Source organism: Desmodus rotundus, chromosome 7 (genome assembly GCF_022682495.2).
Source record: "Desmodus rotundus isolate HL8 chromosome 7, HLdesRot8A.1, whole genome shotgun sequence".
NCBI lineage: Eukaryota > Metazoa > Chordata > Mammalia > Chiroptera > Phyllostomidae > Desmodus > Desmodus rotundus.
In genome coordinates this window covers 12,269,586-12,411,920 of record NC_071393.1, presented here as the reverse complement: position 1 = coordinate 12,411,920, position 142,335 = coordinate 12,269,586, and the positions used below count along the sequence as shown (strand labels likewise).

The window sequence follows — 142,335 nt, the reverse complement described above, 5'->3', positions numbered from 1 at the left end:
ATTTGTTTTTCTCATAGTTCCATGGATCAGTCGCAGATGGCTCTGCAGGTGGATTTAAGCCTGCTCCCCTTGTCTTCATTTGGGGACCACTGGGCCACTCGGGACATACCTTTCTAAAAGCAGCAGACACTTCCAGATGAGTGAGTGAAAACACAGGTATCACCTAAGACTTGAGCTCAGAACTGGCCCACAGCCAAAGCAAGTCACATGACCCAGCCCGTGCGCACTAGGGTAGGAGGGTACACTGCACCCGCAGTGAGCAACGGCGAGGACGGAGAACGGAAAAGATTGTGAGCAAACGGCACCACGACCTCAAATGTCAAAACCCCAGCACGACGGTCGTACGATCCACCCAATGTTGCCGTCTGTTTCTCAAGGCTTAGCAGTGCATCCCAGCTCCTCGCCTCACTGGTGGAGAAACCGAGGTTTCAGCCCCGTCCTGTGATTGTCTCCAGTCACAGGGAGCCTAAGGGATTGCCAGATTGCCTCAAGGACACGGTAGGCCTTCTCCCAGTGGGGTTTTGAGAGGTAGCCTCCAGCATGAATCTCCGGAAAAGAAGCCTAACTTACTGCTGCAATGTGAAGAGAGCCAACCTCCCACTCCTACTGTGCTCCCAACGTGAGGGGAAAAAACAAAACAGCCCCGTGTTGGACAGTGACCACTGACATTTAAGGCTCAGGACCCTTAAATGCAGTTTCCTCTGGCTGCAATTTCTGGCTGTTCCGCTGCCAAAACCAGGTTGCCTATTTATTCTGGACACCGATGGCTGTTGTTACCATATTGATAAACAAAGCTTGCAAAATCATCTCAATACCAGAAAGAGTTCATTTAAAACAATAACAGCAACAACAACAAAATCAACATCTGTCGCGTGGCGTCCACCCTAGCCCAAGGGAGCCTGCTGCTGCTGATGAGTATTTTTGGATATGCACAGCTTGGGCCTGGCCCGGGTCCACTTATTTCCTCAGTAGCTCTTTCCAGAGTCCGCATTATTTGTTCCAGATACACCCTCTTCTGTGGCTCCGTTTGGACACAGAGGTCATCAAGAGATGAATGAGTTGGGAAATGGAGGAAGCAGGGGAAGGAAAGAAGTCCTTCACCTCCCTCATACGTTCCCTCCCTGGTTGCTGAGGGTCAGTGGTGTCCTAGGGGCTGGGGGTTCAAAGCCGAAGGAAGCAGAAGTTCCACTGTGCTGGCCACACCAGATCCTCATTCAAATGCATATTTTCTAGGTAGGTAGTTGACTTCCCATCAGTCACTGAGCTACAGATGATTGGTTTAAGCTAATCACAGCCATACCATTCTCTTGCCAATGATTGGTTTAGGGGTTATCGGGTGACCCATTTCTGCCCAATGAGAAGTGTAAAAAATGCCCCATTCCTAAGGAGGAGCTAGAGGAAAGAATAGGCACTTTTCTCTATTGCTTGGAGCATGTGCCGATGTGACAACTGTGACCTCAAAGGCCATCTAGCTACGTGCCAGAAGGTGGAAGATGACACGAACTCTGACAATGGTAGAGCGGGACGATGAGAGGACCTCCATTCTCACTGATGTTATTGAGCTGCTAAGTCCCTAACCCCAAAGGCCCCTGGACCCTTGGACTTCCGTTTTACGGGATAATGGATTTCCTCAGTGTTTTAGCCAGTGTAGGTTAGGGTTTCTGTTACCTGCGTACCAAAGCATCCTAATCAACGCAGCACTGTTGTCGTGGGACCTGGACTTGTCTATAGAGGAGCAAGCACAGAGAAGTGGCTTAACTTGTCTATGGCCACATGGCTGGGAAATGACTGAATTTGAACTTCCTCTCAATTTGGATGCCTTTTGTATCTTCTTGTCTGATTGCTGTGGCTACAACTTCCAGTACTATGTTAAATAAGAGAGGTGAACACAGACATCCCTCCCTTGTTCCTGATCTTAAGGGAAATGCTTTTAGTTTTTGTCCATTGAGTACGATGTTGGCTGTGGGTGTGTCACATATGGCCTTCATTATGTGGAGGTATGTTCCCTCTGTTCTCACTTTGCTGAGAGATTTTATCATAAACGGGTGCTGGATTTTGTCAGAGGCTTTTTCTGTATCTATGGATATGATCGTGTGATTTTTATCCTTCATTTTGTTTGTGTGGTATATTGCATTTATTGATTTGCAGATATTTTACCAACCTTGCAACCCCAGAATAAATCCCACTTGATCATGGTATATGATCTTTTTAATGTATTTCAGTATTCAGTTTGCTAATATTTTGTTGAGGATTTTAGCATCTATGTTCATCAGGGGTACTGGGCTATAATTTTCTTTCTTTGTAGTGTCTTTATCTGGCTTTAAATTACAATAACACTGTAATAAAGATCATAAAATGATCTTGGGAGTCTTCCCTCCTCTTGAATTTTTTTTTTTTTGGAATAGTTTGAGAAGGATAGGTATTAGTTCTTCTTTAAATGTTTGATAAAATTCACCCGTGAAGCCATCCAGGCCAGAACTTTTGTTTGTTGGGAGTTGTTTTATTACTACCGCAATTTTATTAGATGTAATCTGTCTATTCAGATTTTCTGATTCTTCCTGATTCCATTTTGGAAGGTTGTATGTTTCCAGGAATTTATCCATTTTGTCCAGATTATTCTATTTGTTAGCATACAAGACCTGTCTTTTGTTCTTTTTTATCTCATCCCCAAAACAGAATTTATTTATTTAAAAAATCGTGTATTTATTCTTATATGTTTAAACTTCAGTCACCTTCAAAGTACTCTCTTTTTGATGCAGTACACCTATTGAGACATTTTTTCCACTACTCAAAACAGTTTTTGAACTCATCAATTTTGATGCCTTTTAGTGCTTCTGCCATTTTTCGTTTCACTTCTGTTCACATCTGCAAAATGTTTCCCTTCTGTTCACATCTGCAAAATGTTTCCCTTTGAGAACTTTTTTTCATCCAGGGAAACAAAAAAAAGTGGCTCAGGGCAAGATCCAGTAAATAGGGAGGGTGAGGCATGAGGGTCATGCCGTTTTTGAGCAAAAACTTGAACATTTAGCATGGTGTGGGCAGGAGCACTCATAAATCACCCATCATGAAATGGGCAAATGCATTGAAAGAGTCTTCAAAACAATTCACTGGAGCCAAACTCAGCCTCTCACAACAATGCCAGCTAGTACACTGACATAGATGGGTTCCTAGAACACTTCCCTAGTGGGGGAAGCCTGTACTACAAGGGGTTCCCACTCCAAAAGATAATTCCGATTTTGGGGGGCATCCTCCCCCTCGTAGAGTTATTTGTAATATTTTTCTTATAATCCTTTGTATTTCTGTGGTGTCAGTGTTACCTCTCCTCTTTCATTTCTGATTTTATCTATTTGGGTCCTCTCTCTCTCTTTTTTTCTTCATGGGTCTGGTTAAAGTTTCATTATTCTTGTTCATATTTTCAAAGAACCAGCTCTCAGTTTCGTTGATCTTTTGTATTGTCTTTTTTTTTAATACTCTTCCATTTATTTCTCCTCTGATCTTTATTATTTCCTTTTTTATATTAACTTTGGGCTTTGTTTTTTTCTAGCACCTTTCAGTGTAAAGTTAGATTGTTTATTTGAGATTTATCTTGTTTCTTGAGATAGACCTTTAATGCTATGAATATCCCTCTTAGGATTACTTTTTCCGTGTACCATAAATTTTGGTTTGGTGGATTCTCATTTTCATTTGTTTCGAGGTGTCTCTTGAGCTCTTCCTTGATCTCATTGTTAACTCACTCACTGTTTAGTAACATGTTACTTAGCCTCCATGTCTTCATGTGTTTTTCATTGTGTATATGTGTGATCGATTCCTACCATTGTGGTCAGAGAAGATGCTTGATATGATTTCAGTCTTCAGAAATTTACTGAGACTTGTTTTGTGTCCTAACCTGTGGTCTCTCCTAATAATATTCTGTGTGCCCTTGAAAAGAATGTATATTCTGCTGCTTTGGGGTGAAAAATGTTCTGAAGATGTCAATTCATCTGATGTAGGGTGTCTTTTAAGGCTGCTATTTTCTTGTTGATTTTTTGCCTGGAAGATCTATCTGTTGATGTCAGTGGGGTGGCAAAACCCCCTTCTGACACTGTATCACTGTTCATCTCTCCCTGTGTGTCCATCCAGATTGGCTTCATATATTTAGATGCTGCTATGTAGGGTGCATAAATGTTTCCAAGGGTTACAGCCTCTGTTGGACCGCCCCCTTCATCATTAGGTACTGTCCTTCTTTGTCTCTTTGGCCTCTGTTTTCAAGTCTATTTTGTTTGATATAAGTATTGCTACCCCAGTTCTTTTTTTCATTTCCACTTACATGAAATGTCCTTTTCCCTCCTTTTACTTTGAGTCTGTGTTTATCTTCATTCTGAGGTGTGTCTCTTGTAGACAGAGTATATATATATTTTGTTTTCTTATCCATTCATGAAAGATGTCCTTTGAAAAGAGGCTTCAGCTGGTTTAATTTTTTTTTAAGGCTTGCAAACTTCTAGATGAGATGACTAACTTCCATGCATTCATTGGTTCATAGCATAAGCTTTGGAGCTCATTGCACCTAGATTTGAATGATGACATCATTGTACTTGGTGGGGAAGCAGACAACCTCCTGGGCCTATTTCCAGCCACCTACCAGCCCACTCATGAGAGTTTCCTTTCCCCTCGGCTCTGCCAGCAGGAGGTGTTAAAGCTCCTCTTATTTTTTTGCCAGTTTAATGGGTATAAAGTAGTATTTCATTGCTACTCTAATTTGCATTTCTTAACTTCTAGAGAATTTAAGCATAGTTTCCTACAGTTATTTGGTTGGCCAATTGAATTTCTTTCACGAATTCTTATCTTTGACTCACTTTTCTATTGGGTCAATTGTCATTTTTCTTTTTAATTTTTGAGAGCTCTTTACTATAGTGTGGACACTACCCTAATGGAATGGAACTTTAACTTTTACCTGAATTACAGCCTTTTTGTAGACCTGTCTTTTGTTCTTTTTTATCTCATCCCAGTGATGCCCGTTGCATGTCTTTGGAGGACCGAAACACCAAACAGAATTCCTGGTATATAGTTCCATAAAGTATCTCTATCTTTTACAAGCTTTGGTGTGGGTGCCGGGTCCTGAAGTTATTTGCATGTGCATGCACTAAAATCCCATTGGCCAAAGCAAGTCACGTGGTTGAGCTGAGCTAGAAAGGAAAAGCTCTGTGGTCATAATGTCAAGGACAAGGGCACAGGGAGGGATGAAGAATAGGGGCCCTCATTGCCATCGGCACAATGGTCAGGCACAGAGACCAAGACGTCAGGTTACAGAAACAGAAAGAGCTGGATTTTGGTGCCTTTCCCTGCCGGGGTCTGCACACCTCCCCGGCTGCCCCCCTTGGTGCCTAAACCAAAGCCAGTTTTCCACAGGGCTTTGTTCCCAGCTAGCTCATGGCCAGAAATCTCTTTCCAATGTTGCCTTCCAGCTGCTAATGCCCTCTGTCTCTTGCAAGGATATTTGCATTAAAAGATCCTCACTACAGGTTCTGATTACGAGGGAACACCCTCTCAGAGCGCAGTGCTCAGAAAGTGCTGATCACCACACCACAGTCCGGTCCCACGGCCTGTGCTGAGTGGGGACTCTCCACCGTTAGCTGATCTCCCAGACTTCCTGCTGTGCCCATTTGAGATCTCTTCTCTCTGTCAGGTATCGGGTCATATTCGACCCAACAAATATGAAGGACTTCTGTCACTTGGCAACAACCACGCGGGGGGTATTTTCCCACACAGGGTGCAGTCAGGGGGTTGTACATCAAAATCATCCAGAAAGGAGACTATCAAAAGGCAGATTCCCCAGGCCTCCTTCCTAGACAGTCCACTTTAAGACGTCTGACGGGAGGTTCTGAAATCCGTGTTTTTAACTAATTGCAAAGCCACGGGATTTGTATTTTAACAGGGTGTCCTTGCCTGGTACTGATATTGGGTCACGGTGCTGGAAAAAGAAATACCCAGTAAAAGGAATGACTCGGGCAGCGGTCCCAGACCCTGTGGCAGGCGGTAGGAGAGACAACCGTGGTCAAATCTTATCACCCGAGCAGGCCTGCTTTGCACAGAGAAAGGGTCTCGCATTGGCTTCAAGCCACAATTTCTCTGGCCTCCGTCCAGGTATGGGTCCCTAAGTCACCATCAACTTGGGTGTCCTTGGGCACGTGGCTACCTCTCTGAGCCTCAGCCATCTCATCTGTAACATGGGAATCCTTCCATCCACACGGGAGGGCTGTTGAGAAAAGCGATGAGAAAACTCACTCCAGGCTCAGGCTCACAGTAGGTCTTCCATAAACATAGCCGCCCTTCCCCCAAGAGAGGAGGGCAGCAGGGACCCACTGGGCAGTTGGGGGGAAAGCCAGAGGCCCCAAAGAGAGCAGCAGCCACATCAGGTGTCTTGATGAGTTAATTATGGAAAATTAGGGCAAGTCAGGTTTCTGCCTGCAGGAATCTCATATTAAGGTCTAGACGATAGTGTGGGATTTTAATCATTCTCTAGGGACTGGTGACAGGCTCTACTTGCTGGGACAGATGATAAGTAGGGGAACCAATCAGAAAATGCAAATCCAGCCTGGGGACTGGCAAGGGACACCTTCAGAGAGAGCCAGGGCCTTTTCTGGATGTTTGATAGCTGGGGACTCTTACTCAGGCAGAACCTGAAGGGACATCCCCAACTCCTGACTTCTGAGTTATAGGTCAGAGAGGCAAAAACAGCCACCCTTCTCCACCCTTCCTTCTCTCCACTGCTTTCCAGCGTGCCTTGGCAGCTGTTCACACAATAAGTGGAGCCTGCGTGGGGTGGTGAACACACAGCACAGTGTACAGATCGTAGGTTGTCGAATTGCGCACTTGAAACGTGTATCATTTAGTTTGTCAGCGTCGCCCCAATACATTCAATAAAAAGGAAAAAAAGGAGAAGTGGAGTGTGCTTCCCTCATGCCCTGGAGCCTGGGCTGGGCCTGCCACTGGTTAGGGCTCATAGACTGTGGTAGAAGTAACTGTGACGGTCGCCAGCCCATGGGTCAAGGGGACTAGAACTCCTCTGCCCTGTTTTGGAACCCCGCCCAGCTGCAGGAAAGCCAGCCCAGGCTAGTCTGCTAGGGACCTTGTGGAGGAGAGCCGTCCCGTCAGCCACACCTGGATTCACCTACAGCCAGGGGACCCACAAATATGTGGGAAAGCTCGGGTCAGCCCAGACAGCGGAGCCGCTCCCCAAAGTTCAGACAGAGGGCGAGCCCCGAGGAGGCCAGGAGAACCCCTGGCCACCCCGCAGACAGGGAGCAAAGCAATTGTCTATTGTTTTAGTCTATGAGTCTTGGGGCGGTTTGCGAGGCAGCAACAGCTAACTGGTACAGGGTGTGCGTGTGATGGTAATGATATGCAAATCACAGAACTGTAGTAACGGTAAGAGCTACCATGTGCTGTGTCAGGGACTGAGCAAGTGAGTGCATGTAATTCCTTCATTCTCACAGTGGCCCTGCAAGCTAACTGTTATCATTCTTCATTTTACGGGGGAGGAAACCGAGGTTCAGGAAGGTTTACCTTAATTGCCTGCTATGAATGGTTTTCAAGTGGAGAAACCAGGACTGAAACTCGGGTCTGCCTGACTCCAGAGCTGGTGCCTCATAAGGGGACTTACTCACTGGTAAAGAAGCTGTTCTCAGAGTAAGGTCAGGTTCCCCAGCCTGGCATGGCAGGCCCTCCGTGATCTGCTCCCCTGTGTCCACTCTTGGCCCTCCTCCAGAAACATCTCTGCCTTTTCCCAAGGCTGTCCCTCCCCCTGGGCTGGCCTTCCCTCCTTCTTCACCTAGAAAACTTTTATTCACCCTTCAAGACCCAGCTCAGTTTCACCCCTATCAGTGTTTAGCAGCAAGAAATAGCAACTCCTTGTTCAAATCGGCACCACCCATAGTACAATTTAGTTTGATACCCCACGTGAACAGGGCTCCGGAGGTGAGGCAGGAAGGAGCATCTTGGCTGACCGAGGCAGCAGTTCAATAGAGTCTGCAAGGACCCGTCCCTCCCATTTCTTTGTTCTGCACGTTCTACCCCAGGCAGGTTGCAAGCTGTCTGCAGGAGACTTAGAATCACATCCAGACCTGGGCACATGCAGAGATATCAGAGATTTTTTCTTTGTCCTCGTGTCTCATTTTGAGAACCAAGGAGACCTTTCTCTGCACCCTCTGGGCAGCTCTTCGCTCATGTCTCCTTGGCCAGGGCTGGGTCCCGTGCCCTCCCCCACGCCAGGGGCTGGCGGGAAGAGGCTTACACCACGATCACTGCTTTTGACACTTCCAATCCTCTGATGGAGAGGATGTAGGCGAGCCAACCCCCATGGTCCTAATCCACCTCCCCTGGGAAGCCACCTCTGACTGGCCAGGCTGGATCAGGTGCCTCCCGTGGGTTCCCGCAGTGTCCAGGGCCTGCACAGTGTAACTCAGCCTCCAGCACAGCTCTAATCACCGTGTGTTACTAGCGGCCACTTCGTTGGTAGGATGTTCCCCGGTCCTGCCTGGCTGTGTAGCTCAGGAGGTTAGAGCATTGTCCCCATATGCCCAGCTTGCAGGTTTGATCCCCAGTCAGGGCACATGCAAGTATCAACCAATGAATGCATCAATAAGTGGAACAATAAATCAATGTTTCTTTCTCTCTCTCCCTCCCCCTCTCTCTCTAAAAGTCAATAAAAAATTATTATTGGTAAGACACGCCCTCTGACTTAGCTCTGTCACTCTCACCCATTGTCAATGCACCATCCCCACAGTTCCCACGCTTGGAATGGCTTACCCCAAGTCCCCCACAGGACTTGAACTTCATGACAGCTGGTGGTATGTCACCGTCACCTTGCTTACTGCTGTATTCCCAATGCCTAGCAGAGCACCGGGCCATCAAGAGGTCCAGTAAACATTTGTTTTGCCGACGTCTCCCTTACTCATAGTGGAAGTCTGGACCAAAGCAGGAGAAGGAGCTCTGAGGGAAATACTGCAATGTCCCCTTCAAGGGCACCTCTATGCAGATTTCCATCAGGAGCAGCCTGATGCTCTGCTGGATGCCCACTGAGCTGAGAACACTTCACAAACCACTCGGCATCACCACGCAAATGACCCTAAATAATCAACGACAGTGGGGTGGCCGAGGCTCATGAGGGTCTGCCCACGCATCAGTCCTCTGACCCTCGCAGCGACCCCAAGAGTGGCCTCATCCTACAGATGACTCCCGGAGAGGGGAAAGGACACGCCAAGGGGATTGAATCATGAGTCCACTTTGATCTCATGCTCATGCTGTCTGCTTCATACAAAAGCCAATGGGTTTCCAACTCTGTCACCGTCTAGTGTCTGTCCTTGGGATAATGTAGAACCATTGACCACCACCTCTCTTGGGTTTTGTGAAAGAAGCATTTTTTTCTCCCTCATAATAATAATAAAGACCTTTTGTTAAATATATGGTGTTTTGTACTACTATCCAGCAAATACTTACTCTGCCCTCCATGGTCAGTGAGGAGAGTGTATTTCCTCACTGTATGGATATTGGGCTTGACCATGTGGGTTGATTTGGCCAACGGAATGTGGGCAGAAGTGCTTATGCGCCAGTTCTCAACAACGGCCTTCAGGCATGACTAGTTTCTTCTAGTTCTTGCTCTCCCCAGAGAACAGCATGCCCAGGTGGGAGCTGGCCTTTTCCCCTGGGCCCCAAATGGGAAGACACATGGGGCACCCCAATGCTGACCTAACTAACCTTCAGACATGTGAGTGAGAAATAACCTTGTTGGAGCACCTAAGGTTTTGGCTGGGGGGAGTGTTTGTCACACAGCTTTATCATAGCAAAAGCTGACTAACACAAACACTCTGATTCTGGATTGTGCAAAGCCTTTTCCATGCATTAGCTCATTCAACCTCACAGCCACCTCTGAGGGAAGTGCTAGTAAATCATCTGCTGATCTAGGAGCCTTTTATCCATCCCAGTGCTAGCAGAGCCTAGCACATTGCCTGGCACATAGTAAATGCTCAATAAATATTTTTAGGTGCATTACTGTATTTTGCTGTGTATAATGCATTCTTGTGTATAATGTGCCCCCACATTCTTGTGTGTATTATACATGAGATTATCTTACCTATGGTATGTAATCATTATACTCATGTATAATGTGCATCTTTATTTTTCCCTCAAAAATTTAGGCAAAAAAGTGCACATTATACACAGCAATAATACAATAATACAGTGAAAGTAGGAACCGTGTGGCATTTATCTGCTTCGTGACCAACATCTGAGTAGTAATAATGAACTACTAGGTGCCAGGCACTGTTAGGATTTACTTAATTAGATTTTAAATTATTTCAACAAACATTTATTGAGCATCTAATTCATTCAAGGCATTGTTCTAGGTGCTGGGAATACAGCATTGAGAAAAAAAAAAAAAAACAGACAAAACCCAGACCCTCTTGGAGCTAAAATTCTACTGGGGAAAGAAGATAAACAAAATATAAAAATCCATGGTATAATATATTCTTAATAAATGCTATGGAAAAAGATAAATGAAAGCCAGGAAAGGAGATGGAGGGGGCCGAGGGTCAGAGTTGCAGTTTCTACCAAAGTGGGGAAGAAAGGTCTCTGGAGGAGGTGGCATTTGGACAAAAAGTCGGGTAAACATTGAGGGGAAGATTGTCTAGAGGGAATGACAATTACTAATCCATCGTATGCTTGAAGAAAGGAGCTCAGAGGGATGCATCTGCTTGTCCTTTGTCGCTGGCAGGTGGCAGAGCTGGGACTTGGACTTGGATAGCCTGACCCCAGTGCATGTGCCCACCCTTACTTTGTGGGTGGTCTTCATAGCGCTGCTCAGACTTCCCAGCCAGTCTTGAGAATCCATACACCGATCCCAGTTGTATGTTGCCCAGTTTCAGCAGAGGACAGTGGGAAACCACTTTGGCTCCTGATGGATTCAGCACTCTCCGAATGTTCCATCGTATTAGCTGTGGAAATGGGCTTTATCTCCTCGGTTGATGAAACGAGCAGGCAATCAACCTCCCTAAGCCAAAGGTGATCTAAAAATATTGGGAGAGCCAGCTTCGGGTGAAGCTTATGCAAACAGTCTCTTTGATTTGATTAGGGGTGTCTGTGGCCCTTCCCAGGGGGCCTTGGGTTCCCACCGTAGGCAGCGGGGAGAGGACAAGCTCCCCAGGCTGGGCGGCCAGCGTCATCCCCCTGCCCCAGCAAGCCTCCTCCTGCTGGGGCCTGGGAGCAAGGTTAACCTGGGAAGAAGAGACAGGGCCCAGATGCTGTCTCCCGCGTGCCAGTGGGCAGGCAGAGAGAGCAGAGCTCCAGACCATTTTTGGAGATGTTAGTCCTGCTTCCCTCTCGTATGTCCTGAAAGATTCCCTTCCTCGCCTTCATTCTTCCTGTTTCTCCTCATCTTTTCTCTTTCCCAGCTTCACTTGTGCACCACCAAGCATCTGTAAGTGCAGAGGTCTTAGTCTAGCAAGGTAATATATTGGCTGGATTTTGCAGACTTAGTGCAAAACATTTTTTAACACAAAGTAGAAAAAAAAATCTCAAGATATATATATATATATATAAAGATTTTATTTATTTATTATTAGACAGAGGGGGAGAGAGGGAAAGAAACATTGATGTGTGACACAAACATCGATCGGCTGCTTCTCGCACACCCCTAACCCAGGCATGTGCCCTGACCGGGAATCGAACCGGCAATCTGTCACTTGGCAGGACAACGTGCAACCCACTGAGCAACACTGCTCAGGACTCAATAATGTTTTATATTAAAATGATAATACCTTTGAGAGGTTGGGTTCCATAAAATATTTAAAACATTATCATATCTCAACTGTTCTCTTTTCCTTTCTTAACGTGCCTGCTGGAGAGTTTAAAATTGCCTGTGGCCCGCACCTGTGGCTGGCGTCCTGTTTCCGTTGGAAAACATTAGCCTCGCACCTCTTCTCGTCACCTCCCATTTATTAATTCAGATTTTTTTCTCACAGGCGCCAGCCGGGATCACTGTACCAGGTTGAAGTTTGGGCAGTCAACACAATGAAAAGGACCCACTGTGCCGGGAACCGCCCCCACGCGGTGTCCCGCTCAGGGCTGTGTGATTGGCTTAGGTCGGGATTTCTCGACAACAGCACTGTGGACCTTTTGTGCTGGATAATTCGGGGGGGGGGGTTGGGTGGAGGGGGCATTAATGCGGCCGATATTAATGCTCCCCTGTTGTGACAACCAAGAATGTTTCCAGATATTGCCAAAGGTCCCCTAGGGGCAAAGTCCGCCTGGTGGGGCACTGACAGCCCCACCCTCAGAGAGCCTGAGGGTCTGCCCCCTGCACCACTAATGCAGTGGGAATGGAGAACAGCTCTGCCCCCCAGCAATGCCCTGAGCATGGGGGAGGGGGTGTTCCCCTTATGCGGCAGGAGAATGTGCTCCAGAACTAGGCCAACCAGACTCCCTTCGCAGGTCCTGGGGCTCACCGTCTACTTTCTCTCCTGCCAGAAAGGGTTCAAGCCGAGCAGAGGAAGGCCTCCGAGAAGGCTGCAGCCTCAAAGGAGGGTGTGGAGGTGCCTCGCTAGGTTATTCTTAGCAGTGAGTTCAGGGAGGAAACTCACTTGGGGCTGCCAGGCTGCATAGTGCCTTCCAGAAGGAGCGGCCAGACCACAGCCCTTCCTGGCCGGCCAAGTTCGGTTGGAAATTCTTCACGCCCTAGGCAGTGGGGAATGCGGGGAATGTGGGGTGGGCCTGCTGAGGGCCTTCAGAGACCCTCAACTAAAATGTCTCAGCTCTGGTGTCAGAGCAGCGGCCAGGCGTAGGGGGCTGTTCATGCAGAGGGGCCTGGCCAGCAGGACCCCTGGGTCTGGGCTCCTGGCCTGGCTGTAGCTTTCCTTCTCCTGCCCGAATGCCATGTGTGACTCTTGCAGGGACCGGCGGGGGGGGGGGGGGGGGGAGGGGGGAGAGCTTGCAAGTGTACGTGCCCTCCAAACCAAGGCGGGAGGCAGGCGGGACATTTGCCGAAGCTCCAGCTTTCAAAGGCTCAGGAAGGGCTGGATCCAGTTGAGATTTGGCCTTTTGGTCCAAGTCGCCTTCTGTGATTGAACAAAGGCTCTTCTGTGGGGCAGCAGAGCGGGCAAGAGCACAGGCTCTGGACTCGGAGTCCTGGGCTCAAATCCCGGCTCTGTCACTCACAAGCTTTGCGGCACCGGACAGGTTATTTTACATTGCTGTCCCTTAGTCTCCTGAAGTGTGATAATCCCTGCACGAGGAGTGTTAGAACAGAGCCTGCCGTGCAGAAAACACTCAATAAATAGTAACCCATGAGCTGGCAAACAGAATGTATTTCATAAATAAATTGTAGCCATCATGGCTCCCGGCTGCTTTTCCTTTCATCCACCCAGCCCTTTGTACAGTGTTTTAGAATACCAGATCTGAAGGGAGGCAGGTCTGGCCTGGAATCTCTGAGTTACTCCTTAGCCTCTGACTCAGGTTGTAGCAAAGGAATCGGCAAGTGACTCATCTGCAAAATGGGATTAATTGTAATAGTCGCCACTCCGTAGAGTTGAAGTGAGGATCCAGTAAATGACCGGAAACTGCTTAGCGGAGGGTCTAGCACTTGGTAAGCACACAATAGTTTTTATTTTTATTATTATTATTTATTTATTTCTGCTAGCATTACTCAGCAGTCTTCAGACATCAGCTCTCAGGCAGGAATTGAACGTGCTATTAACCCTCAACGGGCTAATTCTAAGTATCTGTGATGCCTCGGGAAAGTGGGGTTTGTTTCTAGAAGAAAGAGGAGAGGAGAGGAGAGTGGGAAGGCAGACATAACGATGTCCACTCCAACTCCCGGGTCTGGGGGTACAGTTGAGGGGTGAGTTGGTACTTCAAGTGGATGCTGGGAAGCAGGGTTCACTCCATTCTTTCCGCCTCTGAGCCCTCACCATCCCATTTGGGAGACCCGGGGTTGGGGGGTAGATTGAAGAGGCCTCAAGTCCTACAGAATGGCACAGGCTGTTTCTCCTTCTGCAAATCTGGGCGGGCCTTGGGGACTTGCTCAACTCATGGAATGTGGCAGAAGTATCCTCCTGGGACGCCCAAAGCAGGGCCGGAAGAAACCCAGTGCAGTCCCTGGAATAAGCAGCATCTCCCAGCTGGGCCGCAGACCACCTTTTATGAGACCATCCAGGGACACGGGTGCTTGTTAGTTAAATAAACTTGAGCAACTACACAATAAACCTGCCTCCCCACCTCGTGCAAACGAGAGCTCCGTACACACCTTTGCATTTCCCTGAGAAGTTTTGCATTAAGGAATCTTTTCATCTCTGACACAAGAGTTACCTTGTAACACCTACTAAACGGACCAGCACTTTAGGGAATACTAGCCCAGACCCATGAATTAAAGACCTTGGGGCAGAGGAGTGTTACAGCTTGGAGAAAAAGCCCTTGTCTCTCTTCCCCCCACCCCCCTCCCACCCCACACATCCCCTCCTCTGGTTGTGAATGGAGGGAGCCAAGCATTGCAAACCAGCTTCCACAGCTGGGTCCCCTGAATAGGAAAAAATGGCAACTTTAAAGAGAAATCTTGCTCCAGGCGTTTTCAAATTACCTCTACTCTCTGGAGAAATGAACTAGGGGTACGGCCCAGAAATTGGGGGAATGCAACGCATAATAACGACCATTCAAAAAAAACCCCAAAAACTAACAGAGGAAAATAATTTGGAGGATTATTGAGTGCCAGAACCCCAAAGCTATAAACAGGATGTTTGAAATGATTTCAAGCATAAAGGTCACAATCTGCAATTTAAATGGAGAGTTTGTTGCCTTCTTTCTTAGTTATGGTTGGGTACCACCAATTAGTTGTGTGTGTGTGTGTGTGTGCGTGTGTGTGTGTGTGTATTTGGTTTTTCAAAGAGCCCATTGGGATTCTCCATCAGGCCAGGTTCGTTCTTTGACAGCCTCCACGCAGGGGTGGGCACACGCTTTACAGCCTCTGAACAGGCAGACCTCCAGGCTGCACAGTGAGGGCCTTCTTCCTCTGTCTGGAAAAGTACAAAACTAACGCAGCACCAATACTTCCTCACTCCAACTCTCTGCAGTGGTTTTAGCCCGAAGAAATAAATCATTGAAAAGCCGTCCCTGGGGTGGGATTGCCGCCAAGCCCCAAACGTAGTCCTTATTAACACAAATCCTTCAAGCCTTTGCCCCGGGGATAGGCTCCAGTTTTACATTTCATGGCTTGGGGAGAGAGATCAGTGAGCTAATGGCCAGGCCAGCCTGCCGGCCCATCTCACCTTTGGGACCCTCTCTGCTGCCCCTGGGAGGGTGGCTGTGACGGAGTTAGGCAGACGGGGCTGAAGTAGGAGTGGCGGTCAGGACAGGGTTTCTGAAACCGTAATGTGTGCATGAGTCACCTGGGCACCTGTGTTGAGAGTTTAGCCACACGACTCCATGGTGGCACCACCTGGCCTGCAGGGGCCTTGAACTGACGTGAGTCCCTTTCAGGTAGCACGTGCTTCAGGTAACAGTCTGCAGAGTCACAAGGAAACGTACGTTCCCGATGTGACTCCCTGAAAGGTCCTCATGATACACAGTCTCCCTGCCTTGCAGGACCAGGAAGCTCACCAAAACCCTGCTCTTTTTGGTTTGAATCGACCAATCCAGTACGGAACACCAAAGCACTCAGCCCACGGGCTAATAATGGCATGTGCCCTCTGTACTCGGCCTTGACCTCTCCGCGGGGCCCTTTGAATCAGCTGGTACCTCCTCCGGGACTTGTGAGTAATAAAACTATTTCCTTTGCAGTCCTTCGTTTAACTGTGTTTCAGCATTCACTGCTCCCCCCCAACCTTCCCCCAGTTTAGAATGCGAATGTTACAAAGTCACAGCGATCCTGCTGAATGCGGCAGGTCTGTGACAGAACGTGGGCTTCTGCATTTCCAACGCGCCCCCAGCTGAGGCTGTGGCTGTGGGTCTGGGGAACCGCACTCTGACCAGCAAGCCTCCAGACCATTCTATCGCTGTCCCATAGAAGGTTCTGTGCTGATGGCAATGCTCTGTGTCTGTGTGGCCTGATTTGACAGCCACCAGCTCTAGTGACAGTGGAGCACTCGAAATGTGGAAAGTGAGACCGAGGAACTGAATTTTAGATTTTACTTAACTTTAATTACTTTAGAATCAAACAGCCACGTGAGGCTCGTGGCCCCTGCGTTGGACCCCACTGCTCTGGACAGCAAGCTCTGTATGTGTGGGGACCGTATTTTTTCTCTCGCTCTCGACTCCCCATCACTTAGCAAAGTGCCTGGTTCATACCTGGGCCTGAATAACTATTTATTGACCACATTATGACATAATACAATCGGAGAAGGACTTTTAAACTAGATTTGTTACAACCCTACGGTTGTAAGGGACCAAAACCCACTTTGAACTTGAACCTATGAAAGACTTTATTGGCTCTTACGACCCAATTGCATAAAGATCAGGGGTGTAGCTGCTCTTGGGGAGGGCTGGGGCCAGAGACTAATCAACAACAGGCTTTTTCTCTAGCCTTCTGTCCGTAGGTTGGGTCGTTCCCTCATGCTGGTCATCCCCATGGGAGTTAGACCAATGTCATGGGTGGCGCTGGGCCTTCACACCTGGAATCACCTGAAAGGGCTGTTTCTCACCAACATCAGTCAGAAAATCCCCAGGGAGGTTCTCTGATTGGCTAATTTTTAGTCATGTGCTCATTCCTAGACCAATCACTGTGGTGGGAGCAATAGGTTCTACTGGCTCAGCTGGACTCAAGGATGCCCCTCTGCATTTAGGTGTATCTTCCTCCAGACACACAAGTTTCCAGCAAGGAGTTTCAAACAAGTTCTTACAAAGATGAGGCATCCTCTTCTGGGCAAACAGAACAACAAATGTGAGGAGAGGGGTGGAGCGAGGGTTTCCAGCTTCTGTAAATGGTTGTTGAAAGGTATTTCTTTGAGCTAGATTGATTATGTCAAAAGGCATAATGAGAATAAGAAGATTCTTTGGCCAAAGTGGTTTTCCTCTGCTCTCTCTGACCCTGCTTCGTGAGTGAGGACATGGGGTTCCAGAAACCGAGGCATCCCAGGGGAAGGCACCATTTGATATTGAAAGCTGAGATGGAGTTGGTTGGGCTGAGAAGTGGAAGGAAGGAATGAACATTCCAAGGAGGAGACATGGCACAGGCCAAGGCGGGGTGTGGACTGAACCCTGCCTGTCGGGGAGGAATGAAGAGTCTGCCCCGGAGCAGTGGGCGGGGTGGGGGGGAGCAGGAAGTGGACCCAAGGCCAGACTGCAGGAGGCCTCAAGGGCTGAGTGAAGGGGTTCGGGCTCTCGGCTGTGGGAATCGGGAAGCCATTTGGCGGTCTCAGGCAGAGGCCGGTGCAGTCAGAGCTGTGTTGTGTTCTCAGATTGCCGCGTCTGAGTCTGGAGGGTGGGCGAGCTGGGCATGGGAGGCATGGTGCCAAGGACGAGGTTGTCCCCATATGTCTTTGAGGAACTGCTGCCTCAGAGGTGGGCGGTGGAACACCAAGCTCTATTCTGGCTGCTGGTGTCTCTCATTTCACGTTCAGACACTGATCACGCGGGATCCTGAGATTCTCCGCTGTGCCCCTCACCAGCTCCGTGACGTTGGGCAGGTTGCCTGATTTCCCCGAGCCTCAATTTCTCCACCTGGAAAGTGGGGGCAGGAACACCCGCCATACATGGCGGCTGTGAGACTGTGACGGCCCCAGACAAGTAAACTCCGGACCTGCCTGTGGTGAGGGCCCAGGGGCGTGCCTGCCATTATTGATGGCCTGTTGCTCCTGAGTGTGTTTGCAGGCAAGAAGTTTGACCGGTGAGGACATGGTGGGGGTGGGGGAGCGGGGAGGGGCAGGGGAGATGACATTCGAATTATGGGAGCTTCTTGGAGCTGCTCTGTAACCAGGTCAGGCTGACTTCTCCTTAACACCAAGGTAAAAACCCTCCAGCCCGCAGGCCCGTGGTTCTCTCTTCTCCCAGGGTACTCATGCGTCTGTAAATTGGAATGTGCCAGAAGAGGCGGGTTTCCAAGAGCATTTCCCTGAAGGCCAGGCTGGAGTCTCCGGGAAGAACTGAGGGCACCACGCTGCAGTTTGGAGAGCACCTTAGTGTGACCTGATTTGGCAGTCCTGACAGCCATGTGTCCCCGTGGAAAAAACCCCAGCGTGGAGCCGGGATGAACCAGGCCTGAAACTGCAAGTTTGCAAGTGCAGGCAAGTCGCTTCACCTCAGTGGGCCTCAGTTTCTCCATTCAGAGGATGGGTGCGTTACTGCCCACGTGGGCCCACTGTGGGGATTAAGTCAACTAGTGCCTGAGGCACACGGTCGCGTGGCTGTGTCTCCAGTTTGGCATCAGGGATGTGCACCTATTGGTCCCTGTGATGTGCAGGCCCCTTGCTAAGCGCTAACAATGCACGGGCAAGTAAGATCTGGGCCCGGGCGTGAAGGGCAGGCTTGGGGTACAGATACCTGGACACACCACAGGTGACATGAGACAGTCCATGCTCCGTACAGTATGGTTCCTCTCCGTAACAGGTGTGCCAGTATACGTAGAGTATGATTTTTCCGTGGAAGTAATGATGTACTTTGAGATAGTATTCGTGTTTTGGGGTGCTGGGGCCCTACAGTTTATTTAAATCATCACAAACACTGAAAGTAACTACACATAAATCTGCTGACGTAATAATAATGATAAAAGTACTGTGACAGCAGCATCTCATTGGAACTGCAATCAGACAAGCAATATCCAATGGGTAGATATTGTCCCATTCTACAGATGGCTTAACAAAGGCTCAGAGAGGTGAGGTGACTTGCCTAAGGTCACACAGATCAGAAGAGCTGGGTGTAAGGCTTACACCCAAACCCAACAGCCAATCCCTCATCCTCACCACTAGAATACGCTGCATGGAACATCCTCAGGAATGTATGGCAATCACTAAATGCTGAGGAGCTGGTCAGGAGAGTTTGTCAGTCCACAGGTACTAATTGAGCATCTACTACATTCCAGACCTGCTGTCTGCAGGGGCTGACTCCCGCCCTGTGCAGCTTACAGAGGGGAAGATAGCCATGCGGTAATAGTCCCGATGCTCCTAAGAGACACCACTGCCCTGCTCATAACCCATGTACCAAATAAGCTGATGCTCCCTCTGCCTTCTGTAAAGTGTGCTGACCGATCCCACAATCTAGTAAAGACCAGTAGCCCGGGCCACCCCTGCCCAACCTGGGACTCCACCAATGGACAGTCCTTGCTCGGGGCTCCTGTGGGCTGGCCCAGCCTTTCTCAGAGCCGAGCTGTGCTCTGAGGCTCTTCCTGCCCAGGCTTCCTTCCCCTTCTCCTTTCCCAGGTGTCAGACCCGCATCCTGGTCTGAAGGCTCTACCTACTCAGTCCTGCTTCCGCTCTCTTCAACCTCCACAGAGGTTTGCTCCAATAAATCCATCCATGCACTTCTAATCCCTTCTCAGTGCTGGCTTTGTGGAAGCATCGAACTCACCGAGCCTCTGAGGCCTGATGCAGGAGGAGCTCAGGTGAGAGATGGGACCAGCACTCCTAGAGGACAGACTGGTGGGAGAGGGCGTGGCGGTGAGAGAGGAAGTTCACAAATTACCAAGTCCACTCCTGTCTGGTGTTCACACTTGGGTTTAACCCCTCTGTGCCTCAGTTCCATCCCCTGAAAGATGGGAATAACACCAAGGAGATGACCTTCCTGCTCGGGCGGTCGGATTAAAAGAGCTCCTTACTCAGTGGCTCAGACCGTGTCCTGAGGAGGCCATGGGAGAGCCCCAGGGCAAAAACTGGCAGGGGCACCTGCCTGGGGCCCCTGGGAATCCGGGGCTGGCTTAGCTTTCTGTGGCCTCTGCAGACTCTCCAAGAGCTCCCACAGCTCCTCTTGCAGAAATTAGACCCGAGAGTGGCACAGGCCTCTCTCCTCTCTGCCCACAAATATGGCCCCAGGGACAGGGTCCGCCTCATGGGTGTTTTGGCCGGGATGTGCGGTGTCACCATGGCAGTCTGACCATTATCTGGGTCATTTGATGCCAGGAAACTTCCAAATCAGATAATCTGGGTGGTTCGCCTGTCTCCCTGGATCGGATGTCCTGAGTAATGGCCCTTATCTCTATCTGGCCAGGTCCTGGGTAGACAATCCCCCTTTCAGTGAGCCTGAAACGAAAGCTGGTTTCAGCGGGTGTGCTCAAGGTCAAGGCTTAGGAGAGGATGCTCATTTAGAGGCCTACATCTACCCTCTTTATTACTCGGCTTGATTCGTGATGGCGCATAGGCATCGGTAACTAATAAAGGTTGAAATGACTGGAACTGGCTAATTTTCACATTAAAAAAACATTTGAACTGAAGGGTAATACAAGGCTATAAGAGTGCAAATAATAAGTGTGCACACACCCAGCACCCAGATCAATAGAGAAGCGTTATCAGCCCCACAACGCACCTCCGAGCCCCTCTAGCAGCGGCTTCCCACCAAAGCACCCCCAGTGTCTGACTTCTAACAGTATCTTCAGCTCTGGCTTCTTGTTCTTTTTTTTTTTAAAATAATCACCTGAGGACATTTTTTCATTGCATTCAGAGAAAGAGGAAAGGAGAGAGGAAGAGAAAGAGAAAAACATCGATGTGAGAAAGAAACATCGATCAGTTTTGCCTTCCATATGTGCCCGGACCAGGAATCACATTAGCAACCTAGGTACGTACCCTGACCGGGAATCGAACCCACAGCCTTTCAGTTATGGGACGATGCTCCAACCAACTAGGCCACACCGGTCAGGGTTGTGGCTGGTGTGGCTTCTTTTGTTCACAATACGTGACATTTATCCGTGTGGTCATGGAAGAGGTGGTTCTTTTATTCCCAACGGCTGGATAGGGTTCTGTTGAATGCAACACTATTTACCCATTCTGCCGCTGATGGACATTTGGGTTGTCTCCAGTTTGGGACTGTTACAAAGAGTGCATTGTACCGCGTGTATTTTTGTGAGCACAGAGGCATATTTCTGTTAGGCGTCCGATTTTTTGTACTATTTAAAAATCTAAATTAGAAATAGATGAGCTTATAGCATTATTTTCAGCCTGTTCCATGAGATGTAAATGGGCTTTGGGACTTGGGTAGGAAGGGTGGAGCCACATCAGAGGTGTCCCAGTGTTCGCATGCTCCCCATATGACCAGCATGGGCTCCTGGAAGGAACGAGGGTTTCTGTAGGTTTTGCGGGAAGAGCTCTGAGCAAAGGGCCTCTCCCTGCAGCGCCTTCCCCAGCAGGGTCCCTCCACCCACACACCCCGGATCCTCCCTTCCACCTTCACACACCCCATGACCTCAAACCATTTATTTCACCTCTCCAGCCTCAGGGGTTTCATCCGTGAAGAAGGTTACAAATAGGCAACCTTCTTAGATGTTTCCTGTTTTCAAATAATTTGAAATGGACTGTTGTCCATAATTCATTGTGAGAATAGCTATCATTCATTGAGTGCTTGCATTGCTTTAAATAATTATACACATGATCTCATTTCATTTTTCCAGGATTTATTACCCTGTTGTAATGGTGACAAAACTGAAGCTCAGAGAGGTTAAATCCCTTCCTGAAGACACACAGCAAACATCAGAATGGGGGTAAGAATTAGGCCAGTTCCACTCTAGCCTTCACTGTCAATTGCTGCCTTGGGTTTTTTTGGGTTTTTTCCTTTAATGAAATATTTCAGGCATACCCAAAAATTCAGAGAACAATAGAACTTCTACCTGTCTACCACATTGCCTTAGACATGAAACATTAAAAACACATTTAAAACGCCCTGGACTCCTCCCTGCTCCGCTCCCTCCGCGAGAAGTAGTGGCCTCTCTCTTGAATTGCGTGTCCATCATTCCCATGTACACGCCCATACTTTTACTATTCATGTGCATACTCATAAAAATATACTGAACTGTTTGTCAGATTTTTGAACTTTAGTCGGTGGCATCTTTCTGTATATGTCTTTTTACAACTGGCTTTTCCCCCACTCGACTATAATTTTGAGCTTTATACACGATGACAGGGTTCTAGTTCATTAATTTTCACTGCTGCCCAGTGCTCCCCTTTAGGAATATCTCCGAATTGATCCATCTATTCTCTTGTTGATGGGCATTTGGATTCTTTCACTTTTCCACCATTAAAACGGGCTGCAGTACACATTCTATGGACCTTTGCGTCTTTACTGGGATTTTAACAGGTGAACTCTCATCCTACCAGGTTTTCTTTGCACCTGTGTAACTGCGGTAATACCGGGCAGTTTTAGTGATTCCCTGGTTTTTCGCTGAGCACCTGCGCAACACTGAACGTTTGTCCCTCCGGTAGTCATGTGCTGACCCCTAGTCCATGGGGTGGTATTTGCAGGTAAGGCCTTTGGGGGTGATTAGGTCATGAGGACAGAGTCCTGATGAGTGGGATTAGTCCCTCACAAAGGGACCCCAGAGAGCTCCCTCCCCCCTCCACCGTGTGCGGACCCAGCAAGAATACGGCCATCGGCGAACCGGAAGTGGGCCCTCACTGCACACTGAATCTGCTGGGGCCGTAACTTGGACGTCCCATCTCCAGGACTGTGAGAGAGGAATTTCTGTTGTTGATAAGCCGCTTGGTTCATGCTGTTTTTGCCATAGCAGCAAAGACAACCTACCGTGTGCCAAGGACCATGCTGAGCACTAGGCAGGAGAGTGGTTAAAAGACACAGCCCTTGATGTCCAGGACTTTGCCCGGCATGACCAAGGCCAGCCATGACCAGATGGGACAGGGGGCTGCTGCTGAGAACTCATGGTCAGGCTGAGTGGACGGCCCAGCGAGCAGACAGAGGGGCCTCGGAAGAAGCAAAAATGCAGGTGGGAGTGGCCAGCCCACCTGGGCATGGTACCCAAACTTCTTGCAATTAAAGGACTTCCTCCGCCACGTATGTGCACCCAAGACAATGTCACAGCGACCTTCGCCATTGCTTCCTCTCAACCCTAGTCTCTCCTCCACACCGTCACGGCGATGTGTGAGTCAGGGTTTTGTGCCTGAAAAGAAATCTGTCAGTGGGCAACCCACACGTGCTAGAATTCTGGGCGTGCATAACACATCACATGCGTAGCAGGCACTGTGGTGAGCTGTCTCCGTGTGTCTGTCCTCTACTCCTCTCTGCGTTTTTAAACATGAGGCCCAGAGAGGTTAATTGATTTACCCAAGACCACCCCGGTAGGAGGTGGCAGAGCTGGGGCTCCATCCAAGGTCATAATGACTCCAGAGTCCTTCCTCTTAACCCGCTGAGCCCTGCCAGGGTTTGCCTGACATTTCTGGAGACAAGTTCCCATCTTTCCACTTGGGAAACATGTCATCAGAAGGGAGTTACTTACCGCCCCACACAGCCCACTCACTACCCTACCATCGAGTAGTCAAGGAAGTCAGAGCAAATCCTATTTTTAGATGCTGTGGCTCAAATGACAGTGATGTATTGGTCAGTGACTTGTGTTATGAATGTGGCTCAGAGGTGTTACTTGATCTTATGCTTGGAAACTCTCTTGCATCACCCTACTTTAATCTCTATGATTTATTTCAAAGACCGCTGTGTTTCTTCTCTCTCCTCTCTGAGTCCTGCAATAGACTTTGGCTAGAAATAACAAAATTCTGAGCTGAAATGGAAGGCAAGGAGAGGGGATGAGGTTCCTTTCAGACGCCGGAAACACAAATCACGCCTGGGGAGAGCAGTGCAAGCCCTTAGCCAAAGTTATGATTGTGTCCAATGGTCGGGTCCAGGGGAAGGTGACCTCATGCCTTCCTGCCAAAGTTGACCCTGTGTGTGTGTGTGTGCGCGTGTGTGTGTGTGTGAGAGAGAGAGAGAGAGAGAGAGAGAAATCCTGCAACTTCACTACTTACTTTTTATAGCTAAGCACAACCTCTTCTTTGCAAAGGCCAGCAACGGAACTAAACAGTCTTTGTAGGGAGCTCTGGCGACCCCAAGACTTAGGCAAGGAAAGAGAAAAGAGCAGAAGAGGAAGGAGGGAGATGATGGGAAGTGAAAGGAGCAAATACAGAGTGCTCGATACCTGCTGAGAACGCCTGTCTACTTCAGCCCGCTTCATTCTCTTGTCGACACTGCCTATGGGCAGCCAAGCTCAGAGAGGTTGTGCAACTTACCCCAGGACACACAGCTGGTAACTGTGAGGCGAGGATGGCAAGATTTAACACATGAAAATACAGGACACCCGCTTACAAGTGAATTCCAGATAAACAATGAGAACAGATTTAGTATAAGCAGGTCCCATGTAAAATTGTAGACTTACACTACAAATTTTACTGAGTGTCTTCTGTTTGACCTGGAAACCCTTGCTGAGGTTCAAACTCAGTTTTTTCAGTTATTTCTAAGACACCCCTTTGCTAGGAGATAGATGTAATGCTGTAGAACGTGATTTGTGATCCTCGCCAGCCAACATTATTGGAATGCAGGCCTCACGCTTTGCGTCTGTTATTTCACTGGAAGCCCTTTCATCCTCACTCCATCCCATCAAGCAGGTACTCTTATTGTTCCCATTTTATGGATGAGGAAACCGAGGCTCGGTGAGATTAAGTAACTGGACCATGGTTACCATTGTCCCACAGCCAGAAAGCAACCAAGTTCATGTTTGAACCCGATTCTATTTTGCTCAAGAATTCTCACTTAAAACACAGCTTTTTCGAAAGTTAAGATTTAACGCGTGTACAGAAAAGTGCTCATTACATAAACGCATGGATCAACGACTTCTCATAAACACTTGTGCAGTTACCAGCCAGATCAGGAAAGAAAAGAAGCCCAGCATGCCAGAAACCTCACGTACTCCCCTGCAATTACAGCTCGCATGCGCCGCAGGTGTCCCGCCATCCTGGCTTCTGACACTGAAGTTGAGTTCTGCCTCAACCTCATCCTGCCTTGAACGTTATACAAGTGAAAGCACGCAGCGGAGACAGACGCGGCTCACCCTTCGCACAACCACGTCAAAACTACAACTAAAACATGGAACAACCATCACTCAGAACCATCAGGGATCGAGTTGAATGCAAGGCTGACAACTACGAAACTAAAGAAACCACATCCGTCCAGACTGGTAGTAGGCATGGAGACGTGGAATGGGCTGGCCATACATCCATGTGTGGTGGATAAAAATTCAGGAGGGAAATCTTGGGAGCGAGGAGTCCCAGTCACATGTCAGGCCCCCCAGCCCAAGGTTCCTGTGCCAGGAAGATAAGCCCCCACAACTTCTAGCTGCAAAAACCAGTGGGGATTGAGTGGCAGAAGAAACTGCTGGAGCCCCAAGCAGTTCCTCTTTAACCCACATATGTAACACCCACATATGGACTCACCTACTCAGGCTTACTCCCTCTGGGCTCCAGCAACGAGGTGGCAGCTTGAGGGGCACCGGTGGCATTCAGGGTGAAACTGAAGTGTCTGCCATCGAGGCCAGCAGAGGCCATTGTCCCTTTTCTAAATCTTCCCCCACAGAACCAGCAAACTGGTGCCATATCTGAGACTCCGTCAACCTGGCTAACACTGTTTGACCCACCTTAGGGATCCCCAAAGACTCCACCTCACCCAATTTATGGGCTCACCCAAGCTGCTTTTCTATATGAATGGCTGGTGTTGGCTCATGCTTTATAACTTCCTAAATCCTATCAAACAAGCAACAGCTGGCTAGATTCATAGCCTGGCTTCACCTGGGAATCTCCAAGCCCAGTACAAGTAGCAGCCATCTCAGAATGCTTTACAGCTAAGGCAGGGAGGCCCTGGACAAAACACAGGTGGGGGCTGACCTTGACCTGCACCACCCAGGAAACCCCAGGGCCAGCACACCCAGTGGATAGCTACAAACCATACTGGAGAACAACCACCCTGCCCCTGCACAGCTGATCCTCCACGAAGGGCAGAGGCTGGTGGTCAGTAGTTACAGCCAGTCCTTGCAGCTGGCTGGCCTGGGTAAATCCCTCCCACTGATCTGCCAACAGCAACCAAGGCTCAACTATAGGAGGAGAGTGTACTCAGCCCACACAAAGAACGCACCTTGAGTACCCAGCTTGGGTGAAAGGGGAGGCTGTGCCACTGAACCCTTCAGGACACCTACTACATTAGGCCATGCTACCAAGATATGGAGTCAAAGCAGCTCTGCCTAATACAAAGAAACAAACACAGGGAGGCTGAGAGTGGACGAAACTGAGAATCGAATCAATGATTCGGAACTTGAGGCAGCAAAAAACAACCAACCAGAACAACAAGAAGAAAAAAGAATTTTTAAAAAATGAGAATAGTGTGAGCAGCCTGTGGGACAACATCTAGAAGCCCAACATTCACATCACACGCATGCCAGAAAGAGAAGAGAAAAAGCAAGAGATTGGAAATCTATTTGAAAAAATAATGAAAGAAAACTTCCCTAATTTGGTGAAGGAAATAGACATTCAAGTCCGGGAAGCACAGAGAGTCCCAAACAAAGAGGCCCACTCCAAGGTACATCATAATTAAAATGCCAAAGGTTACCTGGCTGGTGTGCCTCAGTGGACTGAGCACTGGACTGCAAAGCAAAGGGTCACTGGTTCAATTCCCAGTCAGGGCACATGCCTGGGTTTCGGGCCAGGTCCCCGGTAGGGGGTGATAGAGAGGCAAACACACATTGAAAAAAGGGGGGGGAAATCTTAAAATGCCAAAGGTTAGAAATAAAGAGAGAATCTTAAAAGCAGCAAGAGAAAAGCAGTTAGTTACCTACAGGGGAGTTCCCATAAGACTCTCAGTTGATTTCTCAAAAGAAACTTTGCAGGCTAGAAGGGATTGGCAAGACATATTCAAAGTCATGAAAAGCAGGGAACTACAGCCGACATTGCTCTACCCAGCAGAGCTATCATTTAGAATTGAAGGGCAGATAAAGAGCTTCCCAGACAAGAAAATACTAAAGCAGTTCATCACCACCAAACCATTATTATATGAAATGTTAAAGGGACTTATTTGAGAAAAAGAAGATCAAAAGTATGAGCAATAAAATGTCAAAAAATACATATCTATCAACAATTGCATCTAAAAAACAAACTAAGCAAACAAGAAAAACAGAGACAGAATCATGTTTATGGAGAGCATTTTGATGGTGGCCAGATGGGAGGGGGGGCTGTGGGGGAACGGGTGAAGAGGTGAGGGGGTTAAGTAGTACAAGCAGGTGGTTACTGAATAGCCATGGGGATGTGCAGTACAGTATAAGAAACGGAGTAGCTAAAGAACTTATACGCATGAGCCATGGACATGAACAATGGTGGGGGAATTGCCTGAGAGGGTGGGCAGTGCTGGGTGGAGGGGAGCAAAGGGGGAAAATCAGGTCAACTGTAATAGCATAATTAATACAATATAATTTAAAAGAAAGTAAACATACAGCGAGTACTCTTTGGTGTCGTTTCTATGACTCAACACCATGCTTGTCAGATTCACCTGTGCAGTTGTGTGTGGCTGGGAGCTGGTCATTTTCATTGCTGTATAGTATTCATGGTGTAACTATACACACTTAGCCTAGTCTACTGCTGGCACACATTTCGGTTGTTGGGGGCTGTGGAAAATTGCTACCCTACACCACAAAAATCACTGCTGTGAATAGCCCTGTATGTGCCTTTGGACGGACATAGCACTCATTCCTGTCAGTCGCATCCCGGGAGTGGAGATGCTGGCCGAAGGGAGGGCGTCTCTCGGAGATAACGCCACATGGTTTTTCAGAGCCTTTGTTCAGTTCACACTCCTGCCGGCAGCAAAGTCCATTTCTAGTTGTTCCACATTCTCGCCAGCACTTGGGTTCGTCCATCTTCGCAATTTTACTCTAGTTGTATGTCCTTACCGTTCTAACAGGTGTGCCCTGGGTCTGTAATTAGGTCGAGCGCCTTGTAGTGGCTTTATCAACTCTTTGAACATCCTCTCCGGCGAAATGTCTGTACCGGCTTCTTGACACTTGGTTGGGTTTTCTGCCTTCTCCTTACCGATTTGTAGAAATTCTTTGCAAATTCTGGATTGGGGCCCCTGTTTAGTCACCCATGTTGAAAATATCTGTTTCCTGTGGTTTGAAAACCACTCTCTTTCTTAAGTGTCCTTTCATAAAGGCAGGGTCTTCTGATTTTAATGGAATGACGTATATCAGTGTGTTTCTTTATGGAGAGTGCTTTTTGCCTTGTTCAGGAAATCATTTTTTACCCCAAGGGTATAAAGATTGTCCCGTCTATACGCTTCTAGAAGCCTTGTACATTTAGATGTGCAACCCAACCAGGATTGATGTGTGTGCGTGTGGTGTGAGGTAGGGGACGGGAAAACTCAGTCTTAGACAGATGGCAAGTTCCTCAAGCTGACGCGTAGGCGCCATGCCATCCCAACCCAAACCTACCAGGCCGTTTGTGGCCACTGTCATGGCATGAAGGATATGATACATGGATTCTAAAATCCACAGAGGCAAGTGCAAAAGGCCAGGGGTAATCTTGCAGGCGAAAAAAAGGAAGAACGTGTTTTACTGACATTAAGACTCTTATAAAGCTGTAGTGATTGAGAGCATGTGATAAAGATGACCAAATATGGCCCAAAGATAACCAGATTGACCAGTGGAACTGGCCTGGCCCCTCCACACACAGGGACATAGGCTTTAGGACAAAGGTGGCCGGCCTCACAGAGCAGTGACAGAAAGGTCTTGCAGTGAATCCTGATGGGTCAAGGGGCCACCCATGTGGAGAAAAACAAACTCATCTCCAGAGTTCCTATTTTTAACCTCCACCCAACACCACGGTGGTCTGCTCTTTTATATTTATATGGTGATGATGGCGATGATTATAATATCACCATCATATTTTTACAGCTTTTGCCATTCTCAAGGTGTTTTGTAATCTACCATTTCCCCAACAACTATCAAGCAGGCAGGGAAGATGCTGGTCATCCTTGAGTAGATGCTGAAGCATAGGCTCGGGGCACGAGTGACCAGCCCAGCGACACTTGCCCAGCGCTGGAGGCTCGCCTGCTTGATTCCAACCCTGGGGCTCTTTTACTTCATGCGGAGCCCAATTCCCATGCCTCGGGGGCTATTAGGGAGATTCTCTTTGTGTTGACAGCTTTTTCCATGCAGGTATAAAAAAGGCCGAAAGAAAATACATCAAGATGTTAATAACCATTACCTCTGGTGGTGGGAATAGACTTGATTAGTGTTTCTGCATACTTTTCAGCATTCTCTGAATTATCTACATTAAAGAAGAATTAGTTCGAAAAACAATATGCTTTCATAAAATAAATGCAGATGCCAATTCTTGTTGCTAGTCCCAACAAAGAATAGTTTGCCCACGGCCACTTGAGAGCCCCTCCTTGAGTCCCAAGCTTAACAGATCCTGGTGTGGAGTCAGAAAGTCCAGGGTTCAAACCCCAGCTCTGCTATTTCCTAGCTCTCCCACCCAAAGGTGAGCCGCTTCATGTCCCTGGGCCTCAGTTCCCCCATCTGAGAAATGGAGATGGAACCAGCTGCCTCCTGGGTTGTTCAGAGGATTTGACAAGATAGCGTGTTTAAAACCGCCTAACGAGGTGTCTGGCACTTAGGGAGCTCTGTCAAAGGTGGACCTTATCACCTGCTGCCTCAGAAGATGGGTTCCTTTCCCAGAGCTTTGTGGGGGATCCTCTGCAGATTCACGCATCTGTCATTCTTTATTGTTTCCGCTTTACAGATGACGATGCAGAGGTTCAGAGTGGGTGCTGAGACATACCCACTGGCACAGAGCTCAGAAGGCGTCTTCTGAAACCAGCTCAGAGAGGGTAAGTGATCAGCCTGAGGCCACACAGCTTAAACCTACTGCCTCGGAAAACAACAAATTAAATACCAAAACCAAACTGCCCCCTATGGGGCGGTTACCACCTACAGGGTGAGGCGCCCTGTTAAGTCTCGTGAACAACGGCAGCAGCAGCAGCGGCAGAGAAAACTCTGCTATTTATTGAGCGTTTACTCAATGCCCGGCAGCTTGGCACTTGGCATAATAGTCTCAGTTAATCCTCCAGACGCTCCTAGCACGGGGTCTCTCCAGCCCGTTTTTTCAGCAGAGTACACTGAGGCTGGGAGGCAGAGGCCCTTGCCCGAGCTCCGCAGCAGGCCTGGCACCGGGTCTGCCCAGCTCCCCGGGAGGCTGCGGGAGGGCCAGGTGGCATGCAAGGAGTTAAGCGGTAGGCAGTGCTGTGGTTCCGTGTGAGGAGTGCGCCGGGCCGAGGCTCTGCTGGCGGCAGCGGTGGCAGCAGCAGCGTGGGGAGCTGGGGCTGGAGACATTAAGTCCAGGGTAGCGAGGATCACGGCAGCGAGGAGGCAGCGAGCGAGAGGCGAGGCGGCGGGGGCTCGAGTCCAGCCGCAGCCCGCGCCCCGCGCGCCCCGGGCCCGGGCATCCCCGGGACGGGTGTGCGCGCGGGGCCTCACTGTGGAGCGGGGGGCCTCGCTGTGGCGCGGGGTCCCCGCAGTGTCGCCCGCCTGAGCGCCAGGCTCGCAGGAGCCCGGCTTTCACTTCCTCTAGCCTCCGCCCGTCTCCCCAGCTCGCCGGCTGGCGTCGCCACCGCCTCCTCGTCCCCGGCCACCGCTGTCGCCGCTGCTGCAATCCAGGACGCACACTTCCACTTTCCCGCTGGAGGCACGGAGGATGCCCCTTGCACCAGACCCGGAGAAATAACGCCCGGGCCCGGCTGGAGGAGCCTTGGTGGCCAGAAAGGACACCCAGATCCGCTTTTCTTAATACCACTGCAGCGGCTGCCAGCCGGGAAGGCGCCCACAGAGTGGCACGCCAAGCAAGCGGGGCAAGGGAGTCTCAGAGAGGAACCCCGGACGCCCGCGGGGCTCCGCGGGCGGAGTTTGCAAGTGGCTGAGACCCTCTCAGGTAAGGGCGGTGCGGGCTGAACCGGGTAAGAGGGTTCCCTACGGGAGTGGTGCGCCGAGCCGCTACTGTGAAACGATTCTTGCCCCCCCGCCCGGGCTTCTAGTTCTAGCCACTTCTCCGCAGGCTGGGGGTTCGGCGTCCAGAGCCCAGTGAGTAAAGAACCTAGAGCGGTGACAGCCCAGCTCTGGGTAAATGACAAACTTTCCTCCGGCATAGGGTGGGATGTTCTGGCTCATCCATGCATCCTTCCCCTGGACATCCTGCCGGGTCCCCAAAGGCAGGCACTCAAGGGCTTCTCAGACTGAGCTGCGCCAGGGGGAAGGCAGGGAGCCCTTTTAATTTGATTGATGTATCACCCCTTTCTTGGTGGGTTCAGAGTGGGTTCAGAAGGAGCTGGTCCTATTTTCAAGTTGGTTTTGCAAGGGATTTGCCAGGGGGTAATACTCCGGTAGACTAGGCTCCCCGTTATCTGCAACCAGCACCCAGCGCTGCCCAGGTGATGGGTGTTGTGTCCAGTACTTTGCAGGGTTGCTTATGTCCATCCCGGTGTGTGTGTGTGTGTGTGTGTGTGTGTGTGTGTGTGTAAGGAGAGGGAGAGAACTGAGGGGCAGGGGGACCCATTCAGCTGGATCACCTCCATCCAAGCCCTTCCAGCAGCCCCCAGTGCCATAGCAGGAGAGGACTCGCCTCCCTGGCAGTGACCCCAGGAGAGGCAGGGATCACCTTCCGTTCCTTGCAGCTCCTGAGAAGAGCCCAAGATCGGGGGAAGTTTCCTGGGGCGCTCAATGAGACCATTCAGGTCGGAGCTCTGGGAGGTGCAAAGGTTTTGCAGAGAAGGAGCTGGAGTGGACAGTCGGATGGGGGCCCTGGGGGTTCTTGTCCCCAGCTCTGAGGATGTGGGTGGTCCCCCACACTGCAGGCCCCAAGAGGCTCTGTGGAGGCCAGCACACAGCTCATGGGTTTGGCCGGATTATTCGTCCTCCTAATGAAAAGCATGATTCAAAGAGGCCACCTTGTCTCCAAGGGTCATTTTGGAGCCACCCCAGTGGCCACAGCCCTCTGGAAGGTGTTGTGCTTCCTCACTGGGGGTCCAGCCTGGGACTGGGGTCATCTGGATGGATTGGCTGGTCTGTGAGGCAGGTTGTGGAGGTGCTTCTGGCCATGACCCAAAGGTGGGACATATTTCCCTGACTCTGTAATTGCCTGCTCAGGCTGGGTGGCTGCCTCTGGGCAAGAGCATTGCTGTGCGGGTCTCAGACAGCATTTGAGGCATGAGGTGGGGGTCCGAGGACCTCCTGCCCTTCTTTGGGAGCCTGACGTGGAGCCAGGCTAGGAGTTGCTTCCTTAGGCTGCCGAGACCTTAGGCTGACGTATTCCTCCAGGGCGTCAGAGACCCATTCTTGCTATCCTGAGGGAACCCCATCGCTGGGTCGGGAGGTTCCATTTCAAGTCTGCCTTTAGTTTGCTGTGTGACTTTGGGAAAATCACTAGACCTCTCTGGTCCCAGTTGCAGCTTCTATAAAAGGAAGAGATTTCATGTATCCTCAGAGGTCCCAGTTCAGACACTCTATGACCCTGAGCAATTATCACAGATGAGATTTTTCTAAATCCTAGGAGTTGGTGTAATTTCGTGTTTAAGCGGCTTGGGACTGAGGCACATCTGAGTTTGACCGCACATCACCCTCCAAACTGTGCTCCCTCCACCACACAACGGGGAGCTCACAGTTGTGACTTCAGAAGGCTGTTGGGAGGACCGAGATGGTGCATGAAAGTGCTTAGCAGATCTAACGGAGACAGGAGTGGAGCTCTGCAGACACAGCAGCAGAGCCGTCTGTTTTCAGGTCTTGCTCGTGGACATCTGGCTGCTGTCTTCCCCAGGGAGGCTGGCCCTGTCCCACGTGAGCACCAGGTGATCCTTGGCTTGGGGGGCAGGGCCCCTGTTCTCTGCAATCACCTGGCACCTGCAGTCCCTGCCCCTTCACCGCTGCCGCCTAAAAGCACGGTTGGACCAGCAGCTTCCAGTGGGGAGCCCAGGCCGTCTGGGGAGGCATTGAGGCATCCAGCTGTTCTGTCACCATGACAACAGGAGGCAGAGGAGGTAGAGGTGAGCTGTGTGCACGGCTCCAACTCTGCAGCCTTCTGGGCACCCAGGGCAGAGAAGTTCCGTGTGTCTGGGTGTCGGCGCTCAGTCTGCGGAGGCTGTCTGCGCCGGCGAGGCTGCTGTCCCTGGCGGGAACAGCCACGCTTGGGAAAGTGCCTTGCGTGTGTATGTGTGTGTGGAGGTGGGGGTCATGGGGTGTTGCTGAGATCATGGGGGAAGGCAGTAGATCTGTTAGTCTTATGCCTCTCTGAGTGCTTCCGAGGCTTGGGACACCTACGTCCCCCTCCACACCGGAGCTGTCCGGGCTCCACGCTGAAACTGCCTGGGGGAAGGCAGACCTCATCTCTGCTGACGTGGAGTGGGTTCACGGGCGTGCAGAGGGACAGGGGCAGGGGCCGGCCGCAGGCTGGCTGGGTCCATGCGCCTGACCGAGGAAGCGAACAGTTTGCTCTCCTGGTGGAGTAGGATGTGAGTGTGCATGGGCCCATGTATGTAAGTGTGTGTATTCTCATGCAGGCTTGGGCGCCTGCGCTGTGAGAGCATGTCTGTGTGGGTTTATGAGTACGTGTGCATGTGCGTGGCCCATGAGAGAATGCGTGCCTGTGAGTCAGTGCGAGTGCAGGGATGCACGTGCACTTGTGGGCGTTACACACTTGTTTGTGCGTGAGTTGGGTGCATCTCTGTGACCCGCCAGGGGCACACATCCGGGCGGGCATCTGTGAGCGTACACATAGGGTGGTGATGCTGTGAGTGCGAACTCGTGTCTCTGTGTGCACGTGTGCGACTTCCTGAGCATGTGCACCTCTGAGCGTTAGGCGTGCTTTCGATTGCGTCTCTGTGTACACATGTGCTTCTGTGGGTGTGCACATGTGTGTATTCAGGGCAAACATTTTGTGCACTGGTGTGTACACATGTGCTGCTGTGGGTGTCTGTGTGTAGCGTCACCTGCTTGGCTGTAACTCTGGGTGTTTGTGTGTGTTTCCTAGTGCCAGTATCCGGGCGGGTTGGTTACAATGTGCCTTTGAGTGTGTCTCCGTGTGTCTGTGAGTGTCTCTAAATGTGTGTGTTGGGCTGTTGCAGTGTAACTTCGGAGCGTGTTGCCTGTGGACGTGTGAGAGTCAGCGCGTGTGCCTGGCATGTTGCCCTGTGCTTCCCTGCACATCTCTGGGTGTGCCTTGTGCGTTTCTGAGGGTATTTGCTCATCCATGGGGCCGGGTCACTGTTGTGTGAGTTTCCTGCGTTGTGTGTGTTTCCAAGATGCATATCTCTGTGGGTCTGAGTGTCCGTAGGGGTGTAAAGGCGTGTGTGAGTGTGTGCGTGGTGTAAACACAGCTGGGAGTCTCCAAGCAGAAAACACGTCTGAACTTTTAGACTCCTCTGCTGCCTGCTCTTCAGGTTTGAACGGGCTCGTGCTGTGCGCCTGCTGAGGGCCCTTGATGGGGCCGCTCTGGGCCGCGCGCTGGGCCTTGTGCGTTTGTTTTCCCGTGTGCCTTAGACCCAAAGTCCGTGCAGTCCCCTGCCCCTGGCCCCCTCGACCCCCACAACAGCCCAAGTCCCTGTCACCAGAAGCCTGCGCTTTCGGACTGGTGCTGAACAAGCAGTCACAGATGTTAGGAGCGCAGGGTGAATTTCAGGCAGGAGGTTGCACATCGGCAGCCTAGGATGAGGCACCGAGCATCTCCACGGCACTGTTTCTAATTAGGAGCAACCTGTTTTCCTTAAACAAACAAATCAAGTGAGGAGAGAAATTGCCCGAGATTAGTGGCTCCCTGGAGCAGGTCCGGAGGTTGGGAAGATGGGGGTGGGGTCTGCACATGTTACTGCTAAGGGTCTCTTCCAGACTTTGACCAAGAGCCGATGAGGCGGGGCCTGAGGAGGAAGCTGGTGAGGCAGGGAGGCCAGGGTGATGTGAGGCCCCTTTGCAGGGTTCGGCTGGTGTTTGGTTATTGGGGTACATGCATCAATGACCCCAGCTCCTCCTTTCTCCCTGGGCCCGATCCCTCCTCAGCCATGCAACTTCACCGTTCTTCCCACCCAAGGGACGTGCAGGGTTTACGTTCCTGGCCCTTCACATTGGGTTTGGCCATGTGGCCAGCTTTGGAGCTTCAGGTGGAAGTGACAGTGGGCTCATTCCGAGGCTAGGGCTCAGGAAACCTTGCATACTTCCGCCGTGGCTGGGAGGTGGCCATCACCCCCCTCAGCCTGGCCAGAATGACCCCGAGCCCAAGCCTCAGTGCAGGGCCCAGCTCAGCCCCAATCAGGTTCGCTAAATGCACGCCCCTCACTGCACGTCACTGGGCGTGTGGTGGTTGTTTGTTATGCGCCCTTATCGTGGTTACAGCTGACCGATGCAGTCACAAGCAGTCTGCGTTTTCTTGTCCTCTGAGTGGTGCTCACTCGGAACTGCACAATGACTACCTGTGCGTCTCACCGTGGCTATCCCATCCCTACCTTGCTTCCTGCTCACCCCAACATTAGCAGTAATAATAACAATGATGATGATGATGATTGATGTTTATGGAGTGTTTACCAGACACCACAACCTATGCCTGAGGCTTTATAGGTCTCCCGTCGCATACTCACAACAACCCTATGAGGTCGTTTCTCTTACAACCTTCTGTTACCATCTGTGAGGCTCAGAGAGGTGTGCTGGCTTGCACAGGTCACACAGCCGAGAAGACACATACCTGGGATTTGTACCCAGATCACGGGCTGTCAGAGACCATGTTTTCAACTGTGATGCTACACTGCAAACCACCCCCCTACTCCGTACCAGCAGGAATGCCTGACATACTGACATCCGCGCATACATTCCACATTCCCCCTTTACTCACCTGGAGGTTAGGTCGTCAGGAGTGACTTTTCCAGAGAAGTGGGAAGTGTCTCTTTGGGTAGCGTGTGTGGTGAGGCATTTGCTCATTCATTCATTGAGCATCAATATTTGCTAACCCTTGGTATTTGCTCAGAATCTTCGAAGAGTCGTAACTGTGCTGGGCTCTGAAAATACAGAGATGAGAGACCCCAGTTCTGTCTTCAAGTTGCTTACAGTCTGGAGAGGAGGCAGGAGCACCTGGGCTCTGGGAGCAGGTTGTCAGGAGGACCAAAGGAGATCGTATCGACCGAGTCCTTCACACAGCGCCTGGCAGGTCGGAAGCAGTAGCTCTTCTTCCTCCTATTCTTTCTCTTCCTTTTCCTTCTTACGGAGGAAACTGGAATGTCACAGCCAGAGCAACACTGACGTGGAAGAAACCAGAGGCCACAGGATCCCAGACAGGGATTCTGACCATCCTGCTTTGTCTGAAGCTGAGAGGTTTTCTGGAATGTGCGTTTCCGTGCTAACGCCAGCAGGGTCCTGTGCAAACCAGTGAAAGTGGTTGCCCAGTCCCAGTGTCGCACCCAGCTTATAAAATTGAATGATTGAGGACAGGGCTTGACAGACCGGGGCCCCCAGGCCAAATCCGGCTCCCTTCCTGGTTTTGTAAGTAAAGCTTTATTGGGACACAGCTACACCCACTTGTTCATAGATTGTCTGTTTTTCAGCTGCAGCTGAAGAATTGGGCAGTCGTGACGGACACCACGTGGCCAGCCAAGCCTAAAATGTGTACTACCTGGCCCTTTACATAAAGTATTTGCTGACCTCTGAGCTAAGAAAAGCTCAGCGAGGGTCCTGGGCCTTGGCCAAGAGAGATGAGGCCAGAATTTGATGTCCTTGGGCCTGCCACTGTGGATGAGGCTCACATCTGTCCCCAGGTGGGGCGTCCAGGGGGTCGGGAAGATGCAGCAAGTCCAGAGACTTTGTGAGCTGGGGGAGTTCTTAGATGGGGAGATGGAGACCCAGAGAAGGGGAGAGACATCCCAAGGCCGCCCAGCCAGAGCGGGGGCAGGTGACGCTGGTCTTAATGCCCGGAGATCTGGGAGGACCGCTGTGTGCCCCTCCCAGCCCCACCTCCAGCAAATGCGTCCTGGAAATCCAGCACACTTCTCACGTCCTGATGTGCAAGTTTCTAGCTCGGCTTCCAAGTGTGGCATTTGCTGGTGCCTTTAAATTCTCTGCGTTGTCCTGAGTGCAGGGTGAAGAGAAGAGCCCCTGGGCGGGACGTGAAGGGTCCTCACTCTGCCACCCGTTGACTGACAGAGCGGTCTTGAGCGAGTCTCGGCCCCTCTTGGGTCCTCAGTGTTCCCACCTGTAGAATGGGAGAGGAGTTACACATAATCGCTAGGGACGTTTCCGTCTGCCCTTTTGCAGTCCCATTTCTTTTCTAATTGGAGTCACCCCCAAACCTTAATAATACATGTTGGCCTCTGCAGCAAGGTGGTCCTGCAGGACCCTGGTCCTCCCGATGATGACAATTGCCGTTGCCCCCGTGGCCTCTGTTTGTGGGTGTTCCCAGTGCCAGGCACAGTCACCAGAGCTTCTCCTCCGTTCTCTCGCCGAGTCCTTATCAGTGAAGAGACCTCTGTCTCCACTTTACACATCAGGACACGGAAGCTCACAGAGGTTCAGTCACGTGTCCAGGGTCACACCATCTGTAAGTGGCAGGGCTAGTCTGACCCCAAAGCCTCTGTGTTCAGCCCCTCCTCCCTCCTGCCCCCCCACCCTGCGGTGTCGCCACTGTCTCTCCCAGGTGGAGGCAACACTCTGTTTTTGGCACCCACCAGAGAGGAATCCATTCCTCTGCGCCTCATTTGTTAGCACAGAAGTGACATGAGCCCAGCCAGGGCCCTTCATCACAGGCCTGGTGATGGCATACACAGGAGTATTGGCGCGGCTGCAGTCTGGGTGGGCACGAGGGACTGCGGGTGGCTGAGGGGTCCCCTCTAGGACAGCAAACAGCAGATGACTCAAGAGGGGCAGGGGCACCAGGCTCTGGCTTTGCAGATTCACAGACAACCCCCGGACCTCCAGGAAGCTGGAGCCACACGAGATTTGCCGTGATGAACTGTGTGGAAGTTTCTGGGGATGGCAGATCACTCCTGTTTCTCTGTCTCTTGGGTTGTCCCCAAGGCGAGTCCCCTTTTGCTGAGATGACCCCGATTTCTCTCTCCTGGATGTCCATTTACAAGTCCTTGGCCTGGACCCTTTGCCGTTTGAATGCCCACCTTGTGGGGCAAGGAGAAAATTCAGTCTGGAACAGTCAGACTTGCTTTCATTTCCACAGAGCTCTTAGGCGTTTCACCACACGGCAGGCCGTTTGTCCTGGAGACTCAGCTACATGTAAGGGAGGAGCAGAGAGTCGTCCCATTGAATCGACCCAGCGTCCACATCAGAAAAGGGCCAACGTGCCTTCACGCAGAGTCTGTTTACTCTTACTTGGCACATCGTTCCCATCAGCTCAGTGACCTGATTTCCCAGCCGTGTAGCCCATAGAAGGAACACATTAGAAGTGTGTAGGATGGTAGAGAAAGCACAGTGAGCAGCCAGAAGCAACAGCCGGCAGCTTGAGACAGGAGCGGAGGTGAAGAGATGATAAAAATAAGCATGAAAACGAAGAATCACAGTGGGGGTGGGGGGAGGATTTAATGCAGGGGTCAAATGGCCCCCTCATCTCGGTAGCCGGCTTTCATTTCAGTGTTACAGAACAATGTAACCAATCAGAGAACAATGTACCCTTCTCCGTGGGGGATGCTTCCCAAGATCCCCGGTGGATGCCTGTGACCGCGAACCCTATATATTCTGCTTTTTCCAGTAATACATATCTATGATAAAGTTTAATTTACAAATGAGGCAATTTCACAGATGGAAGATTCATTCTTCACCGTAGAGCTTAGCAACCTTGACGTTCGATTTGTTTTTATTACATTATTAAGTCGAGAACGTTCACCTTTTCAGCTTAAAGGAATCGCTTTACGACTTCTCTTGGGCGTATCAGAATGGCCAGCATCACTACTCTGGTTCCTTGGGGGCACAGTTACGTCAAACAAGGGTTACTTGAGCACAAGCTCTGCCAATCTCATACGCGGACAGCTACTAAGTGACTCACAGGCAAGTGGCATGTAGAGCCTGGAGCCGCCGGACAAAGGGACGGTTCACATCCTGGGCTGGGAGGAGCAGGGTGGCATGAGATTTCATCACGCTACTCAGATGGTGTGCCATTTAAAACTTAGGAATGGTTTACTTCTGAAACGACCCATCTAAATGGACTGCCGTTGACCACGGGTACCTGAACGCACAGCAAGCAAAGCCGTGGATGAGACGGACCGCTGCAATGCAGTGTGCTGTGTTCTGGAGAGGCACAAATGTTGCCGGTTCCGGGATAGCCCTAAGACACAGTCACTCCCCATCCAGTAGGCAGGGGGAAGGGCAAAGAAGAATTCATTGTACAACACATTTTGATCCCACGGTTAACTAAGTGCTTCTGTGCATGATGCCTCAGGCGTCTGGAAAATTCACTTACGGGGAGCTCTTCATTTTTCAGTGTTGAGTAAGGGACATCTTTCTGCACCTAGAAGAGGGTCAGGCAGGCGCTCAAGAAATAAACATTCTTTGCCATCAAACCAGGGGTTCAGATGCTGGCCCCTGACCCACAGCCAATGGCTCGATCTCGGGCCTCAGTGTTCCCAGCTGTAAAATGAGGACAGGTGCAGGTGATGAGCTAGCGCTGCTGCAGAGAACCAAACTGTCTGTCTGTGCTTGGCCTTGGGCTTCGGACTCGTGATATTTGCTTCCATAATTCACACACAGGCGTCACTGCAGGAACAAGTCTAGAGAGGACTCTGAGATGTGTCACATAATTACATCTCTAAGTAACTGCCAGGAGGGGAAGTATCTGACACTGGGGGGTGGGAGGCAGGAAATTAGGGCATTTAAAAGGAAGGTTTCCCCAAGAAAGGGAAAAATGAGCTGGAATCTGAAGGATGCTGGGACTAACCAGGTGAGAGGGGTGGGGAGATAGAGGAAACAGCACATGCAAAGGTCCTGAGGTGGGAGGAAGCGTGGCATGAACCAAGGACACCGACACCAGAGCTTTGGGGTGGGGAAGAGCTGGTACGCGATGAGATGGGCAAGTCTTAGGGCCTTGTGGGCCCCATAAGTGTTCTGCTCTTTATCCTTCCAGCGGTGGGAAGCCTTGTAAGGGTTTTAAGTACAAGGAGTGAAATGGTTCAGTTCAACCCTGGCCAGAGCAACGGGAAGGAACCTTGCACTCACATGAGGTGGGAGCCCATTGAAATCCCAACAAAGAGGCAGCTGAGTGGGCACCAACAATTTCAGGTTTTCAGCCTCCGTATGCGAGACACACAGCCTTCCAAGGGAGAGGTGAGCTTTGGGAAAAAGAGCCAACCAATGAGTTGTTTAATGTACTTTAAGGTGCTGAAACACCCCTCTCTTACTTCCCTTGTCACCTGATGGTCTATGTGCTATTGTAAGTTTTACTAGAGATTTTTTTTAATTAAAGGAGTTTATTTATTTATTTGAAAAATGCCAGCTGGGTTTGGTAAGACAGAATTTAGCAATCGCACTGGGGCAATGCCACAGAAAGCTTCGATTTTTCTCCTTTTGGCACCACTGTGCCGCCTCCCCTTCTCCCTTCCTGGTCTCCCCTAACACGTCACATCACAAGGCACCAGCAGCTCTGAACATGGGCTGTTTCTAAACTCCCCAGCCCTCAGCTCCCGGAGAAAGCAGGACAGCCCTATACGACACCAGGATTGCTGACCTAACCACTTTAGGTTTAGGGCAAATCTTGCTCAAATCCAGGTGCTACCAGTTCACAGCTGTGTGGTCTTGGTAATTTACTTCAATCTCCTTAGCCTCCAATTACTCATGTAAAATGGAAATCATGGTAATCTTTATAGTCATCAGGACTCTTGGTTCAAAGAGACAGAAAATCCAAGTTAGATATCAATCTACTCTTATTCGGAGACATAAAAGGAAATAGATTGGCTCCTGTAACTAGTAACAGCTTCAGGCTTGGCTGGATCCAGGAGCTTGGCAATGTTATAGCTGTCTCTTTCTCTCTTCCTCCTGCCTGCCCTCCCTGCCTCCCTCTGAGGTTTGGTTTTTTTTTTTTTTTTTTTTTTGACTCTCCTTTTCTCTGTGGGCTTCCTTCTCAGACTGGCTCTGGCTCTGGCTCTCTTCTTCTGGGCTCAGATGCCCATCAGCAGCTCCATGCCTACACTGTGCCAGCTGCAAGCTCAGTTCCAGCAGGCCCTGGAATTGAGCCCCAGGGACCCCTGGAACCAATCACCATAGCCAGGGAATGGGCTATGTTGTCAGGCCAGACTGAGGTAATGTGACCAACCCTGGAGCCTCATGGGGAGTGAATGGCCTTTTGCTGTTTCCTGAGTCACAAAGACCAACAGTGGAAGAGGGCTGGGTTCGCAAAGGAAAATCAGGACCCAGAGAACAGAAGAAGGGAAAGTGAATGCTGGTCAGACTAAAGTGATGAATCAGCAGGCTGTCTAGTCCTCGCTCAGAGGGTGGCTACGAAGATGCAATGAGCAGAGGCGTGCGAGGTTTTTAGCACCGACCCCAGCATGCAATGTACTCAGTAAGTGCTACCTATTATTACTACTATGCTGATTACTATTATCGGCACGGTGATCACAGAGGCCAGGCAGGGGCCCTGCGCATATTCAGGGCCATGGGAGACACTTACAACCAGAAGTGTCAGCCAGGACGTCACACAGATGGATGCCTGTGAGCCTTGGACCTGTGTCTTCCCCTCTGGCTTTGGCTGCCAAAAGCCACTGTGCCCCACCTCAAGGACCACTTCACCAGCTAAAATCTGTGATGTCTCCAAACAAGCAGAGAGAGTTGCAAATGCAGATGCTTCCAGGGGCAAGCAGGCCCCCGAGGAGGGAGGCAGAGCAGAGGAACAGGAGTGAGCCAGAGACCAAGAGCCTTGGTTAGGGGAGCAGAGGGGGGATCCTGCTCCAGTCCCCAGCCCTCGGTCACTCCATGAAAACGCAAGCCCTGGGAGACCATGTCTCTTGATAGTTTTTTCCAAGAGAATTGTACATCTTATTGTCAAGTCCCCTTGATTGTAAGTGTTGGCCACCAATCCAGGCCATTACAAAACAGCAGGACAGACCAAACAAGCGTGTCTGTGGGCGCAGTGGACCAGGGCTGCAAGGCCAGGTCTGGCCAGTGTAAGGGACACAGAGCCCGTCTGTCTGAACCCTGGAGAACTCGCACTGCGGATGACCTCAGAAGACACCCAGTCCATTGTTCTAGAAACCTGCGTCATGCGCTGTATGTTGTCAGCGTCCTCTTAGGCGGCCCCAGGCAGAACTTTTAACTCTGAGTTGCACCATTTTTAACAGCCTCCGTGGAGGGGATTCAGTGAGAATGGTTGCTTCAAAGCAGTTCATTTTGCTGCCTGAGACCATTAATGTTCCCCCTGACTTCCTGCTTCCCACTATTGGTTTCCTGGGATAAAACTTCTGCCAAGGCTGAGAAGGTGACTCAGCTACCATCCTCCCAAGCGAGGGAGGGTTTGATCCCGGCTCTGCCACGCTCTGTTGCGTGACTGAGGGCAAGTCACTTTGCCTCTCTGAACCTCAGTTTTCTCATCTGCAACATGGGATCCTCATCATTCTTGCCTCCTGAGGAGCTGATGGGCACATAGGAGGAATCAACAAAGCTTTAGCTCCTCCTATAAAGCTCCAGCGCCAGCAGCCTGGACAGGGGCATTGATAATCACACCCGTGTACGTACTGAGCGCTCACTTGGTGCCAAGCCCTTTCCAAGCACGGCCCCCTTTTCTACGCACGTAGGCCCTGAGGGTAGTGGCTTTACTATCACTGTCTTCTTTTTTTGCAGACAGGGACACTGAGACTCTTGCAGTGAAGGGATCTGCTGAGGTCACACAGTTAGACGTGGCAGAGCTGAGGTTTGAACCCCAGCATGCCTGAGTCCAGGGGTCCTGCCTCTTGTGAAGGGCCCTGTCTTCTAAAGGAATCAGTTGCAGCCACACAAACCCATGGGTGCCAAGGGCCCCATAGAAGTGGGGTCCCAGACCCAGCTCTGCTACCGACTTACTGTGTTGCCTCGGGAGGCTTTCTTGACCTCTCTGAGCCTTTCCCCCCAACTCCTTCAACTTACCTTGCTTCCTTCCACCTCAGGGCCTTTGCCCATGCTGTGCCGTCTGCCCAGAATACTTCCCTCTCCATCCTCCTTTGCCCAGTCGCAGCTTCTTCCCATCCCAGGTGGAGCGTTACTTCTGAGATTCCTCTGCAGCTCCCCTGGACCAGGCCAGAGCTCCCTGCCGTGAACTCTCCACACTCCGTACCAGTCCTTCGGGGTTTGTGATTGCAGCACTGCTGTGCTGATTTAACTAACCTGCGTCTCTTCTACCAGTCTGTCACTTTGAGGGGGCCAGGGAGCCGTTTAGCTCCCTTCCTGCGCTCACACTCTAAGCCTGCCACATGCAAACAACACAAAGAGGTGGTTATTAACTGGAACTTAGAAGGAGGCTTGAGGATGCTCACACTGCTGGCAGGAGTGGGAATTAGTACAGATGCTTTGGAAAACCACCTTGCAATATTTACTAAAGCAGCACAATACGCTTCCACTTTAAGACAGAGACTCAAAAGAGAGGCTATGTATATATATTAGTCATAATAGTGAAAAACTTGTTGAGGTGAGGCAGCTGAGTGCCGAATGCCCGTGGTGGTGCAACAGGCAAGTGGCGCGAGGCTCCTTCGTGCCATGAGGCTCCTTCGTGCCGTGAGAGTACGAGGCGTTGAGAATGAGCAACCTACCACTATGTGCCGCGAAGGGATCGGTTGTGCAAAAGCAACGCCGAGCAAAAACGCCAGGCACAAAAGAGCATGCACCATATAGAATGTTAACTACAAAAAGCTCAGAGTAGAAGCTAAACTGGAGTGTTGGGGGATGCGTGCATGCTTAGGTGGGAGCGTCACCAAGAGAAACAAGGAGGAAATGACCGTGGTGGTCACGGTGGTGGTTACCTCGGGTGAGAAGGAGAAGAGAAGGGGCTCTGGCGAGCTGGCCTTGCTCTGTTTCTTGCCCTGGAAGGTGGTTGCCTGAGTGTGGGTTAGTGAATTCATCAAATGATACACTTTATTTTGTGTTTTCTTTTATATGTGGGTCATGGATCCCACAAAATGACCCCCGTGTCACCCCAAATACTTACCCCTGAGGGGGACCCCATCTGGACCATATTGCTCAGCCTTATGCTCAGAGGACATCCCAGGCCATCCTGTCTTAAGCCAAGTTACTCTCTACTTAGCAGAGAGGGGCTGTGGCCCTCTCTGTGCTGCAAGCCCTCGGGGATCCAAACTCACAGGTGCACAAACAACCCAGGCTGCTTTTGTCTCGGCCACCGAGTCAGAGGACACAATTAGCTTCTTTTTCAGAATGTGATAGAGATGGAGGGTTGATTGCCCTAGGAGAAAATAAAAAAGAAAGAGAAAAATAAAACCCAAGAAACATTTTCAAGTTTCTAGTTTTGCAGGCTTTTTTTTTTTTTTTTTGCTAGCTACCAGAAGCCGGGGAGATAAGCTGTCCTGGATGGAGGGTCAGATAACAAGGCTGGGGCAGGGATAAGCGTGAGCACTTGGGCTCCAAAGGGGGGCAGCTGAAGGTCCAGCACAATGAGGTCATTGGACTCAGTGCCACAGTCATTCTCCCGTGGCCCGACCTCCCTTTCGGTGCAGACAGAAGGGTGGACCTGGCCCCTGCCCTTGAAACCACGCCAGAACGAGCGCAAAGCTGACTGCCATGACGTGAGTAGGTCCGTGGAGCCCGAGTCAGGATGGGCTGGGCTTGGGGTCTCCAAGCGGCTTCCGAAGTGCAGTTAATCATTTTGGATTATTAACTCCTTGATGAGGAACTTTATTCTTCCATCTATTTAGAAAACATTTGTAAATCTCCCCCTCAACCTTTCATTCAACAAATAGGAGTTGGGCTTACCTTGGACTGGACTCTGCTAAGCATCAGGGATACAGTTAAAGGGACCAGCTGGCTTTGATTTTCCTGGGATTTTCCCAGTTGTAGCATGAAAGTGGAGGCAGCCTGGGAGCCTCTCAGTCCCAGGCAAACCTGGACAGTTGGCCCATGGTGAGTAAGACTTCTGATGGGAATGAGCAAATTGTTACCCCCTCCCAAAGATACGGGTCCTGTTAGCTAAGTAGAGGGAAGGGGCTGCATAAGGGAGATGACAAACAGTGAATGCCAGATCCTACCACACAGAGTCCCTTCGTGCCTTTCCTTTCTTCCCTCCCCCCTCCCTCCCTTACTCCCCTCCTTCCAGGAAAACTTTATTTACATTGTGTACAAACACAGGCAGCCTGACCTGGGCTTTGGCCCTCTGGGTGTAGTTTTCAGACCCTTGGGGGAGAAAAAAAGACAGACCAACCAAGCCACCTCTCCCTCCGAGATAAAATGCTTCCTTTAAGGCAGGAGCTGCCCTGTCGGTCTGCAGCCTTCTTGGTATATTGTTAGCCACATAATAGATGACACCTCCATTCTTTTAAGCTTTTTTGCCCTTATTTTTTTCTTGGTAAAATGCACATAAAACTTGCCATCCTAACAGTTCGTAAGTGGACAGTTCAGTAGTATTACATACACTCGGATTTTGGGCTACCGTTACCGCCATCCATCCCCAGAACTCTGTTCATTAGGGCTTCTTCATCAAAGGTGGGTGAGCTGAGATCATCTGGACCCACGCTCGCAGTTCTGATCCAGGGAAACTGACGGCCAGAGGGAAAGGAGGTCCATAGCCAGTTAGAATCAAAGCGAAGGTTAGAATCTTGGCTTCACTCTGCCCAGCTGCCCCCAGCCAAGTGGCCCTCCCAGGCACTTCCCAGAATTCCTTGCACACAAAGGTACCACATAAATATTTAGTGACCTCTGGGGACTGGGGACTCCATTGAGATGCTCCCTGGGACTAGCCCAGTTCTCTCTCTAATCTCTGGGTGTACTGGAGATGAAACCCTACTCCACAGGCTAATGGCCAATTAATGGCTCTCTTCGGCCAGATAGCATTTCTCATTCTTTTTTTCTAGAAATTGTGTTGGCCTCCCCTGAGATCCAACCAGCTCTTTCTAGTAGTTCCCTCCATCCTCTCCATGCCCTCCCCTGCCCACGCCGGGCCAGACGGGAGCGCTGCCGTGTGATAAGAGGGCTATCGATCCCCTTTCACGGACGTCACCGCCCTGCTGGACCCATATCAAGGCGTCTGAGATGCTTCGGTTACCCTCACAATGAGGGCATTTAGCCGGACTCTCCTCCCCCGGGATGCTCAGTGGCAGAAACCGGAGGAAGAGCAGAGAGGAGAGAGAGAGAGAGAGAGGCCACAAAACCCAGCAAAACCACCCATTGCGAAGGCGTTGGGCTGGGAGAACGAGGTCCAGGCAGCTCTGATTTCAGAGATGCTTTAGAAAGTGCCTGTGCGTGGCTTGTTTTCCCCGTTGGCGGGCTGATCGGGGACCATGCCCAAGGAAGGACAAAGTTAGAGGCCCCATTCAGGCAAAGCGAGGCAAGGGTCCAACATGAGCGGAGCGGGGTGGGGTGGGGGCCAGGAGAACAAGGGCTCTGTGTGTTTGCGGGCCCAGGGATGTGAGCCCCGGGCTCCCACCGGCCCGGCCAGGCATGCGATCAGAAATCCACAGCGTGACTGGGGAACTGCGGATCAGGCCCGCACTGATACTGTGTAACTGAGCTTCGAGCAGAGCATTTGCAGAGCAAGCCGCCACGGGGAGGAGGGCGAATTCCCCTCTCAGCGGCCAAGCCTGCTTCGGGGTAAAGACAGCTCTCAGGAATGAGCTGGGCCTATCTCAGGACCCCAAGGGGAGGGCTTAGGGTTTCTTCCACTGGAGACAGAGAAGAATTCAGGGAAGGGGTTGCAAACTCCAGTGCCCCCGGGAGCCAGGCCGGTGACCAAAGGCAGGTGTATCACAGAACGTGGCAAGAGGGGAGCCCCTGCCATACATGAGGGGTCTGTTCCCCAATGTTAATCGATGAACTGGGGCAGAGTCCAGCTCCTCCACCCACTAGCTGAGTAACCTCACACAAGCAATTGGAGCTCTGTGCCTCAGTTTCCCCGTATGGAATATTGAGTTGGTGCTATTACTAACCCTGTGGGGTTATTACGAGGATTCAGTGAGTTAACTCACAAAAGCATGTAGACCAGTGCTGGTTCACTTTTATCTTTGAAGAGAAGCAGGATCTCTGTCTGGGTTTGTAATCAGAGGCTCCAAATCATTAACTGTTTGCCCATGAATCCAAATAGAAAAGTGAGTAAATGCAAGCTTTGCCTTGGCTCGCTGCAGACCACAGCCCGCGGGCAGGGCTGGCAACCTCTGGCCGAGGGTTTTGGAGAGACGCAGGCTTAACAAGTGACTTGACCTGTCTGTGCCGTGTTTGCATCTCGAGGCGTCAGTTGGGAGCCTGGCAGGAAGCAATGACTCGCTGAAACTGGGCAGCGGGGGAGAGTTTAATAACGGTGGAGGCGTGATGTGGGAAGATCGCAAGGGACTGCACAGCATTCGAGCTTAGTTACAGAGGGGGCTGCTACCGCCCCTCGTCCTGGAAAGACAAAGGGCGGGAGCAGTGACAGGAACCAGGAGAAAGGACCTGTGTGGGGAGGGCCGCCTGCGGGAACTGTGGTCTTCAGTCGAGGGGCCCTGCCAGCCCTGGTGGCCCCACCGAGAGAGAGGGGCTGGGGGAAGGAGTGCCCTGACCATTCCCTACCCACCTACCATCTCCTGCTGGTGCCCCCTCATTGGCCGAATTCAAGCAGAAGCCAGAGAACCAGAGAGCCTATTGCTGTGGTATAAGCAGAGCAGCCCCAAGACAGATGTGGTCCATGCAGACCACCCCTCAGACAGATGGGGTCCATGCAGACCACCCCACAACAGAGAGCATGATGGAGAAGGGCAGGAGTAGGTGTTCAGGGGGCAAATGGAAGACAGGTGATGCTACCACCTGCCTGGATTCGGGAAGGCTTGCCTTAGTCTAGCTAAAGTGTGTTGCTCAGCACAGCTGTGGCAGTGGGTTGAAGGCATTCTCGTTGTTATTGAAGGGAAGGCAGAGGCAGTGCAAGTGAGGGCCCCGCCCCCTCCTGTCCTCAGAGCGCCTAACTGGCCCCCGAGAGGCATTGAAGGGTATACCAGTTTCTCACGGCTGCTGTAACAAATTACCGCCAACCTGATGGCTTAAAACAGCACGTGTTTATTTTCTTACCGTTTGGAACGTCTGAAGTCCAAAATGGGCCTCCCCGGGCAAATATCAAGGTGTCTGCCGAGCTGAGGTCCTTCGGGAGGCCCCTGAATCATTTTGTTGCCTTTTGTAGCTTCTAGGAGCTGCCCACTTTCCTGGGCTCAGGACCCCCTTCCAGGTTCGAAGCCGGCATTTAGAGCCCTCTGGTCTCCACTCCAATTGTCTCACCTGCTTCTCACTCTGATGTCCCTGCCTTCCTCTTACCAGGGATGCTCGTGAGACATTGTGCCTGCTGGGCAAGCCGGGGTAACCTACCCTCCCACACCCTAGACCTGGTCTACCTGCAAAGCCTCTTTTGTAGGGAAGGTGACAGATTCGCGGTTCTGAGGATTAGGATGGAGACATCTTTGGGGCGCTGCTGTTGGGCTCACCACAAAAGAATTCTGGGAAGCTTCTCCGAGGAGAAATAACCTCCCACTGCCATGCCCAAGAATCCCGAATCCCCTCCATTAATGCCTCTTTCTTTGAATTAATGATATGCCCAGACTCCCGCCCATCTTCCTCTCCCTTCCAGAATTTTCCCAGAGCTGCACGTTTGTCTTTAAGTGGATCCTCCGTCAACTCATTGTCTTACTCGCTTCATCCTAAGTGGTAACATATGTACCATCAAAGTCTGATGTTCACTTGCAATCTTTCTAACTATTCCCATTAAAATAATTGCATAACTATTGACATTTAAAGAAAAGTCGATATGGGAGCCCCCTGAAAGTGCCTCGTGGAACGCCGTGACTACATACGTCACGCGGCGGAGAGCTCTGTAGCACCGCGTGAAAAGGCGAATAGTTGCTCGGCTGTCACACAGATGTCCTAGCCTGCCGCCTGCACAGTGGTCTCATGAGTCAGGGCTCCCCAGAGGATCAGAACCAAGAAAAGATACACAGAGAGACAGAGAGAGAGACAGACAGAGAGAGCATGCGTGAGAGAGATTTATAATTGGCTCACACAGTCACACAGTCAGCAAGCTGGAGACCCAGCAGAGCTCACGGTCTAAGTTCCTGTTCGAACCCAAGTCCAAAGGCAGAAGAAAACTGATGTCTTCAATACAGTGAGGCAGACAGCAAGTTCTTCCTCACTCCACCTTTTTGTTCTATTCAGGCCTCCGAAGGGTGGGACCAGACCCGCCCACGCTGGGGAGCACAGCTGGCTTTTCTCAGCCCTGCGACTCACGCTTTGATTTTCCCCGGGAACCCCCACAGAGGAGTGTTTGAGCAAATGTCTGGCCCGCTGTGGCCCAGTTGAGTGGACACATAAAATGGGATGTTGCGGAAAGAGCTCTGAGAGAGGAGAGATGAGGCCTGGGTTTGGGTTCTGGGTCTGCTCTGTGGCACTGGCCAAGCTTCCCTGTCTCCTGGGGCCTCGGTGTCCTTGATGAGGACAATTCCTCGGGTTCTCCCTAGCACAGACAAGCTGTGCCTCTGCCGTTGGCTCACTGGCACTTCAGTGACGAGAGACTGGACCATGGGACAGGCAGGTGTTGACGTGGACAGCTGGAGGATGGGGTGCTGCTAGAGGTATCGGAGGGGTCTGCCCCGCCCAGGACCAGCGTCGCCTGTTCTGGTTCGGCCTCACCCTGTGTACACATCGATCGTGGGCCTGGGGGAGACCGAGGTTTCCTGATCCCATAGCTGCCACGCCAGGTCTAGAATAAGGACTCGGCATATTATCTGGTTGTTGAATGACCAGTTGACTGGCGGAAGAAAAGGCAGTACAATGCACCCGATAGTCCCAAAAGATTAATGCTTACTGAAAGTCCCCTCAAAGGACTGGACATCCCAGAAAACTTAGTGGTGAGCAAGCATTGGGCCCTGAATCAAATGTGGGTTCAAATCCCAGAACCACCACTTAGGAGCTACCTGACTTTGGGCAAGCTACCTCACCTGTCTGAGCCTCAGTGGATTCATCTGTGCAATGGGAATAATAATAGAGCCAAATTCATAAGCCCATGCTGAGATTTAAATGAGAGAATCTCTGCAAAGTTCACGGCCCAGGGGCTGGCACATAGTCAGCGCTCCATTAATGTTAACAGCCTCCCATGGCTGTTATTATTGTTATTATCTGGCCTCCCGGGTTCTGGAGATGATCCAATAACACCCCATGCCTCTCCGGGCCATGCAGAGGGGGTAGGTAGCTGCTGGAGACACCCCCAAATCTGAGAATGCATATGGGCTTCTTTGAAATATACCTTGACTCCCCCAGACCAGCCCTCCCCCACCGTTCTGCACCAACAAGCCATGTGGGGCTGTTCAAAACATCGTTCAAGTGGAATATTTTAAAACTGTTTTTCAGATAGTTCTGAAATGCTTGCCAAAACTCTCAAAACCCCACAAAAAATATAACTGTTCATTGGCTTCGCATTGTGTGGATAAATTATCGGATGGAGAGAAAATGGAGGCGTTAGATTGAATGCACCACGAAGAGGAGAAGGGGCGTGTGCAGGGCGACCCAGTACTGTCAGAGACAGCCATTGGACCCAGTACCCCCAGTACCATCAGAGATGGCCATTTAGTGTCTCTGGGCTGTTTACTCCTCCAGGCCATGAATCACTCACAGGTTAACCAATCAGGTTAGCTCAGCACCTGCTAAGCCCCACCAGTAGTAGCTGCTAAAACTGTGTGAAACGAAACTTGGGAAGTGGCTGGCACAGAGCAGGAGCTTTGTAGATGTTAGTTTCCCCATTTGCGGGAAGGGGGATCTGTGGGTGAATTTCGGCTGGCTTTGAGCAGAGCCTTTCTAAGAATGGGGTGACGTTCAGCTCGCTCTGCTTATTTTAGGAGCTGGCACATTTAAGAATCTGGTTTGGCAGATTCCTGAGTTCCGTTGAGGCGGACAGGTGTGGGTGCTGGGTATCAAGGAATCTTATTGAAGCCCACAAATTCCGGTGTGCCAAAAATAGCAACTTTATTAAATATCTTCAAATGAATTCAAATTAGTCTCTACTGGGTTGCAAGAAACTTAATGTGACCATCCTGGCGGGGCTCGCTCACGGCAGGATGGATGGATATCCCTAGAAACCTACCCACCTGCCTGGTCACCATCAAACCCCATTCACTTATCCTGTGTGTTTCTCTTAAGTCTGGCAACTCTGCCACTTCTGGGCCAAGCTTGGAGCTCGGGAACCTGTGCCCGGGGTGCTATTTCTGGCACCAAGGGCCCAGCCACTCCCCTCTGGCACGGCCAGGACTTGCTCCCAACCTCTGGCCAGTTCCTCGTCACAGAGAAATCATTTCCTTGCCTCCAATGTCCTTCCCAAGACTGAGCCGCAGGCTCATCAAGGACCTTTCAGCAGAGTTTGTAAATGGACGGTTGTGAGACTGAAGGAGGCCCTCCCACCCGATGTTTCACTTTACCTGTTGGGTTTGTTTGATAGACTTTGGGGGGGGGGCAGCACATGAGGCTTCCAGAAACATGGAGCACAATGCACAGAGAATTTCCATAACCCCTTTCAATCTTACTCCCTGCCCCTCCCCCAGCTGCTTGTATGATTGACGATTTGTATTAGTGTGGTTATTCGTTACGACTAAGAAGCCAATATTGACCTGAAGTCCATGGTTTACCTTCGAGTCCACTCCGTGTTGTACATTCTGTGGGTTTTCACAAATGTGTAATGACGTGTACCCACCACTACCGTACTCCACGGGCAGAGTTTTCATGCCCTAAAGTCCCCTGTGCTCCGTCCCTGCCTCCCCTCCAACCCCTGGCAACCACTGATCTTTATATTGACTCCATGCTTTTGTCTTTCCCATGTTTTTCAAAATTAATTAATTTATCTTCCACACTTTAAAAAGTGGGATATTTTCTATAAAAACCCAGCTGTCCAATATCCGTTGAAAAATTGGCGTATCTCAGTTAACACCAGAACCAGATGCTGTCCTCTCAGAGGGGCGTGGCCACTCCCATCCTGTCTTCCCAGTCAAGGTACCGATGACCCCCACCCCTCCCTTCCGTGGCCCCCGTAGGCACTGCAGTTTTCGACCCTGCTCTGGTGTCCTACAAAGACCAGAACAGCCTTTGACTGGTGGATCGCTTCTCATGCCTGCTCTGCAATTATATCCCTGAGGCCGTGTCCACGGCAAGCCTAGCCACCTGCTGGAAATGAGGATGAGAGAAGCATGTCAGGAAATCACACACACATTAATTCCTCTGAAAATTACCCTGCACCCCCTGGGAGGCTCCTCTGAGGCCACTCCAACCCCCAGCTGCAGGCCCGCCTGAGGTTGGAACAAGGTCAGCCAGTACCCTACATTCTCTCATTTCTTCTGGGTTTTCTGCACGGCCCAAACCAACCAGCTGTCCGAGGCTGCGGGCCTGGCATGGGCTACGCACCAAGCCCTTCTGTGGCTGCCACAGGCCTGGGTCAATAATTGATGTTAATGCTGCCATTCACCCTGCTGACCTCCTTCCTGGAACGTGTCATGCAACTGGACACCCAGAGATTAAATTGCCCCTGGAGTGGCAGGTGTACAGGGACACTATGGGAGGGTCAAGGCCGGAGCATCACCGCCCATCAAGACACAGCCAGAAATGAAGACGGTCCCTTCATTAGGCAGCAAGGGTTTACTCTGGAGAAAAACCTGAGTCCCTCAGCAGGGAAGTGCTACCTGGCATAGTGTGAGTATCCACCCCCATCCTTCCGCCTCACAGGCCCCTGGGCGCTCAGGGCCTCGGGACAGGCTGGAGGAGGTCAAAGCTGCACCAGGTGCAAGTCCAATACCTTCCTCTTCTGTGCTGTGTGATCTTAGCAAGTTGCTTTTTCTCTCTGGGTCTCCATTTCCGTCTCTGGAATGGAGACTCAGAGAGACCAAAAAAAAAGAAGGTGGCAATCATGTTTTTCTCACGGGTGAATAAATGGGTCGTCATACCCCAGGGGGTTCCTCTGTATCTCCTGTCCCAGTCTGGTGTCCTTCCCCACCGTGCCAACATCCTGGCAACAGCCCAAGTCATTGCCCTCAAGTCCCCCCTCTTTCTCGCCATATTTATTCAATCCATAAATATTTACTGAGCAGCTGCGATGTGCCGGGCACAGTTCTAGGCACTGGGGACACAGCAGTGAACAGGACAGACCCCACCTCTGCCCTTGTCAGATCGACATCCCGTCAATCCCCTTCTCTGCGTCTCTCATGCCTGCGGCCTCGCCTCCAACCACCGCGAGCCAGGCCACCTCTGCCTGTGCCTAGATTCCAGGAACGCCCTCCCCACTGCAGCCAGAGCGCGCCCTGAAACACACACCGATCACTAGAGACTGTCTGTGGCTTCCCATGGCCCCTAGACTAAAATCGAAACCCACCGTGCACCAGCCAGTCTGCCCCTGCAACCGAGGGAGCCCTTTCCTGTCTCTGAATGTCTGCCCTGGCTGCTCCCTCCAACTGGTTTCCTTTTCTTAACGCGGCATCGTCTTCTCAGGTATCACTGTTGATGCCTGAGCAGCTCTCCTTAGTCCCCTCTGTCTCCCCATCACAGCCCTGCTGATAACAGCCAACATACATACGATGCTTTCTGTGTGTCGGGCTCTGTCCTCAGCCTCTTACTCATATTACTGCCTTTAGCCCTCACTACTTCGTGCCCATTTTTCAGATGAGAAAACCAAGGCACAAAGAGGACAGTGGCTATGCTGGGACTCCATAATATACCACAGTTGCCCCTGCACTCCAGCCTGAGTCCCGTGGAGCGGGGACTCTCTCTTACTTGTCTCTGCATCTGTAACACACAGGGTCTGGCACACAGTAGGTGCTCAACAAACTCACTAAATGATAAATAACTGTCCTGCTGACAAAGGACTAATGATGGTGAAAGCCTACTCATATCGCAAGGGGCCACCTGACTGTAAAGGATTCTCATTATTCCTCTTGGGTTCTAAGTTGGTTCAGCCAAGGGAGGAATCTGTCCCCTGGCTCCAGAGAGCCCCTGGCGCCCACTGAAGCATCTCCTGCCAGGGAACGTGGGCGTGAAAGGAAGGTCCTTGCCATCATTTGTTTTTCTCAGTGTGGACTGGCTTCCAATACAAGCTGCCCTGGCAGGCAGGGGAAGGGAAGGAGTCCGTATTACAGGGGCACTTCTGGCTGCGGGGACTCCTGAGGTTTCCCTCTGCACTGAGACACAGGGTATTTGCTTGGCTGGGGCTCTGCCAGGGGACTTACTGCAGGTAGGAGACACGGGCAGGGTGACAGCTAAGGCTTCTTACAGCCTGCTAGTTACTTCAGGGGCTTGGCTGGGCGGGGGCAAGGGCTGCTGGGCATTTGGAGGCTGCGGAGTGCTGGCTTCTTTCAAGACTCCAAGCGGAGGTGAGCCGCTCTAGTTCTGCAGGAGGGTTGCTGGTGGAAGGGCCGGGCTGTTCTAAAGACGAGTTTAGAGCCTGAGGTCTGGGGTGGACAGAGCTTGCTCTAAACCCTTTCCTGGTTGCTGTGTAGCTAGAGAGGATGATGTGCCATGGTATGACGTGACATGATATGGCATGACATAGGAGTTTGGAAGATACGATATGTAATACAACATATAATACCACACTATGCCCTAAGCAGCCAAGTGGTGAAATGCCCAACAGCACACACTTCGGAGTCAGACAGAGGCACAGGTTCAAATCCCAGCTCTGCCCCTGATGAGCTGTGCCACCCTCGGCTTCGTTGCCTTACCTCTCTGAGCCTCAGTTTCCTCGTCTGTGCAGAGCTGATGATAACCGAGCCCGCCTCCCTGGGGTGTTACTCGGAAGCCCGAGTGATGCCTAAACAGGGCGGCAGTGGGGCATGCGGTACAGGGAAAGGGGTTTGCAGCTGTGCCCCACACCACACACGTGTGACTCCGGGTGAGTCTTTCTTCACTCTCTGCACCTGTAAAATGAAGTACTGATTCTAATCGACCCTGTAGAGCTGTTATAAGACGATGTCACACATAATGCACTTAGGGACTGTTAGGGGTGGAAGTGTGTTCATATGTTGCAGTCCTAGCCTCCTCCCTCGCCCCCTCCGCAAGTACCGCAGGATCTGACCTTGTTTGGAGCTAGGGTCACTGCAGATGTGACTCATGACGTGCGAGGAGGTCTGCTGGAGCTGGGTGGGCCTACTCCTCCTTCCTCGCCTCTAGCTGCTGGTGGGCCGCTGGCGGGTTCCTCAGCTCGTAGAAGCATCACCCTGATCTCCTCCTTCATCTTCACATGGCGTTCTCCCCACGTGCGTGTCATGTCCAAATTTCCCCTTTTTATAAGGACACCAGTCACAGGACGTCCCCCACCTTCTGGCCCAGGAGAGCAACATCCGAGCTGGTGGTTTGGGGTGTGGGACGAGAGCAAGGACGGAGGGGAAAGGGGGCCCACTCTTCTTTTCACTTGGGCCCCGTTCTCTTCACATTGGACCCTCCCATCTGCTGAGTGGATGAGGCAGAAGTTTGGGGTTCAGTTCAGAGCGTGGTGGAGACATCTCCCCAACGTAACTCATCAGCCCACCACCTCCATGGTTTTTGTCAGGCTGCTTATTTTTCTTTGAATCGACTTATTTTTTTTTACTAAAGATCATTTATTTAAGAAGCTAATTTACCTGCAAATACGAAATCAATATGATTTTTCCTAAAGAGAGGTTAATCACTACAGGCGCTACAGAAAACAGAACGAGGCCGATCAATGGTAGCCAATGACTGGTACCAGCCTGGGGCCATGAGCTCCGAAGCCTCTCGGTCACAAAGGCAGATTGGGAGGAGGTGTTAAAGATCTATTGGCACCAAAGTGAGACTCTTTATTGATGGCATCAGAGGACTGAAAGACAATCAAGAAGGAATAATCATTTTGTCACTGTGTATCTGAATGTTATTTAACGCTGGAATCTTCTGTGGGGCCAAGGCTGGTCCTACACTTTGGGAAATACTGGAATGTTGAAAAGTCTCCGGGTCTGGGGGTCAGATCTTTGAGTCCAGTATTTGCTCTGTAATATCGGACCTGTGACTTTACCTCTCTGGGCCCCGACTTCATCGCTTGTTCAATGGGATCCTCAGAGCACCTGCCTCGAGGGCCTATGAGGTGCCCATTAAGTGACCCCGGTCTTGGCGATAGGCGCGAACACCCACTTCCGCACTGCGGTTCTGCCGGGGCTCCCACTCCTGAGCGGAGTCATCTGTTAGCTTCAGCAACATTCTCTGCCGCTCCAGGGGGGACTGTTTATGCCCCTGGGATCCTGCCAAGGTTAAGTGGAGAAAATGGTCCTGGTGAAACTGACATACTTTGTCATTTGCTTGCAGGCACAGACATTAAATCCCAACCGCTGGAGAGTAAACAAGATTTCCCCGACGCACCCGCTATCAGGCGGGAGGTCATGTGTTAGGGGTGGCGGTTTCCCAGTCAGACCCATGGGGGCTCCAAGCCCAGTTCCGCTGACTAGTCACCGTGTCCTTGGATGTGCCACTTCTCTCTGTCTCAGTTTACTCATCTGTAAGTGGGAATATTCACCCCCGCCTCCTTGAGTGGTAAGAAGGAATGAATGAGATAACGCACAAAACACTAGCCAGATGTTTAATAGACAAGGACTGTTATTATAGTTATTCAAATTTTCTTGAAGGAGCCATGGGCTGCATTTAAATTCTATGCAGAGCTGATTCTGCCTCTTGAGCTTACGATCATCCCAGGTCTTTGTCTCAGAGAGTCCCCCACACCCAACTTCAGTTCCCCTCCAGACTTCTGCCCCGTTCCCCCACAGCCCAGTCCATAGGTATTCACAAACCTGGGTGAGAGTCCTCCAGACAGCTCTGATGCATGTAAAACTGTTTTTATGCTGGAAGTGGCAAAAACACAATTCAAGTGGACTTTCTAAAAAGAGAATCACTTATTCTGGCTCACAGACATCAAATTCACAGGTGCGGCTTGATCCAGGTTGAAGCAAAGACCATCAGATCTTAATTTCTCTGCACTGCTCCTTTCCCCGGTCTTTGGCTGCCCTGATAGAAGCTAGATACTCCCAGGAACTCAGGCCCACTTCTTCTAGATGCCTTAATCCTTAAGAAACCAGCATCTCTCTCTCTTGGCCAATCTGGTGGTTCTAATAAGATTATCTTTCTGTTCCTGGACCGGTCGCCATGTGGGAGAGGGAGATGGGCTATGTTGATTGGCTGAGGCCAGTGAGGACCCTTTTTTGGAGCTGAATGTTGTATCAACGCTACTCGAACCACATTGGCTGGAGCAGGTATAGATTCCACAGGGTACTTGGTGCTGGAGACGGGATGGAGGTGAAGGGATGCTGGGGCTGTAATCAGCCAGTGTGCTGACACCTTTCTCAAGGAAATGATAGGCTTTCCTTTAGAAACCCAGGGACACTACAAGATTGAAGGAGCATCTCCCCCGCCCCCTTCCCTTCTTCCCACTGCCCTGTCGCCTGAAAATAACAAGGTTGGAGACAGAGTGATGAATGGGGCCAGATTGAGTCGGCACTAATTTTGCCTGGAAGCCGTGGCTATTTTGGGCTCCTGCTGAGTCCTGGTTTAGCTTAGCTGGCTAGAGAGCAGGGCTCACAGGTCAAGGGTATAAAAAAAAAGGGAGCAGAAACACGGGCTTGGAGGTAGAAGTCCTAGGTCCTGATCATGCTCTGCTGCTGTGGACCTGGAGCCCTCGAGGGAGGCTTACCCTTCCCCAGGGTCCTTACCTCCTCCACGAGGCACCCCCCGCACATCTCTGAGGTCACAGACTGACTTCTCACCCCACGACTGGGTTGGATGCCCCTCCACGTTCCTCTATAGCTTTAAGTTCCCCAGTTTAGTTCTCCTAGTTTCTCAGTGAGTGACTTGGGGCAAATTTGCCAACCTCACTGTGCCTCAGTTTTCTCATCTGTCAAATGGGGGTAATGTAAGCAGTACCTGTCTCCTGGGGTTGTTGTATTGGGTAATTTATGCAATCGCATTGGATAATTTTTGTAAGCAGTGAACGCAGGGCTGATGATTCTGAGATCCAGGTGGAATATCAAGCCAGTGAAATGAGGCTTCCACTCCCCCAATGTGAAAAATACATGGGCCCGGGGTTTCCTATCATTCTCTCTTCTACCTCATCGTCTAGAACTGCGCCTGTCACGTAGCAGATGCTAAAGAAAATATGTTGACTAAATGTCTCAGTTCAGCATGTTCTAGGGAGTTCCCCTAGCTCTGTTGAGAGCCCAGAATTGCACAATTAGGCTGTCCACGGCTGTCGCCAGAAATGTCATTTGCAAAGCCAGTGTGAACCGGGACGGGAGGCTTCCTAGACTGAATGGCGTTCAAATCGCTTCCCTTCTCTGAAATGACATTTCCCACTTTCTCCAGTCCCTCGACGCCAGTCCCACCCCAGAGCCTCGAGGTTCAGGAAAACCCTGCTGATGTGCAAATATCTGCATCTAAACCCATAAGCACCCTCTGCCCCTGGCTGGGGAGAGTTCGTTAGGCTGGGGAGGTTTGCAGGGTCAGAGATGAAGGAATGAAGAAGCTGGAGAGGGCACCTCCCTGGCAGAGAGGAAAGGTGTCCAGGGCATGTCTTCGGTTCTGCCCAGGGCTTGACCCACGGTGACTCTCTATAAACTTGCTTAGCATCAGTGCTAACAATAAATAAATAAAATGCCCCGAACAAGGCCCCCTCTGTTGGAGCAGCCCTGTCAGACCTGAGGGAGGTTATTTCACTTGGCAGCTTCCCCCCTGCGTAGCCACGGAGCCAAAGGTGGACACAGCACCCCCTGGGCCTTCTTGTACTGGGAAGGAGAAAGTCAGCTTCACAGGACCTGTGGCCCCCGACTTATTTTGCTCTCCCTAGAGGCATTCTCGGAGCTGTGTGCTGGCAGTGGTCTTTGGCCAAGGAAAATGCCCTGGGTGTGTGTGTGTGTGTGTGTGTGTGTGTTCCAAACAAGCATCACCTTTCAGCCTTGCCTTTATACTCTTGTGTCATTGGTTGACTGCACACAATTCATTCCTTGGCCTGGTTAAGAAACCTGCCAAAGGTGAGCCCGGGAACTGTGCCCAGCCCTGTGCTCTGTGGAGGCGCAGCTGCTGCTGCTGATGATGGTGATGGTGATGATGATGGCGATGTAGCATCAGTGATGATGAGGACAAAAGCAATGATGAGAATGTCAATGTTGATGACAGTGGTGGTGATAATAATGATAACGTCAGTGGTGACAATGATAACGTCAGTGGTGACCACGGCAATGAGGATGATGTGAATGTTAACGTTGATGATGAAGACCGTGAGGATGATGGTGATGAGGATGGGAACTAAAATCTACCGAGTACACACACTCTGTGCCCAGCACTCTTCTAAGGGTTTTTATTGAATTTACTGATTTATTCTATCCGTACAACCACCCTGTGTGAAAGGGTTTATGACAGTTAAATCCATCATTTGCTAGTCGTGTGATACCAGATCCAATTATTGCACCTCTCAGAGTCTCAGTTTACCTATCCATGAAATAAGGGTAGAAATAGCACTTCTCTGTGACATACTCAATGGTTGGATAAGTGTTGAAGAGATAAAAGTGATTCTTATAGTTCCTCGTCCGATGCTCTCATCAGCCCTCTGAAGGAGGAAGTATTATTTTGACCCTGATTTTACAGGACGGTGGGCGGGTTCTCCCAACTAGGAATGGCTGAGCTGGGGTTCAAGGCCAGGCATGGACTCTCAGTCCCGCTGGCTTGCAGATACTGTTTGAGCTGTCTCCGCAGGGCCGTTTCTGATCCCTGGGGTCCCCAGACTAAGTCAGGGCTCAGAGGTCTGCGCAAACACCAATAGGTCCCAGAGCAAGCTGGGCTCAGTCATCCCCAGCAGGACCCTTGGTCAGGGTGGCCTGGGGCTGCCCACAGAGTGGGGGGCAGGGCCAAGGCAGGAAGAGGCTGGAGCTCTTGGGCACAAGGAATGAGTTACCTATGACCTGGTCTAGTCTGGATACCAAAGATGTTAAGTTGTTCAGGTCCTTCACCTCCCATGTAAGGAGGCCGTGGAATATCAGGAATGATGCATCTTGGTTTAGAGTCAGAAGAAGCTAGATATTCTTTCCAACTCTGCAAATCCACAGAGTTATATCCGGATCTTCTGAGCCACACGTGGCCGTGAGCACATCCCCTGGTTCAGGTGCACTCTTAAGTTTCAAATACATGCTAGATGTAAGTCTTGGTGTAAAAAAAGACTAGAAAATAGCTCATTAATAACAATGTTTTCTATTTCATGTTGAAACAATATTTTAAGTATATTAGGTTAAATTAAATATATTATTAAAACCAATTTCACCTGTTTTTGCTTTTTTTAATGTAGCTATTAGTACATTTTATGTTATACATATGACTCACATTCTAAATCTCAGCTCTAGAACTTACAGTCAACTGAGACCAGCTAATAGCTTGCCGAAGAGTTTCAGGCTTAGTGTCAGATCTGAATTCAAGTCCCCACTTACCTACTAACCAGCTGTGTGACCTTGGGCAAGTCACTCCCCCTCTCTGGGCCTCAGCTTCCTCAACTGTAAACTAAAGGTAATAAAAGTACCTGTAGGGTTGCTTCGTGGGTAAATGAAAGATGATGTAGACAATGGTAAAAACAGCCATGCTGGGCAGGAGGGTTGCATTCTGTGACTGAGGGCTGTTACCATTATTTATTTTAGCTGAGATCAGCTCACCCCAAGGTTCCAAGCCTCCCCAGCCCCAAAAACTGTCTTATTATTCATTCCCTCTATGTTCAGAAAGACGTTTGTCTCTCCAAACAAATTGCAAAACAAACCGCATGGTTTTAAATAAGAATTATTTCCCCCTCCCCCTGATGAAATTACAAAGAAAACTCTCAGAGACACTGGTGATTATTAATGAGGAATTCTGCCTGCCTTGAGAAAAGATGCACACTAGCACTGAGCCAACACGATTCCAGCCTCGAAGCACAGAGTTGCGCTATTGTTGAGGGTTTCTGTCCAACTTCTAGGGTTTTGGAAATCCTGACAGGTCCCATGGGCCCTTATGGTGCCTTCAGGGACCTTTCAGAACCTGGGACCATGGGAAGGGGAGGAGGTCCACAATCTCCTTCAACCTCCTCTTCTTGCAGACAGTAGAACAGATGGCCAGAGCAGGTTAGGCAGCCTGATCAAGGTCACACGGCAAGGAGGTGGCGGGTCACCTGGCCCCAGGGTCTGTGCCCAGGGCCACTTGCTCTCCTGTATCATCACAGCCAATCATGACCATGACCCTTACTTAAAAATGAGGAAACAGGGTCAGAAAGGCTAAGTCGCTTGGACCATCACCCAGCTGCAAATAGCAGAGGTTGGATTCAATACCAGGTATACAGGGCTGAGGAGTGCCCCGCCCCCCACCAAAAAAAAAAAAAATTGTGTGCACCTGGAACTCAGACGGAGCCTTATTTGGAAATAAATGTGATGAGTTAAGAGGAACATGTGACTCCAGTGGGCCCTAATCCGACGATCGGTGTACAGCAGGAAGACAAAACAGATACAGGACGAAGAGAGAGCACCATGTGAAGGCAGAGACTGAGATGGGAGTGATGCATTTGCCAGCCGGCAAATTCGTGACAGGCAGTGGCTGCCGCCGCCAGGAGCTAGGAGCAAGGCCCAGGACAGACCCTCCCTCTGAGGCTGCAGGAGGGTCCGGCCCGGCGCACACCTTGATTCTGGGATTCTGGCCTCCAGACTATGAGAGGATATATTTCTGTTGTTTTGAAATTGGGCAGCTCTGGAAAACCAATACGCCAGGCAGGGCACACTTGTTGTCTGTTCCCTGTAAAAGCCCAGCTGGTCCCAGGGAGCTGTGGAGAGGTGCCCCCCTTCGGTCCCCAGACCCTCCTATCAGCCGCTAGCTGCTGCCGAGCCTCCAAGTGGCCCCGCGGGCTGTGGGCTGTGAGAAAGGCCGGCTGTGGTTCAGCCGTGCCATCCTGTCTGTTCCTTGCATTGTGAGCTCTTGCAAATTACCGTTTTCAGTTGAAAAGAGGCTCCAGAGGGCTCTTCAGCTGCTCAGCAGGAGATGCGGATGCTCTTGAATTAACATGGAGAAGTGGAACCTTCTATGGCTGATGGCCGAGGCCCCCCTCTGTCTTGTCCCTCAGTCAGGCCTGGCAGGGACAGCAGGTGCCTCTCAGGGGTCCTCACAAGGGCAGTCTCAGCTGAGGCCAGGTCAAAGTCTCCTGTGTTCTGTCCGCATGGCTGTTGAGAAGGGCTCAAGGGACGCTGAATCGGGCTTTGCAGTTTCTAAGGGGCCAGCAGCCTTCTGACACTACAGCAGAGGGGCCTGAGTGGGTAAGAAACCCAACCCGAGGGCCTGTCATTGGTCAGCATGCACAGTGGGCCTTTATTGGGTCCAATCAGAGAGCAGGAGGCCATCGAGGAAGAGCCAGCTCCGGGCTCCCGGCTCCTGGCTCATGATGTGTGGTGTGTGTAGTAAGGACCCTCTTGGATTCCAGCAGCCCAGCCTCGCTGGGTAATTTCATGTAACCGCACCTCCACCTCTGGTTCCCACCTTAGCGGGGACCATTCTGCCCAGAGCGTATTGCCTGCACCTGTCCAGCCAGCGTTTGTGGAGCGCGGGCTATTCCCCGGCTCCAGTAACCACTTCACAGCATTATCTCATTTCATCTCTACAAAAATCCTCTGCTGTATTACGGCCAGTGTCCCCACTTAACAGATGACAAAATAAAGACCCAGGCACTTGCCCGAGTTCACAGAGCTGGTAAGTGGCCAAGCAGTATTTCGATGCTGTCTTGTCTTGGTCTGCACTCCCTACCATATTGAACTTGTCAGTTTCCCTGAGTTTGGCCCACAGTCCCTCCCCATGTGTGTGGATGCAGGTGTCTTGATCCATTGTTAAAGACGAGTCAAAGCTGGACAGCAGTTAAAGTGATTAAAAAAACAAATTTTATTCAGGACTGTTGCAATAGGGGAAAGGAGACCTCAGGATAGAACCAGCTCTACTCTGAATCCGGCAGGGGCATCTGTAGCCGTGGAGTAGGGTGGGAGGGTTATGTGAGTAGAAAATCACTGAGAGAAACATCAAGGTCAGGGTAGGGCTCTGGCTGGCCGACCTAACGGGGTCCTCAGCAAAGGCAGGCCCCGCAATCCGACATCGCCTGGAGGGTGGTGGAGGATGAGAAGCCCAGTTGGGTACCAAGGGCGATCAGATGGGGAGTATGGGGATTCTCGCTAAACTGACCAAGGCAGGGCCTCCTACGTAAAGAAGGGTTCAGAGGCGCTGGAGTCGAGTTTAGTTGGGGAGAGAATCTTTGTCGCTATTCATTCCCATCTTGCCCTTAAGAAAGGCTGCTGTCTGAAGTCCAGCGTGATCATTACGAAACTGAGCTACAGCGTCAGAGGTGTCCAGGCTCAAATCCCACCTCCACCAACCATGGGGACAGTGCCTCAGTTTCCTCACCTGTAACATGGGCATAATCGTGCACCTTCATCTGGGCCCTGGGTGAGGGGATATGGGGACAGCCTGACACACGATACGAACCCACACATGGTGGCCAGAGCCCAATCACTAGACAGTGTCCCCCAAACCAAGGCAGCTGGCGACCATCAGCGTTCCTTGGCTGCTGATGTTCCGCACGTCTGTGGAGAAGGGGACAAGGGACACTGAATAGGACTTTGCAGTTTCAAAGGGTCCAGCAGTCTTGTGGTTTGCTCATGGCACAAAATGTCTTTGACCTCTGCTCCGTGCGTGTGCCAGGCAGAGCGGGGAGGACGATAGAGTCAGCTGTCTCCTTCGGAGGGTCTTGGACGGTAGAGGGATGCCAAGCTGAGCCTGCGTGAGTGCATCTTTGTGTCCATGACAGCAGTTCTTAAGCAGGGGCACTTTTGCCCCCCGGAGACATTTGACAATGTCTAGAGACATTGGCGACTGTTACAGTTGGTGGGCGGGTGCTGGTAGGCAGAAGCCAGGGATGCTTCTAAGCCACCTGCAATACCCTGGACCACCCCCCATCCCAACAGCGAATCTTCCAGCCCAAAATGTCGGGTAGTGCGGAGGTTGAGAAAGGAGCGCAGTGATGACCTTTGTTGACTCTGCACAGAGGCCCCAGGGCTCCAAAGGACTGGGAGGAGCCACACACACCGTCACCACCTTGCTTAGCCTGCCCCCTCCTGTCAGCTGCTCCCCACCAGATAGTCAGGCCTCCTCAGGTTTAATGGAATCCAGGCAGCTGAGGCAAATGGAAAACAAAACCCAATGCAAACGTGTTTTTATGTAAACACAGCAGGGGGTGGCAGCTGCCTGTGGAGCAAGTACCCTGTGGCTGGCACTTCTCAGAGCAAAAATAACCCCATGTTCCTGCTCCTGGAACAGAGCAGGCAAGGAAATGCAGGTCACGTGGGAACCCAGGTGCTCGTGGGAGCTGTCCCTGCCTGGGAGGAGTCGTCCCTGCCTGGGAGGAGTCGCCCCTTCCCTCCAGGTGAGCACCCTAGGGGTCCGGGGCACCAGAAGGGAGCAGGTGCTGATTCTCCTGGAAGCATCCCTCCCTGCCTTCGGGGCTCAGCCAACACAGCAAGAAAAAGCACAGTGGGCTTAAAAAGCATTTTTTTAGCATAATTTACCTATAGTAAAATTCGCCCATTGTCATTTATAGTTCTGCTAGCCTTAACGAATGTGTTCAGCCAAGTAACGCCCACCAGAATGGAGGCATGGAGGCACACAACAGTCCCATCAGCCTCCAGAATTCCCCTTTGCAGGGAATTGCTCCCCCACCCATCCTATCCCCACCCTGTCCTAGCCTCTGGCAACCATACTGGTCTGTTTTCCCTTGGCTTTGGCCTGAATGGCATTCAGAAATGGCAACCACAGAAAGTTATTGTCTCACAGTTCTGGAGGCTGGAAATCCAAAACTAAGGTGCTGGGAGGGCTGGTTCCTTCTGGGGGCCTTGAGGGAAGGATCCGTTTTGGTCTCTCTTCTAGGTTTGTGGATGGCCATCTTCTCCTTGCGTCTGCAGGCGTCTTCTCTCTGTGCCTGTCTGTATGCAAAGTGCCCCTTTCCATCAATCAGGTCACCAGTGCTGTTGGATGAGGGCCCACCCTCACGACCTCCTTTTAACTGGACCGCCTCTGTCGGACACCTCCAAATAAGATCACATTCTGAGGCCCTGGGGGTTAGGACTTGAACGTAAAATTTGGGGAGACACAATTCAGCTCGTGAGAGCACACAGAAGTCCTCTCTGGGTAGAAGTTCATTATTAGTGTTATAAAGATGATTCATATAATCTTTACCACAACCTATGAGGGGGTTGCAGTCCACTTAACAGGTAGAAACTGAGGTTCAGAAAGGCACCTGGATGCACCCAGTGTCCCTTGGGATTTAAATCAAGGTCCGTTCCCTTTGAGGGGACGACGCCCAGCCTGTGGCAGTCACTTCCCTGTGGGAGTTTCCGAAGTCTGGGTCCCCACCCCAGGAGCAGCAGCTCACCTGGGAGCTGGTTAGAGATGTGCACAGTGAGGCCCACCCCAGACCTGCTGACTCAGGACTCTGAGCGGGGGCCCAGCTACTTCCAGAGGATTCCACACAGGCTCCAGTGTGCGAACTCCCGCTGCACCGAACTCCCCCCTCCACCCCAGAGGATCACAAGGAGGCACTGAGTTCCCTGACGGGATCCAGATGAAAAGGCCACCTCAGATCTCAGCCGGGACCTAAAGCTTCAAACTCAAGTGGCTCATGGCCAACAGCTTTCTCTGGCCTTGAATGTTTCTTCTCTCTGATTCGGGAGACTTCAGGGACCAGCTTGCTGTGGGCGGAGCACAGAAAAGGCCCCCACCTTTGTCTGATGGGGCTGGCACTTGCACTCGGATTCCTTCAGGAACGGTGTGCTCCAGACACTCCAACAGGACTTGCTGGAAGATGCCACATCCAAGCTGTAGTGAGCTACCGAGATGAGGCGAACACTCAAAGCGGAACCTCCCCCCCCACCCCCCCACCCCCAGGAGCACACGCTCCCTTTGTACTGAGAGGGAGAGCTGTCACCAAAGAGCCCGTCAGAGCCACACGGCCCTGGGTTGGAATCTTGACCTTGAGGGAGTCCTTGACTTGCCTGAGCTTCAGTTTCTCATCTGTATAGTGGGGAGAATAGGACCTACCTTAGGAAATTCATTGCCAATGTGAAACAAGATGCATTTATAGGTCTGGAAGCTCAGCAAGTGGAACTGTCACTGTCCACGTTTAAAACCAACACAGACCCCAAGATAATAAGTTACAAAATAAGAGTGTCATTTTCCCGACACCTGAGGCCACATCTCCTGTGTAGCCACAGCACCTGCCTCATCAGACAAAGGTGGGGTCCTTTTCTGTGCTCCTCCCACAGCAAGCTAGTCCCTGAAGTCTCCCGAATCAGAGAGAGGAAACATTCGAGGCCAGAGAAAGCCATTGGCCATGAGCCACTTGAGTTTGAAGCACTTGGCATACAGTAGGTACTCAATAAATGTTTGTCGAATGAAGAGATAAAAAACACGCTACCACCCCAGGCTGGGGTTGAGGGGAGAATACTGGACTCCTGTGAATGGGAGCAGCAGTCTTTTCAGTGAGAAAAGAGGAATTTTGTCCAGAGATGACGCATTGGTGAAGTTTGTGCCAAATAAACTCTCCCCGTGGATAGATCCCGGGTTCAGGCCAGGCTTGGCGGGCGGCCGGCACTCCGTGAATGTTTGTTGAATGAATGAATGAATGAACTATATAGTTTGAATGGTGGGGGGCAGTTAGTGGGAGCCAGAAGGAATTTTGAAGTACTTTTTGTGTTTGTGCTTTACAAGAGAAACTGGAGACACAGCGAAGGTCATCCACCTGCCTCAGGCCACAGTCACAAAACTCATTTGAAAAGCGGGCTGGACGAGGAAGGGACGTGAGAGACCAGGCTAGTGTCTCCACAGGGCCCCGCCGGGCACTTGGCCTTTCACAGTGAGGAGCCCCCTTCAGCCCTCCCAAGCCCCCAAGGAGCCACAACATAATTTGCAGAGCCCAGTACAAAATGAAAATGCCCCTCGTGCCAAAGTTATTAAGACCATCAACCTGGGGACAACAGAGTATTAAATCAAGGGAGGTGGTGACAAGGGTCCTGCAACCTATGTACAGATGAGGAAACCCCCGCTCAGAGAGTCTGCACATTTCACCCAGGACACAAAATCTGTCCTTAGGGGCATCATATTCAAACCCGTGAACCCTAGCTGTCCTTCAGTCCAACCCCCGGTGGTACTAGCCTTGCTGGCCAGGCCACCCCCGTCCACACCAGCTGAGCATCCGAGTACTCTGACCCCCGGTCCTGTGCCCTGGGCATGGGGTGCCCTGGGCATGGAGTGTCCTGAGCAGACTGAGAGCAGCTTCCCTGTCCCCGGGCACCTGACTGCAGCAGCCTGCAGCACCAAGCCAGCTCCTGTCTCCCTCTCCCTCCCGCCCACCCTGCCAGATTTATTCCTGGGCATGTGTGGGTGGATGTGTGTTTGTGAGGGGGGGTGCTCATCTAAATTTAAAGACACCGTGACAGCAGCAACCTATTAATGTTGGGGCTGGTGAGGCCTCCTTTTGGAAGAATCACAAATAAGTGGAGAGGTAAGGGTCCGCCTCCAGTTCTAACTTCTGCCCGCTCCCCGCCTGCCAGCCCTCAAGCGTGGGGTAATAATAGTAGGGCACGCCTGTGGGTGCCAGACGCCTATGGGGGACCTTGAGAAGTGGCAGCTTTGTGCCCATTTCGCAAGTCAGGGAAGTGGAGGCCCAGAGGGGGGATGTGCCCTCCCGAGCTCTTGAGGTATGAAGTGACAGCTGAACTAGGACTCGATGACGCCAACACATTCCAGAACCCATGTGCCTTCGGCCAGGCTGTGGCTACTTGCGTTGACTCACCCAGGAAGTTATTAACCGTGGTGCCTGTGTTGAGGCCCAGAAGTGCGCCGGCCCTGTGCTCAGCATTTTACACGCATTACTCGTGCCCACCTCTCAACAGCCCATGTGGTGGGTGCTCATTCTCGTTTCATTTTATGGGCGAGGAACCGGCAGCTTCAAGAGGGGAAGCGGCTTCCTTACGTTCTCTGTTAGCAAGCGGCGGAGCCGAGATTCCCACTCCAATCTATCTGATGTCAAAACTCATGCTCTCTGCATCTCTCTCTGAACACAGAAACTGTGGAAAACGAAAATAAAGATAAGCAAAATGGAAAAAAAATCACTCCTAAACCTACCCCGCAAGAGGAAACGTCTCGTGTGCTCTGGCCTGTTCCCACCCCACTGTTTTCCTTGCTGAGGGGAGGTTCTTGCTCCGGCCACTGACCCTTGGTGTTCGGTAATTGCCGAGCAATTTAGAGATGACTGGAAATATATAATTCATGAGCGCATCTTTGATCCCGGTCCCTGGAAGGCAGCGAGGCGTGGCCGTCTCCCGGGGAGCATTTCAACCTTGACCCAGGAGGAGATGGTGTTCAGGAGCTTAGAACAGAATGTCAGAGTCAGAGAACTCGCCAGCACTGAAGCTGGCCCTCGTGCCCCGCACAGGGTGCTGGGCGTCGGGGACCCTCGCTAGGCACCCTACAGTAGAACTTCGGGGTGGCACACTGGGATCAAATCTAGAACGGGGCTATGGAATCAGAGACGAAAACCCTGTAAATCTGGAGTTGGACAGGTCCCGGGGCGGTGTTGCGATCCCCTCTTCTGCGTATTCACGAGAGCAAGGTCTAGGACGGAGTCTGGAGATGTTTTTCTTTGTCGCAACTGGGGCGACGATGCTGGCATCTACCAGGCAGAAGCCAGGGATGCTGCTTCGACATCTAGCAACGCACAGGATGTCGCCCCGCCCCTCGTCCGTCTCGCTGCCGACAGAACTGCCCAGTTCAAAACGTCGGGGGTGCTGAGGTTGAGAAACCCCGGTCCAGACTGTCAGAGACATGTGCTGCCTTGTCCTTTTGACGATCGCAGGCAATAAGCCACCACGCTCGGTCAGAGCGGAAAGCTGCAGCTCGCACTTTACCTGCCACGCTGAACGCGTGTAGGTGTGCGGTTCCCTGGCCACCTTCTCCACAGTGTCCAGGCCGTGAGCCAAGGGGCAGTGTTTGCTGATGTGAGGGGGGACCCCTCTGTCGGTTGCCGCTGGAACTCCTTGGGCCACTGAAGGACATGGTAGATATAGTACAGGGCGTTGGGACCCCTGTGCCTTCTGGAAGGGGTTCATTACCCTCAGTCCCACCTGAGGGGCCTCAAGAGGGACCTGGCTTGCTGAACTGTCTCCTTGGGAGATGCTCTCTGGGTGTGGAGGACCTCGGAGCACCCCATTCGCCCAGCAGAGGTCAGCAGGAGGCGATGTCACAGGTTATGATCAGATTCTGGAGTCAGACAGGCCTGGGTTCAAGTCCCGCTGTGCCACTCACCACCTCCACCCTCCGGCAAGTTGACACACCTCCCTGCTTTACTGCCTCTCTGCAAAGTGAGAGCAGAACCAGTCTGCCAAGTAGGGCCACTGGGGAGAGTCGCTGACACGGTGTAAGTGGAAGGCCTGGCACACAGTAGGTGTCTAATAGATTGTAGTGTATCCGTTTTCCTTCCTTCCCGGGGAGGGCACCAAGGTTTAAGGCTGGAGTCCAGGAGGCCTGAGTCTGGGTAGAATCACTGAATAGCCAGGGGGAGCCTCTCTCCCTTCCCCTTGGGCCTCAGTGGAAGCTGGCCTGGGGATGGTGGAGGGGCCAGGGGCTGGTGGCCTGTTCGAGGACGCTGGGTGCCCCGTGAGGGAAGAGAACTCGAACGTGTGCAGCGACCACATGCGCACACAATAAATAAATAAAGTGAAAACACACACATTGGCACGGACAGGGAGGGGGCTTGGGTGAGCTGGGAATGGGGACAGCGGCTCTTGCTGGGGAAACTCCTGGTGGAAAATTCCTCTCCGGGAAGAGTTGCTGGTGGGAGCTGTCACTGCGCCTAAATTAGAGTCCAATCTGCCAGCGTGGAGCCCGCGGGTGGTGACCCGGTTGTGGCTGGGGCTGGGAGTGACGGGGGCTGCCAGGGAGAGGCGTGTGCCCCGGGAAGAAACCTGCAGGGCAGTAGGCTGGTCCCGGACCGAGCTGAGCCCTGGTCTGGCCATGTGACCCAGAGCTACTCTTTCAGCCTCTCTTAGCCCCCGGTTCCCCACCTGTAAGACATCACACTTGTCCTAGCTGGTTTCCAAGGGCCATGTGGACTTTTCCATGCTATGGCCTAATAACAGTGATAGCAACAGCTAAAACCCACTGACCATACTCAAGTCCTGGCCCATGAGAGACATTTCACACGGATGGTGGGCATTCCACTTGAGGTTCCCCGTGCCTCAGTTTCCCCTTCTGCAGAAGGAGGCTGTTTCTCTAGGCAGTGGATCTCCAGGCTTCCTTCCAGCTCTTTGTCCCATGCAAGGAAGTTGCGGAGAGAGCAGAGGGTCGTCTTTCAGGGTGGACGGGACAACCTCCCCTGTGACCTCCACCCTCAACCTCCACTGCTGACAAAGGTCAAGGTGGCAAACCCTCCTGCAAAGGGCCAGGTAGTAAATATCTCAGGCTTTGTGGGCCATGTGCAGGCTGCTGCTGGGCTGCTCCACCCTATCCTTCTTCTTCTTCATCGCCCTAAGAAACATAAAAGCCACTCTTAGCTCCAGGGCTGCAAACACAGGCTGCAGGCCGGCTCGGCCGAGCTCCCAGCCTGCCAGCCTCTTGTGACGATGAGCAGTCTCGTCTCATCTCAGTGCCCGGCATCCTTTGCAGCGTCAGGTCGAGCCCCGAGCCTGTCCTTCCTGCCAGATTTTTCCTCTGGGCCCTACCCAGAAGTTAACTCGAGCCATGACTGAGCCCTGCCAAGGGCCTGACCATGGCCTGTTCTCAGCTCCTTCAATCAACAAACACTGCTCAACAGCCCCAGCTCAGCCTCTGAGAGCCACCAAGGCCTGGCCATGGCCCACTGGGACAGGAAGGGCCCTGAGTGGCCCTCTTCTCCCTCACCTCCCCGTTGTACACGGTAGGAAAGAGCCCTGAGCAGAATCTGTGGGCCCCTGCAGGATGGGGTCCCCCACTCTGCAGCCCCCATTCTTCCAGGCTGACTGTGCCCCCATTTGGGTTTCTGGGGTGTGCCAGGCCCTCCCCCACTTCTCCGTGTGCATCGTGTCCCCCTCTGGTTAGGGTATTCTTGCCTCAGATCTTCCCATGGCTGCCTCCTCCTTTTTCAGGCCTCTGCTGAAATGTCTTCTCAGTGGGTCCTTTTACGACCCAAAGTAGCTCCCGCTTACTGCACTCTTCTCCCTCACCAGGCCTTTGAGATCATCCTAAGGGACCTGCAGAGAGAAACGCATTTTACGTGGTCATCCGGTGCACACACATCTAAGGCAAAGGGCTCACTAAATACTACTTCCTAATGCATGTGAGTCAGCAGCAGTTCCCTCCGCTCCCCTCCCCTCCCCTCCCCTCCTCCCTGTTCTCCGCCACCCCCTGGAGGTCTGCCCCAACGGGTAAACATTCTGCCCAGAACCGGCAGACCCAGCCATTATCTCCCCTAGACAATTAGTAACGAAGGAGGAAACTATGCAAATGTGCCCTCGGTGACCGAGACCACAACACAGCAGCTCCTGGCGGACAGGGATGACTTCAGATGGCTTCCTAACAGGGAGTGGGGGCCTTTCTTTAGAAGTCCCTCTTGGGGGAAAGTCATCCGCGTTCAGGGACGGGCTGCCGGCTGCCTAACGGGAGGCCAGCGGATTGGCTGGCCTGCGCCTTGGGCCTCCTTCATCAAGCCCTGCGCACACCCCACCGCTTCCTGCAAATCCGTCCCTCCCCCGACCCCCCAGCCCAGCGTTTGGATCGTTCACGGACACCTATCCAGTGGTTCCTGCCTTTTCAAGTATACGATTGCCCCTTTATTTATTTTTTAATAGACTTTACGTTTAGGACAGTTTTAGGTTCACAGAAAAATTGAGCAGAAAGTACAGAGATTTTTCCATAGATCCCTTGCCCCCAGCTGCACACAGCCTTCCTCATTATCAACGTCCCCCACCAGCCCGGTGCATTTGTTACAGCTGACGAACCTCCACTGACACATTGTTATCAACTCCAGTGCTTAGTTTCCGTTCTGGTTCACTCTTGCTGGTGTGCATTCAGTGGTTTTGGACAGGGGAATAACGGCACCCATCCACCTTTAGTCTCACACAGCCTAGTTTCACGGCCCTAAAATCCCCCTGTGCCCCCCCCTATAAAGACCCCCCCCAGCACCTGGCAACCACCAATCTTTTCACTGTCTCCATAGTTCTGCCTTTTCTAGAATGTTGTATCGTTGGAGTCATCCAGTAGGCAGCCTTTTCAGATGGGCTTCTTTCACTCAGTAATATGCATTTAAGATTCCTCCATGTCTTTTCATGGCTTGAGAGCTCATTTCTTTTTCATAATGAATACTATTTCATAGTCTGGCTGTCCCACAGTTTATTTACCCATTCTCCTACTGAAGGGCTTCCACGCTTGGGCCGGAAAAGTACCATGTTTTCTCATTCAGAGCTGCCTGCCGCCCGGGAAGGCTGGTCCTGGGCTCTCCCCGAGTCAGGAACCCAGGGTTCTCTGAGTCTCCGTCTTGGTCACTCTTCTGCTCATTTGCTTTCTTTTTCTTCTCTCTGCAGACTAACGTTTGCTCTTTCTTCGGGCTTGTGATGATGGCTGCTAAGGCTACAGGTCCTTAGTCCAAACGACCCGCAGAGATCAGAATGTCTCAAATCCCAGTTCCATATGGCAGAAGGCAAGAGTTGGTTGACTAGTTTCATATCTGAGTTCCCCTGTGGTCGTCCAGCAATGCCAGTGGGCAGGGTTATGTGGTACAAACACGGCTACCGGGACCTGCCCCTGGGTGCGGGGGGTGGGGGTCACTCACTACACAGACCTCCCCCTCGGGTGGTCCCTAATCATCACAAGTTACTGACTCTTCATCTTTCATTGAGATGAAGTCTGGGCAAGGGCTGTTGTCATGAGAGGGAAGGAGATGGTTTGTTGGCCAAAGTGGGGGCAGAGAATGACCGTTTATTGAGAAACTGCTATGTCAGGTTCAGCAGGGTGAGGGCTCGGGAGCCAGGCTGCCTGGGTTCGAACTCTGCTCTACCATTCCTGGCTGTGCAACCTTGCACAAGTGAGTTAGCCTCTCTGAACCTCAGTTTTCTCATCTGTAAAAGGGGGCTAACAAATGAGACATTTCATGTAGGTTTGTTATAAAGATTAAATAAGTTAATATCTAGAACAGTGCCTGACACCTAGTAGGGGCTCAATAAACACCAGCACATATAGTATTATGGTGTTATGTATTTTAAACACATTTGCTCATTTAACTGCAAACCTTCCTAATGAGGCAGGGGGAGTTGGTCCTATTTTTCAGGTGAGGAAACTGAATCTCAGAGAGGCCACTTGCTGACGATCACCCAGCCGCCATGTGGCTGAGGCAGGTTCGCCCTGGGAATGTCTAACATGGGATCCGGCCACTTTGCGTGTTTCTTCCTGGTGGTCATCTCCGCTCACTGTGGCCCAGCCTGCTTCCCTGTAGTAAGTGACGATGGCCGTAACGTTTGAGCAAGAGGCACTGGAGCCATTACCCAGGAAAACAAAATTTTAATATTTATTTATAATGGGCACCATATGCTCCCTCTGATTTTTTTATTTAATTACATCATGGCAGATGGCTGGGTGTTAACGGCCATTTAGCTAATGGCCTTTTGCCTTCCCATTTATTTCCCTGAGTTTCGGAAGAGTGAATGAAAATGGATGTGGATGGCGAGCTATGAGGGCTGGGTGGTGGCGGGTAAGACTCCAACCCAGCAAGAGAGAGAAGGAAGCGTGGGGGTCCCAGGGACTCTTCCTGGGTGGCGTGGGAGGGTGCAGGAGGGTGCGTGAGGTTGCACATCCCGTGACTAGGAGCCTGGCACAGGTTTCCCCTGTGTGCACACGCAAATATGCAGAATCTGGGACACAGTGACCCCGCCTTTTTGACCCAGGAGATAAGTCTGTATGCACACAAGCGCCCGTTGCAGCTTTGCAAAGACTGACCAGGAACCGAGAGAAAAGACAACACGGCAGGGGCCCACACACCAAGCAGAGGTGCAAAATTCTTCCCCAGGGTTAGTTGTGTTCATAAAACTCTGGATTCCTAAAGACTGTGAGTAAAAGCCACCAGATGGCTATTGATAACGGTATTTCTCAGACGATTTTATCACTTCTTTCGCTTGCCAAGTGGCTGGTCCAGGAGTGAGAAGGATGAGAAGGGACTTTGATAAAAGGAGATGGTGGGGGCGTCCATCTACCTGGAGAAGTGTCTGAGGGATGGGCTCCACATCTACAAGCTTGGGTTGAGGCTGGGATTGAACTGAGAGACAGAGCGGGTGAGGGAGCGTGCTGGGTGGTCCTGGCCGCTGCTTCCTGACACGGAGGCTGAGACAGTTCTGCGCTCAAACCCGTGCTCTGCTTCCTGCCAGCTGTGCGCTCACACAATGACATCATCTCTATGAGCCTTAGCTTCCTCATCTGTGAAGTGGGTACAAACGAGCCCACTTATGTTATGGGTGTTGAGAAGCCCCATCTCACTTCCCAGGAATCAAGACGAAGATCCACACACCGGATTCCTTGTTCATTCATCAGGGAGGGAGACTGGAAATACTGCACACGCCTAATGATACCAAAAAAGGATGAACAAACCCTGTTGTACTCCCAGGTCATCAACATCACTGATTAGTCACTCACTGAGAAGGCGAAGAGCACACTGGCCCCTTTCCTTCCCTGGGTTGGGAAGGGAGACAAGGAAGGATGAAACCGATAAGGCGTGTGCTGCCGAGCCAGCTCCACGGAGAGTGACTGAGGCCGAGTCCCTCTGGGGAGACTCGGGGAGCCCCAGGATGAATGCAGCCTCAGAGTTAGTATGGGGGAGGTGTGAGCAGGTTGAGGAATGTACACACCAGCTTGCACTGGCCACTGACTGAGGCCGCCTTCGTATGGCACCTGTGGCGGGGGTGGGGGGAGGCGGGCACCCACAGCACTTGCTACGGATCTACCAGCCTGGCAAAAATGGGAAGGCCTGACCACATTAGGTGTTGATGCAGATCTGGAGCCACAGGCTCCTGAAGGGGGTCGTCGCTGCAGCCACTTTGGAAAACAAGTCAGCATTTGTGAGGATGCGCATACAGTAGGACCTGGGTATATACACACCCTACGTTATCCTGTGCATGTGCTGGAGACAGGTGTACAGTGACTAGTGAGGGATGGATTCCATTCTGCCCAAACCTCCGAGAAGGAAAACGGGGTCCTTCTACCAGAATAAAGGAGCACTGGGCAGGCAAAACCACATATATCCTCCACAAATTATTATTAAAAAGGTAACAGTGAGGTGGCATTTGCATGCATTAACTCATTTAGTCCTCATATCAAATCAACCCTGTAAGTGCTATTATTTCCCTGTTCTGTGGGTGGGGAAACTGAGGCACGGAGAGATCACCAGCTACCTCAAAGGGCTCCAGGGAGGATTAAATGGCTCAGTGGGAATAAGATGCTCAGCACAGTGCCTGGCACAAAGGAAATGCTCAGCAATCCCAGTGATTTCTGATATTTTTATCATTAGACCAAGACTAAACTTTCACCTCTGGCCGGGGCTCCTGTCGTCTCGGAGACACCCCCCCACACCCCCCTGGCTCTCCCAGCTAGAACTGTGAAGCTATCAAACTTCCCAAACCCGCTTTCTCAGTAGCTATTTCTTGGCCCAGCATGGATGGTCAGGGGATCAGCTGGTCCCAGAGCCTCTGCCCTCAGGTAAAGTTCAGGGGGCTGTGGAGGGAGGGCTGGACTCCTGCCCAGCCTCACGGGCTTCCAGCCAGATCTGCCTGCCCCCGATGTAGAGGCAGAAGCACTGTGGTTCCTTTCAGGGGAAGGGAGGGCGGGGCCCACTTCGCCTTCTGTTTTCCCTTCCCGCAGGGCCGCTCTGCCCGCCGCTCTTTCTCTTGGCAGCTCCACAGCAGAGGTCCTTTGCAGCACTAAAAATAGGTTGCGTTCAGACACTCGGAGGCTCCGCCTGGAAACCCGGACTGCAGTAACCAAATGCCACCACTCCCGAGAAGGGGGCCCCTGGGCCTCAGCCTTGTAGAAACTCCTGCTAGCCCTGGGAGAGAAGCAAGCTGGGCGTCATCTGCCACAGACACCAGATGGGGAAACTGAGGCTCAAATGACAGACAGCTCTCAGCAAGCAGCAACTCCATCCAGCCTTATGGACCCTCCCACTGAATCTGCCCCAAAGCCCCAGGAGGCAGATTCTGTGGTCAACCCCCAGTTTATGGAGGGAAAACCGCAGCTGCGAGAGGTGGTGGCCCCTGCCAGGGCCTCGTGGCTTCAAGTGACAGGAGAGGACGCGGGTGCGGTCATGGTTTCCCACATGTAATGAGCAAATGGAGACTGGGAGGCGAGGGGCTTGCAGAAGGCTGACCGGGGACCCCACCATAGTCTGTGAATTGGGGAGAAACTTCACACCTGCCTCCCAGGTGGCCAGGAGGCAGGAGTTTGTAGAAATGTGTTTGTAAAACCCTTAAACAGTGTCTGGCACATAGTAGGCGTTCAACAAGTGGCAGAGAGCTTTATTTTCCCCTGTTCTTTGGGGAAGAATTTCTGTCTGGAGAGAGAAAAGAGAGAGACTTGTGTGAGGAGAGAGTGATGGATGGATACGAGAGGCAGAGAAGACTTTGGGGTTCCCTTGGGGAAGTGAGACTATATAGCTCAGCAGGGGCCCTGAAGCCCCACACCACCCAGAGCTGAGGAAGGCAAGATGTCCCCTCCACAGAGTCCCAGGTGGACAGTTCTCCAGGGCTGTCCCCGGTGTCCTGGCATGTGGCGTGGAGCCATGGTCGTAGGGTCAAGCCCTGGTGGGGCGGCCTGTTCCCCGATTCTTTGTGTTCATCTCCTCTACTGGTGTTTGCTGGGGACCCACAGCACTCCACAGGCTGGGGCTAATGCAGTGAGGGAGCAGACATGGTCCCACCCCTGTGGGGCCCAGATTCCAGGGTGCTCTCCCTCCAGATGTGGTGCCCCACCTCCCAGCACTGGCAGGATGGTGTGGGAGGCTCAGCCAGCGCCCCCTTCCCTGGAGGAGCCCCCCTCCTCACAGCCCTTTCCTGGGAGGGCCCCCTTCACTCCCCACTCCACCAAAGCCTCAGTCTCTTTCTGTTCTCTGCCAGCTCCTAATGAGCTCATTATCCTCTTAAAACCCATTTGGCACCCACTTAGAGAAAAGATGTGTTGAAATAGAAAAGAATGAGAAGGGAACAACAAAAAGGGACTAGACCCAAAAATATCCTCGGAGACAAAAAGACACAGAGAACACAGCAGCCGAAATCATGGCTTCCTCCATGGCAGCCGTGTGCTTTATAGGCTGCTCACATGTGCTCATGGGGGGAGGAGGGACTTTCTTGAGCACCTACTATGTGCCAGACACTTTTCCTGCAAATTTTTTTTTATCCTCACCCAAGGACATGCTTACTGAGTTTTTTGTTTGTTTTTTAGAGAGAGAAGGGAAGGGAGGGAGAGAGAGGGAGGGACAGAAACATCCGTGTGAAAGAGAAACATCGATCAGTTGCCTCTTGTATGCGCCCCAACCAAACTGGGACCGAACCCATGACCTTTTGGTTTCCAGGACGACAATCCACCCAACTGAGCCCCCCAGCCAGGCCTCTTTCTGTAATTTTTAATTTAACCCTCCCAGCAATATATTTCTGGGGTATCAAGACACTTATGTTTACTTTACAGCTGAGACACCTCAGCTGGTGCAAAGAAGTATCTTGTCCCGGTCACACAGCTGGTGGGTGGGAGAGGCAGGATTTGAACCCAGGCCAGCCTGCCTCCAGAGTCCACGCTCTTACCTGAATGCCGATGGAAGGTTGGTGACCCCTGCCCATCCCTAAGAGGGCTGCTGGCCTTTTCTCATCTTGGCCCAGTTGCAAAGAAAGTTGGCGTGGTTTTGCACATGGGATGCATGGGACACCGACTACTGCCAGAGGCTTTCAAGCTAATTAGAAACTGGTCTTTCTACAGTGACGGTGTGACCAGGAAACTTTCGTGGACCTCCACGCACGCTGTTAGAGCACAATTCAGACTCCAGAGCTTGGCGTCCGAGGCTCCCCACGGTCCGGCCCTGCCCACCACCCAACTGTGTCCCCACCACGCCCTGAGCTCCTCGGTCCTTCCACCACAGTGACCTGCCTTCCATCTGTGCTGTTCCTCCTCCCTGGGCAAACTTCTGCTCTCCCTTCCCCCCAAAACTGACCCTTCCTAAGAGACCTGCCAGCACAAAGCCCCTTACTTTTCAGACCCTTACCATTCTGGGCTCCCACTTTCCAGGACTTCTCACCCCAGGTCCGCAAACCTCCTGGCATGGTAATCCCAAGTCTGGGAGCTTATGGACTAGGGCTCTTTTCTGCACATGTGTCTTAATTGTCATCAGATTCTCAAAGGGATACAAGACCAGGCGAGATGCAAGGTTAGGAATATAACCTGTGAAGTCCAATGACCCCGCTCACCAGCTGTGCGACCCTGGACAAGTTACTTGACCTATGCTCTGTAAAACTGATACAGATCTCCCTCACAGAATTGCTAGGAGGATCAAATCAGAGTACTATGTGTTCAGAGCGATGGCTAGCACGTAGTGAGTGCGCAGCAAATGTGAGTTCTTCATGTTCATTGCTGTTCCATGTCTTAGACAAACATCTACTACAGGATCTACCACTGTCTCCTGTAACGATTCAGAACAGTGATTATCTAAATTGCTGTCCCCCAGAGTATGCTCTGAGTTCTCTGCAAACAGGGGCCCTGAGTTACTTATTTCTGCATCCCAAGCAAACACACAGTAGGCAAGGAACACATGTTTTTAAATGAATGGAAGGATGGGCAGATGAATGGGTAGGTGGAGAGTCAGATGGATGGATGGGCTGTTATAGTTCAGATGGATGGATGGGTGGGTTGATTCCTGGTGGCTGGATGGAGACTTAGGTAGACTGATGGATGGGTGGACAGCTTGTGACTTAATGGATGGATGGGTAGGTGGATTGATGGATGGATTAAAGAATGATGCATGGGTGGATGGATCAATGGATAAACAGAGAGTGAGACCCCATAGAAACACAGATTTGGGGCTGTTTTCTTCACCGATCTATTTCCACTGCCCAGAACCTTAACTGGTGCATTGTAGGTGCTCAGAACTCAGTTCCTGAGTGAATGAGAAGGCATGTGGAGGACCGGCAGACTCTACCTTGAACCATAGTTAGACTGTCTACTGTCTGGATTAGGAGGAGCTGTTAATCATTCAGGTGGCCCATTGGCTAACAGTTGAATCCATGCATTGACCACGGTTGTCATGAGGCCCCCTGCTGGTGGCAATGTGAAAGAACACCAGCCAGCGGAAGTTTTCTATTTTCTCATTTCCGTTCTATTTTTCTCCTGGCGATGATCCTGAACGTTTACTCTTAAAGCAGTGACTCTCAAACCTTGGTGCTCATTACCATCACCTGAGGGCACCTTGTTACACCTCTAGGTTTCCCCTCGACCAGACATTCTGGTCGGAGAAGTCAGGAATCTTTAACCAGGTGACTCTGAATCCCATGCTTCTCAGACCACTCTCTGAGGGACCCGTCAAAGGGGGAGCCACCACTGGTCACTGGGAGGGACTGTTGCTGGGACCATCTCTGCATTCCCTAGTGAAGCCCAGACCGTGTGGGGAAAGGACAGACTCAAACAGGCAGTGGTGAAGAGTGATGGTTTTGCATTTGGACCATCCTGGGTTCAAATCCCAATGCCACCACTCACCATCGGTGTGGCCTCAGTTTCTCCATAGGTAAAATGGGGCAACAGATACCTCCCACAGGAAGCTGGGGGAGAATAAATGAGATAACACAGGCAGAGGGCTTGTCACAACGCAAGGCATACCACAGGGCATGAATACGTTGCCAAGTGATCCTGGCTTCCTTTTCTCCCTGGGCTAAAGGAGCAGGGCTGGATTGGACCCCCCTAACATGTGAGCCCTGTGAGGGAAGGGACTTTGTCTCTCTCACTCACAGCTCTCTCTCCAGCACGTAGGACAGTGCCTGCTACATGTAGCAGCTGCTCACTAAAGCTTTGTTAGGAAAAAAATGAACGAATTTGATCTGGTTCAGTAGCAGTCTGGTGCAGCAGACAGGTTGGCAAAGACGCAGGAAGTACTTTTTGGATTTCAGGGAACCCACAAATCAGTGTGTGTTTGACAGATATGTAGGAAATGTGGGGCACAGGGACCTGTGGTTGTCCAAGGTAAAGCTTGTCCCCAGACCAGCAGCCAGTAGGATTCAAGCCCCCAGACTCCCGGTGTGGTTTAAAGGAAAAGGCGGGTCTTCTGGACTGGGCTTCTGTCCAGCACTGCTGGGCGTTTCAGGCCATTGGTGTGCTCCTGCCTCTGCACTCTGCATCACCCCTTGAAAATGTTCCAGAACCTTCGAGCCATGACCTCTGTGAGGAAGCTTCTCACACTTGTGTCTGTGCTGTTTTGCAGGTGGCAGCCCTGAGCTCTAATGTGAGACTGGATGGAAGCCCGCCAGCTTCGGTTTCCAGGAGGTAGACACACCGAGCTCAGCCCCCCTCCGGGAGAGAAGCCAGAACGGGCCTCAGGGAAGTAATCCAGCCCCACAGGCCCGAGGGGCCGAGGAAGGGCGAGAAGGGCACTATAGTGGCGGGGCCTGCAGAGTCCTCCAGTTTACATTTTCAAAGTTCTTTGGGAACTCTCTGAAGCAAGGAACAAGATGTAGGAAAATGGGATCTACTCCTGGGTATCCCGAGCCTCAGAACTCCTTTTGTGGCCCAAGGAAGCTCACCTTGACCTCGGGACAGCTGGGGAGCTCTGCCCTCCTTTCTCTCTGCCTCCGCCAAGTGCTAGACTCGCCCTCCAGCTCTGGTCCTGGCAATCACCTTCACAGAGGGAACACGCCTGTAGACCCCCAGGGGGTCCATCTCTAAGGGGAGCTTGGGAAAGGAGGGCCCCCTGTCCCCTCCCTGTGTGCCCCCTCCAGCCAAGTTCCAGCACGCCAGTCCGGAATGATCCGGCTATGGCCAAGCTCTGGTTCAAGTTCCAGCGGTACTTCCGCCGGAAACCTGTGCGCTTCTTTACCTTTCTGGTGCTCTACCTGACGGCAGGGAGCCTCGTCTTCCTTCACTCCGGCTTCGTGGGCCAGCCCGCCGTGTCCCAAAACCAGGCCAACCCGGCCGCCGGGGCCCCGGCCGAGGGCGCCGAGCTGCCCTTCCTGGGCGACTTGCATCTGGGCAGAGGCTTCCGGGACACGGGCGAAGCCGCGAGCATCGCCCGCAGGTACGGACCCTGGTTCAAGGGCAAAGATGGGAATGAGAGAGCCAAGCTGGGCGACTACGGAGGAGCGTGGAGCCGAGCCCTCAAGGGGCGAGTGGTCCGGGAGAAGGAGGAGGAGCGAGGTAAGTAAGAGGCGTGGCTACGGTGAAGGGAGGCGGGGATGATGATAATTATCATCAGAGCCATCGGTTTTCAGTGCTTTAGAGGAACCAGCCAGCAATCAGTTCCAGCTGCAGACACAGTAGGTTTCATTATCACCCCCATTTCGGGGAGAAAATGGACACTCAGATTTAAGGAGCCTGCCCAAGGTCACGCGGCTTGCAAACAGCTAAGCATGGGTTTGAACCTCACATCTGTTGGGGTGCAAGGTCTGACCCTCCCCTGCAGCTGTTTCTGGCCCTTGTTAAATATACATGAAAATAAAAGCAGCTAGCATCTATTTGGCACTTACTATGTGTCACGTAGCGTTCCAAGCACTTTCCGTGTGTTGAATTATGGCCACCACTTTCTATGGAAGGTGCTGTTATTCCCACTGTAAAGACGAGGGAACTGAGGCACCAAGAGCCCAAGGTTAACAGCTGGCACGTGGCAGAGCCTCTGCCCCACCTCCCTGCCTCTGAATCCACCCTACTGGCTCCCTTGGGGATGGCACCTGAGGGACAGCATTACCGTGGGCACATTTCCTTGCATTTTCTTAGCCTTTCGCAGTCAAAAAGGGCTTTTCTTTCTGTACTAGCTTATTTGACTTTCACTATGCTTCACGGACTTGAGCAAGGGGCATGCGTCATCCTGGGCCCAGTTAACAGATGTGGAAACTGAGGCCTGAAAAAGTGAAGTCAGTTGCCCAAGGCCTCAGGGCCATTAAGTGGCAGCGCTGGAGTTGAGATCAGATCCGTCTGGCCGAATGCTTGGCCCGAGGGCTGGCTCCCAGAGTCTACTGACATCTGCCCACGTGACCAGCACATGGGGAGGACCCCAGCCCAACCCCTGCAGTTCATGAGATTAACATGAATGGACATTTCCAGAATCTGGGCCAGATGGCTTGGGAGGACCCGTCGCCAATCAGGACAGAAGGAAAACCTCCCGAGCCTCAGGGTTCCCTGCCACATGTCACTCTTCTGCTGTGATGCGACTCCTTTCGTGGCAAACCCCTTCTCCCACCGTGGAGAGAAGCAGGGCTAACAGAGGGGACTCATCCTGGGGAGCACGTTCACCTGCTTCAGTCCCACCTTGCACCTGGCTCAGGAGCTGTCCACAAGCTCTTGCTTCCACCCACAGGAATTGCCTACAATTCAGCCACTTCCGGAACCCAGTGTTTGTAGGGAGGTGACGGCAAGTTGGGAAGTGGCAGAACATATTAGGGGACTCCGATTCATACTCCAGCTCCACTGCAACCAGCCGTGTGGTCCAGGCAAGCGGCTTCACCTCATCCGGCCTCAGTTTTGTCATCTGTGAAGTGGGAATTATGACCCTTCCCTTCCAGGAGTCTCCTGCAAGTTCAGTAAGACGATGGTTACGCAAACACCTAGCATGATGCCTGGCACCTAGTAGGTTCTTAGACGCAATCAGGAAAGTCTCCGGGGTCTACGCTGGGAAGGGACCCATCCTGCAGACACTAGGGAGGTGGGAGGAGCTACGTGGATGGAAAAAATGTGACGTGGCTTCTCTCTCTCCACAACTCCACTCACTGAGCTCCATCGCACCCCGCCACTCCCCATGTCATCCCGCACTTTGCAGGCCCCAGGGGTTGTCACAAGCCCGCACCTTAGCGTGTGCTCCCATCATGCTTGGGATAAACCCCAGAGTCCCTGTGGCGGCCCATTTCTCTACTCTCACCTGGTAACGTCCCCCACCCCCCACTGCACCCTGCCCCACGCGCTGCTCTTTTTGCCGTTCCCGGAGCACACCCAGCCCATCTGCTCCTCGGGATCTTTATGTGGCAGGTCCTCCCATCTGGGATGCTCTCCCGCCGGGTCTTTGCATGGGTCCCTTGCTCCCTCCCTTCAGGTCCCCGTCAAACCTCGGCTCCCCACAGAGGCCTTCCCGGGCCGTCCTAACTAAAAGAGCCCCACCTCAAACCTCATCACACCCACGTTCCTGGGTGTGTTTGTCCTGGCACTAATCATCTGCAAGCAGCCTGTGTACACGTCCGTTCCTCGTTTAGAATCTGCCTCCGCACTGTCAGCTCCACGAAGGGGGGGGGGTGCTGCCTGTCCTGGCCGCCGCTGTTCCACCAGCCCTGGGCACAGCCCTGTCACGAAGGTGGTGCTCAGTGCCTACTTGTGGGTGAATGAGTGACTGAGTGGACAGATGAGGAAATGACCACCCCTCAGCCCAGAGCACCTCCCCAAGGGTCAGCGCCAGCCGTCCTCCAGTCTCACTTAGCTCACTTGTGGGAAATTGTCCCCGACCCCCTCCCCGACCCCATGACTTGATCAAATGCTCCCTCTCCGTGCTCCCTGTCGGGGCCTTTACAGGAACGGTGATTGCCCGTGGTTTCTCACGGTCCCCTGATGGAACACCGATTCCTCCTGGCAGTTAGGGCATACATAACAACAGATAACACTAACAACAGCCCCCCACTTGTTAGGAGCATGAGACGCCACCGCCACCACCAGCAGAGGTTATTGCCATTTCGCAAGCACTCATGTCACCAGCCACTGTCCTGTTGGCTTCGTATGTTCTGTTTCAGTGTGATGGAGCATGTCAAGGGCTTGTCACATCTCCTGGCTCATACTAGTAGGTCACTTAATAGCTGCTGTTATTATTAATTGTAGTAATAATAGCTAATATCTACTGAGTGACCATGTTTCATTACCTTAGTCAATGATCACAGCAAATCAAAAAGCCAGACTTACTGTTATCCTATTTCACAGACGGAAAAAATGAAAACTCAGAGAGAGGTCACTCACCCCAGGTCACACAGGTAGCAAGTGGAGGGACTGAGGTTTGAAACAAGATTTGTTTAACTCCAAAGCTTGTGAGCCACCTTCTACACCAAGGTAACCCGCCTGTCCCTGGAAATCTTACCTATTTTATCAAATGTAAAGAGAGAGAAGGAACAGAAAATGAGAAAGGAGCCCGCAGCCCAGAGCTCTCAGCCGGCGGTCTCTGGAATCAGGTGACATTATTAAGAAAACGCAAATCCAGCCTGTCCTTGATTAACTTATTCAGAGTTCAGTGAGCAAAGACAACATATTAGATGAACGCTCATAGAAACGAGATGCTTCTCCGACCTGCCGCTAAACACGTTCGGTTTTCCTCTGAAGCTGGCTCAGGCTCTGCTTGGTGCGGTGATGCTGATGCAGGACTTACACTGCAAAGGATGCGGAGCCCATCACAGGGCAGGAGGGGGAAGGCTGGGCTGCTTGCGGCTGGGCTGGGGCTGGGCAGGAAGTCTGACTCCATGGGTAGAGCTGGCACCCAGCATGTGTCAGTCCCCTTGCTAGGTCCTTTACCTCCCCTCCCCACCCCCCGTCTTGAAAGAGGCCTGTGCTTTGAGCTAAATCACCTCCCAGCGTTCAAATCAGGGTTCACCTCCCAGTTCTGCAGCTTGCTGGCTGTGTGGCCTTGGGCAGGTTGCCTCCCCTCTCTGAGCCTCGGTTTCCTCTTGGGAAAAAGAACTACTTAGCATCAGACGTCCGATTGCGTGCTCCCTGAGGGTCAGGCGCTGTTCTAAGCACTTTGCATTTTTTGCAACAGATGATTTTCAGAGCAACCCAATAAAGTAAACACTGTTATTAACTCCATCTTATAGGGAGGAAACGCAGGCACAGAGAGGGCAAGTAACCTGCCCAAGGTCATTCCGCTGGAGGAGGAGGGTAAACCAGTATTTGAACCTACCTCACCTCACTTCTCAGGGCCCAGGGAGTGCTCAGCGCAGAGTCTGGAAAGAAGTAAGAACTTAGTAAGTGCTGGCTATTGTTATCATTAATTTTGTAATTCTGCAGAAGGCAGGGGAGCACAGGGGTGATGTGACTTGCCTAAGGGGACACCGCACTGGAGTGGGCATCTTAAAGGACCACCTTCCAGATGGCCGAGAATCCCCAGCAGGCAAATAACTATTTCTGGAGTCTCCACTCTGTGCCAGGCCAGGTACGAGGCTCAATGCGTAGATTGTTCTGGCGCAGAGTGAGTCCGAGCGGTGGCCCTTGTCTGAGCATCTGAGGGCCGCCATGACAAAGCACCGTGAAGTAGGTGGCTTCAGACAACAGAAATTCATTCTCTCGCAGTTCTGGGGGCCACAAGTCCAAAACCAAGGTGCTAGCATGTCATGCACTATTACAGGCTCTGGTCCATCCCTCTCCCCTAGCTTCCAGTGTCGCCAGCAACCCTCGCCATTCCTTGGCTTGCAGCTCGTAACTCCATCAGGGTCTGCCTCTGTTTTCACGTGGCCTTCTCCTTGTGTCTTCGGGGGCTCATCTTCTTACAGGTAGGACACCAGTCATATTGGACCGGGGCCCACCGGACTCCAGATGACCTCACAACTTAACAAATCACATCTGCAATGACCCTATTCCAAATGAGGTCACATTCCAAGGCACTGGGCTCAGAACTTCAACATATCTCCAGGCACTTGAGTGATAGTGCAAGGCCTCTGCTGTGTCAGGATTTGAACCCAGGTCTGGTTGACTTCCAAACTGTTCTTCTAGTAGACGCTACTGCCTATTTATGAATCTGCTCACAAGCGGGAAATAAAAGGAATACACACTAGGCATGTTTAGCTACCCTTTTAACAAATTACCTTTATTGAAGAGAGCAAAATTTCTTGGAAGATTAATTGAAGCAAAAGACAAAAAGGAAAGGAAAGCAAACAGTACTATGGGGGCGGGGGGAGGGAGTATTTTCCCAGGTGCCTGGGCTCCCGACCGAGCTCACCCCTCGCTGGCTTCTGTGCTTGAGAAGTAGTCTGGCTGGGGCGACGTGACCGTCTCAGCAGTTGTTGGGCAGCTGTGGAGACGAGCTGACAGACCGTGTGAGCTCAGCCATTCATCCGCCCTCACGTGGCCTGTGATTTTGTCTGGTTCACCTGCCTGGCCTTCCCTTCTTGTTGGAGGGACTCTGCCACCGGGGCAGGATCTGGAGGCGGGGCTCTGGGAAGGTGGCTGAAGTGGGTTGACATCACCACACTGGCGAGCTCAGCGGGAGGTAGAACTCCAGGGACAGGGATGATGGTTGTGTTTGTCACAGCCACACTGAAGGGTCCGTAGGGGGTCACCAAGCCTCAATACCCATCTCCTGTCCAGGACGGCTCAGCGTAGGCATCAGGTCACAGCGTGTAACGTGCTGTATCTCCAGAGCGTTAATGAAGGCCCATGTACCTTTTTATCCCTCCTACTCAAAGGTGAGGAAACGGAAGGTCATCTGTCCACGCAACGAGTCTTTGAGCACCTGTTACATGGGACACGCCATCCTGATGCCTGGCCTGGTGGGAGGGTTAGAGAGCAGGTAGAGCAGCCTCAGAAAGCCCAGGTTTGGGGCACGCAGACCTACAGTTGAATCCCAGCCTTTGTCCCCAGGGACCACCCCTCCCCCATTCTCCCTCCAGGAAGGTCTCTCTGCTGAGGATGGAGATGCCCTCCTACCAAGCTGGGACCCAGCGTGGTGCATGAGACAAAGGGGTAGACAGGCCCAGGCGTGGATTTGGTCCAGACCCTCATGGCTGGACAGACCCGAGCAACTCATCCCGAGAATCAGCACTTCATTCAATCCAGGGACGAAAACGCATCTCGAACCAGCTTAAGCTAAAGAAGAAAATGTACAGGGATGTGTCTCCAAACTGTGGGAGGGGCTGGATGTTTACATGAATGACTTCTAACTCTTCTCTGCTTGTGTCTGCCTTAGCGTGCTTCTTCTTCTTCTGCACAGGATGACCTGGTGCCAGGGGGTGTGGCTGTTGGTAGCTCTGGGCTTCCAGAACACCAGTGTCATATCCCAAGGAAATCAGATTCCCCCCCGCCCTTGCCCTGGCTTTAATTTATAAGAATCCAAGGGATGGGGCATGTGTCCTTCCCCAGAATGACCAATCACTGGCTGGTGGGAGGGACAATAATGGTCAGCCCTGCTGAGGTCAGTGTCTTCCCATGGTCAAGGTAAGGTCAGTTAATACAAAAATAGGAACGGGGTGCTTTGCAGGCACAGACAGCACGTCACCGTCCACCCCTTCACTCCACAGCGAATGCACCTGTGACATACACTCTCGCTCCTGTGAATTTGATCATAAAAGTCTCATCTAACACAATCTACTTTCCTTCCCGTAGGCAAACACACCTGCCTTCACTGTAAGGCAGGACCCGCCCCCCCCCCCCCCCCCCCCCCCCCCCCCGCCCCGCATCACAGCACATCCAACTCCAAGCCCGGTGTGTCCGGTGTGTCCGGGCCGCAAGCACCCCTCCCCACCAGGTGTCAGTGTGGCTGTTTACATCGCAAAGCCTCTGGGCCAGAGGGAGGTGAAACCTCCCCCGATGTAAAGTAGTTGAAAGGTAGACCTGAGCTTACCTTTCAAGTGAGACTCAAGTGTAGGAACTTGGGCAGACCACATAGCTTCTAATTCCACTTAGGAAAGAGTAACAGGAAGCAACGTGAGTGGTTACCAGTCAGAACATGCGCCATATGCCAAAACTAAGATCGCTGCACGGGAGACAGTTGTGATAGTCACTGGGATCAGTTTCCTCATCCACAAAATGGGTTAATAAGAATGGTTTTAGTGTCGCATTTTAAAAAATTAGGCATGGCCCATAGTAACGTAGACAGCACATAGTAGGCGCTCAAAACATGAGGATTTTACCTCCCTTTCTCTCGCTCTCTCTCTCTCTCACACACACAACACACACACACACACACACACACACGCACAACTGTTGATCTATGACGAGGACCCCATGCTGCCAAAATAACCTTCTTCCCCCTTCCTCTCTCCCTCCCTTCCTTCCTCCCTACCTCCTTCGCATTCTCCTTTGTCTCCCTCCCTCCTACTCCCTCTCTTTTCCCTCCCCCTGCCATCCGACAATGCACCCTTGGACACTCTGCCCTCTAGAGGACTATTGAACCGAAGCCGGTGAGACCCCCTCCCCGACACCTCCCGTGGGCACCCTCCCAGCTCAGGTGTGAGCGTCATCCATGCCCCCAGTCACAGGGCATGGTTCCATCTGTGACGGGAGGGACACACCTTGTTGAACAAGCACAGTGACAAGACGCGGGCTTCTCTTGAACTGTCACCCTCTGATGAGGCCACTCCGGGGAAGCAATCTTTCTTTCAAAAATGGACTGTTCTTAGTCGACCAAATCACCTCTATGTTTCACAAGAAATTCAAGGTGGTGGAGGTCGAGGCGCATCTCCAGTGGAGCTGAACAACTCTGCACTGAGCAGGGTGGCATTGAGGGGCACGGGGTCACCAGCCCGCACCTCTGCTGGACCCTGCTCTATGTTACGTGTGAGAGGCAAGCAGCCCGCAATGGAAACAGACAGCGTGCAGCCAGGGAAAGTGGTCAAGCAGCGTGTGGTATCGGCCTCTGTCATTCCCTGGGAGGGCCGTGGAAGTCCAGGACCGGCTGGGTCCTCTGTCCAACCTCCAGTTACCTCCAAGTGGAACAGGGGGAAGATCCCTGTTGTGGGGTCCCATGGAACTGGATTTAAGCCTTCATTCTGCCCCCCGCTAGCTACAGGTTTTGGGCTCCCCCCCTTCACGTAGGTCATTGTGAACATCCCCAGAGTCAAGAAGCAGCAAGCAGTAGTTCAAAACATAGGCCAGAGGGTGTGGGTGCGACCCTGGCTCCACACGGGCCAGCTGTGTTTCCTCGGGAAGGTGGCTTAACCTCTCTGGGCCTTGATTTCCTCTTCTGTACAGAATGGGGATGCTAGTACTCATCTCGTAGGATCATTGTGGAGATTCAATGGGTAAAGCACTTAGCACACGCTGTCCAAATTCATAATGAGCATTGTAAGAACACATGGGGAGGACTTTACAAATAATAAAGTGCCATTTTCACGTGTGAGAATTCCTATTTACCGTGAAGCCCAGGAACACGTTTCCCACTTTAAGAAAATGAAGAGCGTGGTTTAAAATCGAATGGTTGGTTTACACGACCTTAAATTTCCCTTTGGGTGGAAGCATTCGCTTGGCCCACGCTGAGGCAGACTGCAAAGTCGGCCTACAGCGCTGTGAGTGGCCAGTTTCTTACTCCACCCACCTCACCTTCGTGCCTGTCGAATGCGAGACTGGTGGAAACAGTCACACAAACTCCTCCACGTTAGCCTCACTGGGCTGGTATTCTCATCCCTGCTATGAAGAAAACCAGGCCTCAGGGAGGTGAACTGGCCTGAACTCGCCAGGCCAGTGCTAGAATGTAACCAAAGTGAGCGGAGGGCCCAGCATTCCTCCCGAGGAAAACTACCTGAAGGCGTCTTCTTGTAGAAATGACAACATGCTTCAAATGTCAGACTCTTCAGAGCTGTCCTAACATGGGTCCCATCTGCTTGGCGCTTACAGGATGACCTCGGCTTGGATTCCTGCGTGCCCGCTTGTCACCAGTAGAGCCCAGGGCTTTACCCTTCACCCTGGCCACGGAAGGGTCCCCTCCTGTGCTCTGCCAGCCTCCACTGCCCTTAGGGACCAGATTCTACCAATGCACGTGACTTTTAGTCTCTCTTGTCTGCTTTTCTGATCAGAGGCAGAAATTGCTACCAAAAAACCAAGAAGGCCATGTAGTCGAGGCACACTGCTTCCTCCTGTAACCTTTTTCAGCCTCGACCCCGCCACATCTGACTTTTCTCCTCTCCCCAAAGCCAAGTACATCGGCTGCTACCTGGATGACACCCAGAGTCGGGCCCTGCGAGGCGTGTCCTTTTTCGACTACAAAAAGATGACTGTCTTCCGTTGCCAGGACAACTGTGCAGAACGGTAGGGCCCCGATGTCCCAGGTTCCATTCATCCCAGACCCCTTCCTTCTCAGGCTCCTGCCTGCGGTGTTCTTCCTTTCCCGTGGGAGGGTGTGATGGAGGGTGAGCAGGTGGCCACAAGGAAAGGGTGCTGCAAGGGCGTGTGTGCATAAGTGTGTCTGTGCATGTGCGTGCAAATGAGCAGGACTGTTTGGGAATTGGTCTGTGGGAGTTTGCGGTTGTGCAGTTGTGTGAGACTATGCCGAGGAGTGAATTTACAGGGTCCAGGGTATGGGGTCAGCTTGGTTGTGTTTGTGAGCTTCATGCCAACACACAGCCATCTTTAAATGCTAAGGGCTGTGCATGCTGGAGTCCTTGTGAATATGTGGACAAGGGTCCAGAATTGTGCTTGTGCATGGGGAAGCGTGAGTGGGGGTGCATGCAGGTGTGAATCTGTGAGCAGGAGGCTTGTGAGGTGTCCTGGGGAAGGTGAGCAGGAGCCTGGGCTTCAGAGGTAATTAATGGCTTCCCTGCAGAGAAACCCCTTGTTCTTCTCCCAGGGAGAAACACTCACCTGTATAGACCATGTTTTTTAATAGAAAAAGAGAGTGATATTTCAGGTTAGAACATGCCCTGGAGAAGGGAGCTGACTTTCCAAGAGTGGATGAGCCCCTAAAGGGCTGGTGAGCAAGGATGGGACCCTTGCTCCTCAGGGGAACCTCTGCAGCTGAGATATCCCTCCCAATTTTTACCCACCACATGTGGGTGTGGGACCAGCCGGTTCCACATCTCCACCCCTCCTACCGGCCCTGATGTGGCTTCTTCTTTATACCCTTAGTTACAGGGCTTCTCTTCAGCTAGATTTCAGGGGGTTCTCAAGGATGGTGGTCCTCTAGTTGAGCCATAATTTTGATGGGATTGTGGAAGGATGCAAGTACCACATTTACCTGTGCCGCCATCTTGACCAGAAGCCTCACCTAGGAAACTTTATTATTTTTTGGTTTGGTTTGTAGGCTGGTGCTCAATCCACTGAGCCACACCAGCCAGGGCAGGAAACTTTCTTATTTTTTAAAAAAATTTTTAATCCTCATCGGAGGAAATTTTTTAATTGCTTTTTTAAAAAGTAAGGGGGAGAGAGAAAGAGAGAGAAACACCAATGTGAGAGAGCAACATTGATCAGTTGCCTCTTCTATACACCCCAACCAGGGATCGAACCCACACCTAGGTATGTGCACTGACTGGGAACTGAATCTGCAGCCCTGTGGTGTATGGGATGATGCTCTAACCAACTGAGCCGCTGGCCAGGATCACCTAGGAAACTCCACAAACTCTTGCTGTGCAGGTCCCACCTGGACCAATTAAATTAGATCCTCGGGAAATGGGACCCAGATGTGGCAGCCCATTTCAAAAACCACCACAGGAGGGTCTCTAGGCCAAGCTAAGTCATCGAGATGTTTCCAAGTGCAGTGGAAGCCACTGGGGGGGCTATGGGCAGTGGAGAGGTGAGACCTAATTTTTGAGAGGTCCTTCCGGCAAAAGCGACAGCAGTGAGATCAGAGTGAACAGATCGGGGGCGTATGGAGGTGTGAGTCTGGGAGGGTCGCTCTCCAGCCGGCCCCCTGACGTTCAGAGTGAGGGCGTGAGCTGGCAGTTCCCATCGGTTCCACCTTACGTGACCAGTGCTCTGCCCGCTGCTCCCCGAGGAGCCCTCGAGGTTCTGGAGAAAGCCTCGGAGGCCACCGTGGGTGACACAGAGGAACGGGGCTCATCCTATGCCCTTCCCCCCATCCTGCCCCCTGCAGCCAGAGCCAGCGATGCCCTTTTCCTCTGTTTACAGAATGGGTGACCACTAAGAGCCCTTTTTAGGAAAAGATTCCATGATTATGAAAATAAAAAGTTGAAACCCTTGTAGTGCCTGGATTTTTTTGTTTTAGGAGAAGGAATTTTTCACTTGGCTGGATAAGCGACTTCAGTTTTGCCATCTTCCAAAGGGATGCGTGAGTCCCTGCCTCCTCCTCTCACTCCAGCTCCTCCCAAGGGATGTAGAGCATCATTCCTGGGGGATGTTCCCTGGAATCAAAGGGCTGGACTTTGCCATATATTTGACACATTGCTGTAGACAGGGAGGAGCAAGAGAGTGGGGTGGGGCAGTGGGCCCCAGGATGTGAGGGGTGTGTGTGTAGGTGTGTGTGGTGTGCCTTGTGCTGAAAATGTATTCAGGTGGGTGTCAATATGGACGTGGCGTGCCTGTGAGCGTAGGTGCATAGGTGTATGGCAGTGTAAGACATCGGGCAGGGATGAAGGCAGGCTGGTGGTCATGGTCCCCGGAGCCCTCCTGTCCCCCAGGTCCCCACACTGGGTGAGTATCCCTGTCCCCGAGGTCTCCATGGTGGCAGCTGCTGTGGCCTCACAGCAGTCTCCCCCAGGGGTTACCTGTACGCTGGGCTGGAGTTCGGCGCCGAGTGCTACTGCGGCCACAAGATCCAGGCGGCCAACGTGAGCGAGGCCGAGTGTGACATGGAGTGCAAGGGCGAGCGCGGCAGCCTGTGCGGCGGCGCCAACCGCCTCTCCGTCTACCGGCTGCAGCTGGCCCAGGAGTCGGCCCGCAGGTGTACGTGAGTTGGCCCCTGCCCCTCTCTGCGGCCTCTTCCTTGGCCCTCGCCTACCTACCTGCATGTCTGCCCTGCACCTTCCATGGGTCCCCCCTCGCTCCCGTGCCCTTGGGTGCCCTCCAAGGCTGCCACATTCCTGCCTCAGACTCGCCTCCCACCCCACCCCATGCAGAGCCTTTTGCTCCAGCTACTTGGAATGTTTCCACCTGCCCTCTTCTCTCCTGCCCCGAACTGCCTCCTGGACCACGGCACCCCTCATCTGCACCCATCTTCCTCCTTAACGAACCGAGCTAGAGCCTGAGCTTGGCCCATCCCTCCTGATTCTCTGAAAGCAGATGGTCTCTAACAGTGATGACGATGACAGTAACAATGGCGAGAGCAAACAACGCGGCTTTTCTAAGAGCCTTATATAGGATAGTGTACCTAACTAGCACACCGATGCTGGAAATACGCACTGTTAGCCACCTACTCCCATCTCACAGATGAGGAAACTGAGGTTCAATGTCACATAAACAGCAGAGAATTTAAACCAACCCCAGAGCCTATGTCTTTGATGCTAAGCCCACTGCAGGATCCACCTCATTTACCTTCCCTACAGCCTTTTCAGGCGGGGATGTTACCCTCCCAAATTTTCCAGTGAGGAAACTGGGGCTTAATGAATTTAAGTAAACCTGCCCAAGGCCACAGTCTAATTAAAGGTGACCTTCAGAACTATAAAAAGAGCGTTGGAGGGTCCTCCTGGTTACCCCTCTGATGCCGTGAGGAGATGCACAGGAGTCCACAACCCGTCTCGAGCCCTGGGGCCAGCACTTCCCACACTTGAAGGTTGCCGGCGAACCCTACAGGGATCTTGTGAAAATGCGGATTCTGATCCAGCAGGTCTGCATTTTTAAGGAGCTCCCAGGTGATGCTAGGCTGCTGGTCCAGGGACCACAGTTTAATCAATAATAAGGCCTCAGACCCCAGTGGAGTTGACAAGTCCATCCTGGAAGGAAGGCTTGGACTTGGCAGAACTTCACATCTGCCTGCACGCAGAGAGAGGTCTCTTCCATGTGAATGCCGTTCTTTATAAAGCTTCGTCGTTGGTGTGCTCGATAATGTGTTCTGGTTTTCAGGTGCCACGTTTCTGAAGCCACGTTCGAGCTTTGCTCTGCAGTAGGGTCAAGCATGCTGCCAGTTTGCTAAGGGGCTGATTTCTGCAAAGGGATGCCCTGCCCACTTCCCCACGGGTCTGAAAGCCCAGCTGGCAGAGGTGGCATGTAAATCCAAGCTGGAGAATGTTCACGCAGCGAGTTCCTGGTTTGGCCATTCGTGTAACGAGATTTTAATTTGATGGCAGATTTATCATCCTCATCACTGGACTCTTTATGCCAATATGTATGTTGTTTTGATGGTGACCTTGACCATCTGAAGAGATGGCCTTGGCTTTGCGGGTATTCAGAGGGAAAGCTGCTGCCACTAAAATGTCCTAGTGGATGAAGCTGAGCCAGATAACAAGACTGGGGCTGTGTGTGCCCCTCGCCAGATATTAGCCAGATGTCCTTCTGGTTAGCGTTCAGATTGGCTGAACTACTAAGATCACCTGCAATAATAACATGCTCACTGAGCATCCAAGAGTTTTCAATAAGCTGAAATACGTCGACACGCAAAGACCCAGGTGGTTGCTGGTGAGCAGCCCCTAAGACGTGTAGTGGAGAGAAAGGCCCAAGACCACTGGGCTCTGTTGAAGAAGGGAGGGTATGTACAGGGGGTTGCGGGGACACGCTCTGCAGGAGGCAAGGGAGCAACATTTGAGCTGTACCTTACGCTAAGGAGGTGTCGAGGTGGAAGGAAGGAGCCATGCATTCTAGCCGTGAGCAAAAGCCCAGGGTCAGCAAAGATCAGGTGTTGAGTGTCATGTTGGAAGCACCTTCCTTGGGGATGTCCCATTTCACAGTTTTGGAAACTGAGGCCCAGAGAGCAGAAGTGGCTAAATTGAGCCTCCTTGGGGAAGGCTCCCAGAGGATGGCTGTTTGATTAGGGCCTCAAAAGACACATAAGATTTTGCCTGGTGAAGAGGAGGAGGGTATCCAGACTCCAGACAAGTTGCCAGGAGGTAGGACACAGATCTAGGCAAAGAAAATAGAGCGTGCAAAGCCTAGCGGTGATTGCAGGAAGTGATGGGCAGGCATGATTTTTCGGAGGCCACGGGGCCTCTTAGGGACCGAGTGTGGGCTGGAACCCTGGTCTCTGACTTCTAGTCGGGGAGCTCACTCACAACAGGGCTGTAGACACCTGGGCCTTTTGCATTGGATTCTCTTTTGCGAGAATTTCTTTTCTAAAACAAATCTATTTATTTATTTACTTTTCCCCATCACCATTTATCACCCCATCCCCTCCTCCATCCCCACCCACCCCTTGTCCCCACCATTACCACGCTGTTGTCCGTGTGTGGGAATTTCTTAGCTCCAGCTTAACTCCTTTTTCCCCCTGAGCCCTGATTTCTCCTCTGCCTTGTTTCCCGGCTCTAAACAATACAGAATCTCCAATGTGTTTGCTCTGACCCCTGGCTTCCTGTTCCTGGGGTCTGATTTATACACAGATAAATGAGAGAGGGAGGCTTCCGAGTCACTAGCACATGGTACCAGCTTGTAGTCTGTCAGTCAAAGGAACAAGCAGACGCAGGTAGGAGGGAAACCAGATTCCATTCGTAGGGCCATTCGTTGGTCTTAACCCTGTATTGTGATCATGCATCCCTGAGCAGCGGCACAGAAATCTTCATGTCTGTGAGGATGCAAAGGAACCCTTGGTGTCTCCCAAGCACCACTCGGGTGGGTGGGTGGGGGACAGCCCTCTCCCGTGGGGTGGGGCTGGAGTGCTCCTACAGTAGCGAGAGAATGAAAAGGCCAGCGGCACAACTGTCTGCAGGCACCCCGCTGCTCTGCCTCCACACAGACTCTCGTGCACATGGACTCTGCCCTCGTTACAAAGGCACCGAGAAATGGACTTCCTTCTTGGTTGGATTACATTTTTCACAGCAGTTTGCTAAATGTGTCCGCCAGTGTAGCTCTCCTCCCGGGGGCAGAGGCCTGCTGGTGATTTGAGAACATTATGGCTTTATAGGATGTTGCAAGAAATATCATTTACCTGAAAGATTCTTGCAAGACTTGGGTTGCAAGGTTCGTTGGAACTACGCAGAACACAGACCTGTCAGGCCCGTGGGGTGGCTGTCCATGGTGCTGACCATCCTTGGGGCAGCCTAAGACCCCCAGGACTACAGACCAGCCTCTCCCAGGGCCCAGCCCTTTCTCCTTTTATTTCGTTTTGTTTTTCTTTTCTATCTTGGTGAAAGAATTAGGAAGCTTACACTATCGTGGAAAGAAAAAGATCCTTAGCTTATGGTTCACAATTCACGTAGTGGATTTTGTGTACCATTGTTAGTTCTGGCAGGGGTTTTTTTTTTTTTTTGTCTTCCAAAGTTAGAAGGGGAATTTTGTTCAGTGCTTGAGATTTATGCTCACTGATACTCCATGCTAACCACTGCTGCTGAGGAGAGCCTCTGATGACCATGGAAAGTCACATTTTGATGGATAGACCAAGTCTAGCTCCTCCTTTGCAAGGCCTGGAGGCCTCTCCTTGCCCTTGATGTATGTCTGGGACTCCCGAATTTTATAATTCACATGGGCCTTCATGAATTATGCTGTGTAGAACCAAGGAGATGACAACTAGAAGTTCTAGAAGTTTTTTTCTCCTTTTCCCTCACGATGGGGGGAGAATTGGTCAGCTGTTCTCCTCTAAGCAAAACCCAAGAAGGCTGTGGGAGCAACTTGACATCAGGCATTGCTTCTGTATCAGCTCTCTCACTCACCTGCTGTGTCGCCTTTGGCCACGCCATGTATTCTCTTTGAGCCTCAAATGCCTCATCTATAAAATGGGGACAATTCTGACCTTTAGAGATCACTGTGACCACCCAGTGAGGTACAGTCGAGAAAGCGGCCAGCGCAGTGCCTGTTATGGAGTAGCTGTGACCCCCCCCTTCTTCCTAAAATGAAAACCCCTCAACTCACTCTGAGCAGCACCCAATTCAAGCTATTTGAATTCCCACAAGCCCACAGGAGCCTTTGGTGGTGCCTAAAAATGGCTGATTTGAATTCTCCTCAGACGGGCTCTTTGTGTAATTCAGGATCTCCCTGATTATAGGTAGCTGCTAGCAGCTCCCAGCTCACTGCCGTTCCTCCTCACCGACATCTTTAATGCAGTTGAGCTTGGCCTAATTACCTGGGCGGTGGTGGCCTCTTTCACACCAAGGAGAACTCTTCCACACCTGCCTTTAAGCCAATGCCTGATGACATTTACTTCTTTTTTTTTTTTGAAGCCCCAGAACAAAGAGATGATAGGACTTCAGAGACATTTGCAGCTGATTCTGGGCTGTTCTTCATCTGCCCCCAGCAAAGAGAGTTGATAAACAGTTGCTCTGTTCGCCTCTTGCTAATAAAAAACCCAAGCTGCTGAGGTCACGCACCGTCCCAGCTAGCCTGGCAATGAAGCGGTGACATTGTCAGAATGTGGGGCATGGGCTTCTGTGATCCCTGGACCCCTCCTGGGGGGTGGGGGGGGCAGAGGGTTTCTGGGAAATCTGGGCAGCCAGCATGGAATCTCTGGAGCTCAAGCATGTCAGAATTGGGCAGGCCCCCTGCAGAAGAGCAGAGAGGTGGGAAACTGGGATGTGATGTCCTACAAGATTGGGGTCAAATCCCAACTCTGTTCCTCAGTAGCTGTGCGACCCGGAAAAGTGAATGAGCCCTGTTACATCTCAGGGTCTCTGCTTGCAATCCAGGGTAGGCTGCGGTGAGGACTAGCTGAGGTACGGTATGTGGAGCACGCTTGGCACAAATGACACGCGGTGAACAGCTGCTATTGTAACCATTGCTGTCACTCTTTAGTGGGTGTTGGTCAGTAGGAAGACACTACCCAGGGCCGCCATTATTGCCCACGGGCTGCGTACTGCACAGCCGGACAGACTGGGGGCTGTGAAGAACAGTGGCCCCGACTTCTGTGCAGGACTTCCCTCGTGGATTAAAAAAGGCTCCAAGACCCAAGATATTGTCAGTTGGGTTGCCTTAGAGATAAGGATGTGGACCTTGGTTTGCTTGTGAGGTGACCCCAGGATGCACCCGTAGGGGAGAGGGGAAGTGGGGAAGTGAGACAGGGAAGGGAAGGAGCCAATTCAAGGTCACTACTAAAGACATCTGAAGCTTCGTCCCACTGGGAAACCCTGGCAGACAGTGGAGACTGTGCTGCAGAGGCATCTCTCTGGGGGAGCAGAAGACTGCAGTAGTTATCTTCTCTTTGCCATCACCAGCTGAGGGTGGCTTCCAGGGTGATCGACTCCCTACAGGCCCTAAGGCCGGGTCCTGGGTGTGTGCTGCAGGTCACTGTCAGCCTACACAGGCATGATGAGTGCCAGGGGCATGTTGCTGGGGCACTGCTGGCATCTGCTACGTAGGAGCTGGCCGCTCTCCACACATCATGAGCAAGCCATGGAGAAAGAAACAGGAAGAGGTGCTGACTGAGTCCTGGCTGGGTCCGAGGGCTGTACTTCCAGCCCAACTCTGCAGGGTAGATATGATGATCCCCATTTACAGATGAGGAAACCAAGGCTCAGGAAGTGAAGACACCTGCCAGGGACACAGAGCTGAGTAAGTGGCTCACCCAGGGCCTGTCTGAATTTAAAACCAATGTCCTTTCCACTGGGCCGCAGAGCTTTTGCCAACAGGAAGGCATCTGCTCACTGCAGTGGAAGTTCAACATTCTTTCTATCACAGAGAGTGTTAGTGAGGAAGGTCAAGGGATCCAGGCTGGCTGCTTCTCCTTTGTTGGCCACCATGAGAGAAGGGGAGGCCTCTCACGCTGCTGGGGAGAACCAGGGGACCCACTCTACAGGTGGAGGAAGCGAGGGTAGAAGGAGGATTAGGTGTCTTGGCCACCATGCATATACTCAGCGTCCTGACCACCAAGCCATAACGGAGGGTGACCTGCAGAGAGAAGTGGCCTTCACTGTGCTCCCCCGATCCCTGGGAGTCCAACCTTTCTGCCGGATACCATGAAGCCCTCCGTTATCAGGCGGTTTCCTCCTGACAGCAGAAATGGTCAGGACTGTAGGAAAACCCCACAGCCAACAGGTTAACTGCTCCTGGAACCAGCTTCCCTAACCTGTTCCCTGCCCCACACCAGCCCTAGCACACACCTCGACCAAAGAGATACTCAACAGCTATAGCACCTGATTCCCCCCTCTCTGGCCCTTTAAGACTTCTGAAAACCTCACCTTATTTGGTATTCACAACACTCAGCTCAGACCTCCTCTCTAAACTGGGAGAGTCAGGGACTCCTTAGCAGATGCTTAAATGCTGAAGGGGGACCACGCACAGCAGATCTGGGCTTAAGAGTCTTCCTTCCTCCCCACCTGCTGTCCTCTGTCCCTGCTGTGCAGGCAGGCAGGAGAAAAATCCCCTGGGGAGAGGCTGGAGTAGGGACTCACTTCCTCCTCCCCTTCCTTTTCCTTGAAGTCTGAAGGCAGCAGGCCAGGAGACAGAGTCACAGACCTTTGCCTGCCCTTCCGCTGTGCTCACAGCTCCCAAGGCCCACTCACGTCCATCTCTGAGTGACCATCCAGTATTCATGGCCCTATTTTAGAGATGAGAACACCCAGGCTCCAAAAGCAGAGGAAACGTGCCCAGGGTTGAAATGTGAGGAAGGGTGGAGCTGCCACTGTGGACACTTGGAGGGAAAGACACTGCGTTCCAGGGATGAGGAGCCAGGGAGGGACCAGAGCGCATGTCTGCTGGCCACCGGTCTTCGGAGAGCAGGCCAGCGTCGCATTACCCAGGGGCCACCGTCGCATCCAGCTGAGACTTTGGGCTTAGTCAAGGTTCACCAGCGCTGCTTCGGGCTTCCCACCGCCCGCCCTCACTTTGTATGGCGCCCTCTCTGAGCAGCATTACCTCTTCCTCGGGGTGACTGATTCTCGGGGTGACTGCTCCTTGGAGTGACCAATAAACGTGCAGAGCCCCCCTCTGAGCACCCCAGGCTGTGAGACCAGAGACTGTCCCGTGTCCCCTCTGGGGCACAAGTGGCATTTGGGGTGTGACAGTCCCTCCTCTGGGGGAGAATGGAGGGCTGTCCTGTACGGAAGAGAATCACTGCGTAGTCTAACCCCCACTCCCTGCCATTCATATGCGGGAAACTGAGTCAGCCACACCCTGACCACTCCAGCCGACACCACCTCCACCACCCCCGCTGCCTCTCACCAGCCTGGAGCCAGACGTGGGGGAAGTGGAGGAGATAGTGCTGGATGCGTGAAGCCCCCGGCATGTTCTGAAAATCAGCCACTTAACCCAGTCCCAGATGTCTTTGCTAGATTGGCCTCCACAATGAACAACTTCAGGCTACTAGGGGCCAGGTGGTAGGAATAATTGCTAGGGCGCCTTTGACAGCTGGAATTTAAAATTATCCTTCCTAAACTCTCTCTCCTCCTCCACCATCCTTCTGCCCAGGGCAGTAATTTCTTAGAAATCCCTTATCCTTTACTCTGCACACCCATATAAGGTATATGCACATGCTAAGAACGTGTTTCACACTAGACAGGCACCCAGACGCAGTATAGATGGTTTTGCAACTCGCTGCACTTTTTTCCAAGGGTTAACATTTTGTTCAGCGAGTTTTCTGCAAATGGCAGGGACTCAGGTTTGTCACATAACGTCCCCTCTAGAAGCCCTGCTTCTCTGATCTGTAAAATGAGAGTTGACTACAGACCTTGCAGAGTTTTCAGGAAGGTCAGTGATGTCTGTTACGGTGTCAGCAGAGTGGACCACACATAGTAGGTGTTCAATAAACACGCTCCTGGCTTTGACGCACACTCCGCCGACAGCGCCCTTTGTTTCATGCGAAAGCTGTGCTTCTGGAAAGGTACGTGCAACTCAGATCTGAGAACATCTGAGCCCATTTCAAATGGGCCTCATGAGCCTTTCCATAAATTCGACAGGGGCCACTTTGTTTCAGTTTGTCTTTATTACATTAAAAAATACATACTCACTGTAGAAAACGAAAAGCTTTACGAAACGATGGGAATGAAAATCACCTGTAATCCTACTCTTGCCAGCCAGGGGTTTTCCAGAGAAACAGAACCAGAAGGACATTGGACAGAAGGACAGGCAGACAGAGGGAGAGATAGTAGAGAGGTGTACATTTATTCAAGGAGCTGGCTCACACACCTGGGGGGCTGGCGGGTCCAAAAGCTGTAGGGCCGGTCAGCGGGCTGGCCACACAGGCAGGAGTGGATGCTGTAGTCCAGACGCAGAAACCCTTCTTCTCTGGGAAACCTCCGTTTCCTCCATTCTCTTCGCGAGACCCACCCACCTCTTTGGAGGAAATCTCCATAAAGTCAACCAATTGGGATATTTCCAGATTGGGTTATTTCAAAGGGGGTTCCTCCCAAATCTCAGTCCCTGGGAGCCTGCAGGTGCTCAGCCCTGGGTGGGCAGAGACTCCCAAGGCCCAGAGGGTGCCCCCTAAAGCCCAGGATGAGGGGAGCAGAGGGCCACCCTGGGACTGTGAGGAGGGGCAGGCCCGGCCTGGGCTTCCCTCCATTGTCAGGTGCTCCACTCTCTCCTGATGAGATCACATCAGTCCTCCAGGCATCTTTCACCTCCTGAATAGGGCCTTGGGGTCAAGGAGAATGAGGAAGCCATACATGGCAGACATGCCAGGATGGAAGAGAACGTTGACTCAGCCAGCTCATTCGCCTCCATTTCATTCACTGTGTGACCTTGGGCAAGACTCTTGCCTTCTCTGGGCTTGAGCGTAAAGTGCTTCCGGCAGAAAGTGGTTCTCCCAGCCTCGGTCTGACGACGCCCTCTCCCTCTGGCCCTCCAGATGGAAGCGCAGTCTTCCGAGGCTGCTTCCGCAGGCCTGACAACCTCTCCCTGGCCTTGCCCGTGACGGCCGCCATGCCGAACATGTCCGTGGACAAGTGCGTGGACTTCTGCACAGAGAAGGTGAGACGGGGACTCCGGGGCGGCAGTGTGGAATGGCTGGAGGAACAGGGTGCCTGGCTGGACAGGGAGGTCATGGCTGAGATCCATGACATGGGAGAGGGGCATACCCATCTCCCGCAGATCCGAGGGGTAGGAGTTCCTCAGGGTTGTTTCTCGCCCTCTGAGGAAATGAGGTCCCCATCACTGGAGGTGTGCAAGCTGAGCAGGGCAGGCATGGCACCCAGAACTTTGAGCATTAGAGAGCCTGGATGATCTGTGGGGTCTTTCTCAGCCTAAGGTCCCTGATGGCCAACTGTGCAGTCTTCCTCCCTAGCCAGATGGTGAACTCCACAGGGGTAGGGGCGGGGCCTTAAACATCTTGTGCCCCATCCCCTAATTCCCAGCACAGAACAAGGCACATCACTGGCCGCAAGGTCTGAGGCGCTCCCTTCCTCTCTCACAATGAGCTAAAGAGTCCTTTAGACTCTTACACAAGAGTCTAAAGGAGAGCCTCCCCTCCCCCCCCCCCCCCCCCCCCCCGCACCACCACACAACGGCCCATTTCATTCACTCACTCAGTGAGTATTTAAGGAGAACCTACTTTGTCACAGACCCCACACTCAGTGCTGGGATGCAGAGTCAACAAGATTCGGCCTCTATCCTCGGGATGCTGGCATTTGCTGGGGGTCTGCCTGTGGCCCCTCCTGGGTGCTGAACCCACACCCCAACTCCTGAATGCCCCCACCTGCTCTGAGTCGCTGTCTTGGAGGCCCCCACCCCCCAAAGCTGCTTGGGAAGATGGAGAGGCCATGGCATCGCGGAGGCTGCTGCACACTGAGCACCTTCTCGGTCCACCCTCTGCCCCATGGGTCACTGTTCTCCTGTCCCAACAAGACTAGGGGTTGGGGGTGTTCATCCCCATGTCGCAGATGGCAACACCAAGGCTCAGACAGGTGAAGTCACTCGCCTAAGCTCACAGCACCAGCACGTGGCAGAGCTGGGACCTACTCCTGGGACCGACTCCAAATCCATGCTCTTAATTCCTGAGCTACCCCAGACACCCCAGAGAGGGGCTCCAAGAGCCATTCAAGGGCAGCCAGGTGACATGAGGCCACCAAGCATTCCCTGTGCACTTGCTCTGCTCCTAAGAGGCGCCCTGGATGGTGGGGGCGAAGTTCATGAGATTAAAGGTTTGACCATCGTGAGGTCCAGCTCGCTCTCTCGGGCAGGAATTCCTCACCATCCACCACGGCATCCCCCCAGCTGGGCATCCCTCCATCCCCGAGGGCCCTGGAGGACCCTACAGGTCAGCTGGAGGTGGGGGATGAACACACGTGAGACAGTGAGGTCGCAGGGCAAACCGGTGTAACAAAGAATTGAAAGGTCCTACTGCATGCGGGACTGGAGGGGCTGTGGGCAGACAGGAAGGCCTCTCTACAAAGCCCCCTCTTCCAGCTTTCTCTGGTCTCCTTAGGGGCCCAAGAGAGAAGTGGAGCGGTCAGTCCACTGAATGTGGGGGGGGGGGGCAGGGCTGCTTGTGCCCAAGGTGGAGGGTCTGAGGTTTAGAGTCACTGGAGGCTCCGGTATGTTGCAGCAGTTAGAAAACGTCCTCTGTCAGGGCCCGAGCTGACCCACCTCCTCTCTCTCTCTCTCTCTGTCTCCTCTTCAGCTAGGAGCTACAGTTCATATTTAATACCTGCTAAAAAGGACACTAAACCAATGCTGGCAAAACTCCCGGGGCCCAGCCATGGAGGGGTGACCTTGGCTTGTTACCAGATTATTCCCGGAGCAGCTTCTGGGGGAAAATTCAGGGCTGTGGGTCTTGGATAGAGGCAGACAGTCCCCTGCCCTCCAGATCTCAGGCCCGTCCTGCTGCCACTTAGCTGTCCCACAGAACAAATAAAGCAGTTAGGAGCCTCTCTCCCAACAGAGACTGCGGTGCACGAAGGTCCCAGTCTCCTCGTTAGCCTGAAAGAATGGTTTCAGACAGCTCTGCCCAAGGCGTGGGTCTCGTCTCGCTGTCAGACCGGGGGCATTGACCGTGGGGGGTCATACACCGTGAGAAAGGCATTTGCTTCCCAGTTTCTTTCAAGTCTTCCAGCGGAAAGCTCATCTCAGCGCCAAAGTGTCTTTAACACCTCTCTACCCGCAACTAATCTCCCTTTCGCAGGAAGAAAGGAGCTGACGCGGGGCCCGGTCTTGGCAGGCAGAGTGCCCTGGTTAGAATTGAATTACACTGCTGTGTGTCTATAGTGTTTGCGTGTGTACATTGGGAACCACGGAGGTGCTACTTGTCCCTAAGCACTCCTTGTGGGCGTGACACAGTTTCCTCGGAGAGGGAAGTCCCAAAAGGCGAGTTGACTTAGAGGGCACAAGCACACAAGTCAGTGAATACCGTACAGGGAAACAGAAAGGGAAGCGGTCAGTCTGCAGGGTGCGTGTATGTTAATGAGCGTGATCGTGGTGGTGAATTCGCCATGTTTACATTTATCAAGACATCAAGTCGTACACCGTAAATATACACAAGTTTTTATTGCCAGTTACACCTCAGTGAAACGGGAAGAATACAGTAATGCCGGAGGTATGGAGATGGGGCCACATGGTAAAAGCTGGGTTCACTGGTGAAGTTTGAGGACCCTCAGGTTGGGAAGAGCGACAGGGAAGGGAATACAACTGCTCCGCTACATCCACGGTCTGTCTGGCCGTCCAGGGACTGAGTGGTGTTCTTCCTCTTTCTCTTCCTCTCCCCGTCCATCCCCAGGAGTACCCGCTGGCAGCGCTCGCGGGCACCGCCTGCCACTGTGGGTTCCCCACCACGCGATTCCCCCTCCACGACAGGGAGGATGAACAGCTCTGTGCCCAGAAGTGCAGCGCGGAAGAGTTCGAGAGCTGCGGGACCCCCAGCTACTTCATTGTGTACCAGACACAGGTCCAAGGTAGGCCAGGCCACCCCCTGCAGGCCCCTGGGTGTCCTTCCCCTTCCCAGGGGTGCCCTGGTCAGTCCCTTTCACACCATCCAGACCACGCAGGCCAGAGGGCTGGGGGCCAAGCTGGTGAACTTGGCCAGACTTAGAGACCCTGGATGGGCGACAGAGGGCCCAGGCAAGAGGGTGTGGGGTCTAAGGACCCTCAGCTCTCCCCCTCACACTGAGGCCCCCCTGGGTGGCTCTTTTCCTGAAATGGAGGTGGTGACATTGCGTGGGAAGACATCTGGGCTGGGAGGGGGAGACCTGGGTCTCCAACACGGACCCACTGCAAGATCCTGGGCAAGTCACTTCCCTGCTCCAGGCCTCAGTTTCTCCCTCTGTAAATTGCACCTGTAAATTGTTGACCTCCAAGGGCCCTTCCAGTTCTAGGGTTCTGTAAATGTACCTATAAGTTCTTTTTCTCTTTCTCTCTCTCAGTCACCCTTCCCGCTGCTCTCCTTCCTTTGCTGGTGGAACTCATGGTCATTGCTTATCTCCCCTTCTGTCTCTTGGGGCCACCGGGCCGCGATAACGATGGTGCTGGCGGTGCTGGCACTGCTGGCAGCGGTGGCACCGAGGGTTTCTCAAGGGCTGTCTCTGAGACGCACTCCGTGTGGTGCCCTCCGTTTGCTTTTTCTCACCAGGCCCCCTCGGCCCTCCTATTGGGTGGGAGCCACCGTTATGCCCACTTTACAGGGAGGGAAACTGAGGCCCAGAACAGTTAAGGGACTTGCCTGAGGTCAGGCTGTTTATACAATGTGTAGATGAAACCCTTCTCTCCTGAGGGAGGCATCACAAAAAGTGGGGGGCAGGAGGGCCTTTGGAGGTGCCTCGCTGGGACACTCAGCCCAAAGGAAACCCCAAAGGGGTACCCCAGTATCTGAACATACTGACCGTGGACTATACACCAGGCCCATGTTCAGCCTCGCCTCACAGGTGCTGCGAAGCCCACGGTCAACCTAGGATGGGGTGATGTCGCTCCCGTTCACAGGTGGTAGGAGCACCGCTCAGTGGTGGTGGGCACTGGCCACAAAACACCTCCATGAGGGCTATTCGCCTTCAAGTCTCTGGTTCCACAGCCCCGGCCCACAATGCAGAGGGTGCTGCCCACACCCTCTGAAGCCTGGAGAGCCAGCAAAACCCCACAGGGCTGGACCACCCCCTCACCCCCAGGAAACAGGCAGCTGCACACATGGCCAGGCAGGCCGCAAACCGCATAGACACACCTGCAGGGAAAGAGGGCCGGCTGCGCTCTGCCCGTCACACCGGGCACCCTAGACGCAGCAGCACATCTGCCCAGAGAAGGAGGGTAGCTCCTTCTGATTCGCACAAACGTGCTGTAAGAACTAGAGACAGCCCGCCATAGCCCGTCCCCTGTTTGGCCTGAGGGGGTCCCAGTGACGGCCCGTGGGGCTGCTTCCAAGGCGGCTGCAGTCCAGCTGAGCAGGTGAGTGGGGCCTTGTTTAGTGGGTGCGGCCCTGCGCTGTGTGTGCCCACAGTGAGGCAGCCTGTTCCTGTGCTTTCAGGAAGTGTCACGTGGTCTGTGTGGCTGGGAACTGGGTTGTCCTAGCCTGGGGGGAGGACCCTGCACAGACTGATTATCCTGTGACCCCGAGTGGCTTCAATGTGGATAAAACAGACACCGGAGCCCTTTCAATAGCCAAGAAAGAGGCCTCATCGACGGGTCTGCTTGTTCCCAGGGCCCTGCCCCCAGGTCATCGCTGACCTCCAATTTTCCATGTCAGGCTTCACACTGGGGGTGTGGAGGGAAGCGGGAGAGAGGGAGACAGTTCGATTCGCTGTTCTGCTCATTGATGCATTCAGTGGTTGATTCTTGTGTGCACCCTGACCCAGGATCTAACCCACACTGTTGGCCTATCAGGGACGGCACTCTAACCCCCTGAGCTACCTGGCCAGGGCCTCGTACTGGGAGGTTTGGGGGTCATGTGAGTTCATCAGGCTGCCAGAGCAGGTCCACCGTGGCTGCCTTTATCGAGCACCTCCTATGTGCTAAGCCCTGATGTTCTTGGGGGAAACAAAATAATCATTGAGCACCTACTGTGTGCCACGTACTGTCTAAACTATTTAGACTGAATTACCTCATCTAATCTTCATGATAGTCCAGTGATACAGGCTATTATTATTATCAGGTTACAAACAAGGCAACTCGGCACAGAGAGGTTAAGTAGCTCAGCCAGCGTCACACAGCTAAGGTAGGGCAGAGCTGGGATTCAGATCCACGCAATCTGGGTCCCCAGATTTCACTTGTAACCACAGCATCTCAACATACACTGCAAATACCACACATGCATTACGCACTTAATCCTGTGACGTTTACTAGCCCCATTTTACAGGCGGGGAAACTGAGGCTCGGAGAGGTGAGGTGCCTTGTTCAATGTCACACAGCTGGGCCGGGACAATCCTGGACTGAAACCCAAGTCTGTCTGATTCCAAAGCTACAGATAGTACTGCCTCTGGCACTGCTTTGATTCATGGGGCTGAAGAGCCAAATGAACTTTCTTTTTTTAGTGCTGAAAACAAGAGCTTTTACTTTGGAGTTGGCTTTGGCCTCCCAAGCTGTGTTTGAATGGAAAATCCTGATTTCCAGGGAAATTGAGGGCCTAGCTTCTTCTTCATTGCCAGCATTTTACTATGACAAAATAAGAAACCTCCAGAAAAATTAGAAAGAATGACCCAATGAATACTCCTATGCTTATCCCATAGATTTTGCGTGTCAACATTTTGTTATATTCATTTTTTTGTCTCTCCGTTTCTCCCTCCTTATTTTTTGGCAGCATTTCGAAGTAAGTTATGAACATCATCACACTTCAGTGTGTATATCATTAATTAAAATTCACTATTTGCTTATGATTTTTTGAAGTAACATTTACACAGAGCGAACTGCGCAAATTTGAGCTGTATTATTCAATGACATTGAGTAATCCCCAGCCTTATCAAAATACTGAACATCAGCATCCTCCAGAACGTTTTACATCGAGGCTCCTTTTTGCAGTGTGTTCCCATGAAAACCATTCCCAGACGCCCACTTGCCTTCGACAGGGAGGACTTGGTTCACTTTTCCCGAAGCCTGTTCTCCCCTGAGAAAACAGGTGGCACAGCGGGAGGAGACCAGGGCCCCTGGCAGGCAGCCGCCATCGTTTGGTGCTCCCACTGTGAGCCCTGTGCTAATACTCAACGCACTTTCTCGAGTTTAACTCTCGCCCCCGGGACGTTGATCATTTCACAGTCCCATTTCACAGGTGAGAAAACCGAGGCTCAGACCCATCCTGTTCCCGAGGTCACCCAGCAAGTAGGGGGCAGTATGGGAAGTTAAATCTAGGAGTTCTAACTTCTCCCCTGGAAGACTGCTGTGAGAAATCAACATAATCAAAGACAGACTTGGGGAGTGACAGACAACACAGAGCAGGAAGTTCCGGGGCACCGCCTTGGAAGGAACTGTGAGAAGGGCAGAGTGGCCCAGCGAGGGTGGGGCCAGACTGAAGGTCACTGCTGACTACGGCAGGAAATGGAGTGGGGGCACAGACAGCCAGGCCAGCAGTGTGAGTGGGAATGGGGCACGGGGAGCATGGTTGCTGGAGTGGGGTTTTCAGTGATGGAGCCCTTTGCTCACATCTGCCTGCTCACGTGATGGGGCCTGCTGAGAGGGAGAGAGAGGAGATGGAGGGGGTGGGGGGACCAATGGGGGCAAGGAGACTGGGGAGGGGGTGAAGATGGGATGGAGATGCTACAGCAGGGTACAGCCCCCTCTTCCATGCGAGGGGCAGGGGAGGAAGAGAGGGTGGGAGCAGAGCAGGCTTGTGAGCTCAAGGGGTGTGGAAGCCGGGGCAGGGGAGGGGGGTTTGCCTGCACCCCTTTCATGGTCGATAAGGACTGAGGTCCGTGGCCCAGAGTGAAGAAGCAGGACTGAGGCCAAAACTCCAGGATTCTCTCCTGTTCCTTTTCCACTGCAAAGCCCCCTCTGCTGGCCTCCCCCTCTGCGGATCTTCTAGCCCCCTTGAAGGCTAGAAGGGGGAGGGGCTGCCCAGGGGGTGCTGAGGTGCACCCTTCCCATTGGCTCTGACAGCAGAGGCGGAGAATCGAGAGTATCAAATGGTGCTCACCTGTCCCAACCCATTTTACAGATGTGGAAGTTGAGGGCCAGGGAAAAATAACTACTACCCCTTTTGAGCACTGTAGTGTATGAATATATTACATGCATTATTTCATTTAATCCTTACAAGATCCGTACGATGTAGATATTATTCTTACCCACCTATCCATCCAATCACTGTTGCATCCAACTACCCACCCAGCTGTCACCTGCCCATTCATCCACCCACCCACCTATCCATCCATCCATCTAACCATCCATTCACCAACCCATCTACCCATGTACCCATCCATCTATCTATCCATCCATCCGTCCATCCGTCCGTCCATCCAAGAAACACTTACTATCTCTACTATATGCCAGCTACTATGGAAAGTACTGGGGAATCATTGAAGCATGGCATGGAAGGGTTTCTGACCAAACAAATAATTTTTTGAATTACAGCTGTGATAAGCGACATGAAGGGGATGGACATAGTACACTAGCAATAGCCCAGGGGTCGGGGGAGGAAGGGGCACCTACTCAGCAGAGGGTGGGAGGGTGGGAAGCAGTCCCCCTGGCAAAGGCAGGCGAGGGAAGGCTGAGGGCACAGCATGCCTGAAGGTGCTGAATCAGGAAGGAGCAGAACACAGGTGAGGAAGTGAAGGGACAGCAGGGGGCTGGCAGGTGGGGGTGGGAGGGGGAGCAGGTGAATGGGGTGAGCCTGGGAGCATGCAAGGGCCAGACCACACAGGGCCTGGAGGCCAAGGTAGGAACCTTGGACTGGCTTGCATGTAGATGGACGCCACTTCAGGGGGTTAATCTGGAGGAAAGTTGGGGATAGGAGAAAGCGACTTATGGTGACAGGGGAAACTGAGGCAGTAGAGAAGACTCATTCTCCTGAGTTTTATTGAATCCCTACTATGTGCTAATCCCATCATCTCATTCAACCCTCACATCAACCCCGTAAGGGAGGAACCATTTCCCCCATTCTACAGATGGAGAAACTGAGGCCCAGAAGAGGTTCCATCAAGGTGCGCTGAGTTGAACAGCTGGGAAGTGGCAGGGGTGGGACTCACACCCAGGCTTCGTCTGCCCCTGCCCCTGACTCACACCCTGCCCTTTGCAGACAACCGCTGCATGGACAGAAGGTTCCTCCCGGCCAAGTCCAAGCAGCTCATCGCTTTGGCCAGCTTCCCAGGGGCTGGCAACACGTGGGCTCGCCACCTCATCGAGCTGGCCACCGGCTTCTACACCGGCAGCTACTACTTCGATGGCTCCCTCTACAACAAAGGTGAGGGGGTTGCCTGGGCTCCAAGGGCGCCCTGGGAGGGCATAGGAATACCCTTCCTGAGCCCCTACTATGTGCTGCTCTGCTCGCCCGAGTGTGTTTATTGAGACCTACTATGTGCTTGGTACCTTCCCTCCACTTACATCCCGCAAACGTTTCCAGAGCATCGTGTCCTGGGTCCCGCACCTGCTGCTATTCGATAACGGGCCCCTATCAAGTACCTACTATGTACCTGGAAGCTTCCCTCCATTTAGATCACTGCAAGCCTTCCTTGAACACTGACTGTGTGCAGGTACCTCACCACAGACCCTCACTGACCAGCAACTCCGTGCTGTACACAGAGGTCCGATAACTATGCTCATTTTGGAGACATGTTTTGAACACCGACTGCTGTTTGTCAGTGTCTTACCTGCATGTATGTCAGTGACGCTGGTTCTGTGGCTGCCTTGTTTTCACCCTGTTCACAGAAGCTGGCTGAACAGTGCTACGTCCTAACGTGCTCCCTGAGCCTACCTTCCCGGTGGCATGTACGGAGCGCCGTCTGTGTGCCAGGCACTTCGTGCCGGTTCGGAGGGCCACAGACATTCTCTTGGCCACCCACTCGGTGCCAGGAGCTGTGCCAGGCGCTCCGTTTCTGTTTAACCCTGCACAGCAACCCTGGGAGGGAGGATGTCGATACTGGTTCCCAGACAGGACAACTGGGGCTCGGAGAGGAGACGTCACTTGCCCAAAGTCACACAGATCTTCTTCAATGGGCTGATGGAGGGTCACAGCCCAGTGTTTTCCTGGCTTCCAAGCCCACACCCATCACCTCACCACACAGGCAGGAAATCCCTGGGGTTTCTTACTAGGGACCTGCAAGTCTCGGATGAGGTGCCCCTAGGGCGGGAAGCCCTCTTCCAGGCATGGCGGGGGTACCAGGGAAGCCGTAGCTCTGCCTGGGAGGGGCTTTGAGTCTCTGTGTGAAACAGCCCTTGTCCATGGGTCTCTGTATCGGCCAACCAGATGATGACCACTTCTTGGCTGTGTGACTTTGAGCAAGTTACTATACCTCTCTGGTCCCGTGTCATCATACACAAATTAGAGATCACAGGAGGTACCTGCTAAGGTTGTTGTGAAGGTGCACGAGTTGATATCTGCCACATGTTTAGCAAACAGTACATGTTCAATAGAGGCTGTGAATACTTCGGTCTGGGTACCAGGCACTGACCAAGCGCAGCTTGGTGTTGACAGAAAGCCACCCCTGAACAGCAGGTCAGGGATAGCCAGGGGCAGGTCTGTCTAAGGGTGAGAAGCAGGAGGGAGATAGAGAGTGGGAGAGAAGAGGCAAGAAGGGAGCATAGAGACATGTCAAAGGATGGGGTTGGCAAAAGCTGGTGTAAGGGGCCTGCCTTCGAGTCCTGACTATTTGTATATTTATTAATTTGTAGTTTTGGCCTCAGCGGTCATTTGTTAGGCACCTATTATGTACAAGGCTCCAAGCCGAGTGTTTTGCATACTTATCCCAGAAACCGAGCCCACACCTGGCTGTCACCAGCACCTCTGCTTTTAACCGCTAAGCTGCACTGCCTTTATGGGAGCTGCTGGGAGGAGCCCAAGCACACTCTGGAATCTCTGGGGCAGTGGCTGGGGGAAGCAAGCTCAGAAAGCATCCCATGGCTGCCCACATTCTATCCTCCTGGCTGCAGCAGCAACCCTGCTCAGGGAAGAACATCACAGTTAGAAGGGACCCTGAGCATCATCTAGTTCAGGGATCCAAAGAGGTTTCACCTCACGTGTCAGTTCCAGTGAATCCCTGCTCTAGGACAATGTGTTAAGAAGGACTCTGAGGTTCTGTTCTCCCTGAGAAATGAAGTGTTCGTCCAGTAGTGATGCCCGTTGAGGGTGCAGAGGCAGAATGGTCTACATGCCACATACCTACCATCTCCCTCCACCCCAACCTCTAACTTTAGAGACAGGGAAACTGAATCTCAAGATGCAATCAAGACATTGAATTGTCAGTCTGAACTCTGTTGCTCATCAGCTGTGAGACCTTGGGCAAAGTTCCCCTCTCTGAGCTACCATTTCCTCATCTCTAATCTGGGGATGTCAATGCTGAACCCCAGGGATTTCAAACAAAACATAAGAAAATGTGTGTGAGATAGTATGTGTGAGGCTGTGGTATAACGTGGGCGTTATTTTTTAAGTGATGCGTAACTGTGCAGTCAGCTATTCCATCCAAGTCAACGGGGGTTGGTTTCTAGCTACGTATCAGAATCACCAGGGAGCTTTTAACGTCCTGGTGCCCAAGCTGCACCAAGACCGTTCCCATCAGACTCTCGGGGGTGGCCAGGGCATCAGTAATTCTTAAAAGCTCCCAAAGTGAGCCCTGGCCAGGTGGCTCAGTCGGTTAAAGCATCACCCTCTACACCAAAAGTTGCGGGTTGGATCCCCGGTCAGGGCGCATACCTAGGTTGCAGGTTGCACCCCTGGTTGGAGTGTGTACGGGAGGCAACCGATCGATGTTTTTCTCTCTCTCTCTCTCTGCATCTGTCTCTCTCTCCCTTTCTCTCTCTCTAAAATATCAAGAAAATCAACATATTCTTGGGTAAGAATTTTAAAAACCACAAAAACCTCCCAAATGATTCCCATGCAGAGTCAGAGTGAGACCCCTGGCCCTGCACTAGAGACCCAGCATTCTCACTACCAGACCCACAATATTGCCGGAATTGGTCTTGGTTCTATGCTTTTTATACTCGAGTCCTGGGGAATATCAAGAGTTGATAATTAATGGAGGAGGTGTCTCTAAAATCTTAGCTAGAGAGGGGGAAAAAAAGAAAGAGGAAGGAAGGAAGAGAGAAAGGGAGGGAGGGAGGGAGGAAGAGAGAAAGGGAGGGAGGGAGGGAGGGAGCAAGGGAGGCAGGGAGGGTGGGCAAGAGCAAGAAACAGCAAACAGAAAGATACAAAGCGAGCAAGCGTCAGGCCTCCCTGGCAGCTCCCCACGAGCTGCAGGATGTCAGTCCCATTGAGGGAGGCAGAGGTCCGTGGCTGGCCACAGGCACCTGACGCTTTGAGTGCGGCTGCCTTTTCACTAGGGGCTTAAAAATACTTCCTGTGGCCTGAGCCCTTGCAGGTGACAATGAGCTCTCTCCCTGGGAGTTCAGGGCTGGCAGCGGGGTGCAAGCAGAGGGGACCCCCGCCCCCAGTAGCACCGATCAATCTGGCTAACCCCCAAGTCTCTCCCCCATCCCCTCTGCAGTTGACAGATGCCTAGCCTAAGGAAACCCTCACACCCCGGGGCCCTGGAGCATGTGGGCAGGGAGGGACAGGGCTCCAGAGGTGCAGGTAACTACTGGCCCCTGTGTGCTCCCGCTGGGTGGCAGTTCAGCCGCCCCTTTCTCGCATCAGACTCCAGGCAGAAAGAGCAATTTGTAGTTGGCAAACACACCAGACACGGGCACGCGCTGTCTACTGTCCCTGGGACGTCAGTCCTGCCGCCACCCTATCCTCGCGCAGCGGCCTGGAAACCAGCCGCAGGGCACAGCCCCTGCAAGGTCTCCGGCAGACTTAGGTGTCCTTCTCCTTTCTCTTCCTTGTACCCAGGGCACTCCTTCATCACGGCCCTTATTATTATGCATGTATTCATGTCACTGTTAATAACACTAATAATCATGGGCATTTATTGTATGTCTACCACAGGCCCAGCGCTGTGACTGGTGATTTATATATTTTGGGGTGTGCATGCAGAAGGTGGGGAAGACTTACTCAAAAGGAGAGGAGGGAGTTCCAGGCAGAGGGCATGGAGTGGGCGGAGCCAAGACAAGGAGATCGCCACAGCGTGACTGGCAAATGAAAATAGTTTGAAGGCTGTCTGACCGTGAAGGGGTAGGGGGTGAGGGCTGGGGGCATGCGGCAGGAGAGGCAGCCAGGACTGGAGGCTGCAAAGCCCTTGAAATGCCCTTCCGAGAGTTGTGCACAGTATCCCAGGGGCACTGGGTAGGCAGGGTGGGGGGGTGGGGTATAGAGGATTTCGGGCCAAGCAGTCGTGTGCAAACGTGTGATGTACCCCTCTGGCTGCAGAGGTTGGATGGGGGACATTTAGCCCTCAGGATCGTCAGGGGAGCAGCAATGGTGGGGAGAAGGAGACAGTGGGGAGGGACGTTTAGGGGTCAGTAATTAGAAAGGGGCCTCATGATGGGCCGGGAGGGGCTGGTTTCTATATGAGCTGGTCTTGCCGTGACTCTTGCTGCTTTATTTAAGCCCTTGAGAGTTCCTCCCTCATCCCTTCGACTAACTGGGGGCACGTCCCCACCTCCACCGGAGACCCGATTCTTCCTCTGTAACAAGCACGGGCCATGCAGGTGATCCCCCAGGGCCCTCCTATATCTGCAGGGCTGCCTGACAATCTCTCCTCTGCCTCCACTTTCTCTGCAACCCCTTCTTCCCTCGTCCTGGCAACAGATGCAACCCCCGCAAAGGGCTGTTGAGTCAAAGACGGAGGGAATCGGTGAATGAATGAGCGAGCAAACCCTTCCCTTCCAGAATCCAAGTGTCTGTCCCACGTGAGCATGGTTTTCTCTGCAACTCTGTCCACCTGCCTGTCTGTCTCTTTTTCTTGAATTGTTTCCTCTGCTTCTGTCTTCTCTGTGTCTCTCTGCCTTGTCGTATCTCTCTGTCCCTCTCCTTGGGTCTTTGTCTGTTCTCTCTTCGTCTATTTTGTTTCTAGGTCTGTTTCTCCACCCCCTTTTCTCCCTTCCTCTGTGGCAATCAACTTGCTCGCAGACATCTGTCTGTTTCTATTTCCCTTCCCTCTCCCCCTCTCCCTGGGCTTTGTCATTCCCTTGCTGTCCCCCTGTCCCTCTCAGATCTCCACAGCCCCAAGTGCAGGCTCAAGTTCTGCGGGCTGTGGGGACCCAGAGCCCAGGCCTCTGAGGGAGGCCAGACCGAGGAAGGAGGGGCTGAGACAACAGCCCAGATTGGGCAGGGCCCTAAGCCTCTAGGGGGCCAAGAGATCAGGTTTGTGTGGCCCAGGTTAAGAACTGGGCGGATGGTGTGGGGGAAATAAATATTATCTAAAGAAAAAAAAAATAACAGTAAGACCCATGGATCGTTTTGCAAATCACATTATCCCTAGTTCCCACCACAGTGCCTCGCACATAGTAGGTGCTCAATAAACACGCAAGTAAATGTGGGTGTTAATATACAAGGACTCCCGGGAGAGGCCCAGCAGGGGGCGGAGTGGATGGCTTGCCTCCCCCAGCTCATCTGTCCCATTCCTGACCCCTGGCTGCGGGAAGGGTTTAAAGGTGAGCGGGACCACTGGCGCAGCGGGAGGACCATCTGCATCAAGACACACGAGAGCGGCCAGAAGGAGATCGAGGCCTTCGATGCGGCCATCCTGCTCATCCGTAACCCCTACAAGGCCCTCATGGCCGAGTTCAACCGCAAGTACGGCGGCCACATTGGCTTTGCTGCGCATGCCCACTGGAAGGGCAAAGGTACTGCTGGGGAAGGGAGCAGAGGAGAGGGGCAGCAGAGGGGGAGAGAAGCGGGGAGCGGAGGAGAGGGGGAGCAGAGGGGGAGAGGAGCGGGGACCGGAGGAGAACGGGGGGATCCTGGGTTGCAGGGGGCAGTGCCCTGGGCCTGCGCTGTCTCCTGCAAGGACTCCAGGAGCGCATCCTTGATGGCACAACGCACTTCCTACATCCCACTGTGCCCACTAGCATCACATGATCCTCTGTGAGGCAGCACAGTGGTTAAGGACATGGGTTATGGAACAGGACCTGCTTGGGTTCAAGCCCTAGCTCCATCACTTCCTAGGTAAAGCTTCTTAACCTCCCTGAATTTAGGTCATCCCATCTGTAAAATGCGGCTGTATAGAATTTAACCCTTTAAGCTACTCAGTAGCTGTGACCCGTGATGCGTGATGGAAATGGGGGTCCTCGAGTTGAAATGAACTGATTGGAGCAGGCTCAAGAGCTCTTTCCTGGGAGTTAGGAGACCTGAATCCGGACCAAGGCCAGCAGCTGAGTGGCCCTGAGAATACCTATGAGGTCCCTTTAATGAACAATCCCAACAACTCTGGGCTGGGAGGCTCAGAGAGGTCACATGCCTTGTCCCCCGGTCACAGCTGGAAAGTCACATTGGCCCCTAGCCACTGAACTTCATTAAGACGATCTGGGTTTGAGACTCAACTCTGACACTTATGAGTAGGTGGCTGCCATGTGGGTGAATGTCTCAGTGCAGGGTGGGTGGCGACTCTGGGTAGCGGCGAGAACTTTGAAGTCTGACCCAAGTTCTGGCATCTTCAGTACCTTTAATCCCACTGGGTCTGAAAAGCCCATATCGACGATCACCCGTACCTCCATCTCGGTAAAGAGAATCACATCGGCGAGCACTTTAGCGCCCCACAATTAACCGTTTTATAAATGGGACAAGCTAAGATCAGGGGGGTGAAGCAGCTTTTTCAGAAAGTGGGGGGAGCTGGGGTTTGATCCCACCCAGCCTTCCCCCAGAGAACATGCTCTTAACCACTGTGCTAATCCATGGTAACAGGTAAGGTGGACATCTGTGAACAAGAATCACCCAGCTTAGAGCGTCTGTTAACGTGAGCTCCTCCCCAATTCACCTACGAACCAGGCTGCTCCAGCCCAAAGCCGGGGTGTGGGGGGGAAGGGGGGCAGTGCTTCCTGCTCCTCCCAACCCTCCCCCTGGATCTCAGCTGCTCCAAAGCTCTGGTCCCCACCCAGAGAGTCCTGGAGCATGATGGGATGTATTAACTCGGCAGTCCACCAATCACAGCCTCGACGACGCTGATGTCCTTGATTAAAAACCCTCGGGCCTGCCTCACCAACTGTGTGCTGGGCTCCTGTTCACCCATCTGTCCCTCCCTCTGCCTTGCTTCCGCTCTCAGGGAGCGGGCGAGAACTTGGACAGGTGGTGACATTTGTTCTCTTGTTCCCAGGAGGAACGAGGAGTCTGAATTATTCATTTGTAGAACAATTGAAAGTGAGCCCTGGTCAGGGCCAGGCTGAGGAGCCCGTCCCAGAAACAGACCCTCTACTTGCTGGGCTGGAAAGGACCGAGAGGTCACTGAATGCAGTGGGCCTGCCTCAGCCGTGGCTACATGTCAGAACCCCCAGATGAGTGTGGGAAAACCCCGGTGCTCAGGCCACACCCCGGGCCATTCCTGGAGCGGAGCCTGGGCATCAGCACCTTTAAAGCTCCCAGGTGCTTCCAGAGGGCAGGCTAGACTGAGAGTCACTGATTCACCCTCTCTTTCTTATAAGTACCACGTGCTAACCGATTACACCACTGGAGCTCCATGCCCTCTCTTTCTTAATGGGGAAACTGAGGCCCAGAAAGCAGGCTCCACCCCCCAGGCATCTGGTGCCCTAAGTGAAAATGAAGGGACTCACTTGGGGAGCTCAAGGGGAGCAGACACTTAGCCTTCGTTACCTCATTTAAACCATCTAGTTTCAGAGGAGGTAAGAAAGGCGGCCATGATCATTGTCAAGTTCCATTTCACCAGTGAGAACTCCAGCCCCAGAGGGAGTCAGTCCCGTGGCGGAGGCCCTAGGTGTGGACTGAGCTGGGTTCTAACCCAGGCATTAGCCACCGGGCTCTCTTACCTGGCAGTGTCGCTGACCTTCGGGTGCCTTCGGAGGTTCTCCTCTCCTGGCACAGCGCCTTGTCTGAGGTTCAGACCACTTTAAAGCCCAGGAGCCTCCTTCCCTTATTCCAGACAGCTGGGAGCTTTGAAAACAGAAGGGGGGGTCAGGACCAGCTGAGCCGAGAGGCTTCAGGGGAGGGGAGAGTGGGGGTTCCAGCACATACGCCTCACGTTGGGGGTCTGGGGGCCCCACATTAGTCTGGAATTAGGTAGGGAAGCTTCTCCCAGTGTCCCCTCCCAAGCCTGACCCAGGTCTTCAAGAGCTCTGGCTGAGAGCTTTCCCCAAAGAACCCAAGTCCCACAGTCCCCACCCAGCCCTTCCCGCTCATTTGCATTAACCTCTGGCACCTGAGTTTGAGACCCTTACTTCCGGGCCTCGGCACCAGCTACTTCCGTTTTACTTGGGACCTGGTTGGAAACACAGGTTCTCAGGCCCCACCCCAGACCTGCTGAATAATGGGAAACCCTGGGGAGGGCCCAGCCGTCTGTCTGTCCGTCCATCCATCTGTCCTGTGTGGCAGCAGTCCCCCAGCCGTTTCTGACACGCGCTCCAGTTGTAGAAACACTGCTTCAGATCCTTGCTGCTCCAAGGGCGGCCTGGGGACCAGCCCCCGCATCGACTTCACCTGGGAGATTTTTAGAAAAGCAAACCTCGCCCCCCCACCCCTCCGCCCCAGGCTTACTGGGTCAGAATCTGCATTTTAACAAGCAGCTTTGTGTGCACTTGAACATTTGAGAATCTCAGCCTTCCGACGCCCTCAGCCTAGAATGCGAAGGTCACCCCCCTCAGAGCAGAGGTCACCCAGCTGTTGAGCATGTCCACCCCGCCCTGCCCGTGCCCCCTCTCAGTGATAGCTGGGTGAGGCTCCTCTAATGCACCCCCCACCCCCGACACACACACATACTTGGTTCCGTAACGCTGATTTTACAGTGTCCCTGGAGTGGGTCCAAAGCAAAGTTTTATGTGATATGATTATACAAGGTGAATTGTCCTGGATCTGTTTAATGAAACAGAGGCTGTGTTTAATGATTCCGTGGGGAATTAAGAACAGTTAAGCTATTAATCAGGCCCCAGTTCCTCCTGGCGATGAGAAGAGGGAGCAAGGTGGCTGGTCCAGGCCCTGCCAGGCCCACGTGCGCACCAGTCCGGCGGAACCGGCCCCGTACCCGTGGTCCGTGGCTCAGTGTGCCTTTATTACCCAGTCTGAAGGCAGCGATCGCTTACCGGAAATCCTGAGCTAATCAAGGGCTTTTGTTTTTAAGTTTTATTCTTCTCCTTTCCAATGAAACAATTGAGGAGCTTCAAGTGAGGGATCTGTGCGGTGCGGCGGAGGTCGGGGGGGGGGGGACTCCTGCTGCTAGAACAGCCTCAGTGGCAAATGTGGTGTAGCGGGGGAAGCCCTGACCAAAGCGATGGCGCCTCAGAGGTGCTGGGGGCGGGAGTGGGGTGCACAGCATAAGAAGAATTATAACAGGAGCCACGCTTCTCAGGGCTGGCGTCTCCTGTATGCCAGGCCCTGTGCTGGGGCCTTGGCAAATCTCATCCCATTTCATCCACACAGCATCTGGGACGTAGGTCTAGCACAGTCACCATTTTGCAGATGGGTAAACTGAGGCTCGGGGAGATCGACTGATGTCCCTTACCTCACACAGCTAATGTGGAGAGGAGCTGGGTTTCGAACGCAGGTCGTCTGACTCCCAAGTCATCTGTGAACAGACCACGCGTCTTAGCGTGCAGAGAGAAGAGTGTCTGAGATCCTCAAAAGGTTTGCTAGGAGAACAGGCGCCAGGCTCAGTCTAGCGTAGACGTGGGTTTGAGTGCTGCCTTGGGTATGCAGCAGCGGGGCATTGTAACCCACCCCACCATTCTTCTGACCTCCTTTTCTGTAAGCGCTGACCCCGACTAACATGTAGCTTGTAGATAAACAGCATGTTTGTGGAAGAATCCTAGGAACCGGCTTCAAAAGATACAGGCTCCGACCTTCAGTCATCCCAGCAGTCCGGGAGATTCGCTGACTTTCAGCTGTAAAACCAGGATGATGCACCCCTGGACCGCTTTCGAGGTCCTTATCGGGAAGGACTGGGCGGGTCGCACGTAGAGAACGTTTCAACCCCCTCCCCTTGATCTCTTTGTTCTGTTTTCCACGACTGGAAACTGGCTTTTCATATCCTGTCGTGAAAAAATCAGATTCCTTGGGGATCCATGCAAACAAATATATTGCCATGAAAATAACACTCACTCATTAAGAGTTTTACATTCTGCAGGGATCAAGTAGGCTTCTCTTGTCTGTCTGAAATGAAACTTTGGTTACAGCTGTTCTTTGCTTGCTTTCTTATCTTTCGGGGGCTTGGTTCGGTTGTTGCTGTCTTGTGCACGCGGGAATCTTCTGTCTCCACCATCTGGACCTCGACGGGGTTGTTTGCGGTACCAGTTGGCGTGAGATAAAATTCTAAGGCTAGGATCCCTATTCCTCTTTTTAGAGGATTTAGTTTGAGCTTGCTCGTTTGTTTGAACTCTGCTTTAGATTTTGTTTCCGTTTCTGCTTTGAAAGGAGCAGCTAGGTCTCGATCCCTTCAGTGGCCTTGGGCGAGCGGCCTCGTGCCCTGTGCCTGTTATTCCCATGTGTGGAATGGGGCTAATCATTCCTGCCCTCAAGGCTTCTTGTGGGCACTGCGTGAGATAATGCATGCAAATCACCCCACACAGCCCTGCACACAGTAGGTGCCTAGGCAACACACGCTACCATCCCAGGGAGCTTTGCAATCAACAAGGATGCCATGTCATCCCCATCCCACCTGCGACCAAGGCTAGGGGTACCAGCTGGAGGACCCCGACCACCCTGCTGCCCTCTTCCAGCTACTACTTGAGGTGGCCAGACTGTCCAAGCGTGGACGTCTGGATCTGTGTGTCTCCAGGTGACAGAGCGCCACCTCCATCCATTGGGGCTTCTGCCACAGAAGCAGCAGTTGCCCTGAGTCACCAGGGACGCTGGGAGATGACTTGGGAATGGGGAAATCCTTAAAAAAAAAAAAAGTGAAACAGACTATACACATGCTAAATTTTTTCTAATCACCCAGATACATCTGGTCTTAACCCATTATAACAGTATGGGCCCAATTAGCCAGATATATTGTAAATAATCTATCTTAAGGATCAAAAATGTCCTTATCCCCAGCATAAATATTTCCCAAGTAGTCCTGCTGTTCCAGCGGGGGGGCTCTGGGGGAGCAGGAGCCCCACCACCGATTCCGATGTCTTCTGCACAGAAGGAGGAGCCCTTTATCACGTTGCCACGTGGGGGTTGGGGATTTCAGTTTCATTCAACAACTATTTATGGAGCCCCTGCAGGGTGGGAGGCAGTGGGAGGCGGTGTGGATGAGGCTGCTGGGACCTGGAGAAGAGGGGAACCTGGAATCCAGCAGACCTGGTCTGGGTGGTGGTTCCTGGCTGTGAGGCCTTGGCCCAGTCCCCTCTCCTCCCTGAGCCTCAGTTTCCTCAGTGGTGATAAATAAACAGTAGTCCTTTCTTTTCAGGGTAATCATTAGCATTAAATGAGATCCTGGAGATCCAATCACCCAGCAAGGGAGGAGGATTTCGTTCTTAAGAACGAGCTGGGCTCCCCAGACTGGCCTGGGAGACTCACCAACCCTGGCTCAGTTACACACCCTTTGGGAGGGCGCCCGGGGCTCTGCCCCTGGGAACAGCAGGTCTGGCTTCGGGGTTTCCGAGAGCCTGTGCTGGGATCCTGCAGCTGGGCTCAGAGCTGAGGCTGGAGTCCCTCCCTCTGTCCCCAGCCTCCTCCCTGGCTCCCCTTGGGACTCCCGAGGGCTGGCTGGCTGGCTGTTTGAGGTCCTCTCCAGGGCTCCCTGAGGAATTTCCTGCACTGTGTTGGAGCCTGACTTTCCAAGCAGCCAGCCCCAAACATACCCTCCCCCGTCGGTGGCAGTTTGTCCTGTCATCTTACCATAGCAAGGTAACAGACAAATAGCCAAAAGAAATGGCACACGACTCTGTAGTACAACGTAAAGAAAGAAAGGTGGAACACACGGTCGTAAAGATAACACAATAATCTGACAGCCCAGTGCGTTGGAGAGACGGATACTATACATACATGGAGGATATGAAGGGGCTGTGAGGCCCAGCGGAGGCACCTGCCTGAGCCTGGGGAGTCAGAAAAGACAACATGGCACCTGAGACCAGAATGACCACAGCAACAGTAACAGTAATAGCGTTTACTGAGTACAGGGCACCATGCTGAAAACTTTGCATGCTTTTCCACTTACTTTGTACAACAGCCCTATTATTACCCTCGGACTGAGCGGATACTCCTACCACACAGGGTAACGGTGACTGCACAGAACAACTGTTCCTCCCCAGGATATTCGGTAGTCAAAAGCCCAGACTTTGAAACCAGAATGTCCGGGTTCAAGTCCAGGCTCTGCCAGTTATGAGCTATGTGCCCTTGAGCAAGCTCCTTACCCACTCTGTGCCTCAGTTTCCTCTTCCATTCAATGAGGACAAAACAATGATACCTGCCTCCTGGGGTTGTGATGCAGAATAAGTGAATTAATAGCTATAATAAGATACTTTTATATATTAACATAAATATAAGCTAAAATATAAAGATATAGTAACCTGCCTTTATATGTATATCTGTGCTTGGCATTAGCAAGCACCAAAGAAATGCTGTCCCCAAAGGGAAGTGCTGAGACTGTTCCAGGCAGAAGCAGCAGCAGCACCGAGGGGGAGGAGTCAGCGGCGCGTGCGGAGGAAAGGAGTCAGTGGTGTCATTATTGCCCTGAATCAAAACGACCTCCCGGCCGTCTGGCCTGCATCCTGCGCGCCCCTCCCCCCTCGGACTCAGCCAGCCCTCCTCTCTCCGCAGAGTGGCCGGAGTTCGTGAGGAACTACGCCCCGTGGTGGGCCACTCACACGCTGGACTGGCTCAAGTTCGGCAAGAAGGTGCTGGTGGTGCACTTCGAGGACCTGAAGCAGGACCTGTTTGTCCAGCTGGGCCGGATGGTGGGCCTGCTGGGCGTGGCCGTCCGGGAAGACCGGCTGCTCTGCGTGGAGAGCCAGAAGGACGGCAACTTCAAGCGCTCGGGGCTCCGGAAGCTGGAGTACGACCCCTACACGGCGGACATGCAGAAGGCCATCTCCACCTACATCAAGATGGTGGACGCGGCCCTGAAAGGGAGGAACCTCACAGGCGTTCCCGATGACTACTTCCCCAGATGATGGGTCAGCTGGGGAGGGGGTCCTGACCGAGCCGGGGACTCCTACCCCTCTGTCCTCTCTTTGTTATGGGGACATCCCCTTGGTTGCTGTTGGCCTTCGACGAGTTTCCTGCATGACCAAGGAGCCTCCAGGGAACAGATGGTCCAGGCATGACCCACCTGCTCACAGCCCCCTTTACAGATGCAGGAGGCCTTTGGTGGGGGAGTTCCAGCCACGCAGACCCTCTTCTGTCTCCCACGTCCCTGCTCCCACCGCTCTGGGTTCCGCTGTGGGAGGGAGGGCTCATGGGTCCCTCACCCAGGTGCTGAGATGCAGGAGCTCAAGGGGCAGTAGGAGGGAAGTAGCCCCGGTTGCTCTGCCATCCGGGGCTGAGCTTCCGGAGCCTCCCCTTCTCTCCACCCAAGGGGCACCCAGGTTCACCAGGCCGCTCGTGTGTGCAGATCACAGATTGCTGGGAAGTTCCTCTGTAGCCTTAGGCTTCTGACATGGGGTGGGGTGCGGGAGCCCTGGTGCTCACAGCAGGTTAATGGTCACCACCGTGGGGGGCCACTGGCATCTTGTGCCCGCCCCTGGGTCACACTGTTCCTGAGAAAAGATCAGTTGCCTGTTCACCTCTAAGGTCAGAATTCTGTCCTTTTCCTCCCCCACGGGGCCCAGGATGTGGCCATGGGTTCTTGAGCCACTGACAGTGACCCCACTGAGATGGCCGTGTGCCACCTGCAGAATCCAAGTAAGAACAAGAGCCCTAGTAATGCATCGCTCCACTGGGGGGGCTGACACATTGATCTTACACTGCCTTCTGCCCCCACCAATGGGCCCTGCGTTGGCCAGGTGAGAGAGCAGGGCAAGGGTGCTCCTGATCGGGCGGATCCAAACCCAAAAGAGACCCCCGCTGCCTTCACACACCATCAGCCTCCCTATGATCACAGTTCAGAAGTGGCAGCTTCTCTTGGGAGTCCTCTAAGGGACAGTGAGACGGATGGGGTGGCCCTTCATTGCCCACAGACGCTGCCCTCCGAAGCTGAGACAGCAACCAAAAGATTCCTGAGGACCTGGGTCCCGGATCCTCGGTGGTAGACAGCGTGGGCGCAGGATCCCTCCACTTCCCCCTCCGTGGAGACCAGAGGCTGCACAGCGGCCCGCCTGTGTGCCTGCTCCATCCCCACCGTGTACATGCAAAGCCATAGGCCACAGCTCTTTACTCTTCCGTCTGGAGCCACCCCCTGCCCCCAAGCAGCCCCTCCAAAGCCTTGGGTTGCAAGCAAAGGCTCATTCCCAAATAGCCAAGAGACTACGGAGAAGGCGAGTGTGAAGAGATCTATTTTTTTAAGAGGAATATGACTCATACATTCCACCCCTTGGAACCTGGCCATGAAGAGGAGGGGCCAGGGAATGGGACCTGCCGTGGTTTCCCTGACCCCCTCATCTGTAGGAGGTGGGCTCCCCCCTGGGCCCAGCCCGGGGGCTCTGAATGTATTTTGTACCGCGTTTCTTTCCCCCAGGCTAGTTTCTAGTCTTCTTTCACAAAGAGGAGAGGGCCTGGCCCCCGGTCCCTGAGAGGCCAGCTCTCTCTGGGAGCCTCTTGGCCCGAGATCCGGGGCCAGTTCTTTGCCGGCGGCCAACTCAGGCCCCAAGCCCCTGTCTGAAGATTCCTCAGGTCAACACCATCATTAAAAGTGAGTTTTGTTGGTAATTCTCTCCCATGGTGGCATGTTGTGTAAGACGCGTTCACAGCGGGATGGTTTGGGGGTGTGTCCGTGTGCGTAGGAGACCCACCGTCCTGCGATACATAACTGCGTTTGGGCCTGTGGGCTCTGGAGCTGCCTGTGAAGAACTGTGTGCCTCTGTGTGTAAACTGGTCTGAGTACCACTGTCCCCCTGTGTCCCCCACGCGGGCACCGTCCCCTTTCCAATGTGTCCGTGTAGGTGTCTGCGTGTGGAATCACACACGTGCAAGGGAGGAAATGGCTGGTGAGCGTGAGCCCCGGGCGTGAGAAGGTGCCTGTGTATTGTGGGGGGATGTCTTGTCTTCCGCACATGCCTTTTGTCCTTGGTGTGTGTGTGTGTGTGCGGAGGGGGTGCCGATAGGGAGGGATTACTGGAGTTAGGTATAAGTGTCCCTGCTTGGAAGCCACTGAGAGTACAAAGGGACAGAGAAGGCCGCTCTGTTCCCTGGTGGGTAGAGTGAGTCTCAAACCCCCAAATACCCCTGAAGAAGGACCCTGTGTCCTCTCTCTGCACAAGACGGAGGGGCTTTCTGTGGAAAGGCGCTAGTGCTCCAGGGACTGTCCCAGCCCAAGGGAGAGACACAGGCACATGTCCTGCCAAGTGAACAGTAGCAGGGAGAGGGGCTCAAAACAGCTGGGACAGGCAGGGGACGGGGGCGGGGTGCTTTTCCACACCCAGCAGAGAGCTCAGGAGGCCTGGGAGTGGAGGGAGGTCTTTTCCCCAGTCCTGGGGCCGCTCAAGTAGGGAAGCACAAGGAAGACCCCAGAAAGAGGAGTGTGGGATTGCTGAGACAGAGTTCGCACCCCCGCAGAGTTTCCGTTCCCCGAGCACGGAGCAGACACTGGACAGTGGTCGGGAAGCTCGGGGGGGAGATGACGAGGGAGCAAAGGAGGAGGAGGACTTGGGCGGCTCCGGGCCGACCCCGGGGAGAAATCAACCCCGTTATTCAGTGGGACACTGGCCCAAGTCCCACAGAGGCCCATCACAGAACTGGGGCCGCCCGGCAGGGGCCGCCTCCCAAACATCCAGTCCGCACACATAGTGACCTCACCCTTGCATCTGAGAAGAAAGGAAAGCTTTGCCTCCCAGTGCAGGGACAGGTCTGGGATGCCTGGGCTCCCTCCTGCCGAGGGCAAGGATGTGAGGACAGGCAGGGCCCAGCATCTGCTAATAGCTAGGATCTCCTCCTGATTTCTCCAGGAACCCTGGAGGCTGCTGCTGATGTATTTCCAGTGGGCAACGTGGGAGGGGGGAAGGGTGGGGAGGCGGGGAGGGACAGGGGCTGGCAGGTCCTTCAGGGGCCCATCTCCTCCCACAGGCCCCTTTCCCCCTCCTCTCTTGCACTGGTCTGTCCTCTCCCCACCCACCCCTCTTCCTCACTGTTCCTTCACACTGCCTCCATCTCTCAACCTCCCTTTTTGTGGTCTCGTTTCTTTCCTCCTGCTACTCAGAAACCCCTTTCTTGTCCTTCTCCCTCTCTCCCTTATTCCATCATTATTTCTTTCTTGATTTCTGCTTCGGTTTGCGCCAGCAGCTCTCTCTCTCTATCTCTTGATCTCTGAGCTCTGTCTCTGCCTGTCTCTTCCCCCCTCCCTTCTTTCCTTTCTCACCACCCCTATTGTCTTCTCCCCGGTCCTCCTCCTCCTCCTCTTCCTGGAGAGTGGGAGCAACTCAGTGGGATCCAGACAGAGTGAAACAAATGCTACCCAGGCCAGTAACCAAGGAAGTGGTTTCCTTAGCAACAGAATCTGCAGGCACGTGCTTCACTGCCCCATCCCTTAGCTATTACAGTAAGTACTGGGCGGGTGGGGCGGGTGTGCCTGGAGACGGGGAAGTCAGTCATGACACTGTGTAGTGACCCTCTTGAGAGGGGACAGTGGTCAGAGACCAGCTCCGTGCCTGGCGCCGTGGAGACAAAACCCAGAGAGGCTAGCGGGTCAGAGAGAGGCAGACAGCATGGAGACAGCCGAGGGGAGAACCCGCAGGACTCGGTGACGGACTGGATGTGGACAGGAGGAGGCGGCAAGGCCAAGAGGCCACCAAGATTCTGCCTGTGCAGCTCCTGGGAGGAGGTCCTTTGACAGATGGAGAGCAGGGAGGTGGGGAGAAAAGGCAGAGAGCCAACCTGGCCCCCGGCCCTAGGATTCACCGTCCAGTAGGGATGGCACCAGGGGTCGGGGGTGGAAGGTGAAGAGGGACAGAAATATCTCATTCAGTTCTCCCTGGGAACTGGTCAGCAGGGCCCTGGCCAGTGTGGCTCAGTTGGTTGGAGAGCTGTACCATAACCAAAGGCTTGCGGGTTCAATTCCCAGTCTGGGTGCATAGCTAGGTTGCGGGTTCGATCCCCGCTCTGGGTGCGTATGGAAGGCAACCAATAGATGTTTCTCTCTCACATTGATGTTCCTCTTTCTCCCATCCTCTCCCTAAAAGTAATGAAAAACTGTCCCCAGGTGAGGATAAAAATACATAAATAAAATAATATAAAACACAAAATAAACTTGTAAGGAGGAACACGGGACATCAAGCCCTAAGAGTGCTGAGACACTCAGAGAAGGTGACTCATTCGCTCCGGTGGCACGAAAGTTGGGGACAACCCTTGGATTCAGACATGGGGACAATCCAGAGCGTGTCCCAAAGACGGAGACAGAAGAGGGTGGAAAACGTGGAGAGACAGAGAGGCAGAGAGGCAGAGAGAGAGAGAGAGGAAGAGAGAGAGATTTACATCACTGACTTGGTACTCTTTCCTACTGGGAAAACAAAAATAAATTCCATGTTAGAGAAATGAGAGGGGGGAGGGAGGATACAAAAGCACCCCACGGTACGATAGCTTTTGCAGCTATAAATAACTGTCCCCAAAGAAAACACCTGTTACGATGCATTCGCTTCTAGGGAGGCAAACTGCGCCCCCATTTCAAGTGGACGTTTAAATGACTCGCAGGGGGTGACGGGGCGCTGGGGGGAGGCAAAAGGTAGAAAGTTGGTCGACGTGACACGTGAAAACCTGGCTCGGCTTTTCCCAAAATGCAGTAAAACGCGCAGGCGAGGAGAGCTGTAAATCTGGGTGATAATAACATCCGTCCTCGCAAAAGCAACATGTTTATTTATCATGTTTGCACGTTTACAATTTCCCCTCAAATTTACAGTCTGCAATCTGCCAGTGTGCAGGGGGAGAACCATGGAAATGAGAACAAACTGGCGAAACGTCGAGGAGGAGAAAGTGATCAAATATTTATCCCCTCCGTCCACCCCCGATACCCCGGCTGCCTTAAATCCGATTTCAAACAAAGGTGGTGATTTACCCAAGTGGGGCCCTGCGTCTCTATTTCAGGCCGCTGAGAGCTAATTGAAATGAACGGTCATTATGGAAGAGAATGTGTTACAACAAAATGATTTTTGTGTGTTCAGAGTCATTTACTAAACAATTATGGGGAATGAACAGTCAGCCAGAAGTGAGAGAGATGGTCAGTCTTGGTGGGGACGAGACAGCTGTGTCCTTAAGTGAGGGACAAGAGGGAGGGGGAGGCAACTCGGGGGCCAAAATTTCTTCTGAGAGCTGAGTTAGGCATCCAACCCGTAGTCATAGTTACCTGGGCTTCCAAAATAAGCCCTGGCTGGTGTAGCTCAGTGGATTGAGCATGGGCCTGCAAACTAAAGGGCCACCGCAAACTAAAGGGCCACCGGTTCGATTCCCAGTCAGGGAACATGCCAGGGTTTCAGGCCAGGTCCCCAATAGGGGGGCATGAGAGGCAACTGCAACCACACATTGAGGTTTCTCTCCCTCTCTTTCTCCCTCCCTTCCTCTCTAAAATTAATAAATAAATAAAATCTTAACAAAACAAAGCAGAGAATGCCCAACACTTATCCCAGACCTTCTGAGGAAGATTTAAAAAAAAAAAAAAAAAAAAAGAAGCCCAGGAGTCGGTGGGAGGGACCCTGGGAGGCCAAGCTGTGTTTCCAATGGCCTCGTCGGTAACCACTGGCCTGCAAAGGATTGTCAATACCCTGCAGGTGTCTATGGCCCTCCGTGCTACTGTGCATCCCTAGCACAGTGCCTGGCATGTAGTAGGTGCTGGAAATGCTTGTTGATCTCCTGAATACGCGAGTCAGGAATGTTAAAGGATGTTCTGAGAAAAGTCACCAGCTACAGCAGCCTGCATGACGCCCTGCTGCCCCGAGTCTTCTCCTCAGTAGCACTGAATTGGTTTTCCCCTCCCACCCCCTGCTTGAGCCCCCAAAGCCAAGGCGTGGTGTGGTGCAGCCCACTCACACTGGCCCTCGAGAGCCAGTTACGCATATAGTCTCTCAAATTCACACTCAGTTACGTCGCATTGGTAGCTTGAAGTTGGCCGTGGTGAGAATATTTACACTACGGAAATTGGCAAGCGCTACAAATCAGGCAGGACTTTCTGTTTTGGTTTGTGGTTGCTGAGACCCGGTGGTTAAGTGTTTCCCAGCGCACAGCTGCCCGACACCCGCAGGCACACACCGTGCCATATCTCGTCTTCCTGTGTCCTCATTCATAGTCCCCCTCTACCTGGAAGCTCTATTCTGGCTGATGTCTCTGCCCCCTGGAGATTCGGCTCAGTCTCTTCCTCTTCCAGGCAGCCCCCGCCCCCACCCCACAGAACCAAATTCAGCAACTTCTGTAACCTTCTCCATTGCAGCTCTGGACACAGCCATTGCAATGGCCACTTCAGTAATCTGTGTGTGTGTGTGTGTGTGTGTGTGTGTGTGTGTCACCAGGGCATGAGCTCTGTTAGGACAGAAACCATGTCTTCACCTTTGGATCCCCGTGTGCCATCTGGCGCAGACTAGGGGATGAGCAAATGTTCAGCCAATCCAAGAATGAACGCATTAATGACATTTAACACCACCCACCAGCCTCCCAGCTCTTGCAGACTTTGGGGTGGATGGGTAGAAGGATCCACCTGCCCAGATATTGGCCGAGAAGAAAGGGGAACGTAAAGCCACACACAGTGATGATTGCAGCTAATATTTCTTGAGGACCAATCCCATGCTGGGCACTATGCTAAGAGCTTCCAGTGTATAACATCACGGGCTCACCCTCTGGCAGGTAGGACACTGAGTCTCCCCTGTGATGAACAGGGAAACCAGGGCTCAGAGAGGTTACGTATCTCACCCACTGTCACACAGCTGGGAAATGATAAAACTGGGCTTCGAACTCAGGCAGTCTAGCATCAGAGTCCATGTGTCTCTGCACCACGCTGTCTCCCAGGAGGATAAATGAGCCCAGAGCCAAGAAGGAAGGGGCGGGGCTGGCAAGGCTGCCGCAGCACAGAGTGAGGGAAGGAACCCAATCACGCACACAGTGGGCCCTTTCTGGGGCCGAGGCCCCATGGGGTGAGGTGAAAACGGAGACACAAGGCCGTCGCTCGTGAAGCAGGCTGGGAGCAGGTGCTCCAGATGACTTTGGGTTCTGAGCTGCAAGGGGGGTTGGTTTATAGGTTCCCATGGCAACTGCCCAGCAATGATCTCATACTCCACAGAGCTCAGCGAGTCTCTAGAAATTCCTTCCTTTTTGCTTCCACTGCCTCTCCTCCCCGCTGAGGAGGCAAGGTGACAGCTTCTTCCCCAAGAGAGACTGTGCTAGAGAAGAGAAGATGACCTGAGACCCGTTCATGGTGACAACGGGGGAGGGAAATTTGAGGGGGGTGGGCAGAAGAAAAGAGAAAGAGGGGCTTCCAACCTCACAGGTCCAATCATCAGACCGGGAGGGACTGCAGAGCGGGATTCTCAGACCCGCTCACAAATCTCATGAGACCGTGAGTTGTCTCCCCAGGGAAATGCGTGCGTGCTCAGAGTTTTGCATATAGTTACAAGCATTTGGACCTCTCGGGACCCAGAGTAGGAAATGAAAAACCACCTGACCTAGCGTTTTCCAAATTAAGGCAGCAGAAGCCTATCTCCCATCAAAACCGAACGTGAAACCCTAATCTCTAAAACGGCGGTTCTCAATCGGGTGGGGGAGGTGGGTTCTGTCCCAGGGATATTTAACATCGTCTGGAGATACTTTTGGTTTTCACAACAGGGGGGAGGGGGAAGTGCTATCGCATTGAGCGGGGAGAGACCAAGGATGCTGCTCAACACCCTGCAGAAAGTGCACATGAACCTGCCACAACACAGGACGATCTGACCCCAAACACCCGCAGTGCCCACGCTGACCAACCCGGGGCAATGCAGTAAAGGGGGGCTGTTCATTCGTTTGCTCATTCATTCATTCGCTCGTGCACTCGGTGAAACGGGCAGGGAGCGGGTCATGGAGCGGCTCCAGCACCAGACGAACCCGACTCACTCAGCTGTGTGATCCGGGGCCAGGGGCCAGATGTCTCTGGGCATTACTTTTCTCGTCTCTAAGATGGAGATTATCACAGAATAAAACGACAGGGGTAGGGGGACGTGGCACGGTCACTATGTATACAAGGAGGAAAAAGAGCACAGGCATTATTTTTATTATCATTACTATTATTATTAATGGTGTTTTGGAAGATTGCGCAAATGAGAAATTCAGTCTGTAGTAACTCAGGAAAGTGCCTGCCATTGGCTACCTAGAGGAATCAGGGACTGCTATGGACTAAAGGCTCGTCCTGCCAAATTCCCATGTTGAAGCCCCAATCCCCAGCGTGCTGAAACAAGGGGTGGGCCTTGGGAGGTGATGAGGATTAGATTAGAGCACGAGGGGGACCCTTATTAAAAAAGGAAGAAACACCAGATCTTTCTTGGCACCGTGTGCTCATGGACAGGAAGAATTAACGTCATTAAAATGTCCATACTGCCCAAAGCAATCTATAGATTTAGTGAAATTCCTATCCAAATACCATGGTGTATTTCACAGAACTAGAACACATATTCCAAAAATTTATACGGAACCACAGAAGACCCCAAATAGCCACAGCAATCTTGAGGAAGAAGAACAAGGTTGGAGGTATCACACTACCTGGTATCAAACTAAACTACAAGACTACGGTAGCCAAAACAGCATGGTATTCACACGAAACCAGACACGCAGATCAATGGAACAGAATAGGGAGCCCAGAAGCAAACCCCTGTCTACATGGTCAATTACTATTGGACAAAGGAGGCAAGAACAAACAATGAGGTAAAGAAAGTCTATTCAATAAATGGTGTTGGGAAAATTGAACGGATACACGCAAAAAAAAAAAAAAACTAGATCACTTTTTTACAACATATATGGGAATAAACTCAAAATTAATTAAAAACTTAAATGTGAAAGACTCAAAACCGTAAAACTAGAAGAAAACATAGGCAGTAAAATCTCTGACTTTTCTCACAGCAATGTATTTGTGGGTATATCTCCCCGGGCAAGGGAAACAAAAGAAAAAACAAACAAATAGGACTTTGTCCAACTGAAGTGTTTGCATGTCAAAGAAAACCATGGACACAATAAGAAGACAAAACACCGAAAGGCAGATATTCGCCAACGGTAGTTCTGGTAAGGGGTTAATCTCCAAAACATACAAAGAACTCATACAACTCAACACCAAAAAAACAAACAACCCAATTAATAAACGGGCTGAGGACCTGAGTAGACACTTCTCCAAAGAGGACCTTCAGATGGTCAATAGACATATGGAAAGATGCTCAATATCACTAACCATCAAGTTAAATTAAATACAAATTAAAACCACAAGGAGATATCACCTTTCACCTGCCAGAATGGCTATCGGTAATAAACCAACAAACGAGGGTTGGTGAGGATGTGGAGAAAGGGGAGCCCTCGTGCTCTGTTGGAGGGAGTGCAGACTGGTGCAGCCACTGTGAAAACCAGTATGAAGTCTCCTCAAAAAGTTGAAAGAGGGACTGCCTACGACTCAGCAAACCACTTCTGCGCATATATCTAAAGAAACGCAAACACTACTTTGGAAGAACTAGGCACCCCATGTTCGTTGCGGCGTCCCTTACAATCGCTAAGATTTGGGAACAATCCGAGTCCATCCATAAGCACAGCATAGGAAACACGGTCACTAGCGTTGTGATCACTCCGGATGGCGCCCGGCGGGCACTGGGAATACCCAAGGGCCCCTCCGTGAAGCACACGGCCGTCTAACCGCTATGCTGCACACCTGAACCTAATGCCGAAAAAAATATCGAATGTCAACTGTTACTGACAATACAACTTAAAAAATAAATACACCTTTACTATGGGTCAACTAATGGTAAATAGTGGTGTGTTAATGCTAGTTCTTGTTGCCATAGGCCACTTTCCGCCTCAGTAGGGGCATGGATTCAGTAGTTTCCCCCGCCTCCTTGTTCTCAAGCAGAAACCAGGGGCTCCTCAGATGCTGGGGCTGCATCTTCCCCCAGCAATGGACCCAGTTCCGGAGCCACAGGATGGCAGGCTGGTGGGTCTCAAGGCCTGGATGAGGGGTCCTGGGAAAAGTGCAAAGGCTGTGCCTTCACCTTCCTGGGTTCAAGTTCAGGTTCACTTCCCAGATGTGTGGCCTAGGAAATGTTGCTTTGTGTCTTTGAGTATCAGTTCCCGAGTCTGGGAAAGGAGAGATCTCATGGAGCCCCTGACCCACCGAAGGGACTCAGCTGTAGTCGTCAATACGAGCACTTCCTCCAGCGTGAGCTCAGTGTTTTCTTTTGGATCAGCTTTATTAAAGCACATTTTACATACAACAAAATGTGCCAACATCGGGGGTAAAATTGGATGAGCTTTAACACCGTGACATCACCACGCAACCACCCTCACTGTCACACTGAAGAACGATACCATTTCCCTACAAAGCTCATCCAGGCTCTTTCTTGGTGGCCAGTGTGCTCCCTCCACCCTGATGGCCCCACAGGCTAGAAACACATCATCTTGGGCTGCACGTCGCACCCAGGGAATCGGGACCCACACCCTAACAAGACCCCGGGGACCTGCACACACAGTACAGTGGGGGACGCACAGCCCTGGCCAGCTCACTCTTCCAGCCTGCCTCCCCTGGGAAGTTGCCCCTGGGGCCCCTAGGTTGGGTGAGGTGACCCTCTGGCTGCTGCCTCTTTACTTGGCTGGGGTCCCCCGAGAGAGGGCAGCCCCCGAGGGAGCAGATGCTGTGACTCCTCATCCTGACTGCTGTTATTCGTGGCCACTGTTTTGGTGACTTTATTAAACAGCCAGTGATTTACCAGCACGTAATTCTCACACTAACCCTTCAGGATAGAAACCGCGACAGTCTCCTCTCCCAGCTGAGGAAACAGGCTCTCAGGAGGAGCAAATGGATTGTTCCACACCAGCATGGAAGGGGCAGAGCCAGGACTTGAACTTTGGGGGCGCGGGCGGGGGAGAGGAGATGCTACCATCTCCTGTACAATACGAAATGCAGGCACCAAAACACCAGCGCACAGGTTGTTAGAAGGAAGCCGGCGCCTTGTGACGAGGCCTCTGGGGGCCCAAGGAAGCAGAAAATCTGAAATCTCTGAACCACTTTTTCTCCAGCTCCTCTGTGAGTTCCAGTTCCCAAGTCAAGCCTCCCCTTAATCCAATTAAAACGGACTTGTTTACGGTTATCAGCTCTTTATTTGGTTTGTTAAAAATGTGTAAATTACCCAGAGGCCTCTTCATCCCCTGAACCAAAGGCATCAATAAAGCTATTAAGTTAAATCCAATTAAACACTGCTGCCAGAACTGGAGTGTGGTGGCACAGGGCGGCGAGGTGGGAGGGCGGAGTTTTGCTGGGGAGAGATCTGATCTTGCCCAGCCGGCTCCTCTCAGAGCATTCGGAGTGGGCGCAGGAAGAGGGCAAACAGAGGCACCGTTTTCCCTGGGCCAGACCAGGGTAAATGTAGTATATCACTTACTTATCTCAGTGACTCCAGAAGGTGGCATGGTGGGGCCCGTTTTGTAGAGGAAGAAACTGAGGCTCGGAGAGGTCCAGCACTTTGTCCAGAAGGGCCCACGACTGGAAAGCGGCAGAGGCGGGATTTGAGCCCAATCTGTCTAATCCCTCCGCCTGGAATCTTGGAATGTCAGAGCCTGAGGGACCATCCCACCGAGAGGAAGGCTCTGGAAACACACACACCTGAGTCTCCACATCCTTAAAGCAACCCTGTGCCAGCCCCCCGGGGCTGGGGGAGGGGTCAGGGAATGACGTTCGTCTTCAGCCCTGGGCCTGTGATAGGTACTTGTCAGGTGCTGAGGTCTGTTAATGGCACTCTTGTCAAAACCCATCTCGTTCCCCTTCCTATTTTCCAGAAGGGGAGGTTGAGACCCAGAAGGGAAACGTGACCTCCTCAAGGTCACAGAAATCCTGTGACAGAGCTGGGGCTCAAACACAAGTCCCCCGCCTCCTGGGCTGGCATCCGTGTCAGGCCCTGCTCTGCCTCCCCATTTTACGGATGAGAAAACTGAGGCACAAAGTATAGAAGGCACTCGGTAGCCAAGGTCCCCCAGCTCGGCAGCCACTGTGTCCTGGACTCAGGTCTCGGCACCACTGATCCTTAGCTATGTGGCTTGGGCGTGTGTCTGGACCTCCCTAAACACCTTGTTCCGCCTCTTTAAAAGGGGGGCTCATTACCGCTGTCTCTATGAGCATTTGGGCTGGAGTGAGGTCAGGCCGGTGAAAGCCCCCTGTGAACCAGGACTACCTGCGCTGGCCCTGCTCAAGGAACATTTGGGGAGGGGCCTGAGTAGCCATCCTTGAGGTCTCTAAAGGCCCAGGGTGGGTTCTTAGTTCCTGGCAGCCCTGAGCCCTGGGGAACACAGCTCAGGCAGCGAGAGAAGATAGGGCGATGCTAATCCTATTACAGATACATTAGCAACCTTACAGGATCCCAGGAAGTAGCACCCACTCCCTGGAGCTTCTCCATCGCCACCACGCCAGTCCCCAGGGTCTCAGAAATCTGGGAAGCAACTCCACGTAGGTGAGCGGCACAATCCCCTGCGACTGGGCGTAGGAGCTGGACCACAGCAGCTCCAAGACGCCGGGCTCAGCGATGCAGCGATCTTCATGGGGTGGTGATAACACAGCCCGAAGTCAGGCAGAGGTGGGTTCAACTCCCACCAACTTTATTGGCTCCCCAACCCGGCCCCCTTGGGCAAGCGGCTTCACCTCCCCGAGCCAGCATTCCTCCCCTCTGAAATGTGCAATAATGGTCAGCAATTGGGGACGGTTGTTAGCATTGACCTTAAGGGTGATCATTGGGATGCATTCCAATTTTTAAGACCCAAAGCCCGCTGGGAGCAGTGGAAAAAGTCAAGAAGTACTGGCACAGGTGTCTCTCCAGGAAACGAGAGCAGGGTCTGTTAGGAAAGAGGAAGAAGAAGGGACGTTCTGCCTTCACGTGTGAGGTGGGGTTGTGCAGCAAGCCTGTGGGCTGAAGTCAGGCGAGGTCTTAAGGGAGGATTTTCCAACTCCTTTTATTCTATTCCTTTAACATACAAAAGCCGTGCCCAGAAGCAGGCTTGTAGATTCTGCCAGGATGAGGAGCCGACCTCTTCCCTCTACAGGGCCAGTGCCTCCCACCAGATGACTAGATAAGATAGCCTGGCAGGGGCAGTGGGGGTGTGGGGGTGGGAAGAAGGGCCTCCTCTTCTGCAGGAGGGGAAGAGAAGGGTTCTGGAGAGTGGACTAGCCAGGTGTTTACTTGGTCTTCCCTCTCCCACCTTTGCTCTAGGTACACGGGTGACCTGCAGACCAGCTGGGTTGCCCCATCCCCACTGAAGCTGGGAAGAGGGCAACTGAGGCGTGTGGGGGGCAGGTTACATTTGAGGGAGCCAAGGGAAGCTAGTCAGCCAAGCCCAAAGCAAAGGCCTCTCTCCACGGTTTTCCCTTCACTCACACAGGCCAGGGAGAAGGAAGATATCTGTCCCCACCGGGGAGGGCAGAGGGCTCCCAGGTGCTGCAGCCGCCTCCGCACCTCCCCCACCGACCAGGCCCCACCCCCGACACGCCCAAAACCACCCCAGAAGAGCAGGGGAGGGCAACGTCTTGGAGGCAGTCGAGTATGTTTATCCAGGGGAGACGTAGCTCAGGAACCGAGTTAAAACTAACACTTGGCCTACAATGGTGAACCTGGTTAGATCAACGAGCTCAGGCTGCTGTAACGAATGCCAAATGCCACAGCCTGGGGGGGGCGTAAATGACAGAAAGTCCTGTCTCAGTTCTGGAGGCTGGAAGTTCAAGTTCAAGGTGTCAGCAGGGCCTGAGGGGAGGATTGGCTCCAGGTCTCTCTTCTTGGTGTGTAGATGGCAGTCTTCTCCCTGTATCCCTTCACGTCATCTTTCCTCTGCCCGCGTCCATATACCAACTTCTGTGTGTATGAGGACACCAGTCATGTCAGAGGACCAGCCCAGTGACCTGATCTCGACCTGATTGTCCCTGTAACTCCGTCCTGATCTGAGGAACTGGAGGTCAGGACGTCAGGATAGGAATTTGGGGAGACGCCATTCAGCCCGTAACATGCATAAAGCTTCATTTTTTTGTTTTTTGGGTTTTGGGGTTTTTTTTTTGCCATGTAGAGTGGAGTTGGGAGGGGTTGAGAGGGATGTCACCAAAAACACCAGATCTGCTCCCGACAAAGAAATTGCATTTTCTTCACACGCTCAAACTGTAGCAAGCACTCCACGCGCAGCCCCCATGCGTCACCGAGGCAGGCTGGTGCTGCCTCCTGAATCAACGGCTTGCCTCAGGCACGGCCCCAGAGATAACAAAGCAAACGCATTTGCAGGCTCTCCAATCAATGAAAAAAAACCTCAATCAAACATGACAACAGCGAGAGTTAGCAACCTTTCAAGCACAGCATGTTTTCCAGGTGCTGTGATAAGCTCTGTACGTGGATTATTTCACTGACTCCACATGCAATCCTAGGAAGCGTTCCTCTTATGTCCCCAGTCTTACAGACGGGGACACTGAGGCTCCAAGAGGAAACATCATTTGCACGATGACACTGGCCCGATTCCAGATCCCATGTGTGTGAGCACTGCCCGCCCCGCCAGCCCTTTTCCTGAGCTGGCTGACCTTTTCTGGAAAACTCCAAAGATCTCTTCCCTCTGCTCCAAGGGCCAAGGGGGTGCAGGGACCTAGAGATGGGGCTGGTGGGCAGAAAGCTCAGGACAGGCAGACCCTCCAGCTTCCCAGCGCTTGCGTGTCAGGCTGCAGAAGCTCACAAGAAAAACAACAATAACACTTCTAAAAAAACAACAACCACCTAGCTGTCCACCCACAGGGCATGGCCAAATACATGCTGGTACTTCTGCTACATCTCTGAGGCAATCGCTGGAGTAATCAATGCGATAGAGGGGGACATTTGGTGACCTGATTAAAAGGAGGATAAAAATGTCACAGACAGAATAGACAGGGTCTGGTAGAAGGAAGGCCTGCTCGAGTGTGGCTGGTAGGGTAACAATACGGGTGTAGGAATTTATCATTTTAATTTGGACATTTTATGTCAAATGTCATAGGGTGTGTTTGAGTGTGATATTGTTATGTTACAGAATTACATGCATATGATTTTGTAATAAGAGTTTGTAATAAGAAGAGGCGTTATTTGTGTGTTATATACAAATCTTTTTGCTAGATAGATATTGAAGGGTCTGGATATCCAGACTAGACTGTAGATGATAAACTAAAATGATAATGCTTATCTTGCAAGATCCCTCAGGTTCAAGGTGACTTCCCTTTTCTTTTTGCTGGTTCATATATTCTATTTTTTTTTGCCAAAGATGGTGCATTATTTTATATAAAGAAAAAGAGGAAGTCATTACTCTCAGGGCTAAATCATTCTGATTTTCTAAGAAATAAGTTCTTTATTTCTAAGAAATATGTTCTTTATTTCTAAGAGCTGTTTCCTTCAGCCCACATACAACAATTTTGCTCAGATCTGAGAATTTATTTTTTTCTGGTAACAAGAAGGTTATGTCCCGATCAGTTTGCTCATTATTTTTTAGAGCATCACCTGTCTTCTCTGGGAGACATGTCTGGATGCCTGTCCCTAATCCACTCCCTTTCCCACTGGCATTGAAACCTGATTGTGTTTGAATGGTCATTCCTCTCCCAGGTGACTCCTGGGTGGATCCTGATTGGTTGAAGCCATCTCCTTTCTCCATCACTGATTGGTTTAGCAGTAGCCATGTGACCCAGTTCTAGCCAAAGAGATGTGAGGGGAGCCCAACGGCGGGGGGGGGGGGGGGGGGAGGGGGGGGGAGGGGGGGAGGGGGGGGAGGGGGGAGGGGCCTCTGGGAGAGGTGCCCTTGCAACGCTGGGAAACGTCCTCGCCTCTGCTGCTTGATGCCACTGGAGGCTGGCATATCTGACCCTCTGGAATTCGTCTTATGACCAGGAGAGATGCCATCCTCGGGACAAAGCCTAACCTCTGAATATGACAGAGCAGAGAGAAGGAAACATTCTGGATCCTTGATGTCATCGTTCATCTGCTAAATTCCCAAACTCTAGGTGTTTTTATTACAGAAAGGAAGGTACTTTCCTCTGGGCTTCAGCCATTTGGAGTTGAGGTTTCCGTTACTCGAAGCCAAATGCGTCCTAATTGATGTCATCTTATTTCTTTTGACGTTTGCTTGGTTCATGTCAAGCGGTCAGTCCAAAGAGCAATGCCAGCTAGTGTGGATGACGACTTTTACTCGTTTCATTTCTGTGCCCGGCCTTTGAAGATACACTGATTTCACTTCTCTGCTTCTCGGGGTTATGTGGATGGATGCATGTGCGCCCACATGCGAGAAAAACACCGAGCTGTTGATGGCAATGGACGATCGCACTGTAGATAGAACAGGGAGCAAAGGAACTGGGCACAGGGACAGCTGGGTTCTGGCCCTGGCTCACCTCTGATGGAACTAGTTTCCCATCAGGGATCCTCAACTCAACTGACCATAGGACCTTGTCATCTGACATGTTAAGAACAAGCAAGTAGCCCTGGCTGGTGTGGCTCAGTGAGTTAGTTGGGCATCATCCCTTAAACCAAAAGGTTGCAGGTTTGATCCCTGCTCAGGGCTCATGCTTTGGTTGCAGGCTCGGTCCCCAGTTGGGGCGTGTATGAGAGGCAACCAATCAGTGTTTCTCTCCCTCTCTGTCTCCCACCCTTCTCTGTCTAAAATTCAATAAGCATGTCCTCAGGTGTGCAAGCTGCTTCCATTGAGCTGTCCGCATCCTTGAAGACGCTGTGGTCGGGGGACCAGAACAAGGCTTACAATCCAGGAACCAGAAAGGGGTGACATTTCAGATTCCAACAAGCTGAAACTGTCCCTATGATGAACCTGGAAGGGGACCCGGGAGCCCCCACTGCGTTCCCAATTTCACGTTCCTTCAACCCGCCTCGGTTTCCGCAGTTCCACCCTTGGCGTGCCATCCTTTTGGGGGGAGCGGGAGGGAGAGAGCTGTTGGATCCCATCACTCTCCTCTTGTATTTTGAGGAATCGGGGGTGGGAGAGCAGCCGCAGACAACGATACCCCGGCTCCCAGAATTGCTCTCAGTCTACCAGTGCCAGCCGGGATGTGAGTCTTCTCTCTCCAGTTCCCGAGAGATCCAAGCCTTTGTAGCAGGGAGCCTTTCTACACTCTGTTCTAATTTCTCTGTACCTAATTTATGTAACTCGGGAGGCAGAGCATCGAGCAAAAGAGGGCAAGCCACAAAGCTATACAGACATGGGTTCAAATGCCAGCTCTTCTGCATACTAACACGTTGTAAGATTAATAAAAGTAAGAACAGTGACAGCTGTTGTATCCCCAGAGCCTAGCACAGTGACTGACACATAGTAGGTGCTCGATAAAAATCAACAGCTGGCTATCTGTGTGGTTCTGGGAAATTCACTCGACCCCTTTGAGCTTCAACTTCTCCGTCTTTAAAATTAAGGTAGGTTTACCCTTCAGGTTTCCAATGAAGATGAAGGGGAATGATGGATGTGCCTTCGGCTGCCTGTCACCATGCCTGAAATTCTGTCACCAGATAGTCCTTCCCAGTAAAGCACCAGAGCCTGGGTGGTAGCCTGGGCATCACAAGCTGCCCGCTATCAACCGGGGGCTCACAGGCTATTACCAGCCACCCGCCAAGACTGGGACCCCCTTTCTCCCCTTCCTGTGCGTGTCCCAACTCCACAGCACCAGCATCTGGGAGACACCACCGGACTCCGGGAACTCATTCCGTCATCCAGATGTTCGCTCTACGGGTGCCAAACATCTGCGTGATGGAAACCAGGGGAAAGATCATCCTGGGTTCCGCCTCTCCCAGAGAGAGGCCTCTGGGCTCCAGGGACACCTGGGGGTCAGGTATCTGGCTGTGCTTCTGCCGCAGCATCGCCCCAGTGCCCAGCATGGACCTGGCGCCCAGCGGGTTGCTCCGTCCATGCTTCCAAAGTGGAAGCATAAACACAGGAAGTTCGTGGTCGTCACAGTTGTACCAGCCAAATCCTTAATAGAGGCCTGGGCCGGAAAAGGACTACAAAACAATAGGAAGGGGAGCGGTGGGGAGGCATCTGGCTTCTTTATTTTCAGGCTGTAATTAATCAGACAGCAGGAAGAAAAAAGGCCGAGGGAGGAGAAACCTCCTCAATGGGTGATTAATGGGAACCTCCTTCATGTGTGACTGCTTCCGATGCACCAAGGGAAAGAACTGCGGCTTCTCTGCTTCCGACTAAGTGACCTGGGGCCTCAGTTTCCAGATCTGTGAAATGGGGATAATCCCACCCTTCTTCCCAAGTTCCATCCGTATGGAAAAAACCCAACAATACTTTACTAATGGGTATCAGATTGTCATAAAACTCAATGGTAATGACTTCAGCCTATGCTTATTTCTTCATTCGTTCAACAGAGGAAGTCTGGGCACCTTTTCTGTGCTAAGCTCTGGGCGCCGGGGACCCAGAGCTGAACAAGGCAGACAGAGTCCCTGCCCTTGGCGGAGCTCAGCCCCGAGTAGGGCACAGACTTAAGGCAGCCACACACACAAATAAATAAAACTCTCCCCAATGGCACGAAACACCGCCATGAAGATAAAACACGGGCTCTAACTGGCTGTGAATGGAGACGGGGGCTCCTCGCAGTGGGGGACATGAAAGAAGGACCCCTCCGAGGAGGCGACAGTGGAGCCGAGACCTGGAGGATGGGGAGGAAGCGGTCATGCGAACAGCCGTCCGGGAACGGGAGGAGGAGAGCCTGTAGAGGCCTGAGGTGGGAACAGTCTCGGATGTATTAGTGATGCTGCTGTTGTTGACCTGTTTTTTTCCCCTTAATCCCCACCTGAGGATGTGTTCACTGGTGGGAGAGAGAAGCATTGATGGGTAGCCTCCTGCACATGCTCCGACCGGGGATCGAACCCGCAGCCTTCCAGTTTGCAGGAAGACGCCCAACCCACTGAGCCACACCGGTCAGGGGGATCTGTTTTTGAGAGGCAGACAGGCTGGCCTGGCTGGAGAGCAGCATGAGGTGAGGGTGGAGGCTGCCGTCCTGGCCCTCCAGGGTGCTGCC

The 142,335-nt window shown here is 52.4% G+C and overlaps 1 protein-coding gene across 2 annotated transcripts; it reads left to right on the top strand.

Moving 5' to 3' along the window:
• Positions 1–30,297: 30,297 nt before the first annotated feature.
• On the top strand, positions 30,298–124,833 carry WSCD2 (WSC domain containing 2). Of its 2 annotated transcripts, none has more exons than XM_024567137.4 (9): positions 30,298–30,893; positions 80,628–81,556; positions 90,220–90,334; positions 92,739–92,923; positions 101,835–101,956; positions 104,697–104,871; positions 110,121–110,285; positions 115,559–115,759; positions 122,820–124,833. In XM_024567137.4, the coding sequence occupies exons 2-9, from the start codon at positions 81,178–81,180 to the stop codon at positions 123,170–123,172; spliced, it is 1,695 nt and encodes a 564-aa protein (XP_024422905.2). In that variant the 5' UTR covers positions 30,298–30,893; positions 80,628–81,177; the 3' UTR covers positions 123,173–124,833. The 2 variants fall into 2 exon arrangements, with proteins under 2 accessions (XP_024422905.2, XP_053784927.1); XM_053928952.1 differs by lacking the exon at positions 30,298–30,893 and adding an exon at positions 32,952–32,997.
• The last annotated feature ends 17,502 nt before the right edge of the window (positions 124,834–142,335 follow it).

Excerpts from the sequence above, each read along its gene's own strand:
- WSCD2 (XM_024567137.4), top strand. The coding sequence starts at position 81,178 with ATGGCCAAGCTCTGGTTCAAGTTCCAGCGGTACTTCCGCCGGAAACCT. Across the intron at positions 81,557-90,219 it reads GGAGAAGGAGGAGGAGCGAG|CCAAGTACATCGGCTGCTAC; the intron begins GTAAGTAAGAGG and ends CTCTCCCCAAAG. Across the intron at positions 115,760-122,819 it reads TGCCCACTGGAAGGGCAAAG|AGTGGCCGGAGTTCGTGAGG; the intron begins GTACTGCTGGGG and ends CTCTCTCCGCAG.